This window comes from Cavia porcellus, unplaced genomic scaffold, assembly GCF_034190915.1.
Source record: "Cavia porcellus strain 051 isolate PalLab524CR breed Dunkin Hartley unplaced genomic scaffold, mCavPor4.1 scaffold_5, whole genome shotgun sequence".
In the NCBI taxonomy this organism is placed as follows: Eukaryota; Metazoa; Chordata; class Mammalia; order Rodentia; family Caviidae; genus Cavia; species Cavia porcellus.
The window spans coordinates 25,208,872-25,351,760 of record NW_026947488.1 but is presented as its reverse complement, the minus strand read 5'-3'; the positions used below and the strand labels follow the sequence as shown (position 1 = coordinate 25,351,760).

The window sequence follows — 142,889 nt, the reverse complement described above, 5'->3', positions numbered from 1 at the left end:
TTTACTACTTTGTGTCATACACTGGCAAACTCCTACATTTAGGAACTAGATGTTGCAAAATTTGGAGTTGTCCATTACATATACTATATACACAACAAAACACACAAAAAAGATGTCTCACAATGTCCAAGTACAAATGCACTCACATACCTTTTGCAATTGCTTCCCTCCCACCTCCTCCACACCACTGAACAAGTACAGGCAGTATCATATTGCCCAAGAGGTGGTTTAACCATTCCATTCCCAAAAGACAGTATTTCATATGAACTTTAGCAAAAAGATATTTACAAAGTGGTATTTTTACTACTTCTACATTTAACATACGTTGGGCACTTCTAAACATCTAGATAAGACTAGATGTTTCAAGTAAGGACTCAATTTGTCCATTATATATACACAGCAGTCTTGATTAAACTGCACACATGTAACAATAGTTGAAAGTGTCTTGAATATATGAGTCTAAAATCTTTTTCTCCACTAACCCAGTAGGCTAAAATGATCAAACCTTCAAAAGACAATCTTCCCCGTGAATTTTAATACAAAATCTGTCAGTTTACTAACTCTATTAAAATTGGCAACCTCTTTAACATCTAGGAAGACAACTTGTTGAAAAGGCTTCATTTGTCCTTTACATACCCTACTTACACAGCAAAGATAAAGTCCACAGACCTAGGGGACACTGGAACTTGCCTTGCTGTACAGCGCTCTCCATTTCCTTTCTTCCAAGAACCACTGCATGCACAATATGTATACTCAAGAGGGAAGTTTTCCTAGATCTTCCCATCCCCCGCACTCCCCCATCACACTTTATGTGAGTTCTAATAAGAAATTTACAAAATGCGTTACTTCACTACTATTTTTTAACGTGTTTCAGGCACTTGAGAAAATCTCGAAAGACCAGATATTTCAATAAAGTACTTAACACTGTCATTCATATATATATATGTATGTATGTATGTATGTATTTTAAAATGCACACACAAAACAATGGCTACAATAGGAACATCTTCTACAGGTAAGCAGTCTGGTACTGGACCTCTTCTCTTGTTTTCTGCTCCGTGTCTCCAACTCACAGAACAAATGTAGACGTAATCACCTAGTGTCTCTTCTCCAGATGGTCTAACGAACTCCATTCAATATGTCGCTTCTAGAAGGTTTCTTTTCTGTCCTTTTTTTAAACAAATGGGCATTTCCAAGACATGTGGTTTTCCTAACTACTTTATCATATGTCAGCAACCTCTTTACATCTATATTTGTCCACATGCAGTTTTCTTTTAAAAGGTTGAGGGGAATGTTGAGAGCAGCTTTTTCATATTATATACACAGGCCTTATACAATCGGCCAGTAAATCTTCCCAAAGGGCGACGGGCATTTCCAACCAGCCAAACCTGGAATGTTACTTTCCGTTTCTCTCTCTGGCCACAGCCTAGGACCCGCCAGTCCTTCCACTCGGCCTCGGCCTGGGCTCTCTCACCTTCCAGGGCGGGTGGGGCCTTTACTCGTTTTGGTCTCCAGAAGGTGTGGTCTCCTCCAACTAGGACACAGCAATCACCCCCGGACCCTGATCTGCGCAGTTCTGTGGCCCGACGTGGCCGAGCTTTCAATACCGCCTTCTCGGGCCCCAGATGTAACGGCCCTCTGCAGCGGCTTGGAGGTCGCCCTTCTTCTTACCATGCCGCGCTGCAAGCCGCCAAAAGGTGCCACGTCCTCCACGGCTGGCGGAGTCTTCGCCTAGGGTTGCAGGGTTGGGCCGGGAGACTGTGAAGCCCGAGGGATTCCGTCACCAAGGCCACTGCCGCCATCACGCCATCGAGGTGGTGTGAGAGAGATGTTCCCCTGCTTCAAAGCCTAGGTCCTGCCAGCGGGTAATCACAGCGAGAGGTCCGAAGGCCTACAGGGCAGAAGCGCGGCCCATCCCTGGGCCCTCCAGGCCACCCGCCGCCATCGGCGGGAGGGCCTGGAGGACCCTGGGGAAGCAGGCCGCGCTCCGTTTTTCACTGTATTCTTCGCCGGAACTGACTTGGCACTTCTCTTTGCTGGTGATAGAGAAGCGGTACCGGAAGTGCTTTAGCTCCAGAGCCAGAGAACTATGGTTCCGGGACTATAACGTTCCGCCTCGGGAAAGATACAAGGGTAATTAGGTGGGGTAAGGGCTCGCTCTTGGCTTGCTGTTCCGAGTAAGAGTTGTTACCAGCGTCCCAGGACTTCGAGTATGCCTGTTTCTTGAGTCCCTCACTCCCCCCACTTGGCAACTCTCATCTTTTTATTTGTTTGCCACCTGTTTATTTCATAAATACTTGGGAAAGCATTGTAGAAGGGGGAAAAAATGGAAAAAAATTTGCTCTCCTAAAAATTTGCATTCTATTAAAAACAAGTAATAAGGGGCTGGGGATTTAGCTCAGCGGCATAAGCGCCTGCCTTGCAAGCAGGCAGTTGTGAGTTCAATCCCCGGTACTGATAAAAAGGAAAAAGACAAAAAAAAAAAAAGTTAACAAACAAACAAACAAACAAGTAATAAGATCCTTTTTAAAAAACTGTATTCATGTTTTCAGTAATTTTTTACTTAACGCCGCTGAGCTAAACCCCCGGCCAGTATGTAATTATTGAAGTCATCATAGGGATTTGGGGCATGTACATAACATGTATTAATTCTTTTTACTTTCCCTTTCCCTTGCATCCCTCTAAATAAGATCCTTAAAATACATAAAAGGACAGGCAGAAAAAGAAATAGGGAAGAGGAATATCAAATATGGGCGTGAAATGTTTTGTTTCCGGCAGGGTCACTTTGCAAAGTCCAGACTGCACTCGAACTCCCTATGTAGCCCAGTCTGGCCTTGAACTCGAAGCAATTCTCCCGCCTCTGCCTCCCAAGTACTGGCATTATAGACATGCACCACCACACCCCATGTGTTTTGTTTTTTGAGACAGGATCTCTGTGTAGTTCAGGATAGCCTTGGACTCACTATGTAACACAGACTGGTCTTAACCTCACAGCAATCTTTCTACCTCAATTTCCCAGCTTTGGGAATTACAAAAAGCATGCACCATGATGCCCAGCTTGTGGAATGTTTTAGATAATGCCCATGTAACTTTGGAGCAGAGACCTTGAGGAGCAGGCCACCATGCTGTTCCTAGAACAGCTGGAGGCTGGAAAGGAGGGGAGAAAGGTCAGACTGGGCCAGGGTGTGTGAGGAAAGAAAACGGAGGCCTTTGGAGGGACTTGAATTTCAGTGTTGGAGAGAGATGAAGTGAGGACATGGGGCAGAAGCCGGGAGACCAGATCATTGGGGTCACCTCTGTGAAATATTTGGGGGCTTGTTTAGTAGTTCCCCCTGAGAAGTTTCTCTTTCCAGAGTTTCAGTTACCTGTGATTAACTACGGTCTGGAACTATTAAATAGACAATTCCAGAAGGAAACAATACCTGAGTTTTAAACTGCACCCTGTTCTGAGTAGCATGGTGTACTCTTCTGCCGTCTCACCCTTTCATGCCTCCCACATGGAATATGCTACCTTCTCATTGGTCACTTAGCAACCTTCTAGTTATCAGATCTGCTGCCATGGTATTATTGTTCTTGTGTTTATTGACTTTGTTTCACTAATGATGGCTCCAAAGCACAAGAATGGTGATTCTGGCAAATCAGATATTCCAAAGACAAGTTACAAAGTGCTCCCTTTAAGCAAAAAGAGTAAAGGTTTTGACTTAGAACGAAAAAGTTAAATATTGAGATTGCTAAGATCTGTAGTAAGATAGATCTTTTCTGTCCTTTTTGTTGTTTTCAGTGCTGGAATGGAACCCAGGACTTTGCACATGTTAAGCAAGTGCTCCACTACTGAGTTTATACCCCCAACTGTGAAGTTTTCTTCTTTTTATAAATTTTTTTTATTATTTTGAAGGTAGTAAAATATAACAGAACAAGATGAAACAAAGCCAGTTGAGACAGTGCAGTGAGATTGGTACAGAACTTCACAGCAGGTTACAGGATAACAGCAATAGGTACCATAGTATATCTCATTATCTTCACAATAGTTCTTTCAATCAGGTATAGCAAAATCAAACTAAATACAGAACATTATAGAACTTATCAAACAGAGTATTGAATAGAGCAATACAATTAATCAGAACAAAGCAAAACAGTGATAAAAATATTTTCCTTCAAAGAGATGGTAGAAGGAAATCCCCCTTATTTGCTATATTGCATATGGTCAGCCTCCTAAGAGATGCTCAGATCTCTGGCTCCCATTTGCTAAAGGAGGGGATGGGATGTTTGATTTTCAGCCCCCTTGCCGGAAGGCTCATGGCCACATACCAGGGAGGTGAGCTGGTTGCTTGGTTTCCCAGCGCCCTAAGTTCCAACATGTGAAGTTTTCAATTCTTAAAATTATGAAGGAAAAAATTGTGAAAGAAAAACTACATCAATTTCAAATTGCAAAACTTATGGCCACAGTGCTGGCTGTAGACTTAGTTAAAGTGGAAAAGGGATTACATGGTAGGGCTCACTACTAGTTATGGTTTCAGGCATTCACTAGGGATTTTGGAGCTATCCCTCTAGGATAAGAGAGGGCTACTGTACCAGGGTAATACCCATTCAGGTCAAAAAAGTAATTGAATTCTGGAGATGTTATAAAGGCCAGCCCACAGGACTTGCTAACAGAGCCCAGTGTTAGACAATAAGTTTAGATACTTGTTTGACATTAAAGGGGAAATGTCAAATACCTAGTAGTTTTTATGAATCTGGCATTCAGAGAGAGTCTCAACTGAACAAACACAGTTGGGTGTTATCAACAAATAGATGTCTTTAAAGCCATAAGGCTGGGGCTGGGGATTTAGCTCAGCGTCATAAGCACCTGCCTTGCAAGCACATGATCGTGAGTTCAATCCCCGGTACCGATAAAAAAATAAAATAAAATAAAATAAAGCCATAAGGCTTCATGAGAGAACCAAAGGAGAACAGAGAGTGAGAGAGGAGAGGACTGACGCCTGAGTCCTGGGTAATAGTTATGAGATCAAGTAGATAGGAAGGAACAGGAAAGGAGACTGAAGGGTGAGCACAATGTTAGGAGAACAACCAAAAGAATGTAGTGTCTTGGACATGAAGAAGAAAATGTCAAGGGAGACTTATCAACAGTGTTAAGGGCTGGGGATTTAGTTCAGTGGCTTAAGTGACTGCCTGGCAAGTACAAGGTCATGAGTTTGATCCCCCCCCCCAAAAAAAACAGTGTTAAACATCGATGATAAGTCAAATCTGCTAAAATTGAAAATTATATTTCTAGCTTTGTTGTTAATGCTATGATTAACATTCTTGTGAATTTCCAAGCTTTGTGATGGCTTCTGATTTGGATATATTTCTTTTTTGTGTGTGCCAGGGATCCAACTCATGACCTCATGCTTAGTAGGCAGGCGCTTAAGCCACTGAGCTAAATCCCCAGCCCCAGATTTGGATATATTTCTGATTTGGATACATTCTAAAAATATAAGGAAGACCAAGGGTTCGCCTGGGTTTAAGGCTCTTGACCCAGACCTGGACAGGATTTCCAAGAGAAATCAGAAGAACCTCTCACAGGAGGTGGTAAGAAGTCATGAGCTTGAGTCCATGCTTAGTGGATGAGAGCTTGAGCCAAAGTAGTGGCTCCAGGACTAGAAAACTGGTGATTTGAAGGTTCCTAGCACCGCAAAGGAAGAATCCAGTAGGCTTAATGCCTAGAGTGACGGAGGAGGAGAGGAAGGAGGAACCATGGATCACACAAAGGTTTCAGACACTAGGGCTAAGTAGATAGGTGATTGGCAGCTGAGGAAGACCAGGGGCAGGAGGGCTACTGGTACATTTCGAGTTATCTCCTAAACAGCCAAACAGGCTGGTGTCCCTGTAACTCAAAGATGGCAATGATGACAAGCATTCATCTGCTTTCCGACATCTTACTGGAGATATGCTCAGCGGTATGGTGCCTACCTGGCAAGCATGAGGTCGTGAGTTCGATTCCCAGTACCAATCCCCCCAAATAACAAAAACAAACAAATAAACAAAACTTCCTAATCTATTAACATCGCTCTTTGAATGTTCTATAGTATTTAAGCCCCTCTTGAGTAAATCAAACTTGGAATCTCTCCAGAGCCTGCTCCTCCCCAGAGCACTAAATGACATTATCATTCACCAGTTCCCAAATAAAAAAGTAGTTAGCTGTCTCACTCCTCATATCTCAATCATTTCCAGTTTGATGTACCTCTTAAATGTATTTTAGAAATAACCAATTCCCTATGCTATCCTTACAGCAGCTGCTAGTTACAAGAGGCTATTTAATTTTAATTAAGATGACATGAAATTAAAAGTTTAGTTTTTCAGCTGCATTAGCCCAAGTGCTCAGCTATCAGTGATGTAAAAAATTCCTCTATCCCAAACGCTGTTGGATGCTACTGATCTATAGCTACCTCTAAACCAGCAACATGGCTCATCTGAATGCCTCTAACAGACTGAGTTGTTGCTTTGATGGTTTCTTCTTCTCCTCCTTTCTACTCCATTCCCCCCATAGAAGGCAGAGTTAACTTTCAGTCAAAAGTCAGATTTTGTTAACCCCTGTTTAAGCCTTCAGTGGTTTTTCATATTTAAAACGAAATCCAAACCTCTTACCACGGTCACTCTTGCCCTGCCTTCTGCTTCCCTTAGGCCTCATCTTGGACTGTTTTCTTCCTTTGTGATTATGTCTCAGCCACACTGGCCCCCTTCCTATTCCTTCTACTTTCCAAGCTTTACTCTGCCTCAGGGCCTTTGTACATGCTTTCTATCTGGAAGGGTTCACCTGGCTCTTGGAAAGTCTCATTTTCTCATCTTCTAGATCTCAGTTCCAATTTTATTCTTTTTAGAGCCTGTCTTGTCTTCCCTGTTTCAAGGAGATCTCTTCCAGATATCATCACATTGCCCTTCATTCATCACAGTATCTCATTATTAATAATGAACATTTCTATGCATTTTTTAATATAAGGAATTATGCCAGGGGCATAGTTTAAATAGTTCACTTTATCTATTAATTTCCTAGTTTATTTTTGTTTTTTCTGTGTCCCCTGAACCCAGTGTAGTTTTACCTGGTATGCAATAGACATTAATAATTATCAAATGCATGAATTCTTGAGCATATGTTATGAGCCAGGCATTTTAATAACTGGCTAAACACTTTATGTATAGCCTCATTTAATCTGCACAGCAATCCTGAGAAATAGATACTAATAATACCCTCTTTTTACAGCTGAGAAGCCTTGTAACCTGTCTAGTTCTTAGGAAAAACTAGGATTCTAATCCAAGTCACCTGACTCCAGAGCTCCCTGAAAATCACTGCAGGGGATTTAGAGGCCCAAGAACACAAAAATAACTTCCAGCTACCCCCCGCCCCCAGGCTAGAAGCAGGGAAGCTAAAAGACTTTTTTTGCAGGACTTTCCATTTCAAAGCAGGCTGGAGATTCTGGGCTGTCACTGCTCAATCAGGAGGCAGACTCAGGGCCTACAAGTTAGTGCTTAGGACTGGACATGCAGGAAGTCTAAATACTGAGATTCAGTCCTGCACATCCCCAGGTTGGGGGTGGGGTCCCAGAGACCCCAAACAAGATCTGGAGCCTTAAGTGCACAGTCTGACTGTGAAATCTTCCATGTCCTTCTACTTGTCCCAGATCAAGACTGATAAGGGGACAAGAGTAAAAATACCAAGCGTCTCTCACACTTCTCCTAGGGAAGCATCACATGTCAAGCCTGTGACACACAACAGTGTTTGTTAAGCCAAAGCTCTAAGCTCATTAGTGCTAAGTGCTAAGCCATGCACATATTTCTCTCAGGAAACAAATACCATGCAACATCTATCCTCTCCCGGGCCTGGGCCTTCAGTTCCCATCCCTAATATCGGTATCATGGCACATCTGCACAGAGGCAGGGCCCTGGAGACTGGCTGTATGGGGACATGTCTTAGAGAGCCAGTGTATAATCTCATCATTGTTGCTTGAATTTAAGACTCAATTCTGCAGAGAGTTTCTCAAACTTGAATCATTCCTGAATCAGTTTAATAAGTTACTCCATACCTGTGTACCACAATCCCTCAGTCCATTCAGGTCCCTTCAGCCACACACCATTAACTGGGTTGCTTATAAACAACAGAAATTTACTCTTCACAGTTCTAGAGCTGGGAAGTCTGAGATTAAGGAATTAGTAGATTCAGTGTCTGGTGAGGATCTGATTTCTGGGGACTTCTGGCTGTGTCCTCACATGTTTAAAGGCCCAGGGGTCTTCCCTGGGTCTCTTTTATAAGGGCACAAATCCCAGTTATAAAGACTTTGCTCCCATAAACTACTCAACCTCTGAAGGACTCAACTTTTGTTAGAGAAACTTTCGGGGTCAGAATTTGAGCATATGAATTTGTAGGAGTTAAAACATGCAGGCTAAGGGGCTGGAGATTTAGCTCAGTGGCATAAGCGCCTGCCTTGCAAGCAGGCAGTCGTGAGTTCGATCCCTGGTACTGATAAAAATGAAAAAGACAAAGATAAAGGGGATTCCTGCAGTACCTTCACAAAGTTGTAAGGAAAGGGTAGAGGGTGATTTGTCTTTTGTATTTTTGAGGCAGAGTCTTGCTATGTTACCCAAGTCAGTTTCCAGCTTGTGGTCTCAAGTGATCTTCCAGTCTCCTGGGGGACTGGGACTACAAGATGTGTTTCCACTGTGGCCAGCCAGAGGTGTGTTGAGGGCTCACATGCCAACAGACTGCCTCTATCCAGACCTGGCTCTTATACCTCACAACCCTGACCCTGAGCAAGTCACCAAACCTCTTTGTGCTTGATTCTTCATGTGTAGAAAGTGGTGTGTGTTTGTAATCCCAGTGTCTTGGAAGACTGAAAAAACTGCCAGTTTTAGGCCAGTATGGGCAAATTACTGAGAACCCATCTCAAAAAGAACTGATTGAGGATGTAGCTCAGTGCCAGAAAGCTCCCTGAAAGGTGGTGGAGGATCATTATAGAAGGAAAATTGTGAGGCTCGAATAAAATATTGTACATAAAGCTTTCATTACAGTGCTTGATGTGTGTCCTGTCATCACTGTATTAAGGCCACAGTCCCCTAATCACATCACGTCTTAAGCTGTTCTCTCTACTGGGTACACCCGGTCTGTCGAGATAAATTCAATTGCTCCTGCGAGGTGGCACAAGATCACGATGAGAAGCTGAAGTTGTGAGCCTCAGTCACTCTTGTTGTCCATCCTTACATGATGAGTCGTTCTCAGTCATCCCATCTGTGCAGGAGGGTGATAAAGTGCCAACCCCCCAGCAAGGTCTCTGCTGCCTGGGTGGGGCGCAGCCTACCGATTCCCCTCAGCTTGGCGGCCTTCCAGAGTCTGCCACGGAGAGGGGAGCGCCATCTGCAGGCGCCTGCTGCCCAGGGGAAGGAGGATCAGAAGAGCACAGGGACCCCGCGGGCCGGCAGGGACCTGTCCAGGCTGCCATGGCAACCCCCCACACCAGGAAAAAGGCGGGGCGGTTCCCTGGGAGGAAAAGGAAGGAGGCCCCGCCCCTAGCCGCCCCAAGCTCCGCCCAGGATGTGGCCGGAAGCGGGAAGGCTGACATTTGACTGATTTCTTCCATGCCTGACCCCTACATCTGTGACGGCCGCAGACTCCAACACTCCAACACACTCTGAGTGTGTCTGGCTATGTCTGACTGAACACAGATTTCGTGGATGCCCGACAGACCAAGACTGCCAGATCTGTCCGCCTGATCACAGCTGACTGAGCAGGCTTACCTGGCAGCTGGGCCCGATAGGGTGTGTCTGACCCACGTGGCCTAACTACACCTGACTGACCAGACCCCATCTGTGCCTGACAAGCTGTATCTGAATGGCTGCAGCTGCCTGCGCCTGACCAATCAATTCCACTTGCGCCAGGTGCTTCCCTACATCTCTGCTCGAGGGGCCCAGTTGGACTGACTGACTGACCGCTTCTGGAGACCATTCTGCCATGGGCTGCCCCTGCACAGCTCTGAGGTGTGTGGGCCAGCTGCGCATGGCTGTGCTTTTGCCTCTGCCTCCTACCTGTCTGAGTCTGCCTGACGGACCAGCCTGTCCCATACTATCAGTGACTGACCACCCCTTCCTGATGGGTGCCATGGCTGACCACCTCTGACTGTGTGTGTCCTGCACATGATAGCCATTCAATAAGCACTGGTTCAGTCAGGCTGTCTATATGAAGGGCATCCAACTGAGGACCTGAAATTTGTCCCCCTGCCTCATGTCTTCTTTCACCCCAGCTGCCTGATAATGACTTCTCAGGTATCACTTGTCCAGCTTCTGGGGTGGCCTGGACAGCTTCAGCTATGATAACAGGCCTCAGGAATCCAAATCAAGTCCCCAACAGGGAAAGGGGAAGGCAGTAAGAGTAAGACTTAGGGCCAAGTAGAGAGCAGCTGCAAGGGCTGGGAAGAGGCCACAGGCTGACAGTCCTTGACTTCAAGGCTCCAATTCTTTACCAGAGTTAGCACCTGGGGGAGTTGGCTTGGATGTCTCAGGAAAAAAATGCATAATGTTGCAAGCCTTTTCTTGTGTGTTTTTTCTGTAGTAAGGATTAAGCTCACAACATTCAGACTGAGAAACATCCTTAGGTTTTAAACTTTAAAAAATTTTTGAAACAGGGTCTCGCTAAAGTACCCTGGTAGGACTTGAACTTGTTATCCTCCTGCCTCAACCTCCCTCAGTGCTGGTATTGTGGGTATGTACCACCATGCTCTGCTGTCTTGCACGCTCTTGTTCTTCCATATTTCTGGTCAGTTTCTATCAGTGCTGCTTTTCTTCAGAAGGAGTGTCCTGCATACCTCCAATCTCCAGAATTTAAATTGTCCCCATTGTATGTTGTATAACAACCAGCCAAAACCATGGAAGACTTCCAGTCTGCAAAGAGAAGCTCTCTACCAGAATAAAGGGGAAGGAAGTACTCTTTAGAGGAATTATTTTTTCAAAAGCGAGCATGTCTCTTGGATAGGCGTGCTATCAATTACATCTGTTGCATTAATACTAATAAAACGAGAGCATTAGACTAACTTATCTCAATTGAGCTCTAGCATACTCAGATATTTTCTCTTCATTAGTAGCAAGGGCCTGGCTGCCTCATTGATTTCATCATAAGCTAAGGGAGGAATGGGAGGAAATGAATGGCTTCATTCCCAAGGGCTCTCACAGCATGAATTTGGATCTCAGCCAGTGTAGGCCATGGGGCCTCCAGCGGGGCTATTAATTCATTATTGAGTACCACGTTCCAGGCACTGTGCTAGGACTCTTACCCTACCCTCAAGGAGCATAGTCTCATAGACTCTCAGAAGTCTTGCACCCTTCAACTTTAGGGCCAAGTGCTGAGTACCAACAGCTTTCATTTTGGGATACCTGCACAGCTAATATAGAAGAGCAGGAGAGAGCAGTGCTTCTCGAAGTTTGGTTCCTTGACCAGCTGTATTAGGATCACCTGAGAACTAATTAAGATACAAATTTTCATGCTAAGGTTGTAGCTCAGTGGTAGAGTATCTGCCTAGCATTCTTGTGGTCCCCAGTTCAATCCCCAGCACCATTGGAAAGAAAAAGGATACAAAGTCAAGGATACAAATTCCCCGGCTCCACTGTAGATGAACTGAATTAGAAATTCTTAGGGCAGAAGGGCTTGGGAGTACACATGTGTAATTCCCACAAAAGGATCGTGAGTTTGAGCCTGGGCTATGTAGCAAGAGTCTATCTCAAAACAAACAAAAAAACTTCTTGGGGTCACACGCAGCCATCTATATTTTAACAAGCCCTCTAGGTGATGCTGATGCAGGAGAATCACTGTGGAATGATTGTATAGTCAGACAGACCCTCTTGGAATCTCAATTATACTACATAAGAGCTATATGATTTTGACCAAGCCATTGAATCTTTTTGTGTCTTGATTTTCTCATTTTCATAATCAGCATAATTGTGATTGCCTTAAACTGTTGTTGTATTAAGTCTTACAAAAGAATTTAGCATATATTTCCTATTCTAGGATTGTATCCTGGAGACATATTTCTGCATATGCTGAATGATACATGTATAGTGTATGTGCTGATATATTGTTTATAATAGAGAAGAAATGGTCTAAATATCTATCAGTGGGAGATTAATAAATCATGGTCCTGATATACAAAGATTGAGGCAGAAATTTAGTTTTGTGTTGGGGATGAAAGCTAAGGTCTTGTGCATACTATCACTCTATCACTGAGCTACAACCCCCCCCCCCGACAGCTCTTTATATACTTATATAAAAAGATCTCCAGAATTTCCAAGTTTTTAAAAAAAAGTACAGAACAGAGTGTCTACTATCCTCTTTTTTTGCAAAGAAAAAGAATATAAAACATTTTCCCTTTTTGTACTGGGAATTAAATCCAAGGAGTGCTGAGCTATATCCCCAGGCCTTTTTATTTTTATTTTGAGACAGGGTCTAAACTGCCCTCAAATTTGAAATCCTCTTTCCTCAGCCTCCTGACTACCTGGAATTATAGACATGTGCCACTGCACCCACCAAGAATCCAGAGAATCTTCATATAGGCAGAGCTTTATATGGACACAGACAGTCTCCAAAAGGATACTCAAGAGACTGATAACAGTGTGAGAAAAAAATGAGTGGCTGGAAATATGGGAATGAAGGAGATTTATTTTTATACTCAATCTTAGCCAACAATCCAGTAGGTCAAAGTTGTTTTTATCATACATGCATTCCATAACTTAAATTTTTGTACTGTGTATATGCACTTCAATTCCACAAAACTGAAGTTTTAAAAAAGTAACCCATTGCTAGGAAACAACTTAGTGATAGAGTACTTGTCTAGCATGCAAGAGGCCCTACATTCCTTCCTGGCACTGAAAAATAAGAAGGCTATGGAAGGAGGATCATTGTGAGTTGAGGTCAGCCTGGCAGCATAGTGAGTTCAAGGCCAGCCCTGATTACATAGTGACACCCTGTTTCAATGAATCAATGAATGGATGAATGAGGTTTGTGCCTGGTAGTGGTGATAATGGTGGTGATGCCTACTCCACAGCTCTGAGTAAGTGATTCTCTGCAGAAATGAAGTGCCCGCCCTGGGGATTTAGCTCAGCGGCATAAGCACCTGCCTTGCAAGCAGGCAGTTGTGAGTTCGATCCCCGGTACCGATAAAAACACAAAAGACAAAAAAAAAAAAAAAATGAAGTGTCCACAGAATTATGTGGGGTTTGACTACAGCTTACAAGCTAACCTCTCAATCTCCCCACTTCATTCTGCACAGTTTGTGTCTCCCCAGAGAGTTATTGTGTTTTAGAGATGGACAAGGGCTTTGAGATGCTCTGGTGTAACTCTTTTATTATCTTTTTGGCTCTGGAGATTAAACCTAGGATCTTGTGCATGCTCAGAATGCACTGAACTACATCTCTAGCACTGGAACCATTTAAAGTTAAAGATGAAGAATTTAAGGCACAGAGAAAGACTATAATCAACCAAGGCTACCTAGAGAATTGGGCCTCACGCTAGGGCATTTTAAAACACCGGGAGGCTGTCTTCTGAACTTTTGCTTTCGCCCAAGTACTGCTCTATCCATAACTTCTCAACTTAGTTAATACTAGTCTTAGTTTAATTCCCGGCCAAACTTTCCAGCCTTATTTCCCATCCTTTCCTATATGAATCCTCTACCATAGCCAAAAGATCTCTTCAATGACCCCAAATACTCCTGGTTTCCAGACACCACACCTTGTTAGCTTTGTGCACGCTGCCTGAAAACTTTTCTTCTTACCGTTCACTTGTGGAGAGTCTATTAATTATGGAGATTGAGCTTAAATCATACTTCCTCCAGGAAGTTTTCCCTGATTACTCCAGCTCATATAGTTGTCTCCTTCCCCTGAACTAATTTTAAAATTTCGTGTGAAACCCTTGCCTTTAAGAAGAGTATAGGTTACTTGTTTATATCTTGAAAAATGGGAAGTGAGTAGGATAGAGCCAGTTCTTCCTCCCTCCCTCCCAATTTCTGCAGCTTATAAAATTGGGCAAATGCCCCCCCCCAAAAAAGTAATAAGAACTAAGGAGTAATAAAATCTAAAATGTGTAAATTTTGTTGTAAAAAGAGAGGAAGGGGAAAAAAGAGCTCTAACGGATATAACAGCAAGTGTGTATAGGGATGTTGAATAGCTGACTATATTAATGTTTTTGGATCATTGAACACAGCTGTTTGTAGTCTCTCTGTTTGAATGTCTACTTTGTATTCTTTGATACTGTGATTTGAGCAACTATTTCCAAGATGATAATATGTAATCTATTAACAGGTGATTTCTTACTGTTATGCTTTTTTTTGTAGTTCTGTATTATATGTAACCTTACACTGCTTTGTTTTGTTTTGTGTTTTTCTCTTTTTCCTCTTAAATAAAAAAAAAAAAAAAAATTGGGCAAATGACCTTAGTCATCTTATTCTCTCAGGGAAGCCCTGGAAGAGGATGCCACTAAGCTAACCGGAGCCAGGAGCTGATCTGCACAAACTGCTGGGCCTGTTCCTACCCTGATGTTTACTTGGCCTAGAGGCCCAGTGTGATGAAACCCAGCTCTGTTGCCGAGCACCTTGGGAGGCCTCCTTCAGGGTCCCTCTGTGCTCACACAGTGGCCCTTTGTGGACAAGAGGAGCCAGACTGAAAGTGGAGCCGCTGTAACTCTCCTCCTCTGTACCTCCAGCCGCCGGCCTCCACCAGCAGTCATAGGCCATCCTGCCCCTGGGTGGCCTCTGCTTTTACTCCAAGGTTGGCAGGATGCGGTAGGGCCTGCAAGCTAGGCTGGGAGGGTCAAGAGGGCTTCCACCAGGATGGCCTGCTGAAATAGCATGTCCCTTAACTCAGGAGGCTGAATGTGGGTGTCTGCAGAAATGAGACTGGTCCCCCTACAGGTCGGATCTACATTTTCACCATCCCTGTCACCACTATGCTTTCCAGGGGTTTAGGGCCAGACCTTCTGCTATGCTGTGTCCTTTCTGCTTCCAATTTACCGGGCCCCATACTCACCAGAGGCGGAGAATCCTGGGATGCAATCCCAGGCCTGGTGTGGCATAAGTCAGGGTGAGGGAAAGAAGTGCCTAGATCAAGGAAGGCAGTGCGGAGTGGGTAAAGGATGCCCACTGGCCTGGCACGCAGGAGACCTGGGATTCCAGTCCCTGATAAACTACTGACTTGCCGAGTGGCATAAACTGGTAGCTTTTCTTTTGTCTGGCTCTGTTTCTCTGCTGCAAAATTATGGAGCCAGAGTATATGGGTGTCAGGGATTTTTACAGCTCTGATTTTCCCTAATTCTTTGCTCAGAGAGAGGAAAGGGAGAGCCCGATTGGGCTGGAGGTAGATAACCAGCACGATGCTCTCCGAGGATTCACCAGCAGTCGCCTGGCCGTCTTCTCTGCTGCCAGGTTGCCCCCCCCGCCCCGGCGCCCCGTTTTCTCCATCCCACCTTGAGGGCTGCTTGGGATGTGACTGAAAAGATGTTTGAATTGGATTTGTCTTGTCTCATCTTTTGTGCCCAGTGAGAGGCACTGTGCACACTCAAGGGTGGCACTGGCAGCGAGGGAGGAGCACAAGGGAATAAAAGAAGAAAATTCAGAGGCAGAGGGAAGGGTGGGACAGCAGGAACTATGGAAAGAAGGCTCAGGAAAAGTGAAAAGGAAGGAAAAGGAGGAAGAGAGAGGAGTCGGGGAAAGCAGAGGGAAAATGAAAGGGCAAAACGAGAGGGAATGAAAAATGCTCATATGGAAGAGAAAAACGGGAAGAGAGATTGAAAAAGTACATCGGCTAGCAACACACGGTGGGAGCCACCAGGGTGCTCAGGACTGTAGTTTGGTTTGGCTGGAGGTGAGTGTGTGGAGGGTAGACAAAGCTGGACCCAGATTAGGTCTTCTAGAGCAGGCTAGTGATTTTGAATCTTACATCTCATTTTTCCTCTCCTCAAATCTCCTCTGATAAACTGGTTAAGGTCCGGAGGAGCATTTTCATTCAACCAACCATTCAAGGGGGCTGGGGATTTAGCTCAGCGGCATAAGCACCTGCCTTGCAACCAACCATTCAACAAGGGACAATGTTTTATCCAGTTCTGTATCCCCAGAGCACAGTACAAGGACTGAACCTAAGAGGTATTCAGTGTATCTTTGTTCAAATTGAGCATTTGGAGAAAGCAATTGCGCCTAGCACACAGAAGATATAAAACAAAACAATAACAATGACAACAACAACAAAAAACAAACACAAACAAACAAGGTAAAAAAGGCTATGTTCTCTAGGAGAGGTCCAGATAGGCATATAGGAGGTCAGAGGAAAGCAAGATAGTCTTTTCTGTCTCCTTTAACAAAAGAGGCCCACAGAGGATTACAGTGGGGTTGGTTTAGGTCACTTGACTTAATCCTAGTGACCTGAAAGATAAATCTTACTGGAGGACACAGGATTCCATGTATAAGCAAAAAAGAAGAGTTCCCTAAGAAAAGGGAAGAATTGTTATTTTAAAAAAGGAGGGGGAGGGGCTGGGGAATTTAGCTTAGCGGCATAAGCGCCTGCAGTCATGAGTTCGATCCCTGGTACCGATAAAAATGAAAAAGACAAAAAAAAAAAAAAAAAAAAAGCAGGGGGGAATTGGAATGAGGCCTAGCTACTGAGGTCAGCTAGAGGGACACATAAGAGTGAGGAGACGGATGAGAGTGTGTTCAAGAGACATAGGAGTGAAGGCTAGAGGCACTGCTCAGGGGCAGAAGGCTTGGGTAAGGCCCTGGACTGGATCCCTTTACACACACACACACACACACACACACACACACACACACACACACACACACGAGGAGAGAGAGGAGAGAGAGAAAGAGAGAGAGAGAGAGAGAGAAACAGAGACACATCACAGAGGGCCTCTGGAACCCGAGATGATCCTCTTTGGAGCTGTGCTTTGGAAGAATTAATCAGGTCACCAAAACATAGAACAGACTTTCAGTAGGACTGTTTTTGTTTTTTGTTGGTTCAGTGGATGGAATCCAGGGCCGTGTGCACGCTACGCATTCACTTTACCCTCCCCGGGTTTTATATCAAGGAGTAGAACTGCTGAGTCAGAGGCTTCCACTTTATAAGGAAATACCATGAGTGTATAACTAGTGAGGTGAGCATTTTATATGCTTATTGGCAGTTGTGTTAGAGTTCTGTCTTTGTGACAAAATACCTGAGAAAATCAGTTTAAAAGCAAAGAGGTTTATTTTGGCTCATGGTTTCAGAGGTTTGAGTCCAAGGTTGATGGTTCTGTTGCTTTTAGGTGATGGCGAGGCAGAAACATCATAGTGGAGGGGCACGGTGGAGGAAAATGCTCACCTCATGACAACCAAAATGCAGAAGAAAAAAAAACAGGGAGAGAATGGGGCCAGCAACAAGAGATGGTCCCCAAGGTCATGCCCCTGATCTACCCTCTTCATCTAGGCCCTATTTCCTTAACTTACCTTACCTCCCATTCATGCCGTTAAATTATAGCCTCATCAATATATAAATTCACTGATGAAGTTAGAGCTGTCATGATCCAGTCACCTACTGAAAGTCCCACTACGGGACATATAAGACTTTTGAGGAACACTTTAGCTCTACACATAGGTAACCATTCATATTTCTAGTTCTGTGAATTTCCTGTTTGTAGTCTTTTTCCATTTGTCTAATACCAATTTTTAGGAATTTTTTATATACTTTGGAGTTTCTTCTTTCTTTCTTTCTTTCTTTCTTTTTTTTTTTTTTTGTCTTTTTGACACAGGGTCTCATTATGTAGTTCAGGCTGGCCTTGAGCTTACTTTGTAGCCCCGGCTGGTCTTGAACTCGCAAAGATCCTCTTACCTGAACCTCCCGAGTGCTGGGATTACAGGCATGAGCCATCATGCCCAGCTTTTTTTTTTTTTTTTTTTTGAGATAAATTCTTGCTATGTAACTCAGGCTAAAATTCATGATCCTTGTGTCAAACTCCTGAGTGCTGGAATTACATCATGTGCCACCAGGATTCTCATATTTTGTCAGCCCAAAGCATTGCAGAGATTTCCTCCTACTGATCTTTTGTTTTTGTTTTGAGACAGGGTCTTGTTGTGTTGCCCATACTGGCCTCAAACTCAGGGCTTGAGAATTCATGATCCTCCTGCTTCAGCCTCCTGAGTGTCTGGGATCATAGACATATACTACTATGCCTGGTTTATCTTTTCTCCTCTCTCTCTCTCTCTCTCTCTCTCTCTTTCTCTCTCTCTCTCTCCCTCACCCTCTCCCTCTCTATTTCTCTCCCTCACCCTCTCCCTCTCTCTCTCTACCCCCCCCCCCCCCGCAAGGTCTTGCTATGTTATGCAGGTTGGTCTTGAACTTGCTTATGTAGCCCAGGCTGGCTTCAAATTCGTAGCATTCCTCCTGCCTCAACCTCCCAAGGACTGAGATTACAGACAAGTACCACCACACCTGGCAATCTTGTCTCTCCATGACAATTTTTGATGCACAGAATTTCTACGTTTAATGTAGTAGACTATACTCGTCTTTTCATTTTCAGTTTGTGTGTTGGTTGATTTTTTATGTCACCTTGATTGTGCTATGGGATGGCCAGATATTTTGTTGAACATTACTTTTAGATATGTCTGTGAGGTTGTTTCTGGATGAAATTAATGTTTTGTTTTGTTAAGATAGGATAGATCTCACTATGTAGTTTCAGTTGACCATGAATTCAATATGCAGCCCAGGTTTGCCTCAAATTTGCCACAATCTTCCTGTCTCAGCCTTCTCAGTGCTGGGATTAGAGGCATATGCCACCACTGAAATTAATATATGAATATATTGACTAAGTAAAGCAGACTGATCTCCCCAGTGTTAGTGGCCCTATCTATCTAACCCACTGAAGGCCTGAATGGCACAAGAAGGTAGGGTAAGGGAGAATTCTTTCTCTCTTTGGACTATCTTTGAGCTGAGAGACTGGTCTTCTCCCGCTTTGGATTTTGATTTTGGCTAAAATACACCATTGGCTTTCCTTCTTATCAGGCATTCAGACTTACACTGGAATCAAATCAGCAGCTCTCCTTGATTTCCAGATCTTTGGATTTTTCAGCTTCCATACTGTGTGAACCAGTTTCTTACAATCAGTCTGTTCCTCTACTCCATCATATTGCTGTTCTGTGTCTCAGGAGAATTCAAACAAATACAATTTGTGATTCTTTTTTGGTGTCTTATTGAATAAATATTTTCCTTTGTTGTTGTCCTAAAGATAATTTTATTTAGTTATTTCTAAAACACTGAAAATTTTGCTTTTTGGATTTAGTTCTTTAACCAAAGGTTATTTTCATGCATGCTATAAGTATAAGGCAGAAGTCCAATTTTATTTTTTCCAAATGAATAACCAATTGTTCAGTATTATATTAAAAATAATCCATCTGTGCTAGTTTCCCATGACTGTCACCATGAATTACTATGAACGAGGTGATTTAAAACAATAGATATTTATTTTCTCACAGTTCCATAGGCCAGAAGTCAAGGTGTGAGCAGGGCCAGTTCCTTGGGAAGGAGAAACCCCCAAGGCCCCTCTCCTGGTTTCTGCTGTTGCTGGCAGTCTTGGCCTTCCCCAGCTTGCAGAGTGACTCTAAGCCTTGCTCGCATCTTCCCTTTGTTTTCTTCCCTCTCTCCATGTGTCTTCTCTTCATCTTCCAAGAACATCGGTCATTAGATTTAGGGCCCACTCTAAATTCAGGATAAGTTATTCTTGAAGTCCTTAACTGATTATATCTGTATTTCCAAATAAATTCCTGCAGTATTTTGAGTTTCTAGCAGGGTATGAAATAGTGAGGAGTTCCTACTCAGTCCACTAGCTCATCTTTTGTTACTTTTTTGTAAGTACCATTTCTGTTGTTTATCAAATTTTCACACATGCAGAGTAGTCATTATGTAATGCAAATCCCTGATAAAAATGGTTGCACATTTTTCCTGAGGTAACCTTATTTAATTCTCCCCAAGTGTACAGTGTAGGTACTACTGAAATTACCTACACTGGAGGTGTACTCATTAGCATTTGCTAAGTTATGATACCGTAACGAACAACTCCAAACCCCCAGTGGCTTACAACCCACTTCTTTCGGGATGCCAGGACTCAAACTCATACCCTTGCACTTGCCAGGCAGGCGCTGTGCCTGCTGAGCTATATCCCCAGCCTAACCCACTTTTCTTCTTTGTATTACACATCAGTAGCAATGGGGCCATTGTGGGTTGGCTACAGCTCTTCTCTATGTTTGATTTCAGTCCTAGAACTAGGCTGAAGGCACAGCTCCTATCCAGCATACACAGTTCCAGTGGCAAAAATGACAGTAAGATTTTACACTGACACATGCAACAGCTCTTCAAGTTTCTGTCTAGAAACTGCATATAGGACGGCGATATATAGTTCAGTGGCACAGCACCTGCCTGGCAAGTGCAAGGTCCTGAGTTCAATTCCCAGTACCAAAAATTAAAAAGAACTGACATAGGTCTCCAGCTCATATTTCATTGGTCCAAGTAAGTCAAGTAACCAAGCTTGGCCATGGACTGGGGAAGTAAATTCTTTCCTCTAGAGAGTACTCAAGCCACATAGCAACTGGTTAGTATGCATAATCTTCTTACTGTCTAAGAGGAAGAGTAAATAATGGAGAGTAATAATACCTGGGTAACTTGCCCAAAATGTCAAACTTCTGGGAAGGGTTAGAACCTGGATTCAAACTCTTTCTTCAAAGCTGTAGAGTGTCTCATGGTTCCTCATTTCCTGCTAGGTGGAGTACACATATATTTAAGCTATAAGACTTGGATTTGTGCAACTTGATGAGCCCTTCCACCTCTTTGGCCTTCTGAACTTATTCCTAATGACATCACCCCAGTCTCAACTCTTTCAGAAGCTTTTCTCTCTCCTTGGAATTAATCATCATATGTCAACGTTGCACACTGGGGGCTTCTACATCTGTGGATATAATCACAAAAGGATCAAGAATATTAGAAAAAGACGGGTATACATCTGTAATCCCAGCTATTCAGGAGGCTGAGGTAATAGGATTGATATTTCTTTTTTTGGTTTTTTTTTTTTTTTTGGTCTTTTTCATTTTTATCGGTACCAGGGATCGAACTCACGACTGCCTGCTTGCAAGGCAGGCGCTTATGCCGCTGAGCTAAATCCCCAGCCCCTAGGATTGATATTTCAAGGCCAGCCTGGGCAACTTAGTGAGACCTTGGCTCAAAATAAAATTTATTTACCAATTAATTTACTTTTACCACACTGTCTCTTGTTTTCTTCTAAATAGTTGTCTATATCTTCACACACAATGAATTCATACAAAACAAAATAGTGTAAAACTGATCGAAACAGTAATGAAGGCATCACAGGCCTTCAAAACCAGACAATAGGAAAATCAACAATGACTACTGTAATGTCTCTTATTCTTTTCAAAATAGCTGTCCACGTGTTCATGTATGTTGAAATTAAATAAATAAACAAAATTAAAAAAAAGAGTTGGAGACATAGCTCAGCACTCCCTGGGCTCAGGAAGGAAGAAGGAAAGAAAAGAGGGAAGGACAGAAGGAAGGAAGGAAGGAAGGAAGGAAGGAAGGAAGGAAGGAAGGAAGGAAGGAAAAAAACTGCATCTGTATTGATCACGTGCAGACTTCTTTCTTGTAATTATTCCCTAAACGATAAAGTATAGCAGTTATTAGCTGACTCTGGTGATGCACACCTGTGATCCCAGCGCTCTGGAGGTTGAAACAATAGGCTTGCCTCAAGCTCAAGGCCAGCCTGGGCTGCACAGTATGTTCAAGACCAGCCTGAAAGACTTAGAAAAAAAGTGTGTAACAATTATTTACTTAGTATTTAGTATTGTATTCGGTATTATAAGTAATCTAAAGTATAAAGGGGAATGTAATATGCCATATGCAAATACTATACCATTTTATATAAAGGATTTGAGCATCCACAGATTTGTTATCCATAATGGGGATTCTTGGAACCAGTCCTCCACAGATACTAAAGGATGCTGGTATTCTTCTGTACTCACTGTTTTATTTTTTCTGAAGGAAGGGGATCCATGTCACATGTCTCCTCTGCCCCCAAGGTTGAGTGAAGCATTCCCCCAAATATCTATAGTCTTTTGATGTGAGAGGAATATGGGGCATAAGAGGCAACTGAACCATGCTCCCAGGGTGAGAACATTTGGCCTACTTTTCCACCCTTCTAAACTGAGCTTAGCACCTTGTGCTTGGGTGACTGTGGCAGGTCAGCACATATGACTCACTGTGTAAGCCTTCAGTGTTGTCACACAAGGCCCTAGGCAGGGGAGTGCACGTCGAGGTGGTGGGAATTAACTTTCACCTTTCAGAAGTCCACACCCCACCAAAGATCAAGTAAAGTTCTTCCCTTAGGTGGGTTGGGCAAGTCCTTACCCATCAGGCCCAGCAGGACTGGGGAGGACACCCTGGGAAGCACAGAGAGAATAAAGCTTCCGGACATAGAAAGAGCACCACGCTGCACCGTGGAAGGCTTTGCTAATCTGTCCAAGTGACTGAATTTAACCTCTCTGTGCATCAGTTTTCCCAGCTGAAAACTGGAAGCAACACTGAGCTTATCCTCCTTCTCTTTGTAAAAAAATACACAGTAAAGTGCTAGCAAGTCTTCAGGAACTCAGCCTTGAAAACATACAGATTTATAATGAAATCTCTCTTACTACACAAGTGCTTAGCACATTTTAAAAAAAATTTTATTTAAGGAGAAAAAGAGAAAAAAACAGAAAAAGGGTACAAGTTATACAGAATTTCAGAAAAAATAAACAGTAGGAAATCACTAGTTAATAGATTACATATTGTCATCTTAGAAATCATTGGTGCTTAGCACATACTAAGTGTTCAATAATGTTGGCTATTTGCATGAGATGATGATACTTATTATTGTTTAAGGAAAGCCCAGGCCAGGCTTTCTTTTCTTTTCTCTTTCTCTTTCTCTCTCTCTCTCTCTTTCTCTCTCTCTCTCTCTCTCTCTCTCTCTCTCTCTCTCTCTCTCTATCTCTCTCTGTCTGTTTCTCTTTCTTTCTTTCTAAATCTTTTTGAGTTAGGGTTTCATTATGTAGCCCAGACTGGCCTCAGACTTGCAGTGATCCTTCTCCCTTAGTCTCCCAAGTGCTGAGATCACAAGGCAGGCATGCACTACTACACCTGGCTCGGGGCTCAAAGCTGGGCTTGGTGGTGCACACCTATAATCTCAGCATTCAGGAGGCTGAGGCAGGAGGATTGCTGCATGACTGAGGCCAGCCTGGGTCAAAAAAAAAAAAAAAAAGAGAGAATGACAGCCAGCTATGGTAGTGCATTCCTAAATCCCAGCATCCTAGGAGGGCGAGGCAGAAAGATCACAAATTCAAGCCCAGCTTGGACAATCTAGCAACTGAGTGAGACCCTGTCTCAAAATAAAAAATAAAAAGGGCTGGAGGATGTAGCTTAGTGTATGAAAGTCCTAGATTCCATTCCCAGTACCGTACTTAAAAATAAAAGGTGAGAGGGCGACAGAGTTAAGGAGGTAACTCAGTGACAGATCATGTGTTTTGCATGTGCAGGTCCTGGACTCAATCTCAGGGACAATAAAGGAGGGGGAACAGAGTCTAGCTTTTTTTAGGTTTGGTGGCTTCTTTTAACTAAGTGTGGGGTGTGGCTGAAAGGAATGAGGAAGCAGTTTACTAGACTGGGCACAGAGCACTGTTTGTCTTCAAAGGTTTTGAGGGAGGGCTGATGTTAACTGACCCTGCCCAAAATTCAGAGGTCCTTGTCCCTCATCTCTACCCTATATTTGCCGTCCTCTTGATACTTTTCCATCCCTTCCCTAAGTCTGGTCACAAAGTCCTATGGAAGCTGCCTTTAAATAATAACAATAGTAAGGAGACTAACAATGCAGTTACTTTGAAGCTTAAAAAGGCTTTTAATACATTATCCTCATTATTCTTCATTATCTCCTTGTCATTTAAAGAATCTAGACTCAGAAGGGACTTTGGACATCATTCTGCATTTCACAGATGGGGACTGAAATCTGGAGAAGGGAAGCGATTTCCCCGAGGCCACACACTAAGTTAATGGAAAAGACAGGAGTAGAACCTGCAACTCCTAGCTTCCAGCCTAGTGCCAGTGCCCCCTCACGTCATACCTATCTTCGGCTCTCCCTTCCCACTGGCACCCAGTCTGTTTGCTTGTTTTCTGGTCCAGTACTTCCTAAATGGTCCTCTTTGCCTCTGGTTCCTCCCCATCATTCATTCATTCATTCATTCATTCATTCATTCATTCATTCATATCCAGTCACATGATGGTCCAGAAGCACAGTCTTAATCTTATCTTTTTCCTCCTAAAAGAACTGGTCCATTTGCAATTTGAGGCATCACTTGGTTCTTTATTCAGCTTCTCAATGAAAAAACAATCTGAATATGTTTTTTAAAAAAATTGTTTGAATATGTTTACTGACAAGGAGTTCACGACTCACAAAGTGGTCTCTTCATTTATAGTGAGCTGAAATTGTACTCCCAGATGTTCATACTCAAGTTGAGAAGAATTCCTTCAGTTAGCAAAGTTAAAGTCATGTGAGCCAGATTTTGGGTAGACCATGTGCTGAAGGGGACAGAAAGAAAATTTGACGCGGATCCTTCCCTCAGAGGATCCCTAAAGGTTCACTTCTATGGAATTTTTTTTGTTTTGTTTATTAGATCTAAATAATAGGATATAGCTCTCATTCCCTTTCTGCATGGCAACACTTCAAATGTCTGGAGAATATGCTCCTTGTAGCATTGATCATATCACGTGATATCCAGGTCTTCAACTTGATATGTTCCAATATGACAACAGTGTGCCCGAGAGCTAAGCCCTGAATCCAGCTGTGACCTATGCAGAGTAGCACACAGGTGGTCTTATGGCTGGTTCCTGTTGTGTAGGATCTCATATTCATTTCCCATTGCCTCCTTCCCTCCCTCCCTCTCCTTCCTTTCTCTGTCTTTTCTTTCCTTCTTTTCTCCCTTCCTTTCCACTCAACTGCATTACTGAGCTCAAGGTCAATTAAAATTTCTAAATAATTTTCACTGAAACTGCTCTTAATCTAGATTGTTTCTATACTGTATTTTGGGCACTTGATCATTTACAATGGTGCTACCCAATATGCAGTTCCTAGCATAGTAACTTTGGCTAAAGTGGCTAAAGTACTAAAATTAAATTAAATTAAATTTTACAATTCCTCAGTTGTACTAACCACAGTTCATAGCTCAGTAGTCATCTAGGTAATGGCTACCATAACATTTCCATCATCATAGTAAGTTCTATGAAATGGCTCTGGTTTGGACCTAAGGGCAGAAGTTATTCTGTGTGGCACCTTATCTTGTTAGTTCCAGCTCAGACTTTAAGACTCTCGAGATCTTTTGGAATCTTACTCTGATTTCCAGAGTATTTGCTGTCTCAACCTCATGACAACAGTAAATTTGGTTAGCATTTCATATCTCCTCTGCTTCATCTAAAACCACTGATTAAAAACCTCCAGCAGAACAAAGAGGGTTGCAACCAAGCCCTCATGGGGCCCTTTGCACAAGTAGCTGTTTAGAAAATTAGGCCTACATATCACAGACTGTGCTGGGTGCCGGGGATCTGTGGGGAGACTGAAAACACTGGGAGTCCTGCTATGCTAGGTGTTCTAGTGCAAATGTCTTTACCTCACATTCAGGGGCGGCCTGTGATCATTGAAAGTGAAAGCTTGGGAATCAGCTTCCTGGTTTGGATCCTGGCTCTGCTACTTTAAAACTATGTACAGACTTTGTGTTCCCCTTTAAACATGCTAAAGCAGTAACAAGAATAACCTCTATCCCATCATATTACTACGCAGATTGAACAGACTTAATATAAATAAAACACTGAGGAATCTAGTGGGAATAAATAAGTGTTCCAAACATGTTAGTTATCATTATTTCTTATGATTAATTATAATTTCTCTCTGGAATCTTTAAAGCTATGATATGAAAGACCTGGACAAACTGCTCAGCGCTGCACTGGGGCTTCACCTTAGCTCTGTTGCTGCCTGGAGATAGACCTGGGATAGGCTTCTGATCTTCAAAATGGGGAGAATTACAGTTGTTACTTCAGACATAATCGGGGCATTGAGGCAAAGCAGGTGAAAGTACTTGCCTTTAAGAAGATTTAGCTCAGTGGCACAGGTCCTGCCTGGCAAACACGAGGTCCTGAGTTTGATTCCTAGTAACCTCTCCCACCCCCACCCCCCCAAAAAGCTTTTGCCTTCGTCCTGACTTTCAGTAAAATCTGTGCAAGGTCCTGTCGTTTGCTTGTTCGTGTTTATTTGCTTAGATTCTAACAAAGCAGGCTCATCATTCCAGGCAATTGTGGAGGGCCTGACCCTGTCCCAGGAGCCCTAGGGCAGAAATTCCCTCGGTTTCTTCATCTATGGAATGGGGACACTAACCGACGCCCTACCCTTTTCCCAGATGCTATCTTGGGCTACCTGTTACTTGGGTTAGTTCATTTTCCTGAGCCTTTGTCTATCTTCAAAGTGGGACCCTTCCTGGTGGTTATAACCCTTATTTTGTGAAATTCTTTCCAGTGGGCGTGCCTGGGTCCGTGGAAAGTGGGCATCAGGGTCTCAGGGTCAGGGCCTCTCCAGAGTCCAGAGCTGACTCCACCTGAGACAGGCTGGAATGCACCGCCCGATCCTCCCCAACTCAGGCCACGGGAACAATAGGAGGGCGGCGTGGAGGCGGGTGGGCGTCGTCCAGGTCTTCTGCCCGAGGTAGCCGAGGCCAGAGAGCTGGCCGCGGGGCCGAGGGTTTAGCTTGGGGCACCGGGCGGAGGGCCCAGGCTTCTACGCCAGGGAAAACAGAGTCGGTGCTTTCAGGGACCTGGGAGGAGGCAGGGGCGGGACCTGCGCCCCCCGGTCTGGGACCGCGAGGGCGCGGAGGCCCGGGGTGGGGTCTCCTCTTCCTCCTCCTCCTCTGCTTCCTCGCCTGGCCGCTCCTCCTCCGACCTCCGAGCTCCCCGAGGCTCAGGTAGGCGCGGGCCCACGTGGGGAAGCGGGCGACGAACCCGCGCGGGCGGCTGCAGGGGCTCAACCTCCGCCTCGGCTCTCTCCGGGGCCCGCGCGCGCCTCCGGACCCGGACTCGCAGCTCAGCCCCGGCCCCCCGCGGCTCCCGCGGCTCCCGCAGCGCGGCCCTTCCCCGGCTGGGGGCGATCGCCGCCGCCGCCGCTCGCCCGCTGCTGCCTGGGCGGCCGGGATCGCCGCCGCCTCCTGCGGGGGAGCCGGGCAGGGTAGGCGGAGGGGAGAAGGAGTGCGGGAGCGGGCGGGGAAGGGGCTGAGCGCCGGGGAGGGAGCGAAGCGGCGAGCGCGCGAGCCAGCGGGCGGGCGAGCCGGTGTGTCTGCGCAGCTCGAGCGCCTCGCAGCCCGCCCGGGCGGCCGCCGAGGGACCGACGGTGCCGGAAGCCGCGCCGCCGCCGCAGGTCAGCCGCCCTCTCGGCCCGGGAGCCCACGCTGCGCGCCCGCGCGGGTGAGAGCCGGCCGCCGCGGAGGCTGCGGCGCGGTCCCCACCCCGAGCTTCCAGTTGTGTCTTTCGGTATTGGCGCGGGCGTGTGTGTCGGGGTCCGCGTCTCGGGGTGTGTGTCGAGTGTGAGTGCGCGTGTGCCCGTGGATTTGTGCAAGTGCATGCTGGCTTGTGTGCGCGCGTGTGCGCGCCAGGCGTGAATCTGCGTGCGTGAGGGGTGTGCCCGGTGTGTCCTCGCGATCTGGGTTGGGTGGTGTGTGTGTCTGAGTGAGGGTACGATATCTCTGTGTGTCTCTCCGCGATGTACCCGTGAGAGGGTGTGTCCCAATGTGCAGCGGTGTGTGTACCCCTGGTGAGGCCGTGTGTCGGTGATTTGATTGTGGCTGAGTGTGTGTGTCGCTGTGCGCGCGCTGGTGTGACTCCCCGTGTGTGCGCGTGTGAGGATGGGTGTGCGCTCGCGTAGCCCCGTGTAGCCCCTGTGTGCGTGTGCGCGGCTTTGTCTCGGCACTGCCAGGAGGAAGGGGTGGGGGCAGCGGCCGAGATGCTGCCGTGGCCCCAAGACCGGCCCTTGGCTGGGCTGTGGGCCTCGGCGGCGGCACAGGGGCGGGCGCAGACTCCCTGCTGGCAGGTGGGCAGCCACACCTTGGGGCCGAGCGAGCCGGGCTGACAGCGCAACCCGCGTCCAGGGCAGAGCTGGAGCGGAGGGCGTGTCCTGCCCGAATACCCAGTGTGTGTGCGCTAGGGATGGGTGGAGGGGTGTGTAGGGGCGAGTACGTGAAGGCGTGGGTGTGGGCAACAACGGTCCCAAGGTTGGTGACCCAGCAGGTTCAGAGATCAGTTTCCTCGTCGCAGCATGAGAACTGTCACCAGGGCCAGAGCCAGCCTGGCCGGGTGGGCAGCACTCCGACTTCACCCTACCCTCACCCTCACCCTCATCTTAGAGCAGCAGTTCAGGTGCTCTAAAAGCTTTAAGGGGGAAAAAATCACTCTTTTAAAGGGCCAGTGACCTCACTCCAAGGAGCTCCCAGTCAAATCGCTCTACTCTGAGAGAGATGTCTCTGGGTGTCTTCATGTACTGGAGACGTCTTCCCTTTCTATAGCCTGTGCCATGTGTGTGTTCTGTGCATGTTGTGTGTATTGGGGTGCATATGTACAACAGTCACTATGGTATCTCTTGATGTATATGGTATCTGCTTTTTATAAGTTCTGGGATATTTGCTTTTATGTATGTATAATAGGTGTTTGTGTGTTGGTGAGTCTGTGCATGTGGGCTTGCAAGAGAAATGCCATTTTGCTGTCAACTGGAATAGGATTTTAAAAAAAATCTGCCCTGGGCTATACTACTTTAGCAAAAGCGGGTGAAAAGGAAGTTTGAGGATTTAGTTCCTGGCTTTGTGGGTTTCAAATATTGGTACTGAAATGTAAGTAGATTGGAGTTTGACAGGGATACAAAGATAGAGAAAAATTCAGAATCTTGTGGGAAGAAAAGAATTGTTCTGGAAGAAGGACATACAAGTACAAGAATTGTTTCTTCAGTGACATTTCTTCCCTGTGACTCCATCTCCCCGTTTGCTGTGTGGCTTGCCAGGATAAATGCACAGGGAGTGGAGTGTAAGGGAGGGAGCTGACAGTGTAAAAAAGGAAGGAAGGTGGATGGGTGATAGAATTGGGGGCCAACAGCAGATTTCTGCAATTTTTACAACATTCCTCTGCCAAAGGCAGCAGAGTCTGGGAAAAACTGAGCCTGTCTCCTGCTCTGACTCTCAGGACAAGCGAAGGGCTTGGTGCTGGTGCTCAGGGTCTGGTCCAGGGGTCTCCTTTTTTACTTTGATCAAACTCCCTTTATGCTCTTATTTGCTCATCTAACACATTTTTATTGTGCCTGTCTTGTGTTAAGGAGTCTAAACTCTCTAAGCTCCTATTTCCTGGCTGAGCAGCTGGGGAGCTGGATGGCGATCTTTGAGGCCCTGTCCTTTGCTCAGAGTGGTAGAGCAAACTCATTGTAACCCAGATTTAGAATCTATCCTTCCTTTGCCCAAAGACCCTGGCCAAGGTTTGGATTCACCGTCTTCAAGCTCCCTCACTCTATCTTAGAAGAGTGTCTTTCAGAGTGTGATCAATTCTAGGTTGAAACATTTGGAGAGCAGTTCCAACCCCTCACACATGTACACCTGGAAGACTGGTGGTAGGGGTTCTGATTTGAAGTCCCAGGTCTTCCTTGTGATCCTCCTTCACTGGCTAACGCAATGGCTTGCTCCTTGAGAGTGACTGCCTTGGGCCAGATTATCAGTCTGGGAATTCTGAGCTCTGTTCGCTTTCTCCAGACTTTACTTTGACCTACATGGCTCTGCAAGATCCAGGTCTTACCCACTCTTGTGAAACCAGCCACTCTGGCTTTTTAAGTCACTCAGGCACCCTAAGCTTTTTTGCCCTGGGATTTTGCACGCGGCATTCCCTCTGTCTAGTACACTCTTCCCCTGCTTCTTATCTTAGTGAACTTACACTCCTCCGATTTCACCATAACAGTCATTTTCTCAGGGGAGCATTCGCCAGCTCCCTCGGCTAAGTCAATTTTTTCTGGTATACATTCTTGGAGCTTGCTCTTTCTTATAAGCGGTATGGGTGTTTGTAAACATACACAAACTCGTTAGTTGTTTGGTTGCCTCACTCAGCTGTAAATGTCATCCAGGCAGGAACTTGTTTATTAATCTTTCTAGTGTCCCACACAGGGCCTAGTTTATGCTTTGTGTTCAATAACTTTTTCAAATGAATTAATTTATAAAGTGTGAGATGATGCTAAATGATAACCAAAATTTAAGCCTTGACAATGTACTGCCAAGCAAGGCATAGACTTTTCTCAAGCAAATTTATCTGTCTTTTTAACTGCTCCATCTTCTGGTCCTTATCCATAGATAGTTCTCTCTTACCCAGCTTGATTGTATACCAAGATCCCTAATGGATACCTGAAAGCATGGATTGTACTGAACCCTACATATACCATGTTTTTTTCCTATTGAGAACTTTTCACCTTTTAATTTAAAGGACGCACTTTATGACTCCTCTTCAGCATATCCAAACTGCTCACATTCACTATTCTTGTGTTTGGGGGCTACTATTATGTTAAAAAAAAAAAAAAGAGGATTGAATACAAACATTGGGATACAAACACAACAGTTGATCTGCTAAGTATTGATCTAAGATGGTTGGCTACTAAGCGACTAGTGGGCAGGTTACATATATAAGGGGGATACACTGGATAAAAGATGATTAATGTCCCAGGTAGGACAGAGCAGAATGGTGTTAGAGCTCATCATGCTACTCAAATGGAATACAACTTTAAATTTAGGGGTTGTTTATTTCTGGAATTTTCCACTTAATACTTTCAGGCTGTGGTTTACTCAGTTAATTGAAACCACTGACAGCAAAGTAGGGACAGATAAGGAGGGACTGCTGCGATAGTTATTAGGACTGGTTCTGGAGTCATTCAGGCTTTTCCAGGTACTAGATGTGTGGACTTGAGCAAAAATTTCACCTTTTGTTTTCTTGACTATAAAACAGGACCATTAAAATGGTCTTTGTTTCAAAGGATTGTTTTGAGAATTAAATGGGGCAACAGGTATGGAATGCTTAGCATGGTATGGACACAGTACAAACATTTGGTAGATGTTATATTATTCTCTTACGCTACTCCACTTTTCAGTTCAATACTCTCGAATGGCTTTGTTTGGGGCCCTAGGCCCCAGAAAGAGAAGTGAATGCAACAGTGTTCACAGACTACAGGTAGGGACCGCCGTATAAGAATGGAATACCACAGGACAATGTACAAGAGGCCAGGGTGTGGTTACTTATGAGGAAAAGGCTTCATGCAGAACAGAGATGCTGTTTGGATTAGATGTGGTCTTCTAGTTAGTTGGAACAGAATGCCAACAGGCAACATGGCTTGTTAGGGGAACGTCAGCTAGTTTCCTGTGGCTGGAGCAGAGATGGTGGGTGGTGGGGAATATGTGGGGTGAGTGGCTGAAAGGAAGGTTAGGGCCAGATCTGGCTAGAGAGCTCAACCAAGTACCACAGGTGGTAGGGGGAGAGGGAAGAGAATGAAGCCAACCGGGAAGGATCAGATTTGCATTTCAAAACAGCTCCCAGGTGGTGGCAGAGGATGACTGAGGGCCAAAGCTGAGGATTGTTGACTAGGACACTGGGCAGGGCTGCTAAACAAACTTGGTGGGAGGCCCCAGCGGGGTGGATGGAGGCCCGGAGCATCTGGCAGCTCACATGATGGACTGCTTTCTCCTGGGCTCCCAGAGTTGCCAAAAGAGTGGAAATCTGAAACCCAGAGTAAAAATGTTGGAGATGTGTTACTCAAAGGACACTTCAATGACTTAGGACTGCGGTGAGGAAGTACCACAAGCCAGGGAGCTTAGAGCCATAAGAAATTGATTTCACAATTCTGGATGCTAGAAGTCTGAAATCAACCATCATCAGGGTTGGTTCCTCTTGGAGGCTAGGGTAGTGGAGAGCAGGTTCCAGGTTTCTCTTTTAGCTTCTGATAGTTGCCAGTTGTGAGCCTTGGCTTGCAGCTGTATCTGCCTCTGTTGTTATCACATGATTTTCTCCCTGTATCTCTGTGTCTTTTCCTGGTCTTACAGAAACATCAGCCGTATTACAGTAGGTTTAGGATCTACACTCATTTTAACTTAACTAGTTACATCTGCAAAGAGCCTATTCCCAAAAAAGGTCACATTCTGAGGTTCTAGGTAGACAGGAATTTGGGGTGGGGATGTCACTATTCAACTTAGTATAGAAAGTAAGATGGAAAAAGAGAAGAGGCTGGAATCTTACAAATCTGAGTCCAAATTTTTTTTTTTTAACAGACTAGCTATGAGCCTTAGGTTAAATCAGTTGCATTTTCTCAGCCTCTTTTTCCCCTTCCATGAAATGAGCATAGTAACTTTTCCAAGTGTTGTGGTGCCGAAACATGATCAAGATAAGAGCTGAGAGGTGCACAGTGAGAGAGTACACAGGTAGGCGTTCAATAATCGTTACTTCTGCTGCCCCTTCCCTGTCCTTGCTAGCTGGGGCCAGTGACTTCACTTCCTCATCTGCCAGATGTGAATAATCATCATGTAGCGCTGCCTACCTCACCAGACTGAAAATCCCAGGAGATAATGAGAAAGCTCTTTGTAAATTGCTTAAGGGGTTGTTGTGATTTTTAATTATTATAGTCATCATCATAATAACCTTCAGCCACTGCCACGCTGCTACACTTGCAGCAGAACCTAGCCCAGGCTGTTCTTCTCCCAAGCTGGGTCTCCTGTGCCTCTTCATGCCGAGCAGCATGACACGACCACCGACAGGATTGGGAGCACCTTGTTGGTCCCAAGAGATGGTCCTAGCTGTTGCTCTCATGAGCTCAGGGGTGGGAAACTGATGAACTGATGCTCAGAGAGAAATGAGTTATCACAGCTGGCCAGTGGCAATTAGAATACTTGACTCACAGCTCCAGTTTATGTTTTTCCCTTGTTACAGCTTTAGCCCCAGAAGCAAGATCTGGGACCATGTGAAGGCCCAGGGGGGCTCTGGTCCAGAGTTAGGGACCTAGCAGGGAAGGGTCCTGCTGAGTCAGGATCAGAAGGGCGAGGAAGGTGAGTGAGCTCCTGGTACCTCCAAGGCTAAAGCAGCAGTTGTTTGACTGTCAGCCTGGCTGTGGCCATCCTGTCTGCTCCAGTGGGAGGGGAGGAAGCCACCACCAGGTAGCAGCACGGGGAGCAGGCACATGGAGGTAACCCAAGGCTTCAATGCACTATTGATGGCCAGGGTGGCACTTTTTGGCAGGCTGTGTTCCGCTAAGCCTTGCCTTGGGGAGGCTCTGGAAAGAAGAGAGGGCTTATCCTGTTCTGGCAGTTTCCATCCAGGTGTCTTCCTCTCCCTCAAGCTGGGGAGCCAGCCCCACCCTTCTGCCTGGGCCTCTCGATCCTCCCCTTTCTTTTCCTCCTTCCACTTTTGGGTTTTCTCTCATTCTCTTTTCTTTGTCTCCCCTCTTTTCTGTCTCCCCACTTTCTCTCTCTCGGTTAGAAGTCTAGAGATAAGGTCTCCAGACCTACTTCAAGTGGCTAGTTTTGGGGCCACTTACGAATTAGAAAGCCTGGATGATCCCCACCAGACGTTCACCTGCTTTTACTGACTTCCGTGTGCTAAGCCCTGTCCTAAATGCTCCATGTGCCTGACATCTGTTTTATTTTTTAGTTTTTTGGTACTGGGGATTCAGCCGAAGTCTTCACACTAAGATACATCCGAATCTTTTTATTTCGAGACAGAATCTCATATCAGCAAGTTGTCTAGGCTGGATACAGAATTGTGATTCTCCTGCTTCAGCCTCTCAGATTACTGGTATTACAGGCATGTGCCACAGGGCTTGGCCGCTTTATGTCTTTTAATCCTGGCAAGGATCCAGCAAGCAAGGCAGAGGTTACAGTCCCTGTTTTATCAAAGGAAGCTAAATAACTTGCTCAAGACCTATCTAGCCTTCAGCTAGCAAGAACCAAGTTGGGATTTAAATGTGGATCTGTCTAAAAGCCCACAGGTACTCTTTTTATGGGGGAGGATGTATCAGAATTTTATTTTTCCTAACATCATTAATTTAGGAAGGGTATTTTGGTCTTATATAGGGGGAAAAACAGGAAATCAGATCAAGTTAGGGAAGGGTCTCAGTCTCCTTTTGGTTAATTTAGCCAAGTAGATGGGTGTCATCAACCCTTTTTTTTTTTTTAAATACTAAGTTTATTGGTACAACTTAGATTTTCATAATGACCACATTCCCTATAGGAAATCTGTTCCTGTACATGGTATATTTTGATTTCTCTTTCTTTTTATCCTGTTCCCCTTTCCTCTTTTATTTTTTTTAATTTTTTTTTTTTTTTTTTTTTGTCTTTTTCATTTTTTATCGGTGCCGGGGATCGAACTTACGACTGCCTGCTTGCAAGGCAGGCGCTTATGTCGCTGAGCTAAACTCCCAGCCCCCCCTTTCCTCTTTTCAATCCTCCTTCCCTTCCCCATTCATGAAGCTTGGTTTTCATTTTATCCTCTTCTCGTTTTTTTCTTTTCCTTCCTTCCTTTACTCCTCCCTGCTCTCTACTTCCTTTTCCCCTCGGACAGTTCCTTCTTATTTCACAATATCTTTTGTACATTTTTGTTCTTATTTACACTTTTTTTTTTTGTCTTTTTCCTTTTTATCGGTACCAGGGATCGAACTCACGACTGCCTGCTTGCAAGGCAGGCGCTTATGCTGCTGAGCTAAATCCCCAGCCCACCTTACACTTTCAATTTCTCACACCAGAGAGATAATGCAAAAACAACCAAGAACAAATGCTGGAGGGGCTGTGGGAAAAAGGAACCCTTCTCCACGCTTGGTGGGAGTATAGACTGCTGCACCCACCATGGTAATCAGTGTGGAGATTCCTCAAAACGAGGACTAGAGGTCCCATTCAACCCAGCTATTCCCCTTCTGGATATCTTCTGGAAGAATTAAAAGCATCGTACCACAGTGATATATGTGTACTCATGTTTATAGTGACACAAGTTGCTTTTTTTCCCTTCAAATCTATTTTATTCAAACATCAAAGCAAAGAAAAGAAGAAGAAGAAAAAAACTATAACAAACTTTTAAAGTACATCAGTTGGATAACAATGGTAAATACATTGTCGTCTCCACATCATCCACACAGAGCACAAGACGTCTGCCTTCAAATGTCCAAACAATACCAGCACAAATCTTTCTCTTTAGTGAACTCAGAGAAAGAAGTAGTATAACTATTTTAACTATTTTTATGTACATGTACATACACATATACATATTTTTCTTTGATTTTGTCACACTAATGAAACAATACAATGTTTACTGTGTCTTATTTATTTCCCTAATGAGTATGTGCTCAAGGTGCATCCATTTACCTATAAAGTGTCCAGTTTAGGGGCTGGGGATTTAGCTCAGCGGCATAAGCACCTGCCTTGCAAGCAGGCAGTCGTGAGTTCAATCCCTGGTACCGATAAAAATGAAAAAAAAAAAAAAAGTGTCCAGTTAATCATTCTTTAAGGCTGAGTAGTACTCTGTTATATAAAAATACCACATCTTTTTTATTCCTCAGTGGATGGGCATTTAGGTTGCTTCCAAGATCTGGCTATTATAAACTGTGCTGCTATAAACATGGGTGTACATATATTACTGTGGTATGATGTTTTAAATTCTTTTGGGAAGATACTCAGAAGTATCAAATGGGACCTCCAATCCTAGTGTTTTGAGGAATCTCCACACTGATTTCCACAGTGGTTGCACCAGCCTGCATTCCCAACAACAGCTGAGAAGGATTCCTTTTTCCCCACAGTCCCTCCAGCATTTGTTATTGGTTGATTTCTTGATACTAGCCATTCTTTCTGAGGTGAAGTGAAATCTCAGTGTTGTTTTAATTTGCATCTCTCGAATGACCATTGAGGCTGAATATTTTTTCATGTATTTATTTCCTGTTTGTATTTCTTCAATTGAGAAGTATGTATTCATCTCAAATGCTCACTTTTGAATTGGATCTTTAAATTTGGGAGATCTGATTTTTTTTAGTTCTTTATATGTTCTTGATAGTAATCCTTTGTCTGAGGAACAGCTGGCAAACATTTTGTTTCATGTTGTGGTTGTTTCTTCACTCTGTTGGTGGTTTCTCTTGTGCAAAAGTTTTTCAGTAGGATGAGATCCCAGTTGTTGATTCTTTGCAATAGTTCCTGAAGCAGCAAAATTTGTAATAATTAAATCTTGGAAGCAACCCAAATGCCCATCAACCAATGAATGGGTAAAAAGATGTGAGATATATATATATATCTCAGCCATAAAAAAGATAAAATTGAGACATTTATAGCTAAATTAATGGACCTTGAGACCAATCATAAGCAAAATAAATCAGACACATATGTGTAAATACCGCAGGTACTCTTGAGTCTTTCCTATATGGCCCCCAATGGGGCCTGCAAGAACATTTAGGGCTCCATAGAAGGGCATGCATTTGCTCAGATTCTAAGAACCAGTTATGCTGGGAGCAGAGTGTTCAGTCCAGGCTCCCTGCCTCCCAGGCCTATGCTCTGCCACCTTGGCCCAGGCTCATCTGGTTCTAGACAGCTGCCTACTTTGTGGGAGAAATGCTACATTGTGTGACAGGGCAAGCCTAAAGATACTTACCTGCTTTCGTAATTATTGCTTTCCCACTGGCCATCTTAGTTTTATTTCACAGATGGTTTTGAGTCTTCCAGTTAGAGAAACTCCTCATCTGCAAAGAACAATAGTTTTATCTGCTCTGAATACACTTGGGAGGCTCCATCAGGCTCCATGATGGGGGTGGAACTGTGAAGGAAGTGGCCAAGGAGACAGTGACTGGGCCAGGAGGCCCAGCTTCATGGGTGAGCTTCTACAGGAGGAAAATCAGGGAGTCACAGCAGCTGGCCCAGGGGTGAGTGAGGTATCCTGGGCCTCCTGTCACTCCAAGTTCACCCCAAGTTCAGACTGCACCCCTACTGTGATCATTTTTGGAGGCAGCCTAACCCAATCAGCCATCTCCTTGCCTGAGCCAGTGGCTTAACCAGGAGGGTCTTTGTTGAAGTAGCAGTGGCTTTTAGCCACAGAGCCCTCTCCATAGGCAAGAAAGCAGAAAGTTTAATATGTAAAGTGGCCCACGTGAGAACACTTGAGGAGCTGGCTAAAATACTCTTCCAGGACTCACACTCTAGAGATTGAGACTCAGTTTATTGGGATGCAGATGGTGCTGGAGATGCTCATGAACTTCTGAAATGGCACTCACACTGTGTGGATTGTGCCCAGGAAAGGATGCAATGATACTGTCCAAGTCTTTGAATGATAAAAAGTCACACCCAGTGTCCTCAGGGCTGTTTAAGGGAGCTGGAGAGAGTGTCTGAAGAGTCGCCCGGAAGCTGATGGCAGGGTCAGGTGGAGAAGGCTGGTCTCTGGTGTCTTTAGGTACATTGCTGGCTTTGCTGTGAAGGTGCTGAGGGACGATGGGCCAGTCCCTTCCTCTGTCTGGGCCTAACTGTTCCCAAATATAAAATGAACTTTGAACAGAACAATATCAAGGTCCTGGATAGCTTGACCTAGGGTTTGGAAGCTGGGTCTCCTGCTGCCCACTCTAGGCCCTCTGACCTTCTCGCGGCCTCCCTAGCATCCTTGCCTGTAGTGGGGCTGCCCTTGCGAGCGTTCCCATCTCCCGGGTTTCTGGACAGATGTGTTCTGACTCCTGCCTCTTCCCTCTTGTCAAATCACCTCATAAGTGCTCAGGCCTTTTCTTCCTTTCTCTGCCCATTTACCCTAAATGCACCAGGTGCCTGTGAGTCTGGGGAAGCTCAGGGTGATCTTGCTGTAGGGCTGGATGCCTGGGTCTGAGCCAAAGGGAGGGCTGGAGAAGGCCTTTCCTTTCCAGAGGCTCCTGGACACACCCAGCACTCACCTGTGTCTTTGGCCTTGCTCCCTCTGTTCCTCCCTGCCGGGAACACCACTCCCACCCGTCCCCAATCCCTGTCAAAATCCTGTCTGCCTTTTCAAGGCTCAGGTCAGATGCCAGCCACTGTCCCACAAAGCCTAGTGAGCCCCCCCTCACCCCGCCACATTGAGGTTCTCTTTACCTCCTCTGAAATCTCTTAGCCCCTGATCTGTTCCCTTCTGGGGACAAGGTCCGCTCAGTCTTCCCTGTAGCTGAGGAGGTGGCTTGTCTCTCGCTAGGTTGTGAGCCTTTGAATAGTGAAATGTCTGTGTCTCATTCTTTGCTCCCCAACCTCTAGCACAAGAGGTGCTTAATCCAGGCTTATGAAGTTTTATTGGCAGCTTTATTGCCTCTAGCCTTGGGGTGGGCTCATTTCTTTTAAATCGGGCTTGTTTCTTTCGAACTCCTCTGGCCCACACCACTGGCAGGTTACAACTTCTCACATACCCTCTCCTTTATTTGAGGGTTGGAAAGAGGCCAAGTAGGGCAGTGGCTAAGAACGTAAGTTCCAGTCTTGATGCTGCTGGCTCCTGGCTGTGTGACCTTGGGCAAGTCACCTCCTCTCCTCTTAGCCTCAGTTTTTTCAGTTTAGAACTATGGCATAGGAATGGCAAGTCCACTGGAGGCTTGGGGAAAGTTAACGAAAATTTTGTGGTAAAAAGTTTAGATAACATTGTAGCTGGGAGTAGTGGCTCATGCCTGTAATCTCAGTACTCTGGAGGCTGAGGCAGGAGGATTGTTGCAAGTTCGAGACCAGCCTGGGCTACAAAGTGAACTCAAGGCCAGCCTGAACTGCACAGTGAGACCCCGTCTCAAAAAGACAAAAAAAAAAAAAAAAAGTTTAGATAACATTATAAAGAACAAATGACCAGTAAACAATTATAATTCATTGTTTTTTTTACTTAACGGTAATTATCCTGTTGTTTTAGCAGCCACATATTATGTTCTGAGTATTGTGCTGGTAGAGCCACAGTGAGAGAAAAGCAAAATCATAACAGGATTTCCATGGTCTCCAGGACCTGCAGGTCAAGTAGAGCCACTGAGACCCGAGCACAAAGGCTCAGAATGCGGCAGAGACATGGCTGAGTGAGTTGAGCGGTGAACAGTTTTGTAGTTGCTGCGCCATAGGTGACATTGGGCTGGCATGGCAGGAAGCAGAAAGGGCAACAAAAGCCTGTGAGGCAGGTATTTCTTGTGAAGGATGGAGAAGCGTATTTGTGAAGGGTGCAGGATGCAGGAGAGAGCAGAGTGAAAGCTGGGGCGGGGGCTCCAGAATCTATACAGGAAGGGGCTCAGGGTCAGTACCTCAGGTGCAGGGGGGTGTCAAGCTTTGTTTCCCCAAGAAGCATTTGAAGAAGTGATGGTTCCCAGTGCCACTATGGAGAACAAAAGAGAGAAGCCTGGGAAGTGGGGCAGTAAAGGAAGGCCTTTCTGGTGGAGGCAGTGGGGAGCCACAGAAGCTCTAAGCAGGAGTGTAATTGGGAAGCACAGAGCATGGCTCATTTCTGTCCAGGCTGGACCTGAGAATGGCTTGGGTGGGCTTTACGTTCTGGACCTCTGCAGGGTTACTTGTGTACCTGGCCAAGGTCATTATTTGAATGACCTGAAGCTCAAGTACAAAATGATCCCAGAAATGTCAGAATTTCTAAAGATCAGGGCAGAAGTCATGATCTTTTAACCCAGTTTCTTCTACCACATTTAGACAGGTGGAAAGCGGAAAACCAGGACAGGGAGATACTGCCGGGGATCCTTGGAGGAACTGGCCCCCATGAGTTTGTGGTGGGCTGTGGACTCAGGCTTATGTTAAGAGACTGGGGGAGAAGGTGAAGAGAGTGCCCGGGAACCCAAGGACGATGCAAACGATGAGCCAGCATCAAATTGGGAGCAATCCGTTGCCAGGGTATATGTGATTTCAGGTGAGTGGGATGTGAGTGGGCTGGAGCCGTCATCATTCTAGGCTTTCCTTCCGGAAAAGAAGAAAGGACCGTATAGGTGGGAGCCGGGGAATGTTGGGATGTGGGGAGAGATCAGGGGGTGGCTTGAGAAGAGGTGGCTGTTGCCAAGCAGCAAAAGATTACATTAGAACATCCCAGGCCCCCCAACACTTTGGACCTGACACTATCTCACCCTGTGCTGGGGTGGGATTGCTTCCTAAACTGTGAAGAAGCCAGGGCTCCCAAGCTTCTGGCTAGGAAGAGTAGAGTCAGGAGCTGTGTCCAGGGCTAGGAGCCTTCCAAGTCATGTCTCCAGCACGCCCTAGGTGGCTGCCATCCTGTTCTTCATTAGATTCTGGGATCAAAGGGGTCAAGGAGCACGCAGCCCAGGGCAAACCATCTTTTTTGCATTCATTCCGTGTTCTTCTCAGCCTCTGTAGCCATTTGACCTATTTTATTATCCAGTCCTTTATTTGTTGATTAAAAATATTTATTGAGTACCTGCTGTGTGCCAGGCACTGCTCCTCGCCTTGTGGAATTTATGCCACCACCCTTTCACAGAGGATTGTCCCACATTGGCAGGGAGGGGCCGGTGAAGGAGGTGAGCATTCACGAGTCCCCCCTCTTCCTTCTTACCCTCTGCCCTTTCCAAGTCCCCCTACCCCTAGATGGGACTTCTTGCTGGAACCACCTCCTGCTGAACTGGAAACCAATTAGAGTTAATTGTTAAACCTAATGGCTGGTGAGAGTTTGGAAGTGCTAGGCTGGCAGGAGGGGGCTGCAGGCTGGTGCTACTCCCCAGGAGAGGGCTGGAGCGACCCAGGCTTTTCTGGTCTCTACCTGCCACCTTTTCCCTACTCTGGTATCTGTCTCCAGGGCCTTCTCCTCCCCAGGAGGCCAGCTGCTACTTGGACTCTTTCCCCTGCCTCCAGCTAAGGTGACCCTGGGAGGTGAGTACTGGCTCTGGCCCTAATCCAAAGGCCTCTGATTGAGAGCTTTTGGGGGAGGGTGGTGAGCTCTGAGGATCCACCCAGAGTGCTGGCTTTGCCTCCTGCTGGGTAGCAGTGAGGGAGATTGGGATAGGGTCACAGTGGCCTAAACCCTCTACACAGGTTCACCACACAACCTTGTGAGTCCCATACCTTTCCCCTGCTCTCTGTCCCTTTTAGCCCCTTCCTTGGGTTTTCTGTTTTGGCCGCTCTCTGCCACTAGATTGGGGGAGCAGGGCTCCCTGAGGCAAAGGCTTGTTTCTTTCTCTAGAAGCCAAGCCCTAGGCCAGAACCCTGCCAACTTTAGGAGCTAAACTAAGGCTGCAAGTCAGCAAGCACATCAAAGTTGTGTGACCTTGTCAGGTGACTTACTTCTCGGAGCCAGTGTCATGGTTTGAACAATGGGTCCTCGAGTCCTTTTGTCACTATCTTTGTGAATCTAATAGGTTCCAGAGGTAGATATTAGTGCTAAGCTCAGTGGGGGGTTGTTAAGTGAGTAGAAATCATATTCAGACATGATTCAGACATGACTTTACCTTAGAGGTTTAGCTGAGGTCAGAGCCAAGGAGGCCATCAGCCATGTGGCCTAGGATTTGACTGCAGAGCTGCAGCTGCCCCTGTAGCAGCTGCTAGTCAGTCACCTGTGGCTGCTGAGGACTGGAAATGTGCCTAGAGTGATGGAGGAACTAAATTTTTATTTGATTTAATATTTAATTGTATTTGATTTAAATTAAATAAAAATTCTAATACAGCTGGGCATAGCTATAATCCCAGCACTCAGAAGACTGAGGTAGGAGGATTACTGTGAGTTTGAGGCCAGCCTGATACATAGTAAGACCCTGTCTCAAAAAACAAAGAACAAAAAACAAAAAAAAACGAAAGAAAAAAAATTTTAAAACAACACTCCAATTATACATAAATGTCTATGAATATACATAAGTGCATATGAATATGTCTGTATTTAGATTCATAAATACATTTTTCCATTGTGAAGACTAAAAGAATCTAAATATTTGATGAAAATTCATCATCTGAATCAAGATGTGCTGTAAATGTAAAATACATGTTGGATTTAGAAGATTTATTATGAAAAGAAAAAGTATAAGATATCTAAATACTTTCTTTGCTTTTTGGAATTGAACCTAGTGCTTCCTAAATGGGAGGCAAATATTCTATCATTGAGCTATATCTCCAATCTTTTTTTTTTTTTTTTTTAATTTTTATTGGTACCAGGGATCGAACTCAAGACTGCCTGCTTGCAAGGCAGGCACTTAATGCTGCTGAGCTAAATCCCCAGCCCCTCCAATCTGTTTTTGAGACAGGGTTCCCCTAAGTTGTTCATGCTGACCTAAAACATGTGATCTTCCTGCCTCAGCCTCTCAAATAGCTGGGATTACAAGTATGTGTCTGGGTAAATAGTATTTTTAAAATATTGGTTATATGCTTAAGTTGATATATTGGGTTAAATATACTATTAAAATTAATTTCACTTATTCTTTTATTCTTTTTTAAAATGTGATTATTGGAAAGTTTTAAATGACATATGTGGCTTGCATTATATTTCTGTGTATGAGATGGGGCCTTGCTGTGTTGCTCTGTCTAGCCTTGAACTCCTGGGTTAAAGTGATCTTCCTGCCTTAACCTCTGGAGTACCGGAGACTATAGATATGAACCTCACATGATAATTCTACTGGCTAATGCTGTTGTAGACCGAAGTTGAGTTGGACACACTTGAATAATAATATAAGATTATATAAGGGCTAGTTGCTTGAGGAGGTTTGAGGAGACACAGTAGGCCAGGTATTCCCTATACCTCCAGACCTTGATCATGCTGTGTGGTAGGATGTTACTCTGGATGACTCTATAGCCTCCGAGGTAAGAGAGCTTCTCATGAGTTCTTCTCCTGGCCATCTCACCTGTTTATGTATGAACTCAGGCACTTCCCTCTGCAGAACCTTCGTCTGTCATGTCAGTTGTGGTTAATGGTGACTGAGGGGATTCCCTGGGCCATAATGCAAGGGAAGCATTCAGTTCCATACCTGGCACATCTGAGCAGCCCCGAATTTACACTGGTGATGGTCACCACTGCTACTAATAGGACTGATGCTACTACTGCTGCATGTATCAGCTTGGATTCAGTTATATCCTTGCCTCATTGAGACACGGGCCATAGGGAAATGAGAAGTTGGGAGTTTGAGCACAGAAGCTGGGATGGGTATGTGGGAATATTTTGTATGATACGTCAAGGGATTGCTTGCCTTTAAGGTAGCTCCTTGGATCTTACCTCTGCCAGTGATCGGCAAAGACAAGTCTCCTTTTTACAGATGGAGACATGGCGTGGAGGCCTGTCAAAGGGAGTCACCTAGCTATTTAGCCAGAATGTGAGTGTAGGACTCCCCAGCCCTGTTGCTGTGATTTAGGAGACAGTGTTAGGAGGCTACTGTGTGAGGCTGTAGGAGCAGGGCCTGGCCAGGAGTCTGAACTTGTCAGGGATGATATTGTTAGTTTCCCATAACTGGAAGGGACCGTGACACCCTTCAGTATATCTAGCACATTTAGTATCTTTCTGGAGTTGAAGAGACAGAGCTGGGATGGAGGGAGGGAGTAGGGGCAGAGGCAGGAGAGACGGTGAGTAGGAATGAGAGAGAGACGGAGACAGACAGACCGTGCTAGAATCACATAGCAAGATGGCAGCCAAACTGGAGCTGCTTTTGCTTGTTTGATCCAGCCTTTAGCTTAGTCCTGCCAGGATGGGGGCCTGCTTGACGGACCCCTCTTCTCCACATAGTCCCCGGAGATGCCTTCTGAGAAAGAGGCTTTTGTTTCACCAGCTGCTTCTTCTGGTTTCCTCTCAAGGTAAATACACACACACACACACACACACACACACACACACACACACACCTCACATCACCTCACTTTGTATTCCACACTGTTCTGGGTTTAAAGGGCTTTGGAAATCCAGAGTTTCTCCACACCTCTCTAATTCCTGGTTATCTACAGACAGATCACATGCTTCACTGGAGGTCTGGATTCAAATCCCTCTAAAGTTTTGACTGTGGCCTGGTTATTTCTATATTTTTTTTTTAGCCTAACTTTCTCATCCAAGAGGCAGGAACCAAAATAGTGTCTCTACAGCCTCCCGTAGCCTGTGTGTGTGTCTCGTTCTGCCACTCTCTCTCTGTGGCCTTTTTCTTCATCTGTTGCTCCCTCTCAGATGGTTACGAGAGGGCGCAGTGCCAAGCTCTCCGTGTGCACAGCTCATCTCTTCCTCTCATTGGCTCTGGAGGATGACACTGTGATTCCTCTTTCCTGATGACTTGCTCAGGCCACACATCTAGAAGGTGGAGGAGCCACTTTCTCTTGGAGTTCATGCCAGTTCTGCATAATCCCAGGACCCGAGCTTGTGTACCACTTCCAGCCCTCTTGTTTATCAGGTTCTATGTGAAGTAGAAACACCTCACCCACCTGGAGATTCTTTCTTGTTTTTAAAATTTCTTTCCCACCTGGAGATTGACTCTCCTGTGTGTGTGAGTTTAGAGGCATTTTCCTCTAACTACCCTGTCTATTGTATACCAGCCCAGGCCTGCAGCTGGGGCTCAGAGGAGCTTAAATATCCTGTGCAAAACTACCAGACTAGAGTGAGAAAGACTTAGGGATCACTAAGTTTAGCCACATTTATTTCACAAGTGGGGAGATGGAGGCAGGATAGGTAGGTTGAGACAGCAGTGGATCTGCTTTATCCTGGGTGCTGGAGACCATTGGGCTGACATGGAAGGAAGCTCCAAGGCTAGGGACCCTGCTGTCCTTTAACCTCCTCCATCCAGTGCAGCACCAAGGGCCGTGGCACCACCCTTGAGTCGCTCTGAAATCCGTCTACTTTTTCTCTTCTACAACCATTCCAGCCTCACCCTTGTCCCACCTCCTGACTGGTTCTCCCCAGCCACTCCTACCCCTTTCCAGTCCCTTCTCTACTGAGAGTCAGTGGTTTCCCTTGCTCTTAGAATGAAGACTCACCTTCACGCTGGTCTCCCAGGGCCCTTCCAGGCCTGGCCCCCGTGGGCCGCTGCAGCTTCAGATTCATTAGCTTCCATCTTGCTCTCTGTGTTCAGTCCCGTAGCCGGCTCTTCTGTGTAACAGGTTCAGCAACTTCCCTGAAGTTCCTCCAGAGTCCAGTGCCAGCCTCTCAGTTGCCAGCCCACGCTGGGCCCAGGGCTTGTGCGGAGGAGCTAATACTGTCTCCTCCTTCTAGGTGCCGGGCTGAGGACATCTTCCTCAGGGAACTGGTGCGCACGGAGGAGGGCTGAGTGTTCCAGAGACACCACCTAGTCTTCTGCTTCTGCTGAGGTTGGGCAAAGAGGCCTCTAGGCCCTCGGGCTCTTGATTTTGATGTATTTTAACTGCTGGGGTGGCTTGATAAGGGTTGATCTGGCCACAGGTTTCTGAGAGGGTATTGAAAAAGGGGAAAGTGGGGCTGGGGATTTAGCTTAGTGGCATAAGCGCCTTCCTTGCAAGTGTGTGGTCGTGAGTTCGATCCCTGGTACCGATAAAAACGAAAAAGACAAAAAAAAAAAAAAAGAAAAGAAAAAGGGGGCAGTGCTGAGGGCTCTCCTTAGTTGGTTTGGGCTTGTTTTGAGGTAGGAGATGAAAAGCACATTCACCGAACATTCTTGCTGACAGCTGGCTTTCCCTGTATTGCTTGTCCATGCCACCAAGGCTGGTGACAAATGGTATCAGGCTGGGAAGCCAGATTGTCAGGCCCTGGTGCCCTTGCTGTATTTCAGTAAACAGCTCCCAGGTGTAGTGTGGATTTAGGGGAGAGTGTTTTCCCTCTGGCTTAGTCACTGACTAATACTATGTCCCTCTCTGCTGGCCTCAGAGTCATATATTTGTTATCCAGGTGGGTGTTAGAGAGAGGTAGGGTCAGACTAATGGTATTTTTCTCAAACTTTACAGCAGGAGAATCCCATTTTCAAATGAATGCCAAGAATCTCAAAGTACAAAATAACTCAAAGCGTTGTCGTTTCTGTTGACTTTGGAGCAGGGTTGGAAACTGTAAGTGGTTAATTCCTCAGGCCCCAGTAATTCCCAAACAAAGCCAAGGACTCTTCCTTTGCTTTGGGTAGGACACTGGAAATCTCTGGCTCAGGGAATGTTAAAGGTCCTGTCTAACTTGGAGGTGCTGTGACTCTGGCAAGGTGAAGCTATTGAGAGGGACTCAAGCCAGTGAAATTATATTGATTAAAAAATGGCAAAGTAACATATAAATGTTATTGTGGGGTTATTAGTAAGACAATACTGACAGGGAAATAATATTATTCTAGAATCCTCTGGTTTTTAATTTTGAATAGATGTGAGAGGGATTGTTCCAGTGAGTCTCTCTCTCTCTCTCTCTGTGTGTGTGTGTGTGTGTGTGTGTGTGTGAAGTAGGACCATGAGGAATGGGGCAGGGCTGAGCCCATCTGGGGCAGATAGAATGAATGGTGAACAGAGCTGGAAGCATGTTATTCCTGGGTAGAGGGGGTAGGGGCAGTTTTAGCTCCAGTTAAAAGGAGTGATTTGGCTCTTTCCTGCCAGGACATGGGCCCCACGGAGATCTCCGAGCAGGAAGCAGTGGGAACAAGGCAGCCTCTGTCCATAGCCACAGTACAGCCAGGACAGAGGAGATGGATTAGAAGTTCCCGGGAGGGGGCTGCCTGGCCATTCTCTGACATTTGGGCAGTGTGTGAGGAGAGGGGGGAGAGGACTCAGGAAAAGGAGGCAGAGGTTGGTTTGTACACTTATTCCACACATTCCTCCAGCTTCCTGAACTGCTGCAAGGACCAAGGCTCAAGGGCAGGCAACTCCATAGGATTCAGAGCCAAGAAAGATGAGACTCTGGGTATTAACCACCATCCACTTACTGAAGGGGACAGGAGATGTGAGATCTTCAGAGGGAGCCTGGCACAGTGGAGGCCATTGGCCTGCAAGTCAAAGCCCCACATTCAAGCACTTGCTCTCCTGACTGGGCCTCAGTCTCCCCATCTTAATGTGGAATGTGAATGAACTGTCTATATTCTACTACCCTGTTTGTTTTTTGGTTTGGGGTTGCACCCAGGGCCTTCATACTTAACTATATCCTGATAATTTTTTTTTTTTTTAACAAGATCTCACTAAGTTGCTGAGTTACCAGCCTGGGCTGGGACATGTGATGCTCCTGCCTCAGCCTCCCCAATGGCCTTCTTACTGCTCTTCTGAGTGTCAGAGATGCATGTGGACACTGAGGTGCAGAGGGGAAATCCACACACTGAGTAAGAAGGGGATCTGGGATTCAAGCCCAACAAATCTAGCTTCAGAGCCCACATTCTGACCACTCTGTCTCTTGTCTCTGCTCAGTAGACCAAGTAGCTGTCCTCCATCTGCTTGCATGCTGCTCTGTGACATGGAGCTCACAACCTGCAGAGGTAGCTAGACCCAGATTGCACTGCTCTGCCTGTGGGAAAGGATTTCCTTCTGTTACATACAGATCTGCCTCTGTACCTGTCCATCCAGTGTTTGGTGCTGTGCTGGATGTTTCTGGAGACAGAGAGAAAAATCATCCATGAACTTGCCTGGAAAATCTCTATACCCAACATTACGGATCTCTCATTTCATGCAAGTGAGTCTGTGCCATGGCTCCCCTCCCCTTTGTACTGGGGAGTGAGCCATTGGCCTTTGCATTGAGCCACATCCCTAGCTCTTTGTTATTTTTTGTTTTCATTTTGAGACAAAAGCTTGCTAAATTACTATGTTGCCCACTTGGCCTCAAACTTGCAATCCTCCTGCCTCAGTCTTGCAGGGTGCTGAAGTTGTGGGTGTGTGCCACCACATTCTGCTATATTACCTCATTTAATTGCATTGACTCTATAGAGGAGGTACTGTTATTGAACCCATTTTCTAGAGCAAACTGAGATTCCTCACAGAGAGGATAAGTGACTGATCTAGGACCACATAGCTAAGAAATCATAAAGCTAGCGTTTGATCTCAGGCTTGCCTGACTCCAGAACCTGCAAAGGAAATCATTGTCCTCACCTGTTACTCCAGGGGAGGGATAAATGTGGCAACATACCTGTGACAAAGCATGCAAATTGCCATGGGAAGAACGGGCCATCAAAGTTCAGAAGAGAGTGTAGAGGAAAGAAAGGAGAAGGGGACATTTGAGCACGTTGGAGGGGATAAGATTTGGACATATGATGTGGTGGGAGCACTCTGGGATGAGGGAGCTGTCTGAGAACAGGCAGTGAAGGAGGAAGCAGGGGTCATCACATCTGATGTGCACTGGAGAGCTGGGGTGAGTTTGGCCAGCCGTGCTTTTAGACCCTACAGAAGGTGCCTCTTCCTTCATACTTGTCTATTCAGAAGTGTGGAGGGGTTTGATCTTCTCCAGCTGAATGTGGGTGCCCAGTTGCTTCCTTTCTCCCGAGATGCAAGGAAGACAGGCCCCATCTGTGTGGTGGGCAAGGGTATGGGCAGCAACAGTGCTGCCGCTTCCTGCCCTGCTGCTGGTGGTGAGTGGGGAACAAGTGCTCTCTTTGGTCCTTTGGCCAGCTGCCTACCCTCCCTCCAGAGGCACAGAACTCCAGCCGTCAGGATGGATCCTAGTAGCCTTGGTACAAGAAGGCTGCTCAGCCTCTTGCTGGGCATCAGGCACACAATCTTCTGACCAGCAGAAGCTTCCTCTCCCTGCTAATCTCATGGGCTCTATCCTAAAGGTGCTTTGGGCTTTTCTCCAACAACTAAGATGGAAAATTGGGGGAAGTGTATGCTGTTGGCCCTGGGAGCCCGCTTGGTTTCAAAGATGGAAAAATGACAGCTATATTTGTTGAGACCCACTCACAGCATGCCCAAAACTTCATCATCCCGTTTTTCAGATAAGGAAGCTGAGGTCTGGAGGAGGCTAATGGCACAATTTTAGTTGTCACATGGAAGGTGGCTTGTCATTGTCTTCTCAAGGAAGGATCAGTGTCCAGAAGATTCAGCAAGGAAGCCTGCCCTCATCCCCTCCACTTGCCTACTCTTCCCTCTCCTGACTCTGGCTGCTGTGAGTGCTCCTAGCCTCTCCTCCGTGTAGTAACAGCACTCCCCACAGCTTGCTGCCTGCTGTCTCCAGGGCACCAAAGGATGCCCAGCATGCCTCTGTGACCCCTCGCTTTTCCTTGGGTTTTCTCTTGCAAGGAAAAGACATAAAGTCCAGGGGAGTTATTCCATTTAGGTTCTTCAACTCCATAGTCCTTTATCATGTGGTTTACACTAAGACTAGAGTTCAAGTCCTTTGTGTTTTTCCTATGCATGTTCTTCATTTCATCCTTTGTCTCTGATTATCCCATAATCCTGAGAGATAAAGCAGGGAGGGTGTATTTATCCCAACTTGTGGGTGGGTAAACCGAGGCTCAGTAACAGTAAGTGACTTCTCCAAAGTCATCCAGCAAACAGTGACAAAGCAGAGCTACAGACAGTATCCAGAACTCCTGATCACTGTCACTGGCACAGCCTCTGGGCAGGCCTCTCTACCCCTCCTCACCTCCAGGACTCTCTCTCTGCTCCATCCCAGTGTGTGTTGGTTGCATTTACAGAGCTTCCTAGGCCTCCTAAGCCCTACAGAATATAGCCTCACTCACCACTTCTCTAGTTGAGGTTCCCCCAGATCCAGCCCCAGTCTACTACTATCGCCAGTCTCACTAAGGTGACAGGTGGGGCCTTTTCTTCCTACAAGATGGGCGAGATAGAGGGTTACCTTTGTGGATTGTCAGTGGCATGGGTTTCAGCCTACTGTCCAGAGACTGGATGGGGAAACTGAGGCTAGGGTCAGCACAGTCGCTGCATGTAGGGAAGATGGAGAGGCATGTCTAGAAAAAGGCTGGGCTGGGTGATGGGGAGGCCCTTTCCCAGGGGCACCTATAAGTAGAATGTAGTGTGCACTTAGTATTTATATGGTGTTCTACTTTGGTCCTAGAGAAATTCTTCTAAGCAGAATGCTGGGCTCCCAGAAAAGTGACAGCTGGACCAAACCAGAACCAGAGACCTGGGTTCCTAAGAGCACCAGGGGCTTGTGCTAAAGATAGCTGGGGTCCTGGGATTAGTGGTGATGGTCACACAACTCTATAAACGTACTAACAGCCATTGAATTATAGACTTTAAAGTGGTAAATTTTATGACATATGAATGATATCATTTTTTTTCCTTTTTTCCGGTACCAGGGATCAAACTCACAACCGCCTGCTTGCAAGGCAGGTACTTATGCCGCTGAGCTAAATCCCCAGCCCCAATGATATCATTTTTTAAAAAGAATAATTGTTACCATGTTAGAGTACACCCCATACATGATAGGTACTTAACATATATTGTTGAGTAAATGCATTAATGAAGGTGACATCTTATAAAGCACATCTGTTTGATCCTCTCAGTAGCCTTGAGGAGGAAGAAGGACAAGAATAATGGTCCCCATTTAATGGATAAAGAGATGAGTCCTGAAAAATTAAGTGACTCATCCAGGGCAATTGAATTAGAGTTTTATAGAGTTAGGTTGGGTTCTTATTCCATCTTATCCAACCCTAGGTTCATTACGCCAACCTTGATGGAGTACATATGCTATAGTACTACCTCCGGGGGTGCTGAGGTACTGTCAGTATGACCAGCCTAGCTCTGCCCTCCAGTGGTCTAGAGACTCACATGAAGAATCCAGCATCAACAAGGTAGTGTTACTGGTGTGAGGGAGATGCCTAAAAGGGTCCTACGCAGGCCTGAGGGAGCACAGTGGTTACTCAGAAGATGGCACTTAACCATGTGGGATAATAGGAAACTGACCACAAGGATGGGCAAAGTGAGTGGGTTGGCTTTGATTCAGAAGGGCATGAAAACCTCACATAGTGGTAGGCATCTGTCCCAGGAGGCTGAGGCAGGAGGAGCCCAGGAGTTTGAGGTCAGCCTAGGCAACAATGGAGACACTGATGAATTTTAAGTAGGAGAAGAACAGTGGCAGATGATCCCTGCACAGCCTTTGATCCAGAGTAGGCCCATCTCTGCCCATTCTCCAGTACCACTTTTTCTGCCTCCTCCACGCTCTTGGTGCTGGGTACAGGGTGGGCCTGGTAGAGTTGAAATGCAGCCCAGATGTTCTACTTCCCAGACCAAGCTCATCCTTGGTCACCACCCCAGGGGCTCTTGTCAGTCTCTGCCCCTGATATTGCTGCCCTGGGTTGGACTGATCCCAGGGTAAAAGTCACTGGTCACATTATTAAGAACTAATCATAAAACCAATGGCCATTTATAAAGCTTGTACTCTATGCCAGATATGATTGTAAGTGATTTATGTCTGTCTCACCTAATTTTATTTAATCCTCACCCTAAGAGACAGGTAATAGTATTATCCCCAGTGGGCAGATCGGAAACTGAGACACACACACAGAAAAATACCTCATAATTTGATGAAGCTGGATTCAAAGCTACAGGCTGCATTGAGAATTTAACCACTGGGTTGTAGAGCTCAGAAGAATGATCTCACATATTATCCAGGCACAAAAATTTCCCTTATCAGCTGGGGAGCTGTGTAGACTAAAGTTTTACCAGCTGGAAATACCCCAACCTCTCCCATTTCAGAGAAGAGAGGCAGGCTGGTCTTTAGTGCTGGAGAAGGCCTCTTCGAGGAGGCAGGCTGGACACGGACACAGCTGTGACTCTGCAGGCAGGGCCCAAGGGAGGCGCTGGGGGCACAGAGAGTTGTTGAAGGTCCCAACTCTGCCACTCACCAACCTGTGCCTGACCTTGTACCTGTCTCTTCTCCTCTCTCCAAGGGGTCCTACTCATTAACAGATATAGTGATGGTCCCCATCTTGGAGGCCCCATGGGGCCTAGACTAGGGTGCTTTAGGACTGGGATATGGAACAGACTCCTGAGAAAGTGTGGAGGGATTTGTTTGGGATTTGTTTGAGGTTAGAAGCAAACCTCATGTGGCCTTGCCCAGGAAGCCGGAGTGTTGGCAACTCTTTGATCGTGAAATCTCTGGAGTTGGGGATGATAGGGAGTGAGGATGCGGAGAATGCCTGGCTGGGCTCTGTTTGCTGAGGAAGTGGTGGTGGCCTTAGAAGTTGTTACTGAGCGAGGCTAGTTGTCTCATTTGGTACAGGGCTTCAACAGGCGACTGTCATGGAGTGGGGTGAACACGGTAAAGCCAGAGGAGCCAGTGTGCTTTCTCAAAGTATGTTCAGGAACCAGCTTGTGCAGGGTTTAGGAAGGTCTGAATGATCTAAATAGGTCCCTCAGTTTCCTGTACCTGAGTTTGTCCTTCTGAATCTACTCTCCACAGACTTTTGTTTCTTGACTTTTTTTTTTCAGGCAAAGTCTTGCTATGTAGTCCAGGCTGGCCTCAGACGTGTGGTGATCCTCCTGTTCAGCCTCCCGAGTGCTGGGATTATAGGCGTGCACCACCACACCTAATTTGTATTCCTGATTTTTTTTTATCATCAATGATTTTTATCATCAGTGAAATATGATTGCTAAAATTTCCTGAGGGCTCAATTTTTTTCTTTGTCAAATAGGAATAACAATATCAGCTAGTCCTGTCAATGAAGTGCCATGTCCTCAGGCCCACATCACCGTTTGGCAAATGTGGAGTCACCTTACCAGGTGACATGCTCTGGCCTTGGCACTAGAGTGCAATTGAAAAGAACTCGAGCCCACCCTCTCTACCACTACTAAGTTTGAATGAGTTGCTTCATTTCTCTCTGCCTGGCCTTACCATCTGTAAAGTGGAGACAGTACTGGTCTCTACTTAGAGTTTATGGGATCCAGATGAGAGAAGGCAGGCAACGTGCTTGATAATGTGCCTGACACAGTTAATGCTTCATAGTGCTATGTTAATGAAAGCATCAAGATGGTGATAACTGTTTTTATTTGTTTATTTTATTTTTTGTTTTGTTTTGTCTTTTTGAGACAGGGTCTTGCTTATAGTTCGGGATGGCCTTGAGCTCACTTTGTAGCCCAGGCTGGTTTTGAACTTGTATCCTCTTGCCTCAGCCTCCCAAGTGCTGGTATTATAGGCATGCACCACCATGTCCAGCTTATTTGTTGGTTTATAGGGGCCAGCTAGACTGATGGTGGCAGTGTTGCTGTCATTACTAACCTCTCACATCTGCTTGGTGCTTTGCACTTTACAGTGTGTGTTCCCCTTCGCTGCTGCTGTGTAGGTACCTTGGAGTATTCCTCCGGGGAGCCAGGACAGGCGGCACCTTCTCCGCTTTACAAATGTGATCTTGAATCTTAAGAGAGGCAAAGTGGCTTCTCCCTGATTTCAGTTCAGCTCTTCCTGCTCTGGTGGTTTAAGCCCTGCCCGAAGCAAAATGGGGGTCCACATCTGCATCTGGCCACTCTGAGAGGAAAGTGCGAGATGGTTGTTTCTCACCCTGAATTTTCACCCAAAATTCTGGAGGGTGAACGAGCATGGAGTGGTAGGGTTGGCGGTCTGCCAAGTCGGGGAACACATGCAGGCCTCAAAGTCTGCATATTTGGTATTGTTGATGACAACCTCTCTCACCTTTGGCCCAGGATTATGGAAGTTCTGGGCCACTAGTGTCTCTGCTCGTTCAATACCTTGGACAGGCGAGATTCCCTTATTCTTTTTTGTTTGTTTGTTTGTTTGTTTCCCACTTTCCCACTTTTTACTTTGGTCCTCGGATTCTTCCCCCAGTTGCTCCTCCATTGAGCTACGAATTCTCATTGTCTGCCCTACACCAGGCACTGTCCCATTTGCTGGGGTACATATGATATTCTAGCAGTTCCTAAGGGGTAGAGAAGATGGTGCCTCTTGGTTCCTTGGAAGGATGCATAATTTTGAATTTGGAAAAATGCCTCTGTTTGAGGAATTTCATGCACTGAGGGCCTTGGGTTAGAGGTCAGGCTCAGGCTGTGGTTCTGCCTCTGCCATGGCTTTGCTGTGTGACCTTAGGCTGGTCTTTGCCTTTCTCTGATCTTCCTTCTCAGCATTTACAGGAGGAGACTGACTAAGGTATGAGACAGTCCCTGACATTTGTGGGGCACTTGCCTGACCCATGTGCCGTGTGTTCCCTGGAGCCTAGGTTGACACCAAGGTCTCTTTCTGCCTAGCAGTTGCCTCCAGGGCCCTTAGGGTGATTTCTGAGTTAGGGCCTGAGCAGTGAGAAGAAAAGGGGTGGCTTCTCAACTCCCGCGTACTCTGGTGTCTTCAGCTGACGCTAGAGCGAAGGGAGCAAGTTTTAGTCAGGCAGCCCCTGTCCAGGCCTATCTCGCAGAACCCCCTCGCTGGTAGGTGAGACTTCCTATGCTTCCTTTTGGCAGGAGACAGCAAAGTTGTAGGGGTGAGAGGAGACTTCCAGGGCCTCCAGTTGATCTGGCCCCACCGTAGGCAGGTGGCAGAGGAAGCCTGAGAAGAGCAAGTTTACCCAAATCTATGCTGAGCGTGGAGTGTCACTGAGCCACACCCGGAACCCCTGTCTCCAACCCCTCCCGCCAAGTGTGGCTCTTTCCTGGGCTTGCTGAGGCAAACAAGGCAAAAAAGTGCAGTAGGAGAGGGCCTGGCAAATGGAGGGTGGCTGCAGGGAGAAGCCTCTGTGTCTGCTTGCTGTTCTCTCCTGCCTCCTGTCCTGTTGCTCTGATAAATTCCTTGGTCTCTCGCCCAAGTGACACAGACAGCTGGTGTCCAGAGCAGGAAGGGGAGGGGAAGGCAGGCCTTTGCGGCCAGTGGGGACAGAGACCTGCTGAGTCCCGCTGTATCACCCATTCCTGGTCATAGAGCAGTCTAGCTGCAAGCCTCCCCCCGCATTCCCAAGCAGGCCAGGAAGGAGACTTTCTGTGCCCTCCCTGCCCCCAGCTCTTGGTGTCCCTGCGGCTCTGGGTTCTGCCACTTGGCCCTGGCACAGGGACTGGTTTGGCAGGTTTCTCCACACCCACAAGCAGTGTAAGGGCTGGGACCTGGGGCAGGGCAGGCCTGGGGAGGCAGGGCCACCCTGTCCTTGACCCCTGCCCTCCAATTTCAGCCTCACCTTAGCTGCCTTTTCTACTTTTTCAAGGAGGCAACCTGGAGAGCTGGAAACCAGACTCCTGGTCCTGCCACTTACTCTGTGTATGACAGAGGACAACTCCTATTCCCTGTTTAGACCTCAGTTTCTTCATCTACACAATGAGACCTTGGGCTCAGTGATCCCAAAAAGCCCTGTACTAGTATTCTAGTTAGAATGCTGCTTTTTTTCTCTCCTTCCCTGAACAAATCATCAAACACTGGGGGCTCAGGTTCCAGATAGGGAATGGAGTTCACAATCCTCACTTGTTTCCTGGCGATGCTGATAGGAACAGCTGACATCTTAGTGGGCATCCAGTCTTGGGGGAAATATCTTCTTCCTACAGTGTGCTCGCCCTTATCTGACCCAAGCAGGACAGTATATCCCTAGGAGGGGCTCTCTGCAGGCCCTCTGCTCCACCCTGAACTCATAATTCACTGGCAGCTGAACTTTCTGAGCATCCCCATGATAGGGAAGGCGGAGGTAGAGAACACAAACCGAGAGGAAGCCTCTAGAGCTTGCTGCCTCCTTCCGATCCTCATCTTCAGGTCTACCCAGGGTCTAGTTCTACCCCGACTGCAGCCCTACTGAGTGAGAGCAGGCAGATTGCTTCCTCTTGCTGGACTGCAGTTTCTTTGTCTAATGAGAAGAGTATGCCGATCGCATGCTATCAGAAGTAAGTTCTGATAATGTCTTAGAGGCTGTAAGAAGAAGGAGAGATAAAAGGGATATTCTTAGCATAGGCTGGGGAGTGGCATAGAGAGAGAAGGGAACAGGAATTAACAGTTATTGAGCATCTTCTGTGTGGCAGCACTACGCCAATTACTTGGCACACATCACATACACGTGTTATAGTCTTGTCTCTATTCCAAGTGGTCACCAGAGTGATCTTTGTGAAACACATACCTGACCATGTCATTTAGTGCCGTTCTTTTTTTCTTAGAATGAAATCTAAACTCCTTGCCATCATACAGAGTCTGGAGTAAACTGATCCCTGTCTTCCCCATTACATTCAAATTACTTCCCACTTGTCATTTAATTTAGTCACAGGAATTTTCCTCGGCTCATTTAACGAGTTCTCTCCTACCACAGGACCTTTACATATGCTGCTCTCCCTGCTTAGAATTCTTTCTCTGGCTCTTTGCAGCCTTGTCATCTTCTTACCCTTTTCATGTCAGCTTATAATTTATTCCTACCACACCCAACTGCTTTCTGCCTCCAACTCTTGATTCCTTCCTAAAGTTTATAACAATGCATAGTTACTTTCTCTCTGTTTTTTTTTAACACTCTTGATTCTATGTTGCATGGTACCTAGTAGGTATTCAAAAATATGTGTTAAGTTGTAAAGATGTAAGATACTGCTGATTGAGTGGTTGATTTGGAACATGAGCACCTTAGTAGGTGCTCAGTGAATGGAAGCTTTTCATAGGGAATAAAATTAGGCAGGGGGTAAATACTCACTCACTGTGGCCAGAGCACTCAGACCTGTGGGATGGGGAAGGCAGCAGGCAGTGAAGACTGCAAAGATGAGCTAGTGCCAGATCCTGGTAGTCCGTAATGCTCGGGCCAAGTTTAGACTTCTGAAAGCAATGCTTAGAAATCATTGCTGGGCCATTAAGGCTATAAGGATTTTCTAAGCTGTGGGCTCAGCCTCTTTGTGTACTCAGAGGGGTCATATGGCACTGTGGTGGGGTGCGGGGGAGTGGGGGAGCAAACCCAGAGGAGAAGAGCAGGCTGGGCCCTCTGAGAATGCTGTCTGAGACAGCTATTCCTACAGGCCCAGAAGGAGGGCTCAGTCTGGGGAGCACGCTGCATTTTCCAGTTTGGCGTGGCCACTGCAATGTTCCTGGGGGCAGTGGGGACAGAGGAGAGCATAACTCGAGTCTGCTACTTGGATTCATGTTCACCCTCTATTAACCGTGGGATGTTGCCGGTTCATTCACATCTCTCGTTCTCTTTCTACATCTGTAAACTGGCTGCTATTAGAGCCTGCCTCACAGGGTGCCAGGCTAGGGATGGGCTGATGGGATCACAGAGAGCCTGGACAAATCTTGTGCATTTTGATGTCAGTAGTTAGATTCTTTTGGAAATTGAGAAGCTTCTTAAGACATCTCGCTTTTTTTGTTTTGATTCTCAGTGTGGAAAATCCTTCCAAAATCTCTGAGTGGTTGATTCCACCTGGGCTGAGAGGGCCCTCCAGGGGGACACTCTGCATGCCTCCTCAGGACTAGGGCAGGGAGGAGTAGCAGCTTGGCCTATAGGAGGCAAAGCTGGGGATTCTGTGAAAACTGTGGTTTGGAGCCCATCAGTTTCATTCGAAGTGTGTAAAAGGGGCAGGTCCAGTTAGTGAAATGCTGTGTGCATTCCAAAGCTCTGGATGGGGTAGGTTACTTTTCCATAAGGTTGGCTCCTGCCTGTTCTTCTACCTGTTGTCTTTATGATGAGCATGACTGGGAGGCCTAGGTGATGTATAATCCAGTCCATTTCCCCTTACTGATGGGGAGAATGAGGCTCCACCTTGATGACTGCTCTGGGCCAGGGCCTGCTGCCTCACATCCAGCCAGAAGCTCCCCTGGGGCTCCACAGCTGGCATTGCCTCAGGAGAGGAGTCTGGGGTAATAAACTGGTGAACATTTACACCAGTCCTTGACCCATCCAGAGCCCTGGACTAGTGGCAGTGGGCCTCTGCAGACTAGAGAGGATTCACCTTTGTTCTAAGCTTTGAACACATTCGCCTTCTGCCTCCTGATTTGAGATGGTCCATCTGACCTGAGGCTGGGGACCAAAGCCAAAAGGCTGGGTCGATCCCCCTCCTTCTGAAGAAGGGAGAGGCAAGCCCTGTCTGGCTGGTGGATTCCAGCCTGCATCCCTGTTCCAGCTGCTGGTGGTGCTGAGGAGATGCCTTTGTCTGAGTTGCCAGGGGAACCAAAGTTTCTGCCTCCTTCTGGTGCCCTGATTGGCTCCTGGTAGAGCTTGAGCTTTGGTGAATGGAAAGGCCTCCCTTCTGCCCACACCTTCTATGGAGAGAGAGATCAGAGTGTGGCTGGTGTCCCCATGGAAGCACCACGTAAGTGTCTGTGCTCTAGCAATGATAGACCCTTGTTCATACATTCATTCATTCATTCCAGGTCCTTCATTTTTCTGGTCCAGGAAAGCTAATTTAAGAGTTGGGAGAGCCACATTATAATCTTAACATAACTATAGACTCAATCTTTGCAATAGGCAGTTCCCTTCTCCGGGGGCCTCAGTTTCCTTTCCTGTAAAAATGAAATCATTGTGCTAAAATCTCTGGTCCTTTTGGCTTGGGTTCCTCAAACCAGGTAGCTCAGATTCTCTGTTCTGCCCTTCCATACCCCTCATCTGATTTGCGCAGTATCCTAACTACAGTCTCTCTTGCCAGTTCCCTTGTAAGATGTAGATAAAAACAGAGGTTGCAAACAGCTTTTGGCATTGTCTTGTCTTTTCAGCTAGGACAGTTGTGCTCTTTGAAACCTCTACCAGAGGTCCCAAATCCTGCAGCTCATCCTGTCCTTGTTCCTTTCCCCGGTCAGGGACTGGTGTAGATGTTCACCAGTTTATTACCCCAGGCTTGTGGTAATAAAGCCAAGGAGGAATGAATGGTGAGCACCCCACCTCTGCTGCAGGGCAGTGCTGGGCAGCCGTGCAGAGCAGAGCAGAGATGGCTGGGATAGAAGGGGACCATTAGGGAAACCTGGAGCTCAGTAGTTCTGGATTGCAGGTCTACCGTGGCGCATGCGGGCTGGATGACTTGGGGGTAGGCCGAATGTGTTTCCACATCTGTAACACAGGAATAATAATGCCACCATCACAGGGTTGTCACCAAGATATGACATTACTTTGGCCAGAGAGAAGGCAAGAAAATGGGGAAAGTCCGTACTGGGGAGGTGTCCTCAGCTGCCACATGCCTGGCCTTAGATGCTGCTCATTCCCAGTAGTGCGGAAAAGCAGGGAGAAAAAAGTGTTGCCTTAGGCAGTTGATGTCTGAGTGGGGGAGGTGTGTGTCAGAGCTAATGTTTGAATAACACTTTTAAGATCCTCCAGGGACCTTTGATGAAGATTTTTCAGATGCAACGAAAATGGAGCAAAGTAATAACACTGAGCTCATTGCCAGGAAAGGGGGGCAGCCTAATTGGTGCTGGCCTTGACTGGGCCCAGCCAAACTCATTACCACAGCCTGACCTGTATATTTGGGCTGTATGCAGTGTCAGTTTCCTTAGAATGGGCTGTAATGGGGGACATCTGGGAGTGACTCAACCCTGTTTCTTGTTGACTCACCAGATTGAGGGTCAAAGTGGCTTCTTAGGTCACTGGCCTCCAGAGCGTGGTACAGCATTCCCCTCTGTGATCCATCCTCCTCCACCTCTCTGCTCTGCGAGCAGTCTGGACTTGGCTACTGTCCATTGTGGCTATAGTGGGAAGCAAGGGTAGGACACTCAAGTCAGACGGGACTTGCTGGGTGACTTTGTCTCTTGTGTTTGGATTTGCCTCGTATCCATAATGAAGTCAATGAAGAGAGGGATGGAGGGGAGTTTTCAAGAGAAGAAAGAAGGCTAGCATATGGTGGGGAGTGCATATGTCACATGTCAACAGGGAGGGGACATTTGTGTAGTTCACCTCAAACAGGCTCCAAATCTAAAGGATATGTCTCAGTGAGATGGAGGGATGCACTAGGAAGTGAGTGTGGGTGTGTGTGCACGTGCGCACACGTGTGCAATGTATGGGGGTCCCCATAGAAACACAAATGATATGACCAGGAGAGGAGAGTGCGATCCTGAAGACACTAGCAAGCCCCATCTGGGCCCTTCTCTATGAGGCCGCCCTCCCTCTGCCTGGGCTGGGAGTAGATAGCTGAGTGTGACTTGGTTAGACATGGTATGTGCTGCTCCTGGGGACGTGGTCATGGTAAGATGTCCTTTCAGGCTGCTCGGTGGAAAATCATTAGACCCTTCTTGGCACCCAGTTTACATTGTGAATGCACCGGGGGCAGAGGGAGAAGCCTTAGGTCATAGTGGATCCTGGGTCGCGTTGACCTAGGATCAGACTCTTCCTGAAGCCCGCTCTTTGCTTGGTCTCCAGAGCACTGCCCCCTTCTTTCTTGCTTTCCCTGACTCCTGATTCCCTGCTCCCCCTCCCTCACTGGTTTCTCCCTTCTCCTTGACTGCTCAGTATGTGGGTCCCTCAGGGCTCTCCTGCAGTTATTTTTTAATGCTTTTTTTAAATTATGAAAGTAATAACATGGTACGGAGGTGCTGGAGAACAGGAGAGGAAAACACCTGCTCTGAGTGTCGGCAAGAGTTTGACACTTTTCCTTCCTGCTGCTTTCTTTTGCTCTTTCTCTTAGAGCCAAGCCCTGCCTCGGGTGTGCTCTGACCTGTGCTGTGTTTCCCACATACTGGAAGCTGCCTTCTGCGTGGCTACAGGACTTTTGCTTCCTGTGTCAGACTTTCAGGTTGCTTCCAGTTCTACGAGTGTGAAGATCTCTGCCACGACTATTACACAAATTGCTCCTTCTGTCTTAACATGAAGTCTGTTAGGGCAAAGGCTGTGGGTATCAGACAGACACTTGGGAGACGTGCCAAGCTGCTGGGCACTTCAGACTCCCTGTGTCTGGGGAAATAGGCAGGGCCTGGTTTTGATTTCTCTCAAGTCTGAAGCACTCACTCCCTGTGAGCAGGAGCTGCTCCCCTCTGTCCTCTTTCTTACTCCTCAGGGACAGTAAGGGAGACACAGGCCGGCTGAAGCTGGGCATCATGAGAGCGAGTCACGCACAGGGCCTTTCTGAGGCTTTTCATCCACGTAAGCCTTGAAGAACTCTGCATATGTGGTGAGCCCCAGAGAGAGAAAGGGGCTGGTCTGTGACTATCGGCTGCGGCCAGAATCAGGCTTCCTGCCCTCTGGTGGCCTTGCTCCCTAAGGCCAGGCTCCCCAGTATGAGCTAAACATCCCTAGGTTGGAAAAGATGTTGGAAAGGTTGAGTCCACAAAGCAGAGTTGAAAGGCGGGTCTGTCCCTTTCCTCCCGGAATCATCACCTTTTCCTGCACTAGCATAGGAGCTTGGGCTGCAGTCCATGCCTCTTCCCTGGTAGTATATATTCAGGGTACATCTCCCCAGCCGGCCTTTGAAGAGGGGCTTTCATCAAGGGTTTCAATCTGGAGGGAAAATGGGCCCCAAGGGTCCCTCCTTAGGTGCCTGTGTTGGTTTTCTAGGGCTCCATTAACCATTTACTGTATACTTGGGCTTACATGACACAATACACATTTATTATTTTAGCGCTATGGAATTTTAGAAATCTGAAAATTTTAGCCTTACAGGGTAGAAATCAAGGTGCTGGCAGGATTGCCAACAGGACAATCTGTACCCCTCCCTTTTTAGGGTCTCTCAGCTGGCCCTATCCTTAGTTCATGCCCCTCCTCTAGCAATTGCCTCCCTCCAGCCTCTGCCGCCATTACCAAATTCACTCTCCACTCCTCTGCCTCCCTTCCTCACAGAGAAGGACCATGTGATTACACTGGGCCCACTTCAGTAACCCAGGATTACCTATCTATCTGCACATCCTCTACCTAATCACCTGTCCCTTTCTTCATGTGAGGTAAACCATTATATCTGGGGGGACTATTATTCTGCCTACCGTAGCAACCCATACAAGGGATCTCTCTGGATCTGTGGCTCCTAGTCTTACTGGAATTGTACTACCAAGCTCCAAGATGGAAGGAAGGCTTGAGAAGCACAGTTCCTATGTGCTATGCTTGGGGAGGGGGCATAAGAGATTGTTCCACTGGATTCTCCGTGGCAGAGGTCCCTGAGAGCAGATAATGTACCTGTGATAGTGTGACAGGGGTAGTCAGTGGGCACACATTGCAGAGCTGGCTGGTAGGTGTGGGGCCACTGTGAGGCTGCATCATAGGAGGCCAGGAGCCCTCTGCCACAGAGCCACCCTTGCTCTGTGCATGTGTTTTCGTCTGTGTGCACTCATTGTGACTCGCCATGAATGCTCTTGGGAGGGCCAAGGAGCCACTCTTTAAAAAGGTCCTTTCTGCTCTTGTTCTAAGGAAAATAATTACACAAGTGACTAATTTTATCCCTAATCCCATAATTACTTTATTATGTAGTGGTGAGAGGGCCCTGAGCTGTGCCTACGGCGCCACTCTGGCTGCTGGCCCAGTTGGCCTGGTCCCATAGCACGGAGCGCCGCCTGGCTTCTGGTGTGGGCTGCCGAGAGGGCATGATCATTCTAGTTCCTTTCTGGTTGGGCATTTTGGTCTCTGAGGCCTGAAAAGCCATCTTGTTTCCTGCTAAATGTGTGCAAAAACCCAGTTGCCTGGAAAGTATGAGTTTTGATCATGGGATTAAGTCAGTAGGAGTCAAGCACCCTTATCCAGGTTCTAGTTCAACTCTCATCAACTTGCCCAACCACCTTGAGCAAGTCATTTGCCTTTGGGCCTCAAAAACCTTTCCTGTGTAGCTCCATGGGAGAGTGCTGGTCTGGCATGCATGAGACCCTGGATCAAAAAAATACATATATATACATCACAATCAAGCACACCCCAATCATAGCATTGAGGGTAAAAACCGTCTTCACTCATTGATTGCTCACCCCATAGCAAGCAGCAAGATTCTATAATTTTCTCATCCTACCCTCAATGACTAGGTGGCGTTGGCTTCACAGAAGAGGAGTGTGAAGCAGTAATTCGTATGATGACTTGCCTACCATGAGGTGGCACAGCTAGGACTATAGCCTAAGCTCCCGGCCTAGGTCTTCTTCTAATATATAAATAAAAAAAGAGCAACTCTTCCCGGAAGTAGTGGGTCAGGATGTGAGCCCAGGTCTAACTGTCCTTAAAGTTCGTTCTTCTTTTCCTCTTCTCTTTTCCTTCTTCTTTCACCTCCCAGGCGAGCCTCTAACTCGTGATTCTTCCGCCTCAGCCTTTAAGTACAAGTGCTGGGAGGGTAGGTGTGGACCACCAGGTCTGGATTCAGTTCTTGCTGTTTTCATAAGGCCGGCTCCCCAAATTAGCATTACAGAGGTTCTAAACTCATAAAATTTGAATATGTAAATTTTAACTTCACAATAATAATTAAAAAATGATGGCAAAAGTAAATGGGATCCAAGATTGTGTGAAGTGTGTGTATCATCATCCTCATCCTCATCACCATCCGCGGTGCTGTGGAGGGAGCCGGGAGCCTCACACAGGCGAGGCGCTGAGTCACATCGCCAGTCTTTCTTAAGTTTTCTTTTGAGACAAGGCTTTACTAACTTGCACAGGTTAGTCTCAGCCTTGGGATTCTAGCTCAGCCTGCGCCTGCGAGGTGGCTGGGATTTGTAGATGTGCACTCCCATACCAGTTGTGTCTCCCTTTGGATGGCTCCATTTTCTTATTACTGTGGTGGCAGTTTTTCAGTTCCTCCTATTTGTCTGGTTCTATCTCTTAATTTTTTATTCTCTTGTTCATTTTTCTGCCCAACACTTTAAATGTGGTAAAATGTACATAGCCACAACTAATAATTAAAATTATCATTTTAAGTGTATAATTCATAATGTTGTGTGTTCTTACTGTGTAATATCAGCACCACTCATCTCTAGAACTTGTTTTATTTTGAAAAATTGAAAATTTACATCCATTAAACAGTAACTCTCCATTTCCCCTCCCCTAGCCAGTGGCAGTCACCATCCTACTTTCTGCATTATTAGTTTGGGTAGATGCCTCATATAAGTGCAATCATACCATATTGGTCTTTTGCGAATGGCTTATTTTGCTTAGTAAAAAATTTTCAAGTTTTGTGTTGCAGCATATGTCTGAATTTTATTCTTTTCTAAAGCTGAATAATATTCTATTATATATAGCTACCTCATTTTGTTATTGATGTGCACTTTTTGCTATTGTGAGTAATGCCTCTATGTCTTTGGATATATATATATCTTTGACTCTGTTTTTGGTTTTTTTGTATATATACCCAGCAGTGGAATTGCTGGATTTTATGGCTACTGCTCTTTTGAAAAGCAGTATTTATTTGTGCTTCTCATGTGCCAGGAACTAGGTTAGGCATTTGACATGTGTGGCCTATACCCACTGGATGTGGTAAGTAGAATTAGCTGCAATTCGTGGCTAAGAACATAAGGACTCGGATAGGTTTAGCTGTTGGCTCCAGGTCATGGCTCAGAAGCCTGAAGCGAGCTGGAGCTCTGACCTGCTGCCAAAGCCCTGCTTTTGACTGTCATAATGTGCTGCCTCCCAGCGGTCTTGGTCTCCACCTGTCCAGTTTTCTGCCTCTGCTGTTGTTTCTCGCTCTGGCTTACTTTTCCAGTCTCCTTCCTTGTGTGATCTCTGGAAACTCTGAGCAACTCGTGGAAAGGCCCTTTGACTGCCAGGAAGTTTTTTTGTGAGATGGAAACCTACAGAGGGTGATCTGTAATTTGCTTTCTAATCGTAGGCCTCTGGGTTGATAGCCACCTCTCTCTCTGCACCTGATGGGATCTCATTTTGCCTCCTGAGGTGACTGGTTCATGGAGGGCCTCCACAGAGGGGAGCTCCTGAAGCCAGGGACGCGGTTCTGTGTGGGAAGGGAGAGGGCCCAGGCTGCCAAGATGGAGAGGCTTGGCCAACTTCCTAGTGATAACACAGAGAATTTTCCCTGGAAAATTCTGTAGAAAAATGGAGAAAGAAGTTTCTAAATGGCTTCCAGGACACTTTCCTTTTCCTGATCTTCAAAGCTGTCAGAGCAAAATATTCCCAAGTTTAGGTGATCCTATGGATTTTATTTCAAGCCAGGCTTGAAATTTGCATGTTCACAAAAAAATTTGCATGTTTGTCCATCATCTTTCTGTCATCTTTTTTTCTTTAACTTTTTTATTATGGAAAACTTAAAATATGTAGAAAAGTAGAGAAAACAGTATAATGAACTCCATGAACCCACTGTCAGTTTTCGCAATTGTTCATATATAGTCAGGGCCTATCTATATTAAATTTTCTTCAGTAACAGGCATATCTCAATGTGCCACACCTAGCAGTTGCTCAGCAAGCAAATACATATTAGCTGACCATGCACGCCTTCCTCTCTCTGGGTCTCAAGTTTCTTCATTTGTGCAGTAAGGATGTAGAAACAAATGATTTATAAGATGTAGTAGTCAGAACGTACGTGTTTGTGTCAGGCACACTTGTTCAAACCCTTGTGCTGCCATTTGTTGACCAGGCATCTTTAGATAAGTTAGGTCTTTTTTTTTTGTACCAGGAATCAAACTCAGGATCTTGAGATTTCCGGGCAGGCATTTGTGCTATTGAGTTATATCCCTGGTCCAGGTCTTAGTTTTATTACCTGTAAAATGAGGGTGCTGGGGTCTACTTCTCAAGGGGTGGAAGTAGGCACCAAGTAAAGATTAAATACTTTCTTTGCTAATACTTTTATTATTGTTACTTTGAATATTAAATATTCTCAAGGGAAGAAATTGAATATTTCAAAAATGCAAAAAAATTGAAATTGATTTGGCTCCTTTTTTTGTCCCAGGCATCAGATAGAAGCTCAAGAAAAGGTGAGTACAGCTGAAATCAGTGCCTCCAATATGGAGCTGGAGGTCCAGAGTGGAGGTCGTGCAGGCTGAGCCCACCTCTTTGTCTCCTCTACCCCTGCCGCATGTGGGTGCCCTCATCCACTCTTGTTGTGACTGGCCCAAGCTGAAACAGCCCAGACATGCACAGAGTGGCACTGTGGGACGTCTTGTTCCTCCTAGGCCACCTGAGGAGGAAGTAAGGACCCGTTGCCAGGAGGGAATGATGAGTTGGTGTGGAGATGCAGGGCACACTGTCCCCAGATGTGCTTTTGTGGAATTCTGGGCAAGGGATAGTGGTGCAACAGCTGAGAGATCAGCTGGGAAAGAGAAAGACAACAGAAGATATGGCTCTGTCTGTAGGCCATGGACTCAGGATAACCTCTTCATTTCTTGGGTTTAACCCCTTACATGTCCATCAGCCATGCACCTGAATCCTGGCTTGCAGTGTGACCTTTAACAAGTGGGTTTATAGCATACTTGCTGCATACTTGCTGGGCCCCACTTTCCTCATCTGTATAGTGGGTACAAGCCAATGTGAGGGGGGATTAAGTGAAACATGTAGACAAAAGTGCTGCATTAAAAGGAAGACCAAGTATAACTGTGAAGGATTTCTACCACTCTGATCTTTATTATAATAATTATTTTTACCTTATCTTTTTTTGTGGTGCTGTGTGTCAGACTCAGGGTACTGCTCTGCCAAGTGACAGATTTGGACTTTCTCTGTGTGGGTTAGATTTACTATGGAGAGGTCTGGAAGGTATTCCATTGTGAGCCTTTGTCAGGGAATTGTGGGGACCGATTGGATGAGGCTCCAATTAGTAAAACTCCAGGGGACAACTGAGGAGGGTAGCAAATTTCAAAGCCAGAGAGGCGGCCCCGAGGGGTCTGCGGTGGTTGAAAGGAGGGGGTCCTTGGTGACAGTCCAGGAAGGATTTTAATTGCTTCAGGCCAGAAGCTGTGAGTGAGATGAGAGTAAAGGCTTTCTTGTTATTCTATATGAATAATATATGTTCACTGCCTCTCCCAGAAAATAAGCAATAACAACGAAACCCTATGCAAGCACAGAGAAATAAGTCCATAATCACAAAGCAACCTGATAATATTCTTAAAATATTTTCTTCTAGTTTGATTTTTCCAATGCATGTACACACACATGCATATTTTATAGAAGCTGAGTTGCATGATTCATGTTATTTTGTACCTACTTTCTTTTTTCCTCTGTAATTATGTTTTGAACATAATTATATAGCAACATAGAGATCCATTATTTTTAATAGCTGCATAGTATTTCATCACATCTATCTATCTATCTATCTATCTATCTATCTATCTATCTATCTCACTATTTCTAAAACATAGCCACTATTACTGGACAGATATTTAAATTCTAATTTTTCCATTACAGCTTTTTTTTTTTTTTTGAGACAGGGTCTTGCTATGTAATTCTGATTGGACTTGAACTCACTATGTAACCTAAGCTGGCCTCAAATTCACAGAAATCCTCCTGCTTTAGCCTCCCAAGGGCTGGGATTATAGGATTCTACCACCATGCCTGGCTTCATTTACATTCTTACACACAATTCTTTCTTTTTCTTTTTTGGTAATAGAAATCGAACTCAGGTGCTTATGCCACTGAGCTATATCCCTGGTACTTACACACAATTCTAAGACAACTGTTTTTATAGTTTCCTTTGCGGGGAGGTGCTGGGAATCGAACCTAGAGCCTTGCATGTACTAAGCACATGCTATATCACTGAGCTCCGTGGCTCAGTGACATCTTTGTGTTACTCATAGTTTCCTGAGGATGAATCCCTAGAAAAGAAATTGTAGTGGTAAAATTCATATACTTTTCCATATACTCCCCATGAAGATGAAACCAGTTGATAGCTGCATTGAGAGTATCCAAGTTTCCTGCTGCTCATAACCAGACCAACGTGGCTTAGAGTGCGGATAAAAGGAGGTGGCATCGGTGGCCATCTGAATGGCCTGGCAGTGCTGGGAGGACTGTGTTGAAAGGGGTTAGCCATGTGAGCACTGTGTTGGGCTGTGTGAACTGTGCTGTGTGCTCTGGGTGGGCTGCACCCCCCCACGGCAGCAGTCTTACCCCTAGTATGGTCCTGGGCCCAGCCCGGTATGATCAGTGTGCTTACCAGTCCAAGACACCATTCTAGCATGGACACAGCCTCCCTGGCTGTGCTGAAAGGCTGGGTCATTCACATAGTAGGTAGGGATTTAGCAGAGCGGTGGTGGCAGCGTAACTGACCGTAGAACTGCTGTTACCTGTGTCCTGTCACTGGGCCTCTAAGAATGACTCTTGCCTGTTCCATGTGACCACACTCACACTGCCAGGTATCTGTAGCTCTAGTCCCCTGGCTGTGGTTACTGGAGGTGTTGTGTGTGTGTGTATTGGGTGTGGGGCTGGCCTCTTTATTGGTTGGCCTCTGGCCCATTGTACTTTAAATGGGGAGAATTAAGGCAGTTTAGATGCAGTGGCACGTGAGGATTTAAAATGGTGAGTAACATTCATTGAGCACTTATACTAAGACTTATACTCTTCTAGGACACGTAATACTTTACCTCTTTTAATCCTTATAATAAAATATAACCACATGGTTATTATAAGGAAATTGAAGCACAAAGAGATTAAGCACATCTAATAAATGGAGAGCAGGATGTGAAGCTGAGTCCTCTGACTTCAGAGGACAGAGCTGCTCTGGAGCCAAAGTGTAGGTTCTGGGCCTCTCTGCTGCATATTTCAGACTTGAGCGTGAATCACAATCCTAGGGGGATTGCTGAAAGCTTGGGCTGCTGCTCCAGTAACTCCAGTTCTGATTCAATAGGTCTGGATGAGGTCTGAGTGTTTGTACCCCAAGAGTTCCCTAGTGATGTTGCTGGGGCAGGAACCATGTTTTGAGGACCATCCCTCTGCTTATTGATAGGAAGTGGTAAATGGAGAGAAGAAAATCCTGGATTATTTTATTTTTATCTATCTATCTATCTATCTATCTATCTATCTATCTATCTATCTGAGACAAGGCCTGATCATTTTAATGTACCACTCTTTTCTACTCTCCCGTCACCAGCTCTTCACAGGGCCAAATCAGTCTTCCTCAGGCCTAGCTCTAATCATGCCTTCCTCTCCTTCAGCTCTCCTAGACCCTGCCATTGTCTCCCATCGCTGTCTAGTGGATCTGTCTTCAGTGATGAAGTATTCCAAATCTGCAGAATACAACTTGGTAACCAGTAGTCACACTTGTAGCTATGACTCTTACATTTGTTTTATTTTATTTTATTTCATTTAAATTTAAGTGGTGACATGTGACTAGTTGCCAGGCAGTATGTGAAACCACTACGTAAGTCATTGAGGCTCTCATTGGAACTATCTGCCTTTCCAGCTCTGCCTCAGCCCTCAGTATCCCAGGGACCAAGCCATTTGCAGCCAATGTCTGATCTTACCCTCTCCTTCCCACCCACTGTGCTTTGCATTATGCTACCTCCTCAGTCTACACTGTCTTTCTGCTGTGCGTTTAGTGCTCAACCCAAAGCTTTCCTCTTCCTTGAGACCTCCACTGGCACCTGCTCCCCTCTAATCACTTTCTCCTCTCAGCCCTGCAAACATTTCATCCTTTTTGTACAACCTTTGGTGCTTTCTGTCTAATACTGCAGTTGGCTGGTTTCAGGACTTTGTTTCTTTGACTGATTGTTTCCTATAATGAGCTCCTGCTTTCTACCCCAGGTCCCTCCCTGTACTCAGTGAACCACAGGCCCTTGCACAGTGCATTGAGGATACAGAAACAATAATGTAACTATCCTGTCCTCAAGCTTCTCTCAGGTCCCACGAGAGTCTGATCCATGCCAGGAGAACCACTGAAGCCAATGGTTATTTTAGGTAGAGAGATAAAAGCCACAGACGGCCTGGTTGGCAAGGGGAGTCCAGCAGGAGTTGCTTAAGCAGAAGGCTGTATTTACACACAGAAGGCTTCTCTGCCCAGCTTGGCCTTGTTTGAGGAGCTGGGCACATTCAGGCAGTGTCGCCTGGCTGCCTAATGGAGGTGAGGATTAACCGGTGGTGCAGCGGCTGATCTGGCCGTCTGGTAGCTGCAGATGGATGGATGAGAAGGTTGCAAACTTCAGACCAGCACCAGCTTCTGGAAGTGGAGTGTTGGCTGGGCCAGAGATGTGAGTGCAAGCACTTTTGTGAGGATTTAAAATGATGAGTAACATTCATTCAAAATGGACAGCAGGTGGAATTCACTGGGCCCAGTTGGGGGTTTATGAAGTCTTTAGACAAGTCCTTGTTTGAAATGCACAGGCCATTGAGAGCAAGAGACACTTTGCTAGCTTTAGACTCTGTTACAAGTATTTCACATTCTTAAAATTTCTAGCCTATATTCATCTCTGGGGCAAAACCATTTTTAAAAAACAAACTCCTTAAGTGAGTGCAGTGGTTCAGGCTTATAGTCACAGCTACTTCAGAGACCAAGACAGGAGGATGGCTTGACCCAGAAGTTTAAGGCATTCTGGGTAATAGAGACCCTGTCTCCAAAACAAAATGAACCAAATAAAAAGTCTTATTGAGCTGGGTGTGGTGGTGCATACCTGTAATCCCAGCACTCAGGAGGCTGAAGCAGGAGGATTGTTGCAAGTTTCAGACCAGCCTGCATTACAAAGTGAGCTCAAAGCCAGTCTGAACTGCATAATAAAACCCTGTCTCAAACACACACACATACACACACACACACTTATTGAAGTTACAATATAAATGCAGAAAAGTGTATCAATCATAAATTTATACATACGTGTGTGACTATCTCCTGACAAGAACTGAAACTTGTCAGCATCTCCACAGTAACTTTCTGTTAAGCCAACTATGTACAGGGTTAATGAGGAAACAAACAGGCCTTGGAGTCAGCTATGTCTGGGGCTGAATCATCGGTCCTGTAGCCACTAGCAGAGTGACCCTGTGATAGTGACTAAATTTTAGTTTCATCCCCTGTAAAATCAAGGTGGATATGTAATTTCTGTCTTATACGAAAGACATTTAAAATGGAAAATGTAGGCAAATTTCTAGGCACAGCGCCAACATGTAAGTAGAAACTCTAATGTGCTCTACAATGATGCTGATTGATGGTGACGCTGCAGCCTCTCCTTGGCACCTGGAACCACACACACACACACACACACACACACACACACACACACACACGCTTTTCACCCTGTTCCCAGCCTCTGGATGATGCTCTCCAAGATCTCTTCTGACTGCAGGGAACCCGTGATGCTGTGATGATGAAACCCCAGCTGATATCTCAGGCTCCAGACAGCAGGCTGAGGGGACATCTGTATCTCATGAAAATGTGGCCAGGTTTTTCATGTTCAGGCCAGGAGAGCATGGCTCCCAAACCTCCTAAGGCAAGGCTGATTCTCAGGGGGCAGTCAGAAGTAGGAGACTCGCTGGGAAGTGTACAAAGGGAGTCTGCATGGTAGAATTCTGCCCCAGAGCTCTCCTGGCATCCTGTTGAACTGAGTCTCACTAGCTTCCTAGTCTGTGGTTCTGGGAGGGAAGGTGTTCCGCAGGATGCACACTGTGCACATCCTGGCAGATGGGCATGGAGCTGGGCCTGCATGGGATGAAGGATCTGAAGTGGTCTCTGGCCTAAATCTCACTGTGCCATCATTCAGCACTAGCATGGGTCCTCATGCAGAAACGCATGGTTCCTATGGGCTAGGCTGGAAGGTTCCAGGGGAGGCCAAAGTCTTTGGTGGCTGTAGCATTTGGGAGGCTCCTTAGAGTTGTCAAGAAGAGAGGCAATAGAGGGCAGCTAGAGAGGAAAGTCTCTGCCAGATGGGTGCTTCTGCTTCTCACCCTGCCTGTCCCTCTCACCCAGACCCAACAGCCATGCAGTGCCTTTTGGAGAGCCCAGCATTAGTGGGAGCACGCTCGCCAGGCAGAACGTCCCAGGCCTGGAGGTCCTGCTGCTCTAGAAAGTTGGCTCAGCAGTGTCCTCCCTCTAGCCCAGCATTCAGCTGCTTGGGGCTGCAGCTTAGCCCACTGGGCTCTGGTCTGGATCGAAAGCCAGATGTCCTGGAGCTTTTCCCCTAAATACCTCTTTCCCATGATCTATCCTGTAACACAGCTTGGCTTAGGTGTCCTGTCTTCCAGGAAGTCTTTTGTGATTCCCATGGACAAGTCTGGAGCCTCAGCCTCAGCCTCAGCCTCAGGACTTTTTTTTGTTTTGTCTTTTTTGAGTCAGGGTCTCACTATGCAGTTCAGGCTGGCCTTGGGCTCACTTTGTAGCCCAGGCTGGCCTCAAATTCGAACTCACATCGATCCTCCTACTTTAACCCTCTCACCAAATGCTGGGATTACAGGCATGTGCCACCACACCCAGTTTAAACCTTAGAATTTCTGACCCTGAGCTGACCAAAAGAAATAGATCACAAGCTACATGTGTGTACCACATGTACAATTTTAAAATTTTCTGTTGGGTGTAGTGAGCTCAAGGCCAACCTGAACTACATAGCAAGATCCTGTCTCAAAAAACAAAACAAACAAGCAAAACAAAATAAATAGCATGAAAAATAAAAATTTTCTAGTTAGCTACATTAAAAGAGCCACTGGGCTGGCTCTTTTATGCATGCCTGTCATCCTAGAACAAAGGAAGGAGAGGTAGGAGGATCCCTTTGAACCCAGGAGTTCAAAAGCAGCCTGGGCAACGTCGTGAAACCCTGTTTCAACAAACAAAACAAAAAACAAAAACAGCAGAATAAACTTATTTCAGTGATATGTTTTATAATTTTATTTAACCCAACATCCATAGTATCATTTCAATAAAAATTTATTGAGATATATTACTTCTTTAAGATGTTGACATTAAATCTTCAAAACCAGTGTATATTTTGCATTTGTAGTGCATCTCAGTTTGCACAAGCTGCATTTCAGGTACTTGATAACCCCATGTGCCAACTGGCTGCCATACTGGTTACCAAAGCCCTACAGGCTAGAAGTTTGTAAGGATAGACGCTCATGGCTTGGCACCAGACAGATCTGGCAGTTCCACCTCAACTCTGCTATTTATTAGCAGGGTGAACTTGGGCAAATCCTTAGCCCTTCTGAACCTCAGTTGCTTTGGCTATTAAAGGGATTAGTAATTTCAGTGCCAGAGAATTGGTTGTTTTGTTGAGACAGGGTCTCACTATGAAGTCCAGGCTGGCCTTGAACTCACTGTGGAGCCCATGTTGGCCTCAAACTCTTTGTAATCCTCCTGCCTCAGCCTCCCAAGTGCTGGGATAATAAGCATGTGCCACCATGCCAGACCAGACCAGAAATTGCTTTAAGGATTAAACAAATGAATATGTGTCTAGTGTGAGCACAGAGGAAGTGTTCAGAAAATAGGAGCTTCCTTTTATGGGACCCTCACATGTGCTGGTTTATGTGCTGTTGTCTCTCACGGGGTTGATTGCGAGTTCAAGGACAGAAACTCTCCTGTTCTTCCTTCCTCCCTCGGTGCCCAGAGCTTAACTCTGTTAAGATCACTGCTTCTCAAGGAAAGACTGAGTCCTTGGGTTGGGAGTGCCCCTCACCCCACCCTGTCCACCTAGAACTAGGGGGCCTCTGGTGGCTGGAGTCCTGAGACCACCCACCTGCAGGTGACCATGGCAAGTTGGTCAGGGTCTCGGTTTCCTCCTTTGAAGGTCACAAGGGGATGGGGCGGGCCCTGCATGAAGTGTTGGTTGGTTCTCTCCCACCTGCAGCCTGGAGGCGCTGTGGCTGGCGCTGTGCTTCCCTTCAGAGCCAGTGGTGCCACTCACTTCCACCCAGCTCCTGGCTTCCCGCCTCCTGGACTTTTGCACTTTCAGGTTACCTCAGTAAGTTAAAATTTAAGAGAAAAGAATTCCTCCTACCTCCTGGGCAGATCAGAGCAGATGAGGGGTTCTCTCTCTTACACCAGCATTTGCTGATCTCCCATCACAGCAGCCCAGTAACAGATGTGGGGCTGGGAAAGTTTCCTCCGGTTGATAGGTGAGAAAACAGGTTCAGCAAGGTCAAGCAATCCATTCAAGTAACGCAAAGAGAAAGTGGGAGACTGACGGCTGGAAGCAGAATTTGCCTCTAAGGACGCTGAAGAGCTCCTTGTGTGTGTGTGCGGTGGGGACTCTTCCTGCACCTGGCCTCTGGCATTTCCAAGACATTGTCCTTGACTGAATCCTGCTCTCCTCTCAGGCTCCCAGTCTGCGGGATGACAACACCTGAGTGACTGGGCTGGTGATTTCCCCTGATTTCTGTGGGGACTACGTGTTCTTTTGAGAGTCCCCAGCTCCAACCCTATTTCACCTTGTGTCTAATTTCCCTGCAAAGGGTTACTATGGGTTTAAGTGGAAAATGTCTGATACTGAGAACCTTTGCTACTCGCACAAGGGTGACCGTGGCCAAGTCACTTTACCACTCTGGGCCTCAGCCTACCTATTTATAAACTGGAGGATGATATTATTTCATAAGATCCTCCAAAGATCACACATGAAAGTACTGTGCAAACTGGAAAGTGCTAATAATAGAAGTAAAAAATAATAATCATAGATGATACTACCACCAGTGATACAAATAGCACGCTGTGGAATGCATGCCGTAGGTTTGCCACCACTGTCTTAGAAGAAGCCCAATTTTTGATGCGGTCCCATTGACCGGAAGAGAAGTGGGCCCCTGGGTATAAATCCAGAGTGAAGTCTGGGAACATCCTGCCTGGTCCTGGAGTGTAGTGTGGCTCTTCCTGGGAAAGTGAGAGGCTCCCAGTGACTGAGAAGAGTGGGAATGCAGCCCTGTCCCCAGGGAAGGCCAGGGCTCCTGCCTAGGGAAGGAAGAAAGAGGAGGGGCCCAGGGAGGAGCAAAGCTAGGAGGAACTTGGCAGGGTCTTAACTCTGCAGCCCAGGCTCCCGCTCCTGGGAAGACCCAGCCAGCAGGGGAGGCTGAGAGAAAACTTGGAAGCAAAACACCTGAGGGCAAGCAGTCAGAAACCTCTCGGCAGATGTCACATGGAACAGTAAGTTATCTGGTGTAATTCTTAAGACTGACCAGTTCTTTCACTCATTTTTTTGAATAAATGCATACAGCCCTCTGCGTGGCAGTGACCCCACCCCTGAAGGTCTGTGGGAGGCTCACGGGGGAACTGAATTTGGATACCAGGAGATTCAAAGGAGAGCTTGTAAGGAAGTCTGTCCAGAAGGACTCTGTTCCGTCGAGACTTGGCCTCGGCTGGATGGTCCATCTTCCTGCCTCCTGTCTGGAGGGAGTGTGTGCTTTTTAGGACCAAGAGGAGCTGGCTTCACCCTGCTGTCTGCCCACTCCTGAGCCTAGTGGGCAGCAGGGAGAGTGGAAGCACTCGGAAGCTGTCTTGGGACACCTGACGAAGGAGTTCATTGTATTTAACTTATCGGGGAGAAGGCTTGGTTTAGGAGTGGGACAGAGAGGTTCTGGGGAGCAGACAGAGCCTTGTCTGTGGAGGTCCTAGAGTTGAGACCAGGACCTGGCATGGAAGGACATCATGATGGAGAAGCCATCGTAGGAGGAAGGTGCAGAGGTGGGGAGCAGCCTGTCCCTGGAGTGTGAGACAAAGCAGAACAGAGGTTGACACTAAGGTAACTGTAGCACGGGGGACAGATGGCTCAGCTCACATCTTGATAGCTTCCTAGCTTTGGGTCCCTGTGGTTCTCAGTGCTGAGCTTCAGAATTGTGACCCACACATAGGAACGAGTGAAGAAACGATGTGGACGCCAGGGGCTGGTGGTAGTGGTTAGGGGTAGAGATCATCTGGGCTGGCAGTGTGCACCTGTGGGCAGAAATCTTTGGCAATCATGTTGTGGGTTGGCCCCTATCTTCCCACAAACTGGGGCCATAGAGATAGTCACATGCAAACCCTTCTTTTATTGTTTGTAAACTGAAGCCCAGAGTGTGGGTTCAACTTGCTAAGGGTACTTGTTGAACCAGCAGCAGAGCTGGATTGGAACCCAGGACTCAGCCTCCCAGATTTCTGTGGTTGGAGCCCCGCCCCGGGCCTCCGATGGGGCACTGGTGGAACAGGCTTTTTGAGTGGTAGCAGTGCTGTCAGAGGTCAGGAGCAGACCTTAGCTTGGTTTTGAAGCCATGATCTCAGCCACAGACCCATGGCCGTCCCACATACAATCCTCTGCACCCAGAGGTGCACCTCCAGTGTGCCCTCACACATACACCTCTGTGCACAGGCCCACAGGCCCAGCCACTCTGACAGTCACCAGCACACCTATTGCCTAGGGCACACACACTCCCTTGGTCGGTGGCAGTGCCCCTCCCTCCCTGCCGGGGGAGGAAGGCTGAGTCCCAGGCGGGTTTTGCCCTGCGCTGTGCGGCAGGAGGGTGAGGGGGTCGGCTCGGGTGGGATGGGAGGCCCACTGAGGCTGAGTCACCCCTTCTGAGTCAGGGATCCTCCCCCTTCTCCTCTCCCTCCCTCCCTCTCTCGCGGAGCCCCCACCGGGACTCGGCCCAGCGAGCGGCCGGCTGCCCAGCACAGGCGGGGGCAGCCGAGACCTTCCGCAGCGGTCCAGGGCAGCCGGGGCCGGGGCGGCCCGGAGGAGGAGGCGGCGGAGGCCGGCCGGGACGGCGCGAGCCTGGAGGAGGCAGCGGAGCGGAGGCGCGCGGCCGCCTCGGGGGCTGGGCGCGGAGGCCGCGGCGGGGCGGGGCGGGGCGGGGGCGGGCCGCGGCGGGCGCCAGGCCCCGGGCTGCGGGCACGGTGCCCAGCCCCCGGCGCACGCCGACCGCCGCTGCAGTCGGCATCCATCAGCGGGCGGGGTGTCGCGAGCAGCCCGCTCCGCAGAGCCCGCCGCGGCCCGCGCCGCCCCGCCCCGCGGCCTGCCGGCCGAGCAGGGAGCCGCCGAGGGGGCCGCCCCCCGTCCAGCCTGCCCAAGATGGGGACTCCCAGGCCCAGGTAGGCACGTGGGGGTGGGGATCAGGTGGCCTTAGGGACCAGGGCGTGCGATGCCAAGGCCCTGCCTCCAGCTCCAGCCGGGAATGGCGCAGCAGGGGTGAGAGCGAGAACTGAGTTTGCAGGCTGTTGGCACCTTGGCCGGTGTGGGAAGGACCTTGCTGTTACCCCCACCTCAGCAACCTCCCCGAGGCCTGGCACAAGAGAGAGGTGGGCTGGTGTCGGCTGGGTGCTGGGCTCGTGCTGCGGCTGGCCCACTCTGTTCTGGAGGCCACTGCTACTTTATCTGGAGCCCTGGGGCCCTCTGATTCCCCCCCAGGGGTGAGATCCTGCAGGAACTGTCTTAGTTGGAGGTTGGATGGTGGGGAGCTCTAGCCCTCACCCTCACTCTCACCCTCACCCTCTAGTTACAGACCCTTCCCCCGTGTTCACTTGCTTCCATGCCAGCTCCTTTCCAGGTCTCCCAGAGCTGGGGGCATGGACCTTAGCCCTAGCATCTCTGTGGCTTGGCCTGGTGTCATCCTGGCCAGTGGCCTACCTCACTAATCAGAGGGAAAAGATTAGTATGTCCCAGTTGTGTCCAGCACCTTCACCCTTGGGGAGAGGAAGGATCCCCAAGAGGCTGGGGTCCTGGGGACAAGCATGGGGGCCAGGTACCTATGGGCACCAGAATATTTTTTAGGTACCGAGGCCACTGACTTGCAGAGGTAGATGAACTGAGCTGTTTGGGGGTGGGGGTACTTTAAAGGGCTAGAAAGGAGAAAGGAGTTCTGGGGATGCTGCCCTCTCACTGTGCTCCCAGCCATGGTTCTTGCTTTTCCTCAGAGCTCTGAGATGCATTGCTGGGGGAGAGAGCACTACCACGTGTTTCTGCTGTCACTTCTGGATCTGCACGTCACCTCCTCTGCATCCCAAGGTGGTAGTGCAGAGGCTGGAATTTGGACTTCCCTGGGGCTGTGTGGGGTCTGGCTGGTCCATCTGTCCCCTTTCCCCAGCATCAGGAGTCTTTTGGAATCTGCGGCTGCTGGGCCACAGAACCGGGGACTGGGATGGTTCCTTTAGTAGCTCCTGTCCCAGGCAAGGGTGTGGAGAATGGAGGCGCTGTGTGCCTGCTGCCCACCCATGTCTCCAGATGGATCCTACAGCAGAGGCAGCCTGTGCCAGCCTCCTCTCTGAGCCACTGTGGCCCAGGCAGGCTCTGCCAACCCCATGCAGAGATGAGCTGGCTTCTGCTGGCCAGCCTGAGGTCATGACTGCCCAACAACCAAGGCATAGTACTTGTGATTCGAGAGCACAGTCCCTGGGAACTCAGGGAGGAGCGCTTCAAGGCAGTCTGGAGGACATTGGTATGGAGGATTTTATCATTGCTGGTAAAATCCTTCCAGGGCCATGTGGCAGTTCTCTAGGCTGAGCTTTGTGAGCTTCTTGAAGGGCTCCTTCTGTAGAACCCCACATGAAACAATGCTGGGTCCTTTAGTCCTAACTCAGACTAAATATGGAAAGGTAGTGAGATGGAGCCTAAAGAGGAAGAGTGACTGCTAGAGTCCAAGGTCACATAGTGTGAGAGCCAGCCCTAATGTCCTGGGTTTTCCATCTCTTCGTGTGGGCTTCTCACAGCCCAAGTGCCTTTTTCCCTGGGCTGTGTGTCCATACACAGAACTCTGTCGGGTGCTGGTCTTTAGAGCCTGGAGTCTGAGGCTCTTCCCTGGAAAATGTTTCCTTTCCCCAGTGGGGTGAGCAAGAGGAAAGCAATGCCTTACAGGTAATGGGCCAGAGCTAACAAAGGGCAGCCAGTGGCCCTGGACCCTCCTGGTGTTTACAGAGCTGCCTAGAGATGCCGTGGGCCTGAGCCCCCAGGGGGCAGCAGAGAGGGTGTCTTGACAGGCTGAGATGGGAAGCGATTCTGAGTTCCAGCCTGGCATCTTTGGGCTTCTTTGCATCATTTACTAAAAGGGAATGGTAATATTTACCTCGCGTGATACCAGTGATTACTCAGAGTGAGTAATAGAACACTTACTGTATACCATGCACTGTGATAAGCAGCCCTTTTAGATAGGATATTCGCTTTTTATAGTTGAGAAACTGACGTGCAAAAAAATTATGAGGCTGCACAGCTGGAATGTGTAAGGCTGTGTGAGTCCAGATCCCTTTCCTCTACCATGACTCTATTCCTTGGGCAGTGCTCTGGAGTACCAGCTTGCTGTCTGGAGCTGATCTGGGTCTGTGTGTTAGGTCCCGCTAGGCAAGGGTGGCTCTGTGACTTGAATAATGCTGAGGTCTTGAGGGGTAGGGACAAAGAGTTATGGGCTGTGACCCCTCAGAGAGGGGTTGCTGTTGGCCTTCTTCTAGTTAGAGAGACATAGATACAATTTTATGAAAGTAAAAATACACTGCCATATTTGTTCAGTATGGGTTCCTATTCTGGTACTGGGGAAGGCTTCAAGATCAGGTCAGAGGAGAAGAAAGATGGGTGCCCTTGAAGGAGGGTGGGTGTGTGGTGTGCATGGGACACACAGCTGCAGGGGCTGGGGGCTGGGGGAATTGGGAAGTGACTCAGAAAGTCAACCCGTGGTTCAGTCTGTCATGAAACTAGATTGGATGGACCTGAGCGAGGCTGTAGTCACAGTCCTGCTGAGTACCAGCCGTGTGGCTTTGGGCACACCTCTTAGTTACTCTAAACCTCAGTTGCTTCATTTGAAAAATGTGTGTGAACACCCTATGTCATAGAGGCCGAGTTGTGGTTGTTATGTAAAGCACCTGGCACCGCGCTGGCTCATGGTGAGAGCTTGGTGAGCACTGCTTCTTTCCCCTTGTCTCTCTTAAATGTCAGCCTGAGGTATCTGGGCTTCACGTGAGCCTGGAGCTCCAAGGACCTTTGCAAGATTTCAATCTACAGAAGACATGAGGACTGTTTTGGGAAGGTCCTTTGGTGGCTGTATGACCTACAAGGAAGGGTGGACTGTGACTTTGCAGAGAAGCCTCACACTGGGGACTTGGAGGCCTGGGAAGGGAGACTGCAAATCCACTAAGATGTCTGTTGAGTGATGGGTGGCTCTTCAGGTTGAGGGAGGGGCAGCTTGGCGTGGGGAAGGCTGTGAGGGTGAGGAATTCAGTTGAGTCTGGTGAATGTGAAAAAGACGGGCCTTCCTTCAGTCATTTGGAAGGTTAGGCAGCATCTTCCTTGAGCATCTGGCTCTTTTTTTCCTTTGAATTATTTTCTGTGGATAAATCTCCATCAGAGAGCTTCTGTATAATAGCAGCAAATTAGGACTAAATGTCCAACAATGGGAAGATGATTGAGAACATTTTGGAACATCCACTGGATAAAATAACATGCAGTAGTGAACAGCTACAGAAATCCCTGTCGCAGATATGGAGCTGTGTGCTGGCAGAGTATCTTTGCATCTTTTATTCATTTCATGCTTGTGACAGCCTCGTGACAGAGGTGGGGCTGGGTTAGATCCTCTCCCTCAGTAAGTTGAGACTAGCCTCTGACTTCCTTGAGAGCAAGGTTTATATTCTATTTATTGTTCTACATCAGTGTGTTGCTCATTGATCAGCACATCAGTGGAAGAATGATCGAGCCAGCTAAGCAGAGAGGAAATGCCTTGTTCAAGGTCATACAAGTTGTAAGACCCAACACCTGCCACATTATTGCCATCCCTACTTGCCACATTCTTTTCACTCACTACCCTGTACAGATATATTTCAATTGAAATGGGGTTCCGGCCCCATAAACCCATCATTATTTTAAAGTATCTGAAGTCAGAAATGCATTAAATATACCTACCCTACTGAATATTCTGGCTTTGCAACACAGGGTACTGTAGTATGTGACTGACCTATAACTGCAGTGCTGACCAGCATCCCAAGAGAGTCTCCTGTGGCGTACGGATAGTCTAGGAAAACATCAAAATTCAAAATTTGAATCTAGGTGTAGTGGTGCATGCTTGTAATCCCAGCATGTTGGAGACTGAGGTGGGAGGATTCCCACAAAATCAAGGCCAACCTGTGTTACATACTGAGTTCAAGGCCAGCCTGAACTGTGTAGCCAGGCCCCGTCTCAAAAAAATTCTTTTTGAAGTATGATTTCTACTAATACATATTACTTTTATATCATTGTGTTATTTTAAAATCAAAAAAAATATAAGTTGACCATCCTCGGCCGGGCACTATGTGTATCAGTGCTGAGAACATGATACAGAACTCTCCAGTGAGAGGCTGGGACTCACACAGACCAGGGCTTAAGTCTTGTTTTTGTCCTTAGTAGCCACAAGGCCTTGGTAAATGAATTCATCTCATCGAGCCTCAATTTCCCTATCTGTTATATGGTTATATGGCTAGTATATGTACTTGCTTTTGGAATCATCATAAAGACCATGTGAGTTAAAGCATCTAAAACTTGTTTGGTACCTAGCACATAGGAAAGCACCCATGAACCTTGGCTGTGATGCTGATAATACAGTGTCAAAGTACTTCTGAAACAATTAATGTTAAATGGGAAAACCCCACAAAATTATGAGCATTCAGGTTACAGTGGTATAAAATTAGATTTATCTATAGACTGGAAGAAACAGGTAGAAATGGAGTTATAGCAAGTGCCATGGGAAGTAAATAAAACTGAGCCAAATCTTTCTGTAATGTTCTTGTCCTTTAATTACAAAACTAACTTGTGAAAAGTCCTAATAATTCAGAAGTGTGAATTCACCCTTAGCTGCCTCACTAAACCGTACTTTCCAGATGAAGCCAATGACAGTGTACATCCTTCTAGAATATTTTCTATACCTATATAACATGCCAACCAGAGTAGAATCATGAACTGCAATATTGTTTTAGAACTTGCATTTTCACTTAATTATATATTGACTTCTTTCTACATCAGTACCTAAAATCTGTCTCAGAAATTTTCATAGCTGGGGTTGTTCAATGGAGAGTGTTTGCCTAGCATGTGCAAGTGTTTAGGTTTGATCCCAGCACTGCAAAAGAAATAAAAATCATAATAGGTGTGTAATAGTTTTGTAGTTAATTTTTTTTTTTTTTTTTTTGGTGCCAGGGATTGAAACTTGCATTTGTCAGGCAGGTGCTTTTGCCACTGAGCTAAATCCCTGGCCATGTAGTTAATTTTTAATGGAAAACTCTAGCTAATTGGGCCAGCATTCCATCCATAGACATTTAACATTACTTCCTGTTTTGCTGTATTCTTAATTCCACTGACAATGAACAGCATTTAAACAGTTAATGAAAGTCAAGTGAGGGAAAGTCAGAAAACGAGACCATGAGAATTGCTCTTTAAGATTTGCTGCTTCTTCCTCTTTGGAAGAGGCTCTGTCTCTGTCATTCTCAAAAGGTGGGGGTGTCCCAAGGAGACTTCTTTTACTTAACAATATGGATAACCTCACCTATGGAATGTTCAAGTTCTCTAGGACAGTGTAAACTCATTCTTGAGCCTTTCTGGTGTCTGTTCCCTGTGTGTCCTTGGACAAGTCTCGTGTATTCTCTTAACCCTAGTTTGTCCATCTGTATGGTAGTGGTGCCTTACTGATCAAAGCTATCTCTACCATCCACCGAGAGCCTTCTCTGTTAAATACTGTGCATGGCGAGCTTTGATGCATTAGCTTGTTTTGTTCTGTCTCTTTGAGGTAAAGCAAGTATTATTCTCATTTTACCTGCTCACATTGCCTCTCAGGGGTTACATAGTCTGCCCAAGGTCACCAAGCCTGCAAAGTCAGGATTCCAGTTCTGGCTTCAGCCTATTTGCATAACCGCTGCTCTTTATGCCCTCCTCACACCAGCCGATTGGTGAGGTCCGAGCAAAATGATGATTATAAAGGATCCTTCCACTGTAAAGTGCCCTGTATGTGGGAGGAATTGATACCGCTGTTATGGTTTCTACATCCAGAGCAACGGTAGCGTTGGTTACAGGGTTTATACCAAGTTGGAGGTGGGATGTGGCAGGATTGAGGGGGAAGAGTACTGAGCTACGAGCCAGTAGAGCTGGGTCCCAGGCCTGCTATATTCAAGCTGACTAGCAGAGTGACCTTGACTGGCTCAGGATAAGCCCCCTGTGCTGTGTGGCCCCTGCACAGCTCAAATGGGATAAAGCTGAAAGGCAGTCAGCACATTGTCTGGCTCTCAGAGGGTGCCCTGCCAAAGGAAGCCTTGGCTGCCTCCTCTACTGTCATCAGCATGGTCCAAGTGGGAGGTCTTTCTCCTTTTTGATGTTGTTACTCTGCAGAGCTGGGCTGTTTCGTGGTCCCCAACCTACAACTACACATCTGTGGCTCCAAGGTAGCATGTGAAACTTTGGGTAAAAAGCCAATGCTGATGGGTGACAGCCTGTTAGCATTGCTAGATTTTATTTAATGCAGTGCCCATGAGTACCGCAGACCTCTGACAAATTGGCATCTCCCTGGAGCCACCCCTGGACCTGAGCACCTACCAGCAAGGTGACTGATGCTCAGTGCTCCTGCAGATCTGGCTGGGATGGGCACAGGCTGCACCCTCTGATCATTCCATTCACATCTCTCCAGAGTGTCACTGGAGGAATGGAATGTCCCATGCTTGGAAAATCCCTGTGGGAAGTAACATCACCTCCAGCCACTAAGAGTATGAATAAGCCTTAATAGGTGCTGGTGTGTTCTATGTGTTTTCTCTTTCAATTTTTTTTTCTGATTCCTAAAGTTACATATGTCCATAGTAGAGAAACTGGTAAATACATAGAAAAAGAAAAAAAAATCCTATATTTTATGTGATTGCTAACATGTTAATGTTTGGATTTAAGACTGAAGATAAGACTAGCATCTCTAGCACACTAATTCAATGGCTTGGCATGTATTAAGCACTTTATAGACATGATCTAATTCCATTTTCATAGGAAACCTGTCAGGAAAGCAAAGTTATCTTAATGATTTTACAAATGAAGAAATTGAGGCACAGGGAGGATAATGGACTTGCTGAAGGTCTCCTTGTGTTTCTTTTGTCCCCCTAAGCCACTTAGGCCATGCAACCTCCTCTGGGTTCCCCTCCTCCTTGATTCGTATACGCATTTAGTACCAGGTGTGTATCAGGCAGATACAATTCTGGCAGAAAACAATTCTACTCAGAGGCTTCAGCTGGGGAGATGCTAATACAGCTGCGAGAAGGGTTAAGGGAACTTGCACGGGTACTGAGACACCCACAAATAGCAATGACAGAAGCCGTTGTCATCACCTGGCCTGAACAAGAGGAGGGAGGAGTCATCATTACCTGAGCTCCACGAATGCTGTAGCAGGGCAAGGAGTTGTCGTGGGGTGGCCTCAGCCACTGCTAGGCCCACTGCGAGGGAAGTAGGGGAAGGTGTCCTCAACGCACCTTTTCTTCTGTCCCAGCCCTTATGCCAGTGCCTCTGTCAGTCATACCCAACCAGAAACAGCGGGCAAAAGCTCAAGGGACAGTTCAGTGGGTCAGCTTCTCTCTTCCTCAAGCAGGCTGTAGATGGGAGTGCAAATAGACGCCTAGCCCAGGTATCTTTGCAGGGACTGGGAGAGACATGCCCCTGACCTCCAGAAAAACAGAGAAGGGTTGTCTAGGGGATGTGATTACTCAAAACATCAAAACAAGAGTTTTGTTTTGTTTTTTTCTGCCTGGCATTTTCTTGGTGTCTTGGTGTTTCTTATACTCTGTCCACTTCGTTTTTGTCCCTCTCCCCTTTTTCTTCTTCCATTTTTTTCCTCCTTCCTACTGCTTTTTCAACTCTCATCTGGATAAGAATCCTCAATGCTTCCTGTGCAAAAGTCCTTGGGGTGGTAGTGCCCAAGGTTTAGAAGAGACAGCCTTGCTGTGTAGGGAGTAAGTGGTTTGCTTGCCCGCATGTTGTGCCCTGCTAAGTGTATGTATGCGAAGATCTGCTTCTCAGATAGCATTCCCTCCTCTGTATTTGGGCGACTTTAACTTTTGGATCTCAAAGTCTTCACTCTGCAGTATGCTCTATTATCGTGGCTTTACTCTGATATGGAAGATAGGGACTCTCATCCTTTGGCAAATGAGAAAACATACTCAGAAAGAGGAAGTAATTTGCTCAAGGCCCATCAGGTAGGAAGTAGGGACATGGAAACAGGAAGCTATGGTTCTGAGTGCAGCTCTTCCTGAGGATTTGCTTTTCAACTTCAGCTAGTCTTTCCTGGCCAACTTTAGTCCCATGGGGAAATTAGTACCAGCTGAGCCCCCTGAAGTTGCCAAAACATCATAAAATGGGAAGGACTTCAGAGTCAGAGGGATCTGGCACAGCCTCGTGACCTTGTGCAAATCAGTTTGCCTCCTTGAGCTAGTGTGTGCTCATCAGTTAAATAAGTAGGATAATATCAAGAATTTGGATGGGAAAATCAGCAACTGAAGGTCTGATAAATCATCAGGAGAAGCTGACTGGCTGGTAGCCAAGAAGGCTGCCAGGGGAACTCTGACATTTTCATTTACTGGCTGTGTGATCTTGAACAGATTATTTAACTTCTCTGCTTCAATTTCTTCTTCTATAAAATGGAGATAAGAATATCTATGGTAGATAATTGTGAAGATTATTTGAGTTTGTTGATGTAAAGTACCTAGGTCAATGTCTGACAATAACGAACTCTATAAATATTAATATTGTAGACTGTTTTGTTGTTTTGTTTTGAGATTGGGTTTTCCTATTGGGTTACCAAGGCCAGTCTCAAACTCCAGGGCTGAAAATTCTTCTCCCTCAGCCTCATGCGGATCTCCCACTTGCAGGTATTAGCCACCAAACCAGCTACATGTTAAGATTTTTTTTTTTTTTTTTTTTTTTTTTTTTTTGGTGTGTGTGTGTGTGTGTGTACTGGGAATCAAACTCAGGACCTGAGTTGCAGGTCCTTGATTGCAAGGTTCACCACTGAGTATGACCCTGGCCCTGTTTTTATTGTTTTCTTTGTTTTTACTCTAGGGATACTAGCAATTGAAACAGAGATGATTCTGGAGTTTATATTTTAGAGGAAGAAGAAGAACAAAATGTAAACTGTCAATAGATATAAGTTTGGTTTGTGCTGGTTACTATGAAAACAGACAAACCTAGTATACTTGCTTAATGGATTCAAAGTTTCTGTTTGGGATGATGAAAATTTTTGGAAGCAAATAGTGGCTATTGTTGTACAATTTTGTGAATGTAATTAATGCCCCTGAATTGTTACACTTAAACATGGTTAAAAATGAGCCTTGTCCGGTGGCCCATCCCTGTAATCCCAGCTACTAGAGATAATAAAGCAAGAGAATTCTAAATTGGGTGTTCATCTGTGTCAAAATAAGATAAAAAGGGCTGGAGATGTAGCTCCACGGTAGAGTGCTTGCACAGTGTGTGTGCGGCCCTAAATTCAATCCCCCACTACCAGGGAAACAGAAATGGTATAACAAAGACAAAAACAGAGAAATAACTGAGCCTGCCATGATAAAAAATAGAAACAAAACAACGCACTAGATTTGGGACCTGAAGGTAAGAACTGTCATGTCAAGAGAAATTGCTGTCCATGCAAAGGGGATGTTAAGGGTAAAACCTCAATGTAGAGGCAAGGTTGACACTGCAGAAAGACAGAGAGCCTTTATGACAGGCTCATTGTGAGGGTGGGGCGGGGAGGCTGTAGGGGGCAGGCAGTGGGAGGAGCAGATCTGGAAAGATACGCAGGGGCCATATGTGGGGCCTATGGCCTGATAAAGCACCTGCACTTTAAAATTTTTTTCTTCTTGGGAATTGAACCCAGAGCTTTGCATTGAGCTAGCTTTATTGATTTATTTATTTACTTTTTATTTTGAGGCAGAGTTTTGCCCAGGCTAGATTAGAACTTGTGATCCTCCTGCCTCAACCTCTCAAGTAGCTGAGATTATAGGCATGCATCACCATGACTGGCTTGGAGTTTATGTTTTATTTTAACGTTAAACCATTGGAGGTTTTTGTCTTTTTTTTTTAAAACGGGCTCGCGGGTCAGGCTGGCTTTGAACTCACTATGTAGCTGGCCTCGAACTTAAGGCAGTTCTGCTTCAGCCTTTTGAGTGCTGGGATTATAGATGTGTGCCCCCATGCCTGGAGCTATTGGAGGTTTTAAAGAGAGTGTCCAGTTGGAGTTTTGGAAAGATTTTTCTTTGTAACTGCCCTGTGGAAGATAAACCCCTGACTGGCCACAGAGAAGCCTTGGCATAGACTAGGGCAGCCATCCTAGTTTGAGTTGATAGTGGTTTAGATCTGGGCATTAGCTGGAAAGATGCAATAGAAGAACAAATTTGAGGCTCTGGGCTCAGAGATGCTGACTCATGCTAACCCTAATTAGAAGGTTAACCAGATTGCCAGCTGATTTGTCTTTAAGGAGTAATATAATTGCCCGGCCCAGTGAATATTGTCTCAGCTGGTCTGGGACATCGTCTCTCTGTAGGCCTCCAAGATGGAAAGCCATAGTGCAAGAAGGCTGTTTGGTGCCCACAAAAGGGACGCCAAGGAAGACAGACAAAAGTTGCAATGTTGCAGAGCCTCAGATGTGGGCAGCCTGCTGGACCAGCCATCCCAGACCAGGCAAACATTCTGAACTGCGTTGGGCCTCTGTTCCCAGACAGAGTGCTGTCAGCGTTCACTTTTCTGGCTGTCCTTTCTTTTTTCTAATCCTGTGCATTTGTCCTCTAATAATGTTGGTGTCATCAGTCTGGCCCTGCTGGCTTCTGTCTTGTGGAACATCTCTTTCTGCATCCATGGGTACAGGCATTTCCATGCTCTTGTTTCAGGGAAGTCCTCAGTGCGGCTTCTTCCCATCCCTGCTTGTAATGACAGATCTACCTCTCAGGGTTCTTTTATGGGGCACACACCATGTTAAGTGCTGTCTTTGAATTATTTTCCTGAATGTCCACCGGCATCCTGAAAGGGAGGGAAGAGTATCTTGGCTTTGTAGACATATAATTGAGGCTCAGAGACATGAAATCACTTTCCCAAGGTCACAAAGCAAGGGAGTGTTGGAGTTGGCTTTGGGTCTCTGTGTGTCTGACTCCAAAGCCTGATCCTGTGCTCTTAACCACCGTTGCAGGGCCCCTGCCCTGCCACCCTGGCCTGAGTCTAGCAATAGCACTGTTCAGTTGTAGAAGTCCTGTTCTTCTCAGTGATCAGGGGTACTTCTGAGTTTTGCAAAGCTGCTTATACCATCCAGCTCCTTTACTTCTCCCCAAATTTATCTTGTCTGTCCTGATAAGCTATGGAGCACCCCTTCATAGCTGTTTTGAGGAGTCAGAATGTCAAGGTCTCTTCTTTAGTCCCTGAACATCTTCTTTATCCCATCTATGGATGTTTGTCCACATGGTGACTCAGCTTAAATACCCTCTCTGCCATCTCTTAGCTAAAAGTTCCTAACCTCACCTGTATCCCCTACCTTAGAAGATTCCTTAGGGAACTGTAGGCGCCATTCAAGGTTACCAGGCCCCAGACTCTGTTCAGAGGCTGAAATGTACACTGGCAAATCTAAATCACCCAGCCATCCCCAGGGACAGCATCGTCTTGTAGCAGCAGCCTCCTCCACAGGAGCCAGCATGTGCCTTCCCTGAGGGTCCGTTATGGTCCCGTGTCCACATGGCTCTGTCTGCTCCATCAACCAAGGCTGAGTTCTTGCCTCCTTTTCTGTGGTCAAATAAGAAACAATTCTTTAATCCTTGAACTTGTGAAAGAAAGATTCATCATAGGTTTCAAAAATAATGTATTTTTCTTTCAGTTTACAAATTTTTTTTCCTTTGGTACTAGGGATCAAACTCAAGACCTTTTGCTCGCCAGGTGAGTGCTTAGTAGTCTAAGCTAAATCCCTGGCCCTAATTTACAAATTTTATAAAATGTTTAAACAGATTTTGTTTACTTCCTTTCATCCTATCATACCAAGCCATATGCATCAAAAAAAATTATTTTTTAACCTCTATTTTTTATAGCAGAAGGATTTCTTGAGCCTAGGAGTCTAAGGCCAACAAAGCAAGATCTCATTTCTAAATAAATACATAAGTTTATTAAAAAACCATTTAAGGAATCTCCCAGTACAGCAGAAAACCCAAGAATTATACTTAAATAGAAAGAAGAAAAATAACATTCCACGCTTCTGCCTAGAAATAACCATAGCTAATGCTTTGCTAAGTTTTCTGTATAGATGCTCCTTAATTTACCTTGAGACTATATTCTAATAGCCCTATCAATTTTAAGTTGAAAATATCATAAGTAAAAAAATGCATTTAATATACCTAACCTACATATCATAGCTTAGCTAGCCTACGTTAAATGTGCTCACTCAGATTACTTAAAAGAGCCTACATTTGGCCTAACTCATTCAACACAAAGTACAGTGCTGAATATCTCACATCTTAATACTGTACTGAAATTGAAAAACAGACTGGTTGTGTGGCTACAATTTCATACATATTTGTAAGGCTGAAAGATCATTAATAGGACTGTCACAAATTGGGGACCATCTGGATCTATGTGTGTGTGTTAATTAAAATAGCATCAGTCTGTACAAACTATTGTGTCCTATGCTTTCTTCACCCAGATATTTTCCATAATTTTCTGCACCCCCTTTTCTTTTAAAGTCTAAGGGAAGTGGCCCTTGTACCTCCTTGGCATTTAGTCTGAAAACAGAATACCCTGTTTGAGGAAATGACTATCACTTGAGTCTCTTGATTTCTGAGTTTAACACGTAAAAGAAGAGTAGATTTAATTATCTCCGAAGATAGCCAGCGCTTCTTATCTGTGGTACTGGCTGCCAGCACACCCTGCTGGAGACCAAGGCAGGCAAGACTGGGATCTTTATTTAAGACCGATTTCCTGCTGTTCCCAAGAAGACTCAGGCTTGGAGGAAAGTTCTGAGACTCCAGGCTGAAGCCAGACTGAGGCTAGCAGAGGGGTGGAATGGATGCCCCCCAGCAATGTCTGGCCGTGAGGGTCATGTGGATTCTGCTTCTCACAGCAGCAAGTGTACAGATTCTGTACATCTGCACATTCTGTTTTTTAAAGCAAAATTAAGTAGGCATTTATTTTGAGTCTTCTTGCATATAGATCTTATCTAATATGATGGCCCGTATTCTCAAGTGCAGGCCTAGGAAATATCCCAAGCCCAGCAGACAGGTCTCAGTTTGATCCTTCCTAGATTGTGAGCTTCCCCAGGGCCACTCTTGTCACTTTGGATGCTAGCCCAGCTGTCATGTGAGTGGCGAGAGCCTTTTATGTAGCTATGGCATGAAGTTGTACCCCTAAGGCCCAGGGTAATGGCTCAAGAGGAAAGCTGTGTGTGGGGATGAGGCGATAATGACCGACATTTTCCCTTCCTGCTCATCTTCTTGACAGCAGCTTTGGTATCAACACAGCCTCACTTGTGTTGCAAACTCAGGCTCACCAAGCTTTCTACTTGTGACCTGCTGAAGAGGATCTCAGGGTGCCCCTGACCACTTCAGGGCTCTGGAACTCTCCTGTGGCTCAGTGGGCTACGCAGAGTCTTCAATTTCTGTGCAGCACTCTTTGTTTTGGACCAAGCAAATGCCCACAGGAATGCAAGAGAGAAGCTAAAGAATAAAAGTGATGTGCTGCAGGTATAGCTTGGTGGTAGGGCGCTGTGTCCAAGGCATTGGATTTGATCCTCAGAACCCCATGGAGTAGGGAAAAGGAAGTGGTGGGGCAGGGAGCCTGGAGCGTGTAGCTCGCCCAAAGTGCACCCAGTGCCTGTCTGTGTGGCCATCAGAGGTCTCCTGGCCTTGGGGCTGTAAATTCTTTTTTTCTTTTTGGTACCAGGGATCAAACTCACAACCTTGTGCTTGCCAGGCAGGCACTTAGGCCACTGAGCTAAATCCCTGGCCCACAGCTGAGAATTCTTACCCTTTTTTTTTGTTTCTTGGTTTTAGTTCCAAACTTTTTTTTTTTTAAACCCACTAATTGGAGTCAAGAATGAGTGCTTTTACTAAGACAATGAAAAACAAATCTTGTGGGTTAGTATCTGTCTATCTGTTTCTGTCCATGTGTCCATTAACCATCTTTAAAAAGATGTAATTCCAAAATGTAGGAAGTAGAAAATGAAGCTTCTTATCTCAGCCCATTTCTACGAATCTCTTTCACTTCCCTTTCTCTTTCTCTTCCTCCTCCTCCTCCTCCTTTTTTTTGAGGCAGGGTTATAGTGATCCTCCTGCCTGAGCCTTCCAAGTGCCAGGATTATAGGTGTGTACTACCATACCTGGTATTCTTTCAGATACTAGATATATAAAACACAGAGATAAGTCCATTGAGGTTATTTTGTCTTTTTTTTTCTCTCTTTCTTTTTCTCTGCAGTTGGCTGATTCCAACAGACTAACTGGGCAGTGGGTCCTTCATCTCTCTGGAATCTCCTTATTTAATTCTCATAGGGAAAATGCTATGAATAGTTTGTCCCAGAGATGGCTCACTTAAATCTCTCACTTGGTGGATGAATCCCAGAGAGGTAAAGTGATAGCCACATTTGTGTCAGAGTTGGTGCTGAGCTCTGACTTTTACATAGATAGAGCAAAATGTCTTTTTTTTTTCTTTCTTTCTTTCTTTCTTTCTTTCTTTCTTTCTTTCTTTCTTTCTTTCCTTCTTTCTTTCTTTTTCACTCTATCCCACATCAAATTGGCCATGGGGCAGGAAGAGGGAAGAGGCACTTGAATGATCCCCTCAAATCACTAGCAGTGGGGCGTCTACCCTTGGAGTCATGGATGGGCCCAGAAACATGTCTCCCCTTCCCCAATGTGTTTTTCTTAAGTGCCTACCTGTTGTGGACTCATCCTGACAGCAGCCCTGTGAAACCAGGGGTGTGTGTGTGTGTGTGTGTATATGTGTGTATGTGCGCGCGCACGCGTGTGTATGCTCATAGGAACTGTGGCTTGGGGCTGGCCGAGGCTTGCCCAGATTCACTGCCTAAAGGACTTGGAAGCTAGAGCTCTTTTGGTTGAGTTCATTTTATCCAGCATTTGTTGAGGGGCTACTATGCGCCAAGCACTATGGCCAGAGAGACAGCAGGCCAGAGTCCTGCCGGGATCTGGTCACTCAGTAACGACCCTTATGTTCCTGGCAGAGTAGAATCCCCCCAGAAAGAACTCTTTTAGCCATAGAAAATGATCAGATTCCAGATCTGGACTCAGAGGCTGGGATCCTTGAAAATGTGAGAGTAGCAGTTTTGACCTTGGCTGCCACTACTAACCCCTTCCTATGACTGCACTCTGCCTGTTCCCTCTGCCCCTGCCTCCTTCCTTCTTGCTCTCTGGCTTTTTGTCCATTTATCTCCATCTGTCTCTCTCTGCGTGCGATTCCTGCCCCTTGCGCTGTCACATTGTCACCATCCCTCTCCCATCACATGTTCTCCTTCATGCCAATGCAGGCGTGCTGGTCACCATGACAACAGAGACAGGCCCTGATTCTGAGGTGAAGAAGGCTCAAGAGGAAGCCCCCCAACAACCTGAGGCTGCTGCTGCTGTGACCACCCCTGTGATCCCTGCAGGCCACGGCCACCCAGAGGCCAACTCCAATGAGAAGCATCTGCCCCAGCAGGACACCCGGCCTGCTGAACAGGTAGCTCTCCCAGGTCATCGGGCATCCCTCCTCCTCCTGCCTGGCCAGTCCTCATGTCCCAATCTTAGGCCCTTCGTATTTTCTCAGCAGGGAAGAAAGAAAGAAATTAAGATTCATTCATGACTTGTTACATGAACATTGAGCCTGAGGGCATTGTGGTCATTTTTATATTTAATTTCCCAAACCTCAGCGAGTAGTTGATTTCCCCACGTTACATTTGGAGAAATTGTGGCTCAGTGGAATGGAGCAGGTTACCCAAAGTCACATTGCCATACAGAATGAAGTTGAACTTAGATCTGGTTTTAAAAACTATGTTCTTTCAACATTGAGTTTCCACCTTTGAGCGTTTTCATTCTAGCTTGACAAGACCAGTTTGATTCTGGAGCAAACTAAAACCACAGTGGACTCAAGGAATCTTCTAGTCCTCTAATTCACACCTCCCTTAACAGGGGCCTCACAACAGGCCCAAAGAAGGCAAGGACTAGGCCAAGGTCATCAAGGAATTTAGGTCCTGGCCTTCTCACCGTCGGACTTGTCCACAGTTCGCAGCCTCTTGTGGACGCAGTAACAGATGAGAAGAAGGAGACTGGAGCTCTCCTGACTCATGCCTGTTGTAGGGAGGCAGCGCTCTGGCCACAGGTTCAATTCTGTGGGATGTAGCTGCCTGCAGAGGCTTCCCCTGCCAGCAGTACCCTGTGGGAGAGATGCTGAACCCTTACTGCATTTAGTGACTTGAGCTCTCTTCCTACACAATCCAGCCATGGTGCCTGGACACTCCACAGGTCTCAGTAGGAAGTGACTCTCATTTTTGGATCTGTCTTTGTGCAGCTATTCCAGTGGCTTCTCATGCTGGGCATGTGGTGCTTGCCTGTAGTCCCAGCAGTTGGGAGGCTGAGGCAGGAGAATAGCATGAGGTCGAGGCTACCTGGGCTACATACTGAAGTTAAGGCCAGTCTGAATACATGGCAAGATCTTGTCTCAGAAAAATGACAAGAAAAAAAAAACACCCATTTGCTCCTCATTTGTATGAAAGGCCATGGTTTCAAGCTCACTGACCAAACTCTTCCCTTGGTTTGGCCTGCAGAGCTTAGACATGGAAGAGAAGGACTACAGTGAGGCCGATGGCCTGTCGGAGAGGACCACGCCCAGCAAGGCCCAGAAGTCACCTCAGAAGATTGCCAAGAAGTACAAGAGTGCCATCTGCCGAGTCACTCTGCTCGATGCCTCTGAGTATGAGTGTGAGGTGGAGGTAGGAGAGCACCCAGTGCCATATGCCCCGTACCTGTCTTGCTGGCCTCAGGCCAGGCCGCTCTGTGTGTATCAGCCTGAACCACACCAGAGGAGTCCTGGAACGACTGCAATGTCCGGAGCAATGACCTGGCCTGGCCTTCTTTTATACAGATGGTGGCAAGAAGACCCAGAAAGCGATGATTATGATTGCAAACAACAAGGCATAGGACTGGCACTAGGAAAAGGTCCCTCAGGCCGGCTGTACCTTGGCAAGGTTGCTACTATCTAAGGGCTGATCTGCAGCCCAGTAGGCCCAGAAACCAGGCTCTCACCCAGCAGAAACTAATGCTTGGACTACAGTCTCTCTCTTTTTTTGATATTTGTTGAGTAGAGAGAGGGTCCTCTCTTCCTTGTGACCACCCCTGTCCAGGGCAACAAACTATTTGCCTGCAGATTCCACGCTGTGTCTAAGGAGGCATAGGGAGGTTGTCCATTGGAAGGATGTGTTCATTTATGTAGAAGCCCATGCAATGTGATCCTGGCCCTTAGCAGTGATATGACAGATGCTTCCTCTTTGGCCCTTCTGGCCTCTTGTCCAGCGTCTCCTGAGAGTTACTCATGCTCAGACTCACCCTGTCTGAGTTCTCCTTCTCCCCTTCCCTGAAGCCCCTTGTCCCTTAAGGGCTCTTCTCCTGTCCATGCACCACACCCCGTGTTTCCCTACATGTGTGGACGAGTTCAGAGGATGGTCACACTGCCGAGCTCTTCAGGAGCACGCCTTGGTTCTAAGGGTTGTGACTTAACTTCTGAACCCTGGGAGGTCAGGCCCCTCTTTTCTGCACAGTGTTACTGTTTTCTGTGTATTTCTTCTGAGTGAACACTTTTCTTGCTCCTGCAGAAGGGCTCCTTTATGGCCCATGGTCCCAAAATGCTGCTTCAGCTGCCCTAGTGGCACATGGATGGGGCCAGGCCAGGTCCAGTTCCTTAGAAGAGTTCCTTCAGGCTCAGAAACTCATCGCTATGCCTGGTCCTGGTCCCCAGGACCCAGTCATACCTACAGTGTTCTTACCATCTCTCTCTAGAGCCCCCTGTTTCTCTGAGTGGAAACTCCTCCTATTTGGGTCCTTTTGCTTACTTTTGTCTCCTCTCCTGTGACTTGTGGGTACCGAACCTAATGGGAAGCTCTGTCATGCTGAATCCTCAGGCCAGGAGAGTGGATCAGAGTGTCCCAGGCCTTGCTGTGTGACAGTGGAGGAGGGTTAGGTGGTGGCTCTGACAGGAATACTTCTGGCAGAGGCCAATGGAAACCCTGTACACCTCTTGATTTTTTCACTTGTTGCCCAACTAGGGGTGGCTTTTGCCCTTGTTTTTCACTTAGAGCTCATCTGAGGGGAAAGACCAGGAAAAGGAGAATTACTCTGTAAGCTGAACCCCCAGGGCCTAGGCATAGGATTTTGGTTTTGTTTTCCAGTCCTTCTCTTGATCGTTGTAAAGGAAGAGAAATCAGCCACTCCTCATACACCAACTTGCACTTGCCTCCAAGCCAGCAAACTCATGGGCTAGAAAGAGCCTAGCAGGGTTTAGAGGAACCTGGAGGAGCTGGGCACTGTCACTCCCAGGATCTCTTAGGACCCAGAAAGCAAAGTCAAGTGGCAGCAGGGCTGAGGTCCCATCTGGGTGCTAGAAGCTCATCGAGCCTTTCTTGTTATTCTGGTAGAGCCCTGGGCTTTGCCCAGCCCATCCTAAGGTGCATCTTAGTCTTACGATAGCTCTGCTTTCTCCTTTAGAAGCATGGCCGGGGCCAGGTGCTGTTTGACCTGGTCTGTGAGCACCTCAACCTCCTGGAGAAGGACTACTTTGGCCTGACCTTCTGCGATGCTGACAGCCAGAAGGTGCCTGATGGGGGTTGCATGGAGTGGGCCTCTTCCCTTAGGCCTCCACAGTCATGTCCGTATCTCAAGGTTTCCACTGGGTCTCCATTAGTCACCTGAAAACCCTATCAGTCCTGTCTCCACTCTCTCCCTAGTGTTCTTTTGGTGACTTGTAAGTAGCCCTCCATGAATAACTGAGAACCCCACCATGGCTGCATGAATTGCCTGAGGGAATGGAGGTGGCTACAAGCCAGTGCCTTCTACTCATCTTTGGAGTTTCCTGTCTGACCTGATGCTCAATACCTGGGCATCATGGCTGCCCCAGGCCAACATCAGAGCGCAGTACTGGGTCCCAATTCTTTTTTTTTTTTTTTTTTGTCTTTTTCCTTTTTATCGGTACTGGGGTTCCAACTCACGACTACCTGCCTACAAGACAGGCGCTTATGCCGCTGAGCTAAATCCCCAGTCCCATGGGTCCCAATTCTTGTGGGGAATCTAGGCCATGTTCCCTTCACCTCTCAATTCCAAGGAAAAGACTCTTCCAGGGCAGGGCATTGAGACTGTCAACTGACCATTTCAGGATATTTCTCTCCCAGTCCCTACTGGCCCTCTCCTCTATCTTTCCTCTGAAGAATCTGTCTTCTCTTTCAGAATTGGCTGGACCCCTCCAAGGAAATCAAGAAGCAGATCCGGAGTGAGTGACTGGCTGTGGTTGGGGTGCAGTGGAAGGGTGGGTGGGACCCTTCCCTGTGCTGTTCACTCTGACTCTGGAAAGTGCATCTTGACCTGCAAGCTCCTTTCCTCTCCATTGCAAGCCTTAAGGGTGCAGAACAGTGTTGAGCAGTGTTTTATAAGTGACAGATCTGAGGCCTAGAGAAGAGTAATAGCTGTGCAGTCGTACAAGTTATCAGAGGAGTCACAAATGCATTCAGATGTGAGCCCTAGAAGGGACCTACAGAGTCATCCAGGACAAGGAGACAGATGGCCTGAAAACAGCCACCCTCTGGTCCAGAGCTGGTGTAGACCTCAGGGCTCATTTTTCACAGCCCCGGAGAGAAGCAGTTACTTACACAAGGTCACAGAACCAAATATTGACTGAGCCAGTCTTCAGCCCAACCTCATCCTGTGCTCTTGTTTAGGGCCTCGGAAGGAGGCAGACAAGTAGGCCTACAACCTGTGCTTCTGACCCAGAGAGTAAGGGCATGCTGGGAGAGGTGGAGCAGCTTTCAAATGGCAGAAGGTCGGGATGGAGTCAGTAGCCTCAGCAGGGTCTTGCAGAAGGTGGAAACCAGGGGCTTGGAGGCAGAGATGCCTCCACCCAGAGCCCCTCCCACTAGCTCTGTAGTCCCCTGGCTGGAAAGCTGTAACCAAGCCTGTTGCCATGACAGCAGGCAGCTGGGCCCAGAGATGCCAGCTGACTCTGCCTGAGGGGGCTTGAGGAATTCTTCCAGTAGGTTCTTGTCAGTTGGAGACAAAGAGCAGCCACATAGGCCAAGCACAGTCCTCTAGGGTAGACAGGGTTCTAAGGCTGGGCTCATGTTGACCTCTGGCAGCTCCAGTGAAGGAATCAACATATGCACAGGGCCAAGTGTGCAATGTTAAATACTAAGAGCTTGGAAAAGAGAGGCAGCCGGGCTGAATGGTCAAGCTTCAGCATCTGTCCTCAGCATATGCACATGGCTGCCACCAGCACGGACCAGTCCTTTGGGCAATTGCTCCTTGTGACACCTTAAACTACAACTGTCCCCTCCCTCACTCCACCCCGTAACTCCCAGCAATTCATCCTCGCCCTGCCCTTTGGGACCACAGAGAAGCAGTTTTTTCTCCTTTCTGTTGGCTACAGCAGCCTCTTAACCTTCCAAAGGTAGCCGCGGTACCACCTCCCATCCTATCAGCTGGGACCCCTGGAGAAGTCCTGGCACATGGTCTCATGAGGCAGGAGTAACATTAAATGATGAAAGCATGGTCAGCACCCAGCTCAGGGGCTGTTTTCTTTCAGCTTCCCTGGGGCAGTGGGGACATGGGACCAGACTGCTAGATTTGAGTCCACGTTATTTCTTGTGTCATTCAACTGTTTTGCGCCTCAATTTCCTCACCTATAAATGGGATAATGACAATGCTTAACTTTAGGATTGCGATGAGAACGAAATGAGTTATCTTGTGTGTAATATTTACAACTGTGCTTGCTCACAGTATATCTGAGCACTAGCTGTTTTTATTATTATTAATTATTAATATTATTTTGTTATTACTTGCTATCAGTGTTACTATCTCTGAGGCAGAGATCTTGTCCCCTTGAAGTTCTTTTTTCCAAAGAGTTCTTATGGTCAGGAGCCTGGGCTCTGGGGTTGGATAACCTTGGATACTTGTTCCCTGCCACCAACTGGGTTGAATGATGCCTAGAAAGTGATTTCAGCTCTCAGAATCTTCATCTAACTTACTAGGATGTTTATGAAGATTAACTTTGTATAATGTGCCTGAAGCTGGCCATCTTATTGCCTCTATCTGCCTCAGTGTCTCCATCTGCAAGGTGGGGCTAATCACAGGACTATGGTAAGGCTTGGTGAAGCAATATATTTTTTAAAAATTTTATTTAAAAGGAAAAAGAGAAAAAACAAAACAAAGCAAAACAGTATAAGGGTACAAGTAATACAGAACTACAAAAAAAAAGTAAGAAATCCCCATTTAATAGATTACACATTATCATTTTAGAGATAGTTGTTCAAGTCACAGGATTAAAGCATACAAAGTGGACATTCAAACAGTGAGACTGCAAACAGTTGTGTTCAATGATCCAATCAAAAACATTAATATGGTCATCTATTTAACACACCTAAACACACTTGCAATTGTATCCTTTAGAGCACTTTCTTGGTGAAGCGGTATTTTGAAGTAATGCTCCTTTCCTCCCCGCTGTTAGCTCACAAGTCTCTAAATGTGACCATCAGTTTCTGCATCTATCAAGTGGTAAAAATGTCCCGGGTTTCAGACTAGACTGTCTGTAGATTTGAAATAGAAGGAGATTTTGAAAAGTTGCCTATAGCCTGGTACACTGGGCCACCCACTGGGATGGTGGGGCTTCTCTGATCTCCTCTTCTCTTCTTCTCTCAGGCAGCTCCTGGAATTTTGCCTTCACAGTCAAATTCTACCCTCCTGATCCAGCCCAGCTGACAGAAGATATCACAAGGTGAGGGCTATGGAGGGACGATTGAGTGGTGCCCTGTAGGCCTGTGGGTGTGGGTACCTGGCCTGGGAGACACGGGGCTGTATGCACAGAGGTCTGGTGAGCCCAGGACACTGGCAAAGCAAGCAGACAATGTGAAAGAAACAGGCACAAGTGTGGTCAATGGAAGCTGACCTTTGACCTCAGAGAAGGCGGTGTCATGGGACTGGGAACCCATCATGAACTGAAGAGGACAGGCAACTAAAGTGGTTACTGTTCAGCTGTAAGGTAATCACTCCCTGGGGATTGGGCTCAGTTGTTGAGGTGAAGCTTGAGATTTAAGAGCAAAACCCATAAATTTTAAATGTTGACAACTAAGGTAAACTTTTAAAATCAGTATGGGCCATCCCTGGTTAGAGACCAAACCCAAGATGTAAAGGCCAGTGTTATGGGTGAAGCAGTGCTTTTCAATGCTGGGCATAAGGAGGGATTGTTCTTTGTATGTGCAAGTGTGATCCAGTATCTCAGTATATGTAAGGTCAAAGGAGCCATGAGACCCCCATGGTAGCAAGCCTGGACTGCTGGCCCGGCAGGATTACTTGGACAGTCCTGTGCCTCAGAACCAATAGATAGGTGGCCTGCAGATTAGAAGGGAGGACGAAACTCTTTGAGGGTGGGAATGTCCACAGGTTCATCCTGCCTCTGGAAACCAAAGCAAGAAGAGGCCTTTCTCTTCAGCTTAAGCCCCTTTCAAACAGATGGCCTCACTTCAGGGTATCTGGAGACTGTGTCATCCATGGGATGGGCTGTGTACCCCAACCATAACACATGGCCTGAGAATTCTCCTGCAGTGGGAAGAGGGCTAAGCTACTGCCTTCTTTCCATTGAGTCTTTTAATGCCTGCTAAATGCCTGCCAAGTAACAGACCAAGGTCAAGACGCTAACTCTGGCTTTGAGATTAGACAGATGTTCCTGGAATAGATCAGGCCCCAGGCATTGGCCTCATTAGCCCTACTTTAAGCCCTGAGGTCAGCTCCAGGCCAAAGTGACAGCAGCCAGTTCTGAGCTTTAGGCCAATTCAGTCCCCATCCCTGTGGTCTTGCCCACCGGTGCCTTTTCCTGTTTGTGCCATACTCTGGGCATTGGACTTGTGGGGACACCAGGAGGGAAGTTAGCTGTGCCCAGTACAGATGGCCCCAGGAGGTGGGGTGGCAGGAACAGCTGATTTAGTCAAAAATAGTTAGGCCCAAAATAAACTGGTCAAAAATGACAAATTGATTGAAATGAAGGATTGGTCAAAGCATTTGGCAGTGATTTGAAATTTTAGACTTTTGAACAAAATGCCACAGGCCTATACATGACACATACAATGTTTGAGCTGCTGCTGATTCTGAGCTCATGGCTTGGCCCTGAGCACGCGCTGAGGCTGCACGTACTTTTGCAAGGATTTCAGTTCTTTTTAAAAATTTTACTTTTATTAGTACCTGTTTGCAGTACCTACTGATTACATTTACTGTGGGGAGTTGGTACATGTACAAAGATCTTAATTGTTTTTAAGGTCCCTTCTCCTTTTCTCCCCTCCCCATTCCTCTATCATTAGGGTTTCAGTTCTGACTGTGAAATAATGTCACAGAGCACTAAACATTGTGTTAAGAAAACCCACTTAAAGGAAGAACGCTCGGAGACTGAGGCAGGAGGATCTTCATGAGTTTGAGGCCAACTTAGGTTACCTAGTGAGTTCAAGGCCAGCCTGAACTACAGAGTAAAACCCTATCTCAAAGAACAACAACAAAACCCAAACATACTAACCAGAAGACCAATAACAAAATGGTTTTAAATGATCCTAAAAACTGTAAAATCATCCAAGTGTGCATACAAGTTACTAAAAATCATGGCTGGTGTTTGGAAATGTTTCTCTAAATCAGTTTGGTTTTGTTTGTTTTGTTGTGGTCGCTTAGACAATTCACTTAGAGCTGGAGGCACAATAAGAGGCTTTGGGAAAGCGTTGGCAGGCAGGTCCATCGGGATGGAGTAAGGTGCAGAAGTTAAACTGAGGGACAGTGGTACGTGCTGACATGGGAATGGCTGTCAGGCACATTCTTGGGTGTGACAAATTGAGTTGCAGAATCAAATATAGCCTTCAATACCATTTATGTGTTAAAAACACCCATCAATCAAACCACATGCATTTTTGTGTCTTGGTGAAGGGGAAATGTCTAGCATACCACATGGATAACTGATGACCTTGGAGAAGGGATTAGGAATGAGAATGAGTGTAAGAGGAATTTAGAGTCACCTCTAAACTTTGCATTTTTTCCCATATAAGAATGTATTAGATATATAATTAAAACTACATAGTATTTATTTTAAATGGCTAAACCAGCAAAGTAATTTTGTTGAACTTCAAAATGAAATAGAAATTACAAATGCTGTCATAGTAGGAAAAAGCTCTCAAATTCAGAAATGAACACAACTGCTGAAAGTCATTTGAAATGTCTCAAAGCCTTCTCACGGGATGCAACCAAATTATCAGTCTACAAAATGCCAGTGTCTAGGGGCATCCATTTCTGCCGAGCTGTGTGTTGATCTGTTTGGTTCCCGTAGCCCAACTGGACTTGAGGGGATCTGGAGGCCCAGGCCTGAGCCCACAGCTTCTCTGCCCTGTCTCCAGGTACTACCTGTGCCTGCAGCTGCGAGCTGATATCATCACGGGCCGGCTGCCCTGCTCCTTTGTCACGCATGCTCTGCTGGGCTCCTATGCCGTGCAGGCTGAGCTCGGCGACTACGATGCTGAGGAGCATGTAGGTAACTATGTCAGTGAGCTCCGCTTCGCCCCAAACCAGACCCGGGAGCTGGAGGAGAGGATCATGGAGCTGCACAAGACATACAGGTGAGAGGGCCTGATGGCCAGCTAGCCAGAGCGTCTTGCGGCCCTGCAGGCTGGGTGTACGTAGGCCATCTGGCTCAGTCCCAAGTGGAGCTTTGTCAGAGAATAAATCCTGTCAGGTGGGAATGACAGTGACTAGCTGCAAGACTCCAGATGCCTTCTGCAGGCTTTAGTTTCTCCTCAGTGTAGGTGAGCCTTTTAGAGATAAGGGCCCAAACTGAAACCCAAAACCCACTTACTTATCACAAAGTATCAACACAGCTATTAAACCTGACTACTGAGGTTTTAGTTTGGAAAAAACCAACTCATACATTAACTTTTCTTGTCTTAAATGAAAAGCAGATATCATGTGTGCCATAGATTTGCCACCACTGAGTGAGTGTTATAGTTTCCTGACCTTGGCCTCTGAGAATCAATTTTTTTATCTGCCACTCGGGGATAATAATAACTATTATAGAATTACTATTTTTTTCTTTTGATACCGGGGATCAAACTCATGACCTAGCACTTGCCAGGCAGGTGCTTATGCCACTGAGCTAATTCTCCAGCCCCAGAATTATTATTATACAGATAATAATAACTATTCTGTCTCTCTAGGTAAATATCCTGATGTCTTGATGTAAAGTTCAGAAGTTTGGTCTCAAATGTCAGCCTGCTTGGTTTTGCCATCTGGCTCTGTCACTTTTTATGGGGATAACTTGGCACATTGTATTGTTTCCCTGTGCTTTGGCGTGCTCATCTGTTCAGCATGGCACTAGTAAACCTATCCTGTCGGGTTGTTGGGAGGACCATGTGACACATGTTAAAGACACACATGTGTTGGCTCTTAGGGTTGCTATCTGTGAACTGAGAGGTTGAGTAGGTAACAAATTATGGAAAGCACCTTGTTCTGTGAGTTAGAAGATAATAAGCTGGATTTGTGACTGTAGGCTGGTATTTAACTTCTGGAAGCCTCATCTTTCACTTGTAAATGCTTGGACTTAAATGATCACTGTTTCTTTGACTACTGATATTTGGGACAGGAGAATTGTTTGTGCAAGATGTTTAGCATTCCTGGGTCCCAGGCATTAAATATCTATAACATTGCTCTATTCTTATAATAATCAAAATTTCCTCTCTTCACTGCTATTTCCAGATGCCTGATCTTCCAGGGATGCTACTCTCTGGGGATTACCCCTGATGAAAATGGTCTCTATGGTCATTTTAAGCTGGAAATACTTTGGGTTCCAAGTTCAAGGTTGTTACGGGAACCCAATGTCATAAATGATGTGCAAGTGCATTATAGATGGTAAAATGCTATTCCTGCAGGAGTAAGGAGACCTGAGTGCTGTGGGCTGCACCTGGGAGAAGGGCTAGGGCCAGGTGGGGAGAGACAGTATATTTGGGGAAGAGCCTGTCTCTCAGAGACTGACACATACATTCTACTTGGCTAGTACAGACTGCTGTAGTATCATGATAAGTTGTAGCCACTTGGGCTTAGGAATAGAGCAGTCTGCCATCTATCTGTCATTTCTGTCCTAGATAGCAAGGTTTCTCAAGGATTTGCAAGATGCATAATAATTCAGAGAAGGACGTCAGATCAATATGGGCTGTAGAAATGCTGGCTGTTTCTACAGCTCTTTGAATTTAAAGCACATTGACATCTAGAGTTTCACATAGATTTCTCACACACCAGCTCAGGGGCAGAGACCAGGAAAGTGGGCCCAGAGGATATAGAGACAGATGTAATCAAATAGTTACAAGCATAGATTTTGGAGCTACGTTATCTGTGGTCAAATCTTGACTGTTTATTAACAGCTGTGTGCCCTTGAACAAGTTATTCAACCTCTCTGTGCCAGCTTTCTCACTGTAAGATGGGAATAACCATGATACCTACCCTTATAAAGCTGTGGTGAGAATTCAGTGAGTTAATATTTGTGAAGTGCCTGCAACAGCAGCCAGCACATGCAGTAGTGTTCAATAATTGTTTGCTGCATTAAGTGTAAAATGTAGTCTGAGTTTCCTGATAGCCAAAGCAAAGAAAGAATCTTGATTAATTACATAAGTCTTCTTTTTAGAAAGGAGATTTTGCACCTGTTCCCCCGAGGAGATTAAATGGCTTCTGATACTAAATTCTGAGAGAAATGTCTTATGTGAGTAATAATTTAGGAGCCCTTGGGTGATTATAATGAATGATGTCTTCAGCAATGGTTTCATAGTCATAGAGGAGCAGGATTTATAGCTCACACTCAGCTCAGTGGCATATGAGGCAAAAGTCCCAAGTTAGCCCAGCCCTTGTCTGCATTTTCCAAGGAAACAGACCTGAGCTCTACAGAAATAGAGTTAGATAGACTGAAGTGGGGCTGCGGCTGCCTCACTATCTGGCCCTGAGGGCTAAGAGGAGGGACGGAGATGAGGCTCAGCCACCCACCTTCCGAGAAGCAGAGGTTCTGGTCACGGCCACCTTCAGGCAGCAGGCCCTGGCCCAGCCTTTGTTATGGCCCCTAGTGATCACGTTCTTTCCCACAGGGGCATGACCCCAGGTGAAGCAGAGATCCACTTCCTTGAGAACGCCAAGAAGCTCTCCATGTATGGAGTTGATCTGCACCATGCCAAGGTACCACCCCAGGCCCCCAGGCCCCTCACACACCGGTGGTGCCAGTGCACTCTCAGGCTCCTACACAGGCTTGGAGTGCCAGACCTTGTGTTGCCTCCAACCTGGAACTTTTTCTATTCTCATTTCTCACTCCTCGAAGTTCGTAACCTTTTATTTCCTGTGATTTTTATCGTTTGTTCCTTGTTACTTCCTTATGAACTTGTTTATGTCACCATTCAGTTGAGAGCAAATGAATGAAAGACACAGACCTTAATTCATTGCTGTATCCCTAGCACATATCGTATGGATTGGCACTGAATATGTACCTGAATATTTGCTGATTGATTGATTGATTGATTGATAGAGCAAGTGCGCAGTGAGTCAGTGACTAAATAAGTGAAAGACTGGAAGGGTGTGTGAGATTGGCACGAGAGTCATAGCAAGGAGGCTCTCCTGATGCTCCTGAGGGCTTGCTACTACCGGAGCTCAGGGAGGCGTCTGGGGTGGCTCACTGGCTACTTCGTGTGTGGGTCCCAGGCCTTCCATTCTGTGGCCCCTTCTCATGCAGGACTCGGAGGGCATCGACATCATGCTAGGTGTCTGTGCTAATGGCCTGCTCATCTACCGGGACCGGCTGAGGATCAACCGTTTTGCTTGGCCCAAGATTCTCAAGATCTCATATAAGAGGAGTAACTTCTATATCAAGATCCGGCCTGGGGAGGTGAGCTTGCCTTGGGAGCCCCTGTTCCTCCCTGGGGTTGAGTGGCAGCAGACCCTGGCAGCTTCCTGGGCTTTTCTTATCCAGGAATGTGGCTGGGGTACCAGAGCGTGCGGAAGACAGAGAACTCCTTCCCTCTTCTGTGGCTTTCTACATAGACTTCACACCTTGGGTGTATGTGGGCAGGCACACACACTTACACAGGAGCATGCATAGGACAGCTGTGTGTTCACATTAGACATTTAAGTAAATATATGTCTTGTACTGGTGTTTGCTTTCATGTAGTACTTCAGTGTCTGCACATACTGAGTTACACACAGGCCTCTGACTACACACACATGCAAACATGTGTGCACACCTGTTTTCCTTCAGCCTCCTCATCTCTCCCATCACAGAGGCCATTTGGTTCTACCACTAGAGTAACTGTGATGCACTGGTCTCTCCCTTCCTTTGCATCAACCAACAGAAATCCTACCTCTCACTTGTGTTTCTATACAGTCTCTCTCATGGGCCTCCGTGCCTGTTTTCTTAAGCCAGATTCTGCCAACTTCTCACCTGACCATGCCCATACTGTTGGCCTTAACCTTTTAGGAGCTGTCTTTAGCTCTTGGCCTGTAGTCAAGCTCTGATAGCTACCTGCCTCTCTTACCTCTCTCTTGCCACACTGCTCCGTGCCCCTGTGACCTTCTCTGCAGTCTTTGAATAAGTCAAGCTCTTTCCCGCCTTGAATCCTTTGAATGTGGTGTCCCCTCTGCCTAAAGTCTTTCCCCATCTTCTCACAAGGATGCCTTCTTCTTGTGTTAGTCAGCTCTCTATTATTAAAAGAAAATAAAATTAGATATAGTTTTATTTACTTTTCTTTTTTTTTTGGTCTCAGTTTTGGAGTTTTAGTCCATGTCTGATTGCCCCCGTTGCTTTGGGTCTGTGGTGGGAACAGGTGGGGGAACAAACTGTTTTCCTCATGGCCAGGATATAAAAAAAAAAGAGAGGAGCAGACACCAACATCCCATAACCCCCTTCAACACCCTAGTGACCTGAAGCTTGTGACTAGAATCCACTCCCTAAAGATTGTACCACCTTCCAATAATGCCATGATGGAGACAACCCTTTAACTTGTGGATCTTTGGGGTCACTAAGATCTAAACTGTAGCACCTTCGCATCCTTTAGGTCTTAGCTCAGAGCTCATCTGTTTAGAGACAGCCCCCCGTCTTTTCTCAGTCAGCCCCTCACCTGCCCTCTTGTTCACTCACACCACGCAAATCCCTTTATTTTGTCTCACAGTACTTATCAGTACCTGCGGTTATGTTGCGTCCTTATTTATTATCTGGGACCTTCACCCCTAGCATCTTCTGTCTTGGCTTCTGTGGTGTCTCTGTAGTTTTTAGCAGTGAACATATTACAGAAAAGGGTTGAACTCACCCTATTGGTTACGTGAATGAACAGACCAGTCACAGATTCTTGAGAAGAGCTTTGGAAAGGAAAGGCAAGAGTTGGCCTGGCCCGACCTCTAACCTGCTTCTTGGTTTTCCAGTATGAGCAGTTTGAGAGCACAATTGGCTTTAAGCTTCCAAACCATCGGTCAGCCAAGAGGCTGTGGAAGGTCTGCATCGAACACCACACCTTCTTCCGGTGAGCCAACCCTGGGTTAGGGTAACGGGAAAGCAGAGGCTATGAGTGCACAGGGGAGCAGCAAGAGGAATTAGGGAGACTCTAGAAACCCCCTCCCCCACTGCTTCTCCAAGTATGCTTTCTAGACCACTCCGAGGCAGCATAGTTGTGGGGCAGTTGGACAGAAGGCCTGGTCAGTGTACCACTGGGCCTTGCAATGCAGGTCCAATCCTCTCTCCTCACCTCCATCCCTCCACTGCAGGCTGGTGTCCCCTGAGCCTCCACCCAAGGGTTTTCTGGTGATGGGCTCCAAGTTCCGGTATAGTGGAAGAACCCAGGCACAGACACGGCAGGCCAGCGCACTTATTGACCGGCCTGCACCCTTCTTTGAGCGTTCTTCCAGCAAACGGTACACTATGTCTCGCAGCCTTGATGGAGGTAAGGCCCAAATAAGAGGTGGGGGAAGAGCTGTAGTTAGAGGGCAATGGGAAGTGAGCACGCTGGATTCTGCAGAATGGACAGTGCAAAGGAAAGGAGGATCTTGGCCATGCCTCCACCCCTCTCCTTCAGTTCCATTTGCAAGCCAAGGACTAAATGATGACTGGATTTGGGGGCAACAGAAGTTAGCCCAGAACTGATAGATCTCAAGTAAGGAGGAGTAGATCCCTGGACTTCCAAATCAGGAAGTGAAGCTTTTTGTTCTGATTCACTGAAAGGCAGGATGATTTTCCCTTTTGAGATCTCCATTTAGCCCTCTAAAATGGAGGTGGAGTGTAACTCGGTGGTAGCACTCTTGCCTAGCAGGTGCAAGGCCCCAGATTCAATGCCTGGTACCATCATAGCACCATGAATTAATTAATTAATTTTTTAAAATTTATTTTAAAAATCAAAAGAGTGGTTTCCATTTCCAACTATCAGCACAGAGAATTATGTGAATCAAATTAGAAATTGTTGGCAAGTTAGTACTGTATTTGCAAAGTGAATATGTGTAAAAAGAAGGAATTATTATCCTCCTTATTTTATTTTTTAGAATTTATTTATTTTTTTGGTACTGGGAACAAAACTTAGGGCATTGAGCTTGCCAGGCAGGTGCTGTGCCATTAAGCTATGTCTCAGCATAAGATTTTTTTTTTTTTTAGGTAGGAATCAAACTCAGGACCTTGCACTTGCCAAGTAAGCATTTGTGTCACTGAGCTATATCCTTGGCCCTCTTTTTAATTTAGACCAATCCCAATGATAATAACCTGTGGTTATTTTAACTCAGTGTTTGCCAACTTTTTTTAAAATCAAGACTCAAGAGCATAATTAGGTAATGCCCAGTGCCTGATGTGAAGTCTGTAATTCTATCCCTTTTCTATTCAGAAGAGTATTTCAGAGTGTCAGCTGAAAAGGTTGGATTTGAGTTTGAACCCAGACTCTGGTCCTGTAGAAAATAGGAGGCTGAGGCTGGAAGGCAGCACTGTCACTCCTCAGCTATGTGACTGGGGGCAGTCCGTGGGTCTGAACAGTTGGCCTCACTGCAGGTGAGGCTGGGCAGCAGCGGGCTAGCTTCCTGCCCGTGCATGAGGAGATGTCTCACATGGTCACCTGGCTGTCTCTGCCCACTTCAGCAGAGTTCTCCCGCCCAGCCTCAGTCAGTGAGAACCATGACGCAGGGCCTGACAGCGACAAGCCGGAGGAGGATGCTGAGTCTGGAGGGCGGCGTTCAGAGGCTGAGGAAGGAGAGGTCAGGACCCCCACCAAGATCAAGGAACTAAAGGTAGGTGCTTGGTTTCTTATATCTTCTGCCCTGGAGATTGGGAAGCTGACCTGAGATCTAGTCTCATTTTCAGCCTTCACACGCCCCCAGCTATGGTCAAGTACCCTTGCTACATGGTGGCTCACGGACAGAGCCTTGCCCTTGGGGAGGTACACAGCACCTGGACATCCGAGAGGTGGGGATAAGGGTGGGCTGTTTCTTCGTTTTGCCCAACTTTTCCAGTGGCTGCTCGTCCCCCGAGGACTCAGGCCTCCTGTGCCCTTTTCTGTCATCTGGCTCTGCGTTGCCCCTTCCTCCCCAGACACGAGCAGATGCTGTGAAGGGCCTCATAGTGTGAGGTGCAGGTGTGTCTCTTTCCTGCTGCCGCACCCTGCACCTGATGCACGCACACACCTCCCCCAGGATAAGTTCCTGCAGGAATGAGCACCCTCAGCTTCACGTGTACTCACTCTTAGACATACATATGCACTCACCCTTAGTTTTGTGTACACAGACATGCAAATCAGGGGCACACCTGGGCCAGGCATGGCTTCCTCCTGGTAAGTTGTAAAGCAGCTTTATTCTCACCATGCAGTTGTGTGTGAGCACAGGCCCCTGAACACACATCCACTGCAGCCATAGCAGGAAACCTCAGACCCATTCATGCTGTCCACCTGCCAAGTGAGGCTTTGCCCACGTTGCCTCCAGCCCTCTGCCCCTTCTTTGCCTTTCTGGGACATACCCTGCTTTCTACCCTGTGCCTTCTTCCAGCTATCTACTGCCCTATAGTGGCCCAGCAGCTTTCCCGGCCTGCACTTCTTGGTTGGGTGGAGTGTGCTAGGGTCCCTTGCTGCACCAGGCCAGCCGTGGTATCTCAATCCATTTGCTCTACTGACTTTGCCGGTTCCTTTCCTTCCTACCACATCCCGCTAGCCGGAGCAGGAAACCACGCCAAGACACAAGCAGGAGGTACTGCATGGGACCTGTCTCCCCTACCCAGCCATTCAGAGCTCCAGTTCATTTGTCATCATCTTACAGTCTACCAACTCATATTGTCAGCACCGTCTCATCTTTAGCTTCATCTCTGTCCACCCCCGCAATTCTCTGCCCCACCATCCCCCTCTCCAGTCATCCTTTTCCCCACCATCAAGTTCATCTCTCTAGCTCCTTGCTCAGGCTCCATCCCCAGCCAGCCAGCCCTCCCTCCCTCCTGTCATCTGCCATCCTCCACCCACCCTCACCCTCTGCCTCTGTAGAACACCTGGTATTCCATGCTTGCTTTTCACCTGCTGACCACTCCACCTATGTCCACTGGCTCTTCCAGGCCATTTTGTGTTTCCATGTAGCTCATCTCCTCCCACCTCCCACTCTGATCCTTCCTTAGACCCATCCTCCCCACAGCACTGTTTGGTCATGCCTCCATCTCATGTGTGTCCTCACTCAAAGCTTCTTTTGTATCTCTTGGCAACCAGATGTGGAAGTTGGGGGCTGGGGCGGGGAGGGAGGAGCCCTTGGAGCACATCTTTGTCTGCTTAGACTCTGGTTCCGTTCCTTCCTGGTCTGCTGCCTCCATCAAAATCCTCACCTCTGATCTCCTCCTTTTCTTCCCATTTGTTGCTTCCCTCTGCGTGTTCTTTTGTGCTCATCCCTTCTTCCTGTTTACAATCTGCAACCTTCATTGGAACTTTTAAATGCAAGAGAACCTTGCTTTATCCTTGGGTTGCCAAGAGAAAGAGGCAAGGGCTAGCCCATAGTTAAGTTTTTGAGGGTTTTAGGAAGGTCTCTTCAGGCCTCAGGAGTCTATCCACACATCAAGGCATTCAGACAGATTTCTCCAAGACCTATAACCCTCAGGGATCCTGCTGCTCCCTGCAGCCTTTGGAAGTACACTAGGCTACAGCTTTAGGGAGCCAGTGAGCCAGTATGGGATCATCATGGTTGGAACCTGTAAAGCTTGCAGCCTGTACCTACCCTATGTACAAACTCCATCAGATTTGACTTCTCAGACAGACATTGTCCTGCAGGCAGCTCATCCCTGGGAAGAAGGAATGGAGGCTAGAGGTACAGGTAGATGTCTAGAGAAAAGGTTGAAGCCTTGGTGGGATCAGTTTCTTTTTAGTATGAGTTTAGGAGTCAATCACAACAGATCCTTGGATGCCAGAAATAAGCCCAACAGAAGATTCTAACTTTGTCCAAGGGCAAGCTTACCTTCCAGGTAGTCCTTCCAGAGCTACCTTATCTGACTTTAGTGAGTTGAAATTGTCCATTTTGTATCCTTAACATGTTTACCATGAGCCCTTAGCCTTGCATATAAGGTCCTTGGGCTGCCAGCTCACCAGCTGTGTCCCAGATAAAAAAGCTTTGGCAGGTTACTGTGGCTGGCTTCATTGGACCTAGGTGGCTCATGCTGCACTGGCATGAGCCCAGACACAGCAGTTTAATGGCAGGGCTAGGGGAGTGGCTCATGGCTCCAGCTATACCTGACGCAGTTCTTGTGCCCAACCCTGGGACTTATCCTTCTTCTTCCTGGTTTCTAATCTTCCTGAATATCTTGAAGCATTCTAGACTCTGTGTGGTCATATCTCACTCCATGTGCTTCATGTGGCATTCACTACTCAGAGGCATCTATCTAAGGGGTCCTGGGGGTGTAGAAGGTAGTGGGTCATAGCATAGAAAGCTTCACAGTCTCATCTTGGTCCCTGGTCCTGGGCGAAGGAGTAGCACCCATTTTTCTAGATGGCCTATCTTTACCATAGGCTTCCTCAAGGCCTGAGTAGTTGCCCATGTTGGACTCGGAGGGGCTTAGACTGGCTATCACTAAGTACAGGGCCACATGTCTTGGCCACAGGTAGGAACCAGCGTCCAGGAGGAATCTGGGAGGCCACTGAGTGTGCTGCAGCAGCTCAATGAACAGGATCAGGGAGTTTTCATTCTGGTGGACCTTGCCTGCTGTTGCTTGGGTTATAACCAAAGGGGCATCACCCTCATACCTGACTACAGCTGGGCTCTTAGCACCCAAGGGAACTGCACCTAGACCTGAAGGACTTGGGTTGAATTGAGTCTTCTCAAGTCAGGGAGTCAGGCAGGGGAGAAGAGAAAGCGACTTGACGAGTCTTCTCTGTCATTCGAAATGTCCTTTGGTCAGTGTCCTACTGGGATTTATGGTCCTTGCCCCACTTGGCTCCTGTGGCTGTCGTGAGGAAAGTCAGTGTTAGGTGAATCACAATGCAACTGTTGCCACCATCGCTGCATCCTTCTGTGCCCATGCTGAGCTGTTCCCCTTATACTGCTGTCCTCTTCATCCATCCCTAGTTCTTGGATAAGCCAGAGGATGTCCTGCTGAAGCATCAGGCCAGCATCAATGAGCTCAAAAGGACCCTCAAGGAGCCCAACAGCAAGCTGATCCACCGGGATCGGGACTGGGAACGGGACCGCAGGCTGCCCTCCTCACCTGCCTCGCCCTCTCCAAAGGGCACCCCTGAGAAAGCCAGTGAGGTAGGTGTCACCCTAAAGTCCTCAACAGAGACCTCGGGTAAAGAGGTATTAGGGTTGCTATGTAGTTACACTCATCCTTCACACTGTTACACTTCAGGGCTGGTAGAGATAAGGGAGGTGAATTCACTAAATCTTAGAATTTCGGGTCCTGGGGACCACCTTGAAGCATGGAAAACACCAAGATTCTTGGTAGTTTGACATACTCCCTTCCCGTCAGTCGGCATCAGTCAGGAAAGAGATACTTATTAGAAGTGCAGATTCCAGGGTCCTGCCTCAGACCTACTTAGCCAGTTTTTTGGAGGTAGAGTGTTGTAACTAGCATCTTAAACAAGTGCTTTAGGTGATTGATTCTTTCATACTCAGCTTTGAGAGTTTTTCATAACTCTATCCAGCAACTACACCTTTCTGTGTCATGGAAACAATTGGGTCGAGGTCACTCCAGGAAGTAGCCTTTTGAGCCCACCAGGAGGAGGAGGCCCCACCATATGAACAGACCTGCTCCTGAGGCTTCAGAAGAGAGCTAGACAAGTCCTGCCTTTCAGAGTAGAAAGTGGGTATTTTCTGAATTGAAAAAGAGGTAAAGATTTGGGAAATTCCTATATTTATAATGCCACACTCTTATTTTTAACACTTACTAAATCTCAGCAGTATTTACCCCAGTTTATACAAAAGTTTCTCTATAGAGTAGTTTCTCTCTAGAACCATTGTTTGCTGGTCTCAAACCCAATTGTGATATAGACTTACGCTACTTGGGTTTGGATTTTTGGCTTTCTTGCCTTCTACCTAGATGGCTCTGGGCATGTTACTTACCTAGTGTTGCTTGAGGCTGTTTGGTAAAAATGTTCATAGGGACATCATGAGGATCAAAAGAAACCCTATCGAAGGAGACGTGTGACATGTTGGTGTCAATATGTGTTACTTTATTATTTCATTTTGAGAGTCCTTTATAAGAAAAAGGTTAAATTCAAAGTTGGAAGGACACGTGGGACTTGCTTGGTTTAAGGTCTTCCTTTTACAAATATGAACATTGAAACCTAGAAAGAAGAAAACCTCTTCTTTTACCATCCTGGTTAATAGAGGGACCACAAGCCACTGTTCTTCTGTCCCAGATCACCATACTGTGATTAAATCATAGTTGCCTTGGAGCAAGACCACCTGTGAAGACCAGTTACAGAATCCGTTGTATGTGCTGCACTGTAGTGCTTTCAAAACTGACGGTGCAGCCATTATCTAATTCAAAGAGCATTTGGTTGAATCAGTACTACCCATGATCTGAGCCCACCAGATAACAAAGGGCTTTGCCTAATGAGGCAGAAAAGCAAAGAAGCCCCTGGGATTATCAGGCTGCTGATTCACAAAATGAGGGACGCTTTGGGGGCCTTTAGGCCTGGTGCCCTAGAACTTCATCTACTGAAGGTTTTTATGGTTCCTGGCACAACCAAGACACTAGACCGGGACTCTGGCTGGTTTAGAGAACCAGTAAATATCGTTCCCTCTTTCTCTACCTCCTGTCCTAAACAGAAAATAAGCCAGAGCAACCTCTAATCACTTCCAAAGTGTGCTAGGTTTTGGCCTGGTTGGGGTGAGGAGGGATGCAGAGGCATGGAAAGGCTCAGACTCCTGCAGAGGAAGGAGAGGTGAGCATTGTTGAGTTGTAGTCTGGAGCAGCCTGGCATGGGGGTGTGCCCCACCTGCTGGTAATAGTTGGAACTGCTAGAAGATGAGTTTTAGTCCAAAATAGTTTGTTCCATCAACAACCTAGTCTGCAGAAATACAGTCTCCACTGCTGGAAGAGCCCACATTGGAGCGATGAACCATTTATAAATTGGTTTATAGGCTTCCTTGACATCTAGGGACCCTTGAAGACTTGGGAAATAATGAGGAGCCATAGACAAGGACTTGACTGGTTCCTTATGTGTGTGACCTCACCTTTCTGAGCCTCATTGCCTGGTCCATCTAAAGGGGACCAAAACTACCACTGCATAAGAAGGCTGAAGTAATGAAAATGAAAACATGTTATAAACAAGGAAGTGCTGGACAGTCATGGGGCCATTGCTGAAAGTGCCCAGAGTCCCGGATTCAAATATGGGTTGTGGGGTGGAGCCTTCAAGGCCATAGAAACCAGAATTCCTCTGAGGTTATTAGGCCCTGCCTAGGGCAAGGGGAAAATAGTATGAACTTGAACTGTTCCCATTTGTCAAATCTGTGTTTTAACTTTAAAGATAACTTTTAAAAAGGTAATATGACCCCAGCTGCAGGATTGAAGTATAAGCTAAGTCAGTGATACATTGAGCAGACTTGGAATCAGAGTTCAAATGGTGTGACTCAGAAAATCCCAGAATTGGGGCCAAGGATATAGCTTAGCAGCACAGCACCTCCCTGGCAAGTGCAAGGTCCTGAGTTCAATTCTCGGTACAAAAGAAAAAAAAATCCCAGCATGTTAGAGGGCAGGCTCACAGCCCACTTGGGCTTTGCTTCCTCCCTTAGGTGGCTTGGAGAGATGTCCCTCTATCTTGCCACACATAGTGGCTCCTTCCTGACCAAATGCATCAATTCTAAGGATGTGGGACTTATAAAACGGGTTATTTATGGACTCCATGTGTATCTCTCTCCTGCTTTCTCTCCCTCTCTTCCTGTCTCTGTCTCTCCATTACTTCCTCCCTCTCTTCTTTTCCTCTGACCCTGGGCCTCTCCGGCAGTCCCAGAGGACCCAGGACGCCTTCCAGCAGGACTTGGTACCTGGAACAGCCGCAGGCTTGGAAGTGTTCACTCAGAAAAGTCTCGCAGCGTCACCTGAGGTTACTGTCTTCACTTTCCTGTGTCCCTTCCTCCCAGGCCTCCTGCACACCCTGATCTACCCTTTGGGATCTTGAAAAAAAACAAACCGTTTCTCTGGGATGAGGGGAATGGACCAGACTCTGCCTTTCAGAGGAGAGTGGGGTGGTCCATTCTGTTCCCGTGCCATAACCAGCAAGTGTCCTCATCCCAAGAGTATGTAAAGGGCCAATCCCTACCCCTCATCCATCAATTATCAGGAGGGCCAGGACTACACAACCCTGGAAGGACAGAACAACTGAATTGCCTCCAGCTTGAGCATGATGGCAGACATCATCCCTCAGGCATAGTGAGGCAGGGGACCCTGGAGGCAGACTCTGACCTCTCAGTTTGGGATTATGGATCATGGCCCCTAAATGCCACCTTCTCTATATCTTATTTCTGTTCAGAAGCCTGGATAAGGTCTAGCAATGGCCAATCAGAGTGTGGCCTTCCATGCAGCCTCTGCTTGTGGCTCTCCAAACTCCTCAAGGCTTGAAACTGTCAGGTTATTCAGGCAGACTAATTGGACATCTTCTAGGAGCATCCTCGGGCTTGTAGAAATATTGGTCAGGCAACCACTGTAAGTGAAACCAGGATAGCAACAAATTGAGGGTTCTTGGAATTTGTTGTGGATGCAGGGCGTGAAACCTAGGCACCAGCAGCAGGGGCTACATCTTCCTTATTCACTGGAATTTCATAGATGGTCAGGGTTGGTAAGTACTGATCAGTTGGAGAAGCTTTTTTTTTTTTTTTTTTTTTTTAGACAGACTCTCACTATGCAATTCAGGCTGGCTTTGAACTCTTGGTGATCTTCCTGCCCCAGTCTTGTGAGTGCTGGTATTACAGGCATGTATGTGCCACTACATCCAGTAGCTGGGGAAGCTTTTGTCTCCTAGTATCTGTTGGCATAGTGTGTGGGGAAGTCATATACCTTTTTTCTTTCACAGAGAAAATTTCTATAGCTGCTGCAAATATGTTTCAACTATAAGAAAGATACTAGTCAGCCACAGATGCAGTAAAATATAAATCACAGCCTTCCCTATAAAAATAAAACTAAAATTACCAGCACTCTCTCAGGGGCAGTAAAGTAGAAGTCAACAGCATCCGAAGGTCAAGGACATAGTGAGGCCCTATAGCCAAGAGATGCTACTAGAACTAAGGAAGATGCCCTTCCTGGGAGAGGAGCCTCCCTGTACCCCCTGGCTCAGCATCCTGCCTGCTATTTATCAGCTTCTTCCACAAAGGGGGCTCTCCCTGTCCTGATGGCAGCTCATTTGTTCAGTCATCAATTAGGAACTTTTCTTTGCATTGGCTGGAAAATCTGCCCTTCTGCAGAGCAGCCTGTCAACTTCCTTCGTCCTCTGGTGCCCATGAATTTGCTCTGTAGCCTCTCCCAGGCCACCCTCAGAGGATTAAATACCTCCTGTCCCCCTGATCACTCTTGCCCCATTCAGCAGTTGTCCCAGGATGTGATTTCCAGAGGATCCTTCATCCCTGACACCTTCCTTTCTGTGAAGAGTGTATGATGCAAGCTCCAGTGTCAGCAGAGCTTCCTGGTTACAGTTTCTTCTTGTCTGTGTCTTGTGAGAACCAAACTGGCTTCCCGGCTCCTACTCCAAGCCCAAGGCTGACATGGAACACCAAGCAGATGGCAGGGGATGCTCTGAACAAGGGACTGAGGGTCCCTGCTTAGTGCCCTAACATTGCTCCAGCTTATGAAGGGGACAAAATGTGGCTCCACTAGTGCTTTGGCCCAGGAGAAGTGTTTCTTTTTCATTCTGTCTTTTCTCTTCTTTAGCATCCTACATACCTGCTTCTACATGTTAGAAGCAGAACTCATTCTTCCCCCACTATTCACTCTGATTTTGTGCAAGGACCCTTTCCTCTGGGTGCCTCAGTTTCTCCTTCCAAAATGAAAGTAACAATGTCTGTATCATGGGTTGCCACTAATCACTGAGACCAAGGGCTGCCATTGGTGGTACCTAGTAACCAATATTACCAAATGTTTCCTTTCTCTGCCTGCAGAACTTTTCTTTCCATACTTGGCCAGCTCCTACCCTGCACATTGTTGCTAATCTGAACTAGGTGTTGTGGTTCAAGTTCAAGTGTTCAAGTGGTTCAATGGTTCAATGTGGTTCAAGTGTTCAGTGGTTCAATTCAATGTTCAATGTTCAATGTGGTGCTAGGGATCTAACAGTCTGAAACAAAATCTCAGAAACCTGTGCCAGGTTTCGCCGGATCTTCTCTTCCTTTTCTTTCTGTTTCCTGTTGATTCCCTTAACTCATTAAGGGGATCTAGTTCCCTGCTTATCATGGAGATGTGACTACTAACATGGAGCAAAGGGAGGGGTTTACATTACTCCCCTGATCATTGAAATTCTTCAGCTCTTGTGGGATTGACGGCCACCTCACTGAGTCACAGCCTGAAGGTCATATAGACCTTCCCTCTCCTGTTGCTGGGACCCATTTTTGGCATGGTTTTCTATGTAGGCGGATACACTTCACGGAGCTTGGGTCAGGGACTAGGTTCTAGGCCCGCCTTGTCCTCATCCCTGGCTCACAATGTGACCTTGGGCAAAATGCTGTACCTCTGGTAGGCCTTGTCTTGGAAGCTGATTTGTATCTATATCCTGAGGGACTTAACTCAGAGCAGTGATTTCAAAAGAGGGAGGCCCTCAGGGCACTAGGGCAGCCCAGACCCTGGCTTCCCAGTGTTTGTGTTATCTTACCTGGATTTCCCTTAAGATTTTGTGGGGAAAAAGTATTTGATGGCCCAAGAAGAAATTAAAAACTCAGTGGCCTTCCTGCTTATGTCTTCTAGAAGTCCATCAACCCCTTCTAAGCACTGTTTGTGGAGCTAGGGTAGAGGGTGACATTCTGTAGACAGTTTGACACTGCCACTCTCTTCGTATCCTCTGTGAGTTGTTAGACTTCTCCAAGGATGAACCTTGGTGTTTATTTCCTTTGGATTGAACCCCAGAGTATTCAAGCCCTGTAAACTATTACATTGATGCTAACCTGGTTCTTTGTTATGTTTGCTATTAGTGATCTGCTTCCTTCCCAGAATCTCTTATAGAAAGGTCAGAGTTCTGACTGTGGCCTTTGGAACTCAAATTAGTTCTTCCCTTGGCTTGACGATAGACACAGTTGGCACCCATGTTCCAAGGCTGTGAAGTCAGCAAAGGCATCAGAAATCAGGCATTCTCCTTCTAATTCTACCACCAATAAATAGTGATCATGACCAAGGCATTGACCTTTTCCAGGCCTCAGTTTCCTCCACTTACAGAATGGGAGATTAGACTAGATGATGTCTTAAGTGCTCTTTCAGCTCTAGCATTCAAAGATTCCGGGCAATGTAAGTACTTTCCTCCTGACAGTGGCAATTATTTTATTAAAAGAGGAAGAGTCCTGGCCCATCCATGAATCTCCCTTCCCCATTGTTAATATGGGTAGGATATGAGAACCTATCCCTTTTTATCAGTTTGGGGATAGTAGTTGAAAAGGGTTGTCAATTTGGGGGGCCTTAGTGGGAAAAATAGCCTTGATGAGTATGACTGATATCATCATGCCTCTCTCCCTGGCCAGTTCTAGGGACCTGCCATCCCCCTGTGGAATGGTGGTAGACTGGTACCTTCTTATGGAGGGAAATGTGATCCACCCTTAGGTGTGTGCTGTTTTATATTAACTCTTCTTGCTCCAATTGAAACACAGGGTTCGGAGCATTGGGTTTTTATAGAAAGAGAGTACACTAGGCCAGAAGAACTCAGTTTCCTAACAGTGGCGACCACACAGCAGGAAGAAAGGGAGGCAGTCCTTGATGATATCCTGGCTGATGGCAGACTCTCCAAGGTAGACATTTTGGTGGACAAGTTCAAAGTTGAAGTGGCCACCGAAGAAATGGTGGGAACCAGAAGAGCAAACACTCAGCAGAAAGGGAAAATGATCGCAAGTCCAGAAGACTTCGAGTCAGTGTGGAAAGAAGGCCCCTGGGTCGGGGGAGACTCAGCTGGAGCTGCCGGAGCTGTGGGCTGCATGTTGGCAGATAAGCCCCTCCAGGGTTCTGAGCTCAGGATGGGCACCAGTGAGGCACTTATCAGGAACTGCCACATCTGCGATGGTCAGCTGGAGGACCAGGTAGAGCTGAGGAAGGGACTGCAGCAGCTGCAGAATTGTGGAAGACCCATTCCTCCAGGGACCAGCTCAGCAGAGATGGACATCTCCTCTCCAGGCTCAGACAGAGCTGGGCTCCAGTCATTTCTATTGGATCCAGTCCATGCTGAGGCTAGAGCTGACTCAAATGATGAGACTGATACCTCCTGTGTGGAGAAGAGCTTCTATCTAAACTATGAAGGAAAAGATTCTGAAGACCAAGTCCTCCTTCCACTCATGGAAGACAGAGAAGAGGACCTGGATGCTCCTCCCAGAAGTGAGACTAGGCAGCTCCTAGACAGCTTAGAGCTAAATTCCTCACAACAGATGGGCTCTGCTGCAGCTCTTGACAGAAACAAGAATGAAGCCCATGAGATTTCTTCAGAGGAAGGGTGCAGGTCTCTCAGGAGCCATAGAAGACCAGATGACCTGCAGGAACCTTCCTCAGAGCAGACATTTGCAAAGGACTGGGAAGAGACACAGTTGGAGGTAGAAGAAGAGTTTATCCCTACAACAGCCAGTGCAGCTAAAGAGGAAGAGACCCATGAAAATGGAGATTTAATGGAAAAGGCTGAGAAAAGTCCCCCAACAAGATTAAAGAACCACTTTCCTAATGCATTAGGGGGTGTGCACCTGGACGCCCAGGCCTGTGCCCTTCTGTGGACCATCCCTCCACATGTTAGAAAGCCAGCCAAACCTGAAAAAGTGAACAGAGGCAACTTCCTGCCAAAGGAGAGGGGAGCAGATCACACCCAAGCCAGAGAGCCTGAGACCGAGGACCACAAGGCCTCAGCATTCCTTCCCATGGAGGTGGTCACCCCCTTGCCAACCTCCTCTGGTCACTCAGAGGCTTTGGTAGCTCTGGAGGACACTTCTCCAAACCCGGTCCCTCAGGAGTCAAGGGAACCTTCAGAGCTCAGGGATCCCTTTGGAGATCAGCTGCCTGTATTTCTCAAACATGTCCATCCTCCTAAAGAAAACCTGGAGGCCAAGGACCAAGTCAGGTTGACTGTGTCATCTAACACAGGAGGTGACCGAAGGGCACCTCCAGTTGTCAGCAGAAAGCCTAAAGTTATCCCTGGAGAAGTTGAGGGGGTTCCACTCCTGGGGTTGACATTCCCTTCAGGGAAGCAAAAGGAGATGCCCTCTTTCCAGGCTGGGGTCCAAGAAGGCTCCCTGGAAGACATTAGCAAGACCTCAGTGGCCAATAAAATTCGGATATTTGAGACCCATGGAGTTGAGGTTCGCCGAGCCAGTCAGGGTGAAGCAAGGACCTTTTCAAATGAATCTTCAGAGGCAGAGCAGCAGCAGAGTAAGCTTTTAGACCCGGGCTTCGTACAACTGCAGTCCCCAGGGGACTTTGCCAGTCCCAGAACTACAGATTCCTCGATGATTCTCCTGGCTAAAAGACACTTTGTGGAAGGCATTTCTACCACATCCCACCAGGAAAGATACCCAGAACTGGAGCTCATGTCCCCCGATTCAGGCTGCAAAACCACGCTGGAGGAAACTACTGGGGTAACTGGCCATGTGAGCCCCTGTTCCCACTGTGGCCCCCATCCATGGGGGATAACCGCATGCCAAGTAGCTCTTTAGAAGCATGTTTTGGTGGCCCCTCATCATTACTGCAACCTGAGGCTGCTTGTCCATCCCTGTAAGGTCTTTTCCCTAAATGGGCCTGAGGATAGCCAGGCTAAAGGATGGGGAATCATCCGCTTGGCCCGTGTTAGCTTGGCCACAAAGACGCTCAGCTTTTGGTATAACCTGGTGCCCAGAGGGTTGTGCAACCCCATTGAGAAAGTTCTATCACTAGCAGCAAATTAGATACAGTACTTGCTTTGCCTTGCTGTTCCCACCTGCTAGACTCCTCCTACCTCTTGCTTGGCTTTTCCAGTGATCTGTCTTCATCCTTTCCTATCCCTGGTCTCCTGCCTTGTGGAAGCTGGCAGTCCAGAGGTTTCTATCCTGCACTCCAGTTGCCTCGAAGGTTTCCTTCTGCCTCCTTAAGACTAACTATCTTCTCTAATCCAGAACAAATCCGGAAACGTGGTCAGGGAAGAGCAGCACTTCACCAGCTTAGCAGCAAACGCCCCTGGGAAGGGGGGGCACCTGAGATTCGCCAGCCCCTCAGGCCTTCAGGTCTCTGCAGTCCCTCTGTGCCCTGATGACCCAGTCATCTTCACCTGGCCAGAATGCATCGCTCCTTAGATTCCCACCTGCTCTAGCACTGCGCGACTGTAGCTGCTCAACTCTGGCTTGTCTGGAATATATTCCTCACACCTCTTGAACTTCCAGAAACTGGCTAAATGGAGACCCATTTAGCAAGTGAATCTCTAAGCACACTGAATCTCCAGAAGCGAAGCTGAGTTTTAAAAAATAAACCATGTATGTTAGATTGGTCTTTAAAAAATAATGTCATGAACCAGCCAAAAATGTATGTGTGGTGTTTAATCCCCGACAGGCCAGTTGAGAGGTATGTATGTTGGATAAGAACTGCTGGTTTCCCTTAGGCATTGCCTTGGCCTGCTGTTGTCAATTACACTGATGAGACCAGAAGCTCCTCTCCATGGCCCACCCATGGCACACACATGGAGTGTGAGGCTCCCAGGAAGCTGGTGCCCAGAGGCCTGGCCCTGTATTGCTTCTCCCTCTGGTTCATGCTCACCCCTCCCATGAAGATTCAGTGGAATTGACAAGCCATGCTGGCTTCCTCTGTGTTCCTCAAGCTCCTGGCTCCAATCTCTCTCCCTCCTGTTTGGGTTTCCCCAAGTCCCCAACCTCTCTCCTTAATTTGTTTTTTGACATCACTTGCACGGATGGGTCTGCGGTCCAGGCTTCCATCCCTGCCATTTTGTGCAGTGCTGCTTCTGATAGGCTCCCAGATCCAAGCCTGGATGGAGCCTTCTGTCCAGGACTCCCCAGCAGGGTGTTTGCTTTGTACTTGCTTTTGCCATCAATGTGAAACCCTCAAGAAGGAGCATCCTACACTTAATAAGTTTTGGATTTTTTTTTTTAATGCTTTGTATAATTTTGAGGAATCTTTTCTGGGGTTGTTTTTTGTTTTCTGACCTGCTCTTCCATTCAGGACATCAACACAGCCCCAAGATTTCTTCTGACATTCACCATCTTGATTTCTCTCTTTCTCTCTCCCCACCCCATACCCCTATTCCTCTGATTTTATCTGGCCATAGAGAGCAGGGCTGAGGGAGGGCTCGGAGGAGAAAGTCAAACCACCACGTCCTCGGGCCCCAGAAAGTGACACAGGAGATGAAGACCAAGACCAGGAGAGGGATGCAGTGTTCCTGAAGGACAACCACCTTGCGATTGAACGCAAGTGCTCCAGCATCACGGTCAGCTCTACATCCAGCCTGGAGGCTGAGGTGGACTTCACGGTTATTGGCGACTATCACGGCAGCGCCTTTGAAGACTTCTCCCGCAGCCTGCCTGAGCTCGACCGGGACAAAAGCGATTCGGAAACTGAGGGCCTGGTGTTCTCCCGGGATCTCAAGGGGCCTCCCAGCCAGGATGATGAGTCTGGGGGCATTGAGGACAGCCCAGAACGAGGGGCTTGCTCTACCCCAGATATGCCCCAGTTTGAGGTACAGTGGAGCTTCATGGAGACGTGGGCCCATGCGAGCACTGCATGCTCAAAAGGCCCTGGGCCACGTGTAAGAAGACTGAGCATCCAGCTGCAGCCTGAAGCTGTCTCGTGTTGCATGACTGCCCTATGCAGAACAGCATGGTTCTGTGCCCGCATGTTTGCCATGTCAGTTTACCCCTAACTTGCACTCCTAGGTGTTTTAACTCCATGACCCCATCACTTGCTGAGGTCAAGCAGTGACAGGCATTCCAGTCTGCCTTGACTCCTCATCTCCCCGCCTGTGTTGCATGCCACCTGCAGAGAGCATGCGTCTGTGGACTCTTAGGGTCCTGCGGCTTGGTCTGAAACTTGAATGCCTTTTCCTGATCTGAGTGCAGGTTCTTCATCTATCTGAGGCCTGGGCTTCCTGGGGAACCCATCAGGTCCAGGGGGCTCCAGGTGGTAGTGGAAACTTATGAAGAAGTACAGTCCTCAAGGAGGACACAAGTGACAGACGATATTTGGGCCTCCCTGCTTTGTGGTGCCCCTACAGAACTACAGAGAGGTCTTTTTGAAACTTATCTCTTGCCCATGATATTTCTTTGCCCCCTCACCTTTTCTAGCCAAGTCTGTCCCACATACCCAGGCAATGAAATACCAGCTTATCCATTCTGAGCTGTCACTCCATGATGTACCCTCAGAATAGATTTGTCCACTCTCTGTACCTTTTAAACTTATCATGATCCGAACCTATATGTTATCCTGGCACATACTTTCCTGGCTACCATAAGCGAAAGTACCCCTCACCCCTACCCCATAATGCCTCTGTTCCACCATTATCCAGTGCAGTCAGAGCAGTAGCTGCCAGGTCTGGTGTCCTACCAGGCAGCAGACAGCTGCTGTCAATCTGGCACATACTCAGGGCTAAGAGATGGTGAACTGGCTTGGACCATAAAGGCTACAACCATCTATAAGAATCCTACCCATCCAACACCAGTAGATGACAAGCTAGCATCTATTCACCCATTTAACTCATGTATGTGAAAGCCTGAAGTATACATAGCCATGAACTAGACCTGGTGGAGGACTCAGAAGATTGATCATTTAGCGTAAGACTCTTAGAGTAGAGATTGTGAACTGCTAGCCTCAGGCTAGATCTGGCCACCAAATGTGTTTTCTTTGATTCTGATTTAAAAATCATGGTATTGAGTATAAAATCCGGGGCTTTCCATATCATGAAAATGCAGTCTAGTTCCTCAGAGGCCATGGTAACAGTTGAATGAACTTGAGTGGAATCCTGTATGTTCTCTACAGTCCTTACCACCATCACCACCCCACCGTGTTCTTCCCCATCCCTCACCCCAGTCCTGGGGATATTGAACTCAGGGCCTTATGCACTGAGCTACATCACTGGTCCTTTTTAAATTTTTACTTTGAGACAGGATCTCACTAAGTTGTTAAATTTCCCAGGCTGGGCTTGAACTTACAATCCTTCTACCGTAGCTTCTAGGATGCAGGAATTATAAGCCTATGCCACCATGCTTTAGTACCTTCTGCATGACTCCTGAAGGCCTCCACCTGTGTAACTCTGACTCTGAACAAGAGTTCAAATGAAGCAGCCAGATGACAGAAGCTTAGTTGTTGAAGTCTTTCTGGATTCAGCAAAATTATATATGTTAGGAGACCTTTGTGTGGGGCCTAATACAAGGTGTGTTATGAATGGAATTGTAAATGTCCTTTTCATGATAGTCCCCCTGGAATGGGACAGACTTGCCTGGTGCTGGTCCTGGCTGTTGCCTTGAGCTGTTTGTATGTGATATAACACCATGCCTCTAGTTCCCTGACCTGATGCCCTCCCAGAGACCTGGCCAGCTGAGGGGTAGGAGATAATTTAACCAGTCCTATGCCAGTAATTGTCTTTGAGCAGCAATACTGCTCCTGAGTTACAAAGTATTCCCCTTCATCCCTCTATAGCCCGTGAAAACAGAAACCATGACTGTCAGCAGCCTGGCCATCAGGAAGAAGATTGAGCCAGAAGCTGTGCTGCAGAGCAGAGTCTCCACTGTGGATCACACCCAGGTAGCCTGTGCCTTCCACTGTGGCCTGACCACATGCATCAGGCATTGGGGAGTGGGGTCCTCACTGCATGGCCAAGCGCCACAGCCATCTCCTCCCACTTCAGCTTCCTGGGCCCCTCATTTTAATCCCAGTGCTTTTCTGAGTTTCAGTGTCTTCTCTGAGCTCCAGGGGTGGGAGGAGTGGAGCTACAGTTTTTTGGGTTTTTTTTGAGAAAGGGGTCTTGCGATATTGCTCAGGCTGACCTTAAACTTATAATTCTTCCATCGTTGCCCTCCAAGTACCTGGGATTACAGGCATGTGCCACTGCACATGGCTCCCAGAGAACCCTTCTTAAAACTTCAGTTTCCTCATCCATAAAATGGAGATGATCCTGCCTCATCTTCCCTGGGAATGTTGTCATGACTAGTGGAGTAGGACCCTGGTTTTCACACCACTTGAAAGAATTGGAGAAATTTTTCCCAGGATTTCTTAGAGAAAGAAATCTCAATCTGGGTTTAGTCTGAATAGCTCACCCTGGGTCATTTTTTTTTAATGCATAATGGTTCCACTTTAGATTGTATAATGAACAAATGTGAGAGTTAGGAGGAGGCCCCCAAATTATTTTTTTAGCAAGATGAAGCATGCCTATTCGCCTGGAGAAACTGTCATACACAGACGTGGATGTACTGCTTAAAGTGCGTTTCCCACTGTTTCCTGTTTCTGTGGGTTTTAAGCTTTGAAAATTGAGGTTATAAAAAAAAAAAAAAAAAAAAAAAAAAGGGGCTGGGGATTTAGCTCAGCGGCATAAGCGCCTGCCTTGTAAGCAGGCAGTCATGAGTTCGATCCCTGGTACCGATAAAAATGAAAAAGACAAAAAAAAAAAAAAAAAAAAAAAAAAAGAAAGAAAATTGAGGTTATGAGCCTAAGAGATGCCTTCTCGGTTCTTCCTGGCTGGGAGAGCTGCAGCTCTGGGGTCCTTCTTGTTCTGGTGAGCAGGCTTTATTTTCACAATAAGTTTGGGGAATAACTGCAGTGGTAGAGCACTTTCCTAGCATGCTCAAGGTCCTGGGTTTGATTCTTAGCACACACAGAGAGGGAGAAGTGAGGGGAGGGGAGAGGAGAGAGGGAGAGAGTAAGGGAAGGAGAGGAGAGAGTGAAAGGTAAGATAAAATTTAAATCAACAACATCAGCAACTGTTATTTCCAGAATTTTCTGAGTTCTGGTGGGCTTTGTGGCTGTGGGTAAGCTACATGTCCTTCTGGCCTGCTTTATCTTAGTATCTTTTGTTTTGTTTTCATACAGAAAATTATAAAGAATTTTAAAATGACACAAAACCTCACATCTCAGAAACTCTTATCAACAAAGCAAAACAAACAATTTACAGTAATAAAAATCAAATAGAGGGGCCAGAGATTTAGCTCAGTGGCTTAAGTGCTTGCCTGGAAAGCCTGAGGTCATGAGTTCAGTCGCTGATACAAAAAAAAAAAAAAAAATCAACTTGAACCAAATAAAGTTGTTCTTGTGCTGCCTCCCAGGAAGAACACTGTATGCACATGCCAGTGTAGATGCCTACATTTCTATATACTTAAAATTTTTACACAGATGATCATTCTCCTTTACAGCTTACTTTTTTCCTTAGTATTTTAGAAATCACTCCCAGTTGTCATTGCCTACCTGACTCTTTTTCTCCTTCTCCTTCTCCTCCTCCTCCTTCTTCTTTTTCTCTTTCTCCTCCTCCTCTTCCTCTTCCTCCTCTTCCTCTTCTTCCTTCTCCCTCTTTATTTACTTATTTATTCTAAGAGGTTGAACTCAAGACCTTCACACTCAGCTAAATGCACAGCTTCCCCCAACATCTTTTGTTTTTTGAAGACAGAATCTCACTAAGTGGCTAAATTATTCAGACTGAGCTCAAACTGCCCCCCCCCCACCTCGGCGTCCCAGAATGCTGGGATCACAGGTATGCACCAGTGTGCCCAGCTCCCACCTTACTTTTCTTGGTCCCACTTAGGAAACAAGTCCTGCATTAATTTGTTGTCCCATTAGAATCCGGTGGTGGTTTTTGTGATTTGCAGTTAGCAATCAGTGCTGCAGTGAACTTGCTTGTTATTTTTTGGTGAATTTTTCAAAGTTCATATCCAAAAGGAAAATTCCTACAGATTGCTAGGTCAAAGGTTATATGCACTGAGATTTGGCTAGAATTTGTCAAATTAGAAGTATTTTTTCTTTGTCAAATAGAACAGTTGAAATGAAGCAAAGGGCCTGGGAGACCCCTCTGTAATTCTATATGTGGACCAACCTGTCAGCACTCACTCTCATGGCTGTCACTAATTGCAAACACCCTGAGCTCAGGTGACAGATGCCACAGGATATCTGGCTCCCTCCATTCCTAACTGCTCTTCGTCTGGCCAGCAGGTTGATGGGAGTGCCCCACTGGGGAAGGAGTTCATGACAACTACCCCCTCCATCACCACAGAGACCATATCGACCACCATGGTAAGTGGAATGCAGGAGGCTTCTCCTCGGCCCCTAACCCCACACCCTAATACAGTGCTGCCCAGCTGCTTCGGCAAGCCCTTAGCTGCCTTCCTGAGACACACAGTCAAAGATGTATTGTCTGATACCTTAGTTACTCCCAGACATGCTGTCAAGCCAGTTTTTCCAATTGAATAATGTAGGAGGTAGAACCCCTGCATCTCAGGTATCTGGACCATCTCAGCTATGCAGGGGAAGAGGGAGGATAATACTTGATTCTTAGAGTGCGTGAATCCCATCATGAGATTTCACTGGTGCATCTCACCTCCAGGCTGAAGATGAACCTACAAATCCTCCCTGAGGGTTCATCCTCTTGGTGGCTACATGTCTTCTCCTTGCCATGGTCAGTAGATGGCAGTATGAACCTGAGTTGGATACAGGATTTCCGACTTTCCAAGGGACCTTGTAATTCTTCTCTTTACTGTCTGGCCCATGAAGGAAAAACCTTGGCCTCAGGTGTCCACATCTGTAGAGTGGAAATAACCCACATTCAGTCTAGTTCACAGTGCCTTTGATAATGAAATAGAACAGACAGCATTTGGCACATGGGTTATGGGACCAGGCAGTGTGATAAGAACATTGAATGGATTATGAAACTGAGGTGGATGGTCTTTCTTCTACGCCCTTTACTGATGAGGAAACTGGAGCTCAGAGAGGTAAGGTACACAACCAGTAAGTGATAGTTTCAGGTTAACTCCAGGTGTTCTGATACCAGAAGCCCCACTTTTAACACCTGCCACTCGACAATGCCTGATTCAGATCTATCTTGAGCTACTGAGAGTTTTTAGTTGCTTTCTCTTACCAAACCGCTTCCATACATATAAGAAGAAAATTGCATTAATTTAGACTCCTCAGGAGGTAGGTTTTGAATAAACAAGTATTTTAGGGTTAATAAACCAAATGAGTTATTAGCTTGTATACTTCTCTCTGGTTACATAGTACTTTCTCTCCCCCAACCTTTCACCACGGGGCACTGGCATCCTTTAGGGCTAAATTTAAATTTGTCTGTATGGTGAGCAGGCAGTAATATCATCCATCCATCCATCCATCCATCCACCTGTCTATCCATTTGTTCCAAAAACATTGATGAGTCTCTACTGTCTGCCTGGTATAGACTCAGAGTTGAAGAAACTCTGCTAGGATTTATTTCTTGTCATTGTCATGAGCACCTGTACTGTATCATGTACTGTGCCACTGTGTGTACGTCCTGGGTGCACAGTGGTGAACAAGGCCCAGCCCTCTCATTTCTTGGCTGCATGACCTTGGGCAAGTCATCTGAACCTCTCCAAGCCTCAGTTTTTGCTTCCATGGGTAAGGGGGAATAATAAAACATATCTCAAAGGGATCATGTGAGAATGAACTAAAGTGTCTATGCAGAGCCCCAGAGTAATGCCTAGCACATAGGAAGAGGTCTGTAGGCGTGAGCTACTATTATTTCTTTCCTGCTCTCATGCAACTAATAAAGCTAGCCTGGGCCCCCTTGGAGGACAGTTACAGGTCGCCCCCCACAGGAGGAGCAGGGGGAGATGTTACCCGAGGGGGAACAGCTGAGCTGAGCCTGGAGCATAGACTGAGGATAGCAACAGGAGAAGGCAGTGGATATAAGGGCAGGAGCAGGAAGGAGCACAGTGTTTGGAAAAAGACAGGTGGTCAGCAAAGCCGGGGGCAAGTGTGTGCAGGAGGAGCACAAAGACAAGGAGGAGGAAGACAGGGCTGGGCCAGAGCTTACAAGGCCTCCAGTGTCATGAATGGAGTTCAAGCTCTAGTGAGGAGTCACATTTTTAAAGTGGAAGCATGCTATCATCAGTTTATATGTTTCTGTGTCTTAGAAAGAATAACAAGTTGTGTGGAGCACGGACTGAAGCAAAAATTCCTTCCCTCCTCCTTCCTTCCCTTCTTCCTGCTTCTTTCCTTCCTTTGCTAAATATTTATTGAACACCCACGATGTGTGAAGTGCCGTGCCAGGCACCGTGAAGACAGCTTCCCAGGCTCTGAGCCCACGCCAGAGACAGAGAAGGTGGGGAAATAGGATAGGGGCTGGGTCCAGCTGCAGCGGGCCTAGTTCGAGGAGGTGAGTACCAAGGAAGACTTGGGGTTCAGGAGGCACAGAGGTAGTGAAGTTCAGGATTAAATTGTGGGTAGAAGATTCAGGTGACAGGCAGAAATATGTGATGGGCATGCTATTCACTGGCCAGTGGTTCTCACAGCATGGTCCCTGGCACCTGTGAGAAAGGAAGATGGCCCTGCTTCAGATCTCTTGACTCAGAAATTTGGGGGGGTCCAGAAGTGTGATCCCCTCAACACCTGACAGCTGGTATAAACAGAGAACACTCTTCACGTGTCAGTGAGGGAGGCGTTGGTTCTGTTTGGAATTTGATGAGTGTGAGATACCTATGGGACATTTCCAAGGAAAGCTGGTCCTAAAGGTCTAGGATTTGGGGAGATCTGAGATGGAGGTAAAGCAGTGGGGGACCTGGGCCTCTCCAGGAGGCAGAAGATCTTGAGTGAGTGATGAGTGGGGCATGTGAGGAATTGCCTTGGCCAGAGAAGTGCAGGAGAGACTGGCTGAGGATACTGGAGGAGTGGGAGGAGCAGTAGTACTTTTGTTTTGAACAACTCGTGTCCCATTTAGTGGCTTCTGTTTTCAGTGTGAAGGGGACATAAGCTTGGCCCTGGGAAAGGGGGCAGTGAGAGGATAAGAGGCTTCATGGGAGAACAGCCCAAGTAACAGTAGGATTTAAGGGGCCCTAATCCAGAGAGGAAACACTGAGTCTGAAGCTGCTTTCATGTTCTGGGATCCCAAGTGCCTCTGGCAAAGTGCCTTGTGATGACACTCGCATGCCGAATGACCAGGTCACCAGCAGTCTCAGCTGGATGCATGTGTAGGCCAAGCAGGCGAGATGCAAGGGGTTTCTACCGTTTCTTGGCAGGCAGGCAGAGGCCACGTCTGGTGTCAGGCACAGACCAGGACTGGAGTCAGTCAGCTGAGGACCTGCTGAATGGGCAGTGCTGGACCCCTAGAGAGACAAGGCCAAGCCTTGAGATGGTGCAGAAGTGGACAGACACTTCTGCACCTGGACAGTCATGGGAAACTAAATCAGGGACCAAAGCAGAATCAGGAGAGCTGGCTCAAGGATGAGTCTCCAGGGTAGAGCAGTGGTATAGAACACATATGCCTGTTGGACTTGGGGTCTGCCCGCTCTAGCACTTCTGGCTCTGCTAATTTGCTGGGGGACTTGAACAAGTCACTTAGCATGCCTCTCCACTCCTGTCTCTCATCCATAAAGCAGGACTATTAGAAACAATTTCCTACAATTGTCATGAGGATCGAATGAATTCTTGGATGTAACATCCTTAAAATAATATCTAACACATAACAAATACTCAGAAAACAGTAATTATAATATTGTTACCTGTCAACCTGTGCTCCTGTATTTATCCTTCAGATTTTGGTTTGCAAAGCCTTTCTCCCAGTTAGCTTCATGAGATATTTGTGGGAGTGAGCAGGGGTTCCTTATTAGAGCTAAATCCATGGAATTACAAGGAAGGAGCAGCTCTGCCCCAGGTCACATAGCTAGAATATGGCAGGGCCAGGACAAGAACCCAAGGGTCCCTATGCATTAGTGTTCTGGAGAGCAGTATAACATCTTGTTCACCACAGTGTCCCTAACGCGAGGCACTCAGTAAATGTTTGTTAAATGAGTAATTGTGTTGAATGAGTGACTGTGTGAGTGAGTATACAATTGTGTCTATGAGTGAGCAGGCAAGAAGTGAGTGAGAGACACCGAGCTGAACGATGCCTTCAGTTCTCTGCTTCTGTGTTACTGCTCAGCCTTGTGGCTGTGAGAGCCACGTGGCCACGTGCTCCGGCCATCCTGGGGCCCTGCCCACCTGAGACCTGGCCCTCTGAGTACTATTGTTTCCCCAGGAGAACAGTCTCAAGTCCGGGAAGGGGGCAGCTGCCATGATCCCAGGCCCACAGACGGTGGCCACGGAAATCCGTTCTCTTTCTCCGGTAAGTGGGCAGAGTCAGCTCAGGCTAGGGGACTTGGAGCTGAGAAGTGGGCACGGGCCCATACATGGCTTACAGCAAGTATAGGTTGGGCCCAGAAAGTGCCCTTTTAAGTGCAGCATGAAGAAGTGGACGTGTTTTCAGGTGCCCGCTGCTCCTTGGTGCCACTAGCGTCTCCTCAGTTTCCCGTCACATGTAAGCAAGACATTGGTAGTAGGAGGGTACGTGGCCCTCACCTTGGGGTGCCTGTGATGGTTCTTTTGCATCCACCCTAGTTACCAACCAGGAAGAGCAGGACTAGGATCCAGGACTTGGATTCTGAGCCTGGCACTGCTGTGGCTGCTTGCCTGTAACTCTGCATCTTATTGTGAGGTCTTTTCCAATTCATTGATTCTCAAAGACTGTTGTTCTCATCATCTAGCCCCAGAAACCTGCCCGGGATGTGACAGGATGAGGGATTGGGAGGGCTGCATCTCTATCTCGGATCTCTCCATTCATTCCTCTAGGATTCTAGAGTGTTAATAGGATTCTGGGCCTCAGGCATCTCAGGCTGTAGGAATCTCAGATCCCCAGATTGAGAATGTTATGGGTCTAGGATTCTGAAGATCAATATTCTTGAATTCTTAATAATCCAAAGCATCTTTGCTGCCATGGGCCCCTCCTGTCCCCTGGGTTTCCCTACCCTGCCCACTGCTATAGAGAGCCCAGTGTCCTGACCTGATGCCCGGGGTGGGGGTGGTTATATTCTGCAGATCATCGGGAAAGATGTCCTCACCAGCACCTACGGCGCCACTGCGGAAACCCTCTCAACCTCTACCACCACCCATGTTACCAAAGTGAGTAGCAGCAGGCCCCCCAGGCCCCAGTGGGCTGCAGGTGGGAAGGTTATTGCCGTGGCTTGGCTTGGCTTTAGCTTCTCAGTCTTTCAGGTGAACAAAGGAGACCTGTGGCATTGCCAGTTTCTAGAGTGCTGTGTGCTTTGTCCCGTGCTGCTGTTGTCCTAGGCCTGGGCCCTGAACTCACAACACTGACAGCCAGGATGGGGAATAAGATCCTCTTTTTTGATGTAATTGTAAACCATGGCATGTGCACCTTATGGACTTTAAGTGCTAGAGGAATTTAGAGGGAATGCCATGCAGGAAGGTTCCAAAGTGTCAGGGAGCATCCTCTGGAAGCAGTAGAATTTCAGCAGCAGGGTCCTAGAGGCCAAGTAGGGCACCGAGGGAGAAGACAGTTGTAGGCTCTCTAAGCAGAGCAGAAGATGGAGCAGAAACTGTGCGTATTTCCTTCTTTGTTCACTGAACAAATGCTACCAAGCAGCAACTTTGTGCCGGCCCTATGGCCCCTGTGGCGGCAGGCGGCAGCGGCAGCGTGCTGTGTTTGTGGGAAATGGGAAGCAGTGTGAGAGCGTGAAACTGGGAAGCTGGGTGGAACTAGGGGCAGAAGAAGCAGAATATGGAGGAAGATAAAAGAGGTACCAGGGCAGATTTGACCATGGAAGATCTGAATCTAAGGGAAATCAGACCCATGAAAACAGGCTTTTAGAGAGGATGTTAGGTCCACCGTGAGCTACAGATAGCTGAGAGAAAGGAGAATGGTAGAACCTGATAAGAACTCAGGCGCAAACCAGGCATGGCAGCGCACGCCTGTAACCCCAGCACTTGGGAGGCCTGCCTGGAAGACATAGTGAGATCCTGTCTCAAAAAAAAAAAGACAAAGAAACCTCACGCCTAGGGGTCATGTTCTGGATCAGGTGGGAATTGGAGTGAGAGGGAGGAGAAAAGGCCAGAAGAGGGGGGCAGTCCTGGGGGTATCAGCTGTGGCACAGTCAAAGGAGCAAAGGGTTGCTGTGCGGCTCCTGGGCCACACTGCCCAGGAGGAAGGGGGAAGGGAGCAGAGCTAGGGCTGAAGGCCTTGGGGGAGGGGCTAAGCCCAGCTGTTTACAGTGGAGGTTCTGCTGAGCCATTGCAGGAGAAACCTGGTAGTAACATTGACTCTTTGTGCAGAAACTCTGTCCCAGTCCCTGCCCACTCCTGTGTAGGACTCAGCATTTTGTCACATTTACTAGAAAAAAACTTTACACCAAAAGCATTAGTAAACAATGCTGACTTTGCTGCAAGCTTCATGGGAAGGTTTTAGATCACACACCCCCCAGCATACAGCCCAGAAAGCTTTCCTTTCCAAAGTCCCTCTTGGCACTACCCCTTGGGTGCCCTCTTCTTTTTGCCTACCCTTGCTTGACTCCAGCTGAGATTTTCCTCAGCTACACTCTCCTTAAATATGTCAGACAGTGAGATCCTGCCCTGTCTTTTACTTCTGAACTTTCTCCCAAATCCCACCCCTTTAGAAAACAGTAGCGGTAATAACTATCATCAATATAATCTTCTCTTGTAGTTTTGTTCAAAATCATTTAAGGTAGAACCTTGTCACCATTCACATTTCATTCATGTGTTCATTCAACAAATCTGCATTCAGCACTTCCCTGAAGTGGAAGGGAGGAGGGGATGCAGGGATAATGAAATACAGGCCTTGCCCTCAGGAGCCCACAGCCTGGTGAGGTGAGCAAGGCCAAGTACACACACACAAGTGTGCAGCACCAGGCAGACGTCTGGAACTGTGAAAATCCGTGTACGGGGGCACCAAGGCAGGATGGCCTTGAGGTATTCCATCCAGGATTAGGGAGGCAGCAACTGAGCTGGACTTGGAACATAGACATGGGAAGGTTGGTAGCTGGGGGAATGGTGGCAGCCAGACAAGATTTGTCGGAAGTTCCAAAATTAGAAAAGCTTAGGAAGCCAGGAGGGAAGGGAACTGTGTGGTTCTCAGCCTTGTCCTTACAAGATGCTTTGAGAAGATCCACTGTCAAAGTTGCTGTCCCTGCAGATCCAAGAGTAACCTCCCTCCCACTTCCTTTCCTTCTCCCCCTCTCTCTTTCTGCAGACTGTGAAGGGAGGGTTTTCTGAGACAAGGATCGAGAAGCGAATCATCATCACTGGAGATGAAGATGTTGATCAAGACCAGGTATGAGGACGATCCATGAACCACTGGGCAGAGATGTCTACTTCTTGCCGACCCTTTCAGATAAGGATTCCCCAAGAAAACAGCACTGAATGGGCTCCAGAAGGGGCCAGAAGATCTGAGTTCTAGTCTTTCCCTCTAACCATTCAACTTCCCATCCCTGGCCTTTTAAGGGGTTTGTGTTCTCAGGGCCTCACTTTGCTGTTCTGTCCACCAGGCCCTGGCTTTGGCCATCAAGGAGGCCAAGCTGCAGCACCCTGACATGCTGGTAACCAAAGCTGTCGTATACAGAGAAACAGATCCATCCCCGGAGGAGAGGGACAAGAAGCCACAGGTAAGGCTCCGAAGCTCTGCAGTGGTGACAGGCAGGAGGGAGCAGCGACAAGATTCTGAAGGGATCCTTTCCACCTGAACATCCAAGGGACATGATGCATAGTGCAGCTTCAGCCCTCCTCTGCAGCTCAAAGGAGAAGCAGCTCCCCCAGAGACAGGGAAAGGGGAGAGGGTTTTTTGAGGTTTCGGGCCTCAGACTCAGAAAAGTGAAGAAAAGGGAGCACAGAATTATAGTTGCGATTGAGGGTAGAGGTACATGTGACCTCTCTGGCCAAACAAACAAAAGCAAAAACAAAAAAGTCAAGTTCTTATTAACACTTAGATTTTTTCACTTTAGGATGATTTGTTCACTTTACACATTTCATATATTATACTACAGTGAAAAAAATTACCACCCCAAAGACTCCATAAATAATGTCTGGTCTCTAGCATTATGGGAGGCTGATGCCAGATCACAAGTTTAAGCTTAGCCTGCCCAACTTAGTGACCTAGGGAGACTCTGTCTCAAAATGAAAAATACAGAAGAGCTGCGGTAGCACTCAGTGTGAAGGCTCTGGTTTCGATTCCCCGAGCTACCAAAACAACAACACAACTAGTCTCCACTGGGTCTTTTCCTTAAATATATGAAATCAGTCTTTTCTAGAAAGATAGGCAACTGTTTCTTTCTCTTCTTTTGGCTCCTGCCTCCTTAATGTTAAAAGAAAAAGTGCTGCTACATTTTCCTGCCACTTTGAAAGCCTGACTGATGACTCTTGGTCTAGACCAATCCTGCCAGGAGAACTTCTGCAGTGATGCGAATGGTTTGTGCTATCCAGTATGACAACTCAAATATGGCTAGTGAGCCACATTTAAAATTGGTTAATCCAAAATGAGATGTGCTTTAAGGATAGAATACATGCAGGAATTTTGAAGATTTAATGTGGAAAAAAAAGAATGTAAACGGCTAAGTGTACTTGTGCACACCTGTAATCCCAGCTATTTGGGAGGCTGAGGCAGGAGGATCACAAGCTTGAAGCCAGCCTGGGCAACTTATCAATCCCCCATCTCAAAATACAATGAAGATTGGTGGGGCTGTAGGTCACATAGACCATCTCAATAATTTTTACACTGATGACACATTGAGATGATAAGTATAGTAGGCTGTTTTACACGCGCACGTGCATATACACACACAGTCATACTGTTCCTGTTGATCCTATACTGAACTAAAAGTATGAGTTGGCTATGAATGGAGCTTTTCTGTCAGCCCTAATCAGGCTTTGATGCAAGTTATTGTCCCTCCTGTCCCCTCAGTAACCTAGTTGCTTTGCTGCACACACACCAAATCGCAGCCTCTTGGCAGGTGGTCACTTGCCAAGCTGACGCAGAGCTGGCTGCACTACCTAGGGAAGCTTAATATAGGGGCTAGACAGGGACATGAAAACTGCTTGTGCTAAAAAGCACAGAATCATCCCTGTAGGTTCCCGGGACCTACAGATGTCCAGCAAGTAATGAAAAGTGAAATAATGCTCCATATCAATACTAAATGTATTATTAAAAATAATAAAATAAAATACAGTGAAGATACTTTACTAGAGAACTTTCATCATAGTCTGATTTGGAAAAGCTAGACTGGAATCTGTATCTCCTGGAACCATTATTTATTCTTTGGTCCTACGTGGCCAGGGATAGGAATCGCTGATACCAAGCGCTCTGTGCTAGGAATCCAGAGACCTGGCTGTATACCGTCGACTGGTGTGGCCACAGGTTTCTTCCCTCATGGGAACTCAGTTTTCTCATTTTCAAGGGTATCTGTCACGTGTTTCTCATCTGATCTCTGTTTCCTTTCTCATTCATCTTTCCCTGGAAATCCCCAGGCAGACCCTAACTGCCCACTTCCCTGGGCATGGAAGTGCTCATCCTGGCCTCCCCCTCGGCCTTGCAAGCTTTCAAGTCCTCCTCCTCTTTGCTCCCTTGGCTGTCCCGTTCCCTCCTCTTCAGTTCTTTCTCTGATGCCATCGCTCCCCACATATACCATACAGTCCCTGTCTCTTCTGATCATTATGTAAAGGTCACCCTGAAGAAGCGGCAGTCTCTCCCTTGCCTTTTCCACGTGCTTTACCATGAGTCATTGCCCTGTAGGAGCCACCCTGACTCTTAGTAGAGTCACACTCCCTAATTCTAGGGAGAAAGCTTTGAATTAGAAAACTCCTTCTTAAGATGCTTAAAAAAACACTGACTTAGCAGACACGTGCAGGTTGGTATCCTGCAGAAGAGCTCTGTGGTGCTACACGCCTGAATTCCGGTCCCACATCCTGCTCTTTATTAGCTCTATGACCTTGAGCAAGTTATTTAACATTTTCAGGAAGTGTTTCTTCATCCTCTAAATGACAATGATACTCATAGCAACAATGACTACCATTGTTTATCGAGTCCTTACACTATGCCAGGCACCAGGCAATGCACTTAACATAAGTATGGTTATCTGTTCATTTGTTTTGTGAATAAAGAAACTAGGCTTAGAGACTGTAAGTGGCTTTCTCACAATCTCATAGAACTTTGACCATGATGGACTGACTAGAGAGTCAAACCTAATCTGTTAGACTCCAGAGGCAACTAATGGCTTGTAACCTGCTTACCACACTGACTGTCCCGGAGTGTTAGCAGATCGTGCATATATGCCTGGTAATAAAAGAATAGTTCATTATGAACATTATTACCATGAACTCAAAGCAGGCTAACAAATACTGCATGGAAGGACTCTGTGATGATAAACTGAGGGAATAAATTATACTACAGTATTGTTTAGATCTCCCTGGTGCTTCTGAAGTGTCTGTGGTCTTGTGGAGGTCTCATATACCCGGAAAGCTGATTACAGCGATTTATAGGACAGCTACCAATATCAGTGAGCAAGTTTAACATGTATCCTGGCAATGTCAGGGGAAAAAAATACCCTGTTAAAGAGTAGTAGAACTGAGTAGAAAAAGGTACACCCAGGTTTTGGAGACAGAGATACCTACATAACCATGGCCAAGAGGCATGTCTCTGGGCCTCAGTTTCCTTATTAGTAAATTGATGTTCATCTATGAATTGGAGCTGTTCTAATAACTAAATAGTATCTCTGAATACAGGGATGGTGTCCTGCATGAAGAAGAGGCTAAGCAGGATATAGCTGTTTCCTTGCCCACTGAGATCTTGCCGTATTTAAGGGTCAACAAGAGCACTGAGCAAGTTAAGCTATAGACATCACCACTGCCCTGGTGCCTGAGGCCCTTTCTATGAGAACATTCCATCTTGCCACTCTTCCTCTTAGTTTCTATCTCTATGTGCTGCAGAAATCTCTGTCCCAGCTTCAGTTGGCTCTTGGCTTCCTTCTTAAATGATTTGTCCTTGAAGTTCTTGCCATGAGTGTGAAAACATGTCCATCTCACACAGAGCCTTTTTCTTTTCTCCTGCAACGCTTGGGCACATGCACATGCATGTTCTATCTTTACCTCTAGCCTGCCTCCTACAGAGAGGCCTTGTCTCCCAAACACTGCCAGCAAGAAGGCACTCATTCAGCTTCCTGGAGCTTTCTTAGTTTCAGACTTTGAACTACATGAGGCAAAACTTGCCTGTTCCAAAACCTCGGGTTTGGAACCTTGGGTTCTAGCCTTTGTTCTGCCATCAACTTGCTAAATCATTGAGCCCCCTGGGCTTCAATTTTCCCATCTGTCAAATAAGCCACGAATGGTCCGTTTCCAACTTGATTAGTAACTTGACCATAGTTGAGTGGCAAGAGACAAGAATGATATTCCATATGCTAAATGTTTTTGAGTAGTTGCTGTGTTGCAAGCACAGTGCTGAGCTCAGGAATGACAATGTAGGGGGCTGGGGATTTAGCTCAGCGGCATAAGCGCCTGCCTTGCAAGCAGGCAGTCGTGAGTTCGATCCCTGGTACCGATAAAAACGAAAAAGACAAATAGTTATTAAAAAAAAGGAATGACAATGCTTGGGAAAGGCAACCTTTACCCTTTGAAGGATCAGGACAAGGGCTGCAGTTAAAGTAACAGTAACAGTAATGGTAATAATAAGAACATTCATTCAGTACTTACTGTGTACTAGGCACTTGCTGTGATTCCTATCTTAACTGTGCAAGGCAGAATCAGTTTGGTAGAGGAAGCAACTGAGGCTTAGAGAGATTAAGAAGCTTGTCCATAATTACAGTGCTAGCAGGCCAGGGAGTGAGATTTGGACTCAGAGAGTCTGATTGCAGAGCTCACATCATTAAACTGTGAGTTTGAAAGTTAAGCCTCAATTGAAATCCTGGTTCCACTTTATTTAGACACCGCTGTCTAGAGTTTAATCTGCAAGCTACAGTGACGACAGACAAGTGAAGACAGAACATCTGTAATCATGACTAAACACTTTCTTGAGAAAAGATAGGAACAAAGAGAGAAATGATTATAACCTTAGATTCTCATTGTTAAAGGACATTTTATAAAGTTTTAAGGCTGAGGATATAGCTCAGTGGCATAAGCGCTTGCCTGGCAAGCACCAAGACCTGAATTTGATTCCCAGAAGAGAGGAAAAATTCAGGCCAAAGTAAAAGACATTACTTCCCTGGCAACAAACACACCTGGGCTCCGGAGTACAGAGACGTGAGTCAGTTCTCAGCCACCACACACAGAGCTGTGTGGCCTTGGACAAATCACTGCCTCTCTGAGTCACTGGGCATACAGTAAAGGTTAGGTAAAAGAACTTGCTGTGTAGTTAGAGGTGGGTGACAACAATTACTAATTGTTCTTTTCCTTCTTCTGCTTGTACATCCCATCCCCACTGCCTCTGGCTTCCAGGAATCCTGACCTCCGTGAAGAGATGCTGGCATGTCTGGTCCAACTCAAGCCAGAGAACCATTAAGAAGGGGCCTTCATTCTGGATTCTCCAATGCCAACACTGATGTCCCAGCTGCAATGTACTGTCATTCTTGAGAGACTGGGAAGGGAAAAGCATATATACATAGATATATATAGATATAGATATATATACAGGAAACACCGCGTTCTGCACTGCTGCTGGGGCTGGCGGAGCAGTCGGCCAACAGCAACAACCAACATCTACAACAACCTACATTTCCTTTGCAGAAAAATTGAAGAATTGGTGGGACTTTCCAAGGAAAAAAAACGATAACAACCATAATCCCTGTGTGTCCCTTTCCCCTGCCAAACCACAAAAGCAAGCCAGACATGATGATTGTAGAAGCACCCGTCAGCCCTGGCTGCACACGGTCCAGAGTGGACGAGCATTGCGTTTGCTCTTCTCCAGCATCTGTTGCCCCCTTGAATGCAAAGGAAAACGGTGGTGCAGCCAAGCAAGAGAAGTCACAGCAGCAAGACATGCAGTCAACCATTTTCTGAGAAAGAAAGAAAAAACATCTCCCACTTAGAAAGGAGGAGGAGGAGGAACACTGGATTATTATTTTCTGGGTCTTGACACTGGGCTGCCAAATCTACCTTCTTCCACCCTCACCCTCAACTCTCACGTGTCCTGTCATTTTCTGTCTCAGCTCCCTCTTCCTTCTCTCCTCTTCCTCCTCCCCTCTGGCCACACCCCTCCCGATCTGTGTCCTGGTCCTGGTCCTGCTGAGGGCCCCTGCAGATGACTCTTATTTGAACTGAGAAAAAGAAAAGAAAGCAGGAACAGAAAACAAAGCCACAGGCAGGGAAGTAGACGTTGTATCTGGTTTCTCATGATGAAGGTGCAGCTCGTAGGAGATTTGTATGGATGTGCTTTTAAGTTATGTATATTACATATAACAGGAAACAAATATTAAAATAAACAGTGCTGGTAAGTATGAAGCTGACATTTTAAAATTATAATTATCAGACTGTGATTGATGTATCCCAAGGTTCCTAGATCTTGCTGACCTGGCCCAGCTGAGGAGACCTGAACTCTGGGTGTGGCTGGCTCCTAGTAGGGCTGATGGGTTCAGTGTAGTAATACTGTGTGTGGTGTTTGTAATTGGGTGGTTGGTGGGGAGAGTGGGGCCCTCCCAGTGAAGGCAGGGGTTCGGCAAGAGGGAGCAACACAGATATAGTCCTGAACATACTGGTCCAAGATGCCTTCTCCTCCAGCAGTAGCAGCCAGGCCTGGTCTGTGCTTGAACATGGGGTCCAGAGTCAGGACTCTGCTGCTGAGTCTCCACAGTAGAGGTCCCCTAGCTCAGTCCTCCTACCTCCCTAGGGGGCTTGCCTTGGTTTTCAGTCTTCTCTTTCTTTGTTTTATTTTACTTTATTTCTTCTGCCATGTCTTGCCCTTCTCTGACCACATCGCCATTCCCTGATCATAAGTAGCTCCATCCCCAAAGAGAGATGGTGCCCTGGCCAAGGTAGAAGGTAGTGGCTTTAATCTGGCTCTTTGAAAATGGCCAGCTCAGTCCTCCCCTCCTCTTCCATATTCTGAATCATTCTCTTGTTTCTGGGCCAAAAAGGCTGTGAACCCAGGTCAGCTCCTGAAAGATGAAAACTGCATTTCCAAAGGCTTTACCTTCCCTAGGATATTAGAAGGGGAAGGCAGTGTTGCCCAAAGGCTCTGTCTTTGTAAAAGACCCTGATTTGGGAGAGCCCCCCTTTCGTCAGCCTTTGAGCTTGGAGCTTGTGTTCTCGGAGTCCCCAAAGTTGCCTCAAAAGTCCTCAGGAGCTCTTGGAGAAAACTTGTCACTTGCTTGGCATTGCCCTCTGGCACATGTGAGCTTCCTCAGGCTTACTTGCCACAAGCCACTTCCCTGAGCTCAGGAAGTGTCCCTTCCTAAGGGAAAATGTCCTACAGTGCTTAAATTTTTCAGCCTCTTTTCACCTCTCAATTGATAAACTTATTCAAGAAATATTTATTGAGTACCCACTCATGCCAGGCACTGTTATCAGGCTGAAGAAGGAATTGTGAAGAGAGGAGAGACCCAGGACGCCCCTGACCAGCCTTAAATTCCCAACCATGGCTGGCCCATCTGAGCGCATTTCCCGCTCCCTCCAGCTTACTGCCTAGGGATGTCCCTCAGAGGGCCCAGGCTATGTGCACCCCTTTGACTTGTTAGACAGTTACCCACGTGGCATAACCTGGCTGCTTAGCTGGTGTTGGCTTGAAGCAGGGCAAGAAACTAGAAAAGCGTCTGTCTCTGCTGTCTCTGCAGGCAAATGGGAAGTAGAATGAGGCTCTCAGATGGCAGAGTCAGCCGTGTCCCCTCAGCGCAGGTCAGCAGACCCCCTGCACTCCCCAAGGGCAGCAGCACACTCCTGGTGGAGAAGCCAAAAGCCTCCTTTCTGCCTTTCTCAACTGGAGACCTCCCACTTTTTCTGTGCCAGGAGCTGGAGTGGCTCTACTTCCTCTGGGCCACTCGGAATTCAGCTCAGGTCCTCCTGCCTTTGCAGGAACCAGGTGTCCCAAGCATTCTAGACACACCTCAGAGGGCGACTCTTGCTTTGGGGTTTCTGCCTGCTGACAAGGTGGAATTGAAGTGACCAAGCTTATCTCGCGGGCCACCTGAGTGTAGGGAGGTCCCCATCCCATCCTTCCACAGAGAGGCAGCAGCACCACCAGGGAGGAGGGGACTGCAAAGCTGAAATCTAGGACAATGTTTCTTCCCCCTCCTCCTCTCCACAGAAAATAGAACTGTTTGTCTCATCTGTCTTCAACCTATTTTCCTTTTTTGCTTTTTGACACTTTCTCATCCTCTGTGTGCCACCTCTCCATCCAAGAGGCCAGGTAGTATAGTGGGAAAGGTCCCAGAGAGCAGTCAGGATTTTTAGTGGCCATCCTGGCTCAGCCCCTAACTCACCGTGTGACACTGGGCTAGCCACGTTCCCTTTTGGAGCCTCAGTTTTCCCACTTGCAAAGTGAGTGATGTAAACTGGAAGCTCTTCAGGGTTTTTTTCCACTCCACCATCTTACAGACCTTTATTTGTTCTCATTTTGCTTTTTCTGGATCTTTTCCATCTGAGAGTACAGGAAGTGCCAAGACCTGTTTCTGTTTTTGAATCCTGCAAGCACATTTCAAGACTGGCCTGAAATTGCATGAGCAACATCACTCTAATTTTTTTCAAAAGCACCTTACCAAACAACTGCAATGCTGTCCTGTTCCTTTTTACTTACACCGCTTTCTCTTCTCTTGTCCCCATGCTCCCCCCACCTCAGTGCTCTGTGCTGTATGCGTGTGCTCTCTGTTCTTGTATACTCAATAAAAGTGAAATAAATGTGTTTGATGCTGAACCACAGACTTCCTTGGCTTCCCTCTCTCCCCCTCCTGTCTTTGGCACTGGTACAGGTTGGCACTGTGGGACAGGCTGACACTGGAGTGGAGACATCTCAACTCAGAACACTTTTATTCAACACGTGTCCGGAGCTCCCAGTGTGGCTCAGGTCTTGCTATAGGCTCTGCAGGTGCCACAGCAAACAAGGCAAAGTCTTTGCTATCCAGAAGCTCACAGGCTAGTGGTCAAAGACAATTACACAGTGATCAGCACCAGAAAGGAAATATACAGGAGAAGGGGATGGAGGGCCGCTGAAGGATCTCAATTTGAACAAGGTAGCCAGGCTACAGATAGTTTAGTGGTACAGTGCATGCTTAGCCCTGAGTTTGAGCCTCACTAACACCAAAACAAATAGGAGGCTAGTTAGGGCTTCCCTAAGGAGTTGGTTTTTGAACTGAATAAAGAGAAAGCTCAAGTAAGGAGAAAAATGTAGGTGAAAATATTCCAGACAAAGTACAGTAGACATGGAGGGTCATAGTATGTGGAGAAACGAGGTCCCTCCTGTTCCTGAAAGAAGAGCACATGCATTGGATCTCCCTGAAACCCCCTAGTGCTGTAGCGGCAAACCTATGGCACATGTGCCCCAGCCAGCTGTTACCAAAAGCTCTAAAATGTTCACCATGACTGCCCTAGAGGATCATATCTATAGCAATCTCCAGCCTGAGTCTTTGCCCACAACCTTTATATATGTTGCTTCATCTCATTATTAATTTCATATCATCTCTATTAATTTA

At 46.8% G+C, this 142,889-nt stretch overlaps 1 protein-coding gene and 1 long non-coding RNA gene across 41 annotated transcripts; one reads left to right on the top strand and one right to left on the bottom strand.

Annotated features, from left to right (window-relative positions):
- The first annotated feature begins 26,895 nt into the window (after positions 1-26,895).
- Epb41l1 (erythrocyte membrane protein band 4.1 like 1) lies at positions 26,896-142,114 on the top strand. 40 transcript variants are annotated; one of them, XM_023564198.2, is made up of 25 exons: positions 26,896-27,056; positions 91,919-92,109; positions 93,194-93,358; positions 95,127-95,231; positions 95,862-95,904; positions 98,322-98,397; positions 101,045-101,263; positions 103,769-103,856; positions 104,404-104,556; positions 106,086-106,183; positions 106,425-106,600; positions 107,773-107,921; positions 108,834-108,869; positions 111,213-111,395; positions 114,095-114,193; positions 117,924-119,891; positions 120,393-120,500; positions 121,553-121,960; positions 123,916-124,020; positions 126,409-126,492; positions 130,460-130,546; positions 131,296-131,379; positions 133,484-133,564; positions 133,779-133,895; positions 138,709-142,114. In XM_023564198.2, exons 2-25 carry the CDS (start codon positions 91,933-91,935, stop codon positions 138,715-138,717), a joined length of 4,818 nt encoding a protein of 1,605 aa, XP_023419966.2. In that variant the 5' UTR covers positions 26,896-27,056; positions 91,919-91,932; the 3' UTR covers positions 138,718-142,114. The 40 variants fall into 40 exon arrangements, with proteins under 40 accessions (XP_023419966.2, XP_063104487.1, XP_063104485.1 ...); XM_063248417.1 differs by lacking the exon at positions 26,896-27,056 and adding an exon at positions 27,186-27,316; XM_063248415.1 differs by lacking the exon at positions 26,896-27,056 and adding an exon at positions 27,372-27,505.
- Positions 35,144-45,112, bottom strand: LOC134476009 (uncharacterized). Its single transcript, XR_010047400.1, has 3 exons — positions 45,012-45,112; positions 36,763-36,850; positions 35,144-36,311 (listed from the first exon to the last, which is right to left on the bottom strand). It is a non-coding gene; the product is annotated as an uncharacterized LOC134476009 (long non-coding RNA).
- Positions 142,115-142,889: the final 775 nt, after the last annotated feature.

What these genes read in the sequence shown, in the direction of transcription:
- Epb41l1 (XM_023564198.2), top strand. Translation starts at nt 91,933, where the DNA reads ATGACAACAGAGACAGGCCCTGATTCTGAGGTGAAGAAGGCTCAAGAG. An exon ending in GCGATGCTGACAGCCAGAAG is followed by an intron (nt 95,232 to 95,861) that starts GTGCCTGATGGG and finishes CTTCTCTTTCAG; the next exon opens with AATTGGCTGGACCCCTCCAA. An exon ending in CTGACAGAAGATATCACAAG is followed by an intron (nt 98,398 to 101,044) that starts GTGAGGGCTATG and finishes CCCTGTCTCCAG; the next exon opens with GTACTACCTGTGCCTGCAGC.